This window comes from Arctopsyche grandis, chromosome 2, assembly GCF_051622035.1.
Source record: "Arctopsyche grandis isolate Sample6627 chromosome 2, ASM5162203v2, whole genome shotgun sequence".
Classification (NCBI taxonomy): domain Eukaryota; kingdom Metazoa; phylum Arthropoda; class Insecta; order Trichoptera; family Hydropsychidae; genus Arctopsyche; species Arctopsyche grandis.
The window spans coordinates 14,366,446-14,497,870 of NC_135356.1; the positions used below are offsets into that span (position 1 = coordinate 14,366,446).

Genomic DNA, 131,425 nt, shown 5'->3' on the forward strand with positions numbered 1-131,425 from the left:
ACAATAGTAATTGGGAAAATTTAACACAACAACACAACCGTTATAATTACCGACGATGATACACATCGAAATGGGTAAATCGTGCGGTTGTAACACTGGTTTTTGCACTTGGCTCAAAGCAATTATGCCACAATTTGAGTTTCCCCATGAATCGATCAGGTTTTCGTCTGGTGTTAATTTTTTTTGAAAAAACCACAACTTTTACGTTTACGCATATTTGTATGTCTATTATACGTTTATGTCTACGTATACATATATTGCAGATTGACCGTTTGTGAAATTCTCTTTCAAAACGAATCATCGATGACATTTGTTCACATATTAGTCAATTCATAGTTGCGTTATGCAATTTGTCAAACTAGAAATGTGAATACTAAAACAACAACTTACTATTGTAGACGAACATTAAATAAATATAAATTGTATATCAGGAATGCAGCTTTTAAATGTATATGAAACAGTACAAGTACATTAAAACTACTGACCAACGATTGTAATAAACTTATGTACATATACATGCATACATTGGGATCATGAGAAAGAATACCATAACCTAACTTTTACATCTCCCTATTACATAAATAATACTTTGATTGAAGTAGCAACTAATTCCCTATGGGATAAAAGTCCATTTTGGCACTTTCAACATCATTCTTTCATTTTTCAATCATACATAAAACATGCCACATACCCACACCGTGGCTAATTGAAAGAGCTACGGTGTGGCTATGTGAGGAAGGCGCATTGAAGTTTATTTGCTAGGCCTTTCTGGTATATACATATTTCTATATGTAATAAAAAAATAATAAAATAATGTTTGAAATTATTAGTACTTATGTAAAAAGTGTGCCGCTTTGGGGTTACTCTTTTGGGGAAAATAAAATAGCATAAATGCTTACACTATATTGAAGAAATTGTTTAATACCGAGAGGTGTTTGAATCCGGGTTCAATCCTCGGTCTGAATGAAGTCTGAAAAACTGCTTTATTATACAGCTTGGAGCGAATATAATTAGACAATTAGTAACTTTTATTGAAAAGTAAAATATTGTCAAACAAACTTCATCGCAAAGTCAGATATTTTCCATCACTTTCCATATTTCTAGAATAGTAATAATAATTATTATAATAATATGTATGTATGTATATAATAATAATATTGAATAACTATAAAAATAAATAATAATAACAACAACAATAATTATAATTATTATTATTAATAAATTAATCAATTTGGTCTATTTATGGCGGTCGGTGAAGTAACTCTATTCCCCGAACATACATGAATGAATGTTCAGTGTAAACAAAGAATGGGATTTATGGATTTTATTTTTGATTTTTACACTTTTTTTTTTTTTTTTCTCTTTGAATGATGTATTATTTTCCTTTTGTTACTTTTTATTTTATTTTTTTATTTTACCATGTTTTCTGCTTTTGCTTTTTTCCTTTATTTACAGTTTACTTGTTTTTATATCATGTTTTTATATATATATATTTCAAATGTAGGCCATTGTGGCGCATTAGGTTCTTCCTGTAATGCCACAATGGTCCAAAACTATTAAATAAATAAATGAGAATACGCGGCAGCAAGCAAACAATTTGACGATAAAAATACACGACGACGTAGGGAGGCCACTCTCATCCTTAGAATCGCCTCAAAGTGAGACACGTGCTTTTCTACAAAACATCTGCGATGAGCTGCAACCCCTTGGTAGCTCGAAGAGAGCCCGGTAGCAGTTGTTTTATTGTACCTTTAATAGGATGGATTGGTTACAAATTAATAGGTGTAAACAACCTAATGTTACATAGACAACGTGTCACGTCTCGCATGCGATTTTCTTCAATCTTCCTGTGGGGTTTTTCGAATGAAAAACATGATTATCCTAGAGTTTAACTACTCAAAAGTTAAAGGATACCATCTGAGCGGAAATTCAATGAATTTCAAAGTGATGGTTAATATACGACAACATACTAAGCCCACTTGAATGACATTATCTTCAAAAAATGACTTTATGGCATAATATCTCATGCTTTTTTTTCTAAATATTGGATATTTATTTTAAAAATAAATTGTTCATTTCCAAGATACAAATCGTCTAATTATTTCCGCCTCACCTTGTATTAAAAAATATATGCCTACATACATACATATATATGTACAATAAAATAACATTTTCTTATTAAAAAATTCCGTTATAAAGTATCTACATATTATCTATACATAATATACTATAAATCTTCAGTTGTACATTTCCTCTTCTACATAACAATTATTAGATATATATTGAGTATAAAAAGACTTTCTTGATGTACATACATACTGTTTATAAAAAATACTTAATAATACATATCTGAAGTTCATCAATCAATTACACCGACATATGATAAAAAATACACGGTTTAAACATCGACACAAATAACGCAAGATCGCCTTTGTTGAGCTTAACTGCAAGGTCGTAGAAAGCTTATTTATTTTACACATGTGAACATACATACGTACATATGTACATCGAAGATTTACACAAAATCGAGATTCACGTCACATGCATTGCATATTAAGAATGCAGAATTGCACACGTACGAGCATTTAGTATACTTATGTCCGCATCATATTGATATAATCAATGTTGCGTTAAATCTTTATTGAGTTATTTTTGTTATTTTAAATGTCTGGGTAAGACGTTCCAATTTTCGGCGACCGCAAAGTCCGCTTTGCAAATTGGCAAGTTCATTTTAGAGATAGAGAGATTTGGTACGTGCGAGGATTCGCAAACGGTTCGCGAACGGTGAAATGACCTCGACAGGTGTGCTAAACCCACGGTCAACGTACTCGGTGCATTAAATAAAGCGCAAAAAAGTCAATAGATAAACGAGACGACGAATAGAGAAGGTTAAAATGATTAAAAAAGACATTATTGAGTTGTAGATGCATGTATTCGCTATACATAATTGAATGTCAATCATTTAGTGGTCGTTTGAGTCGATTCTTACTTACTTAGATATGTAGAATTATTTTATGTATGATCATACATATATACATAGATATGTATCTGTTTTCAAGATGAGAAATGAAAGGTTAAGCTACGTATTCACGAAGAGATTTGTATGCAGATAAATTTCTCAGTGGTCAGATCATTTTTCACAACGAAATATGTATGTGCATATGTATATATATATATATTTCGTTGTGAAAAATTATCTGATAATATTTGTACATACATACATATAATTGGTTGGGTGATCCTACATACATACATATGTAGTTACATATTCATCGTTGTTTTTCATATAATACTTAAAATATTGTTAAATAATGAAGTGGATGTTGCTTTTTTTACAATTAGATAAATGATTTTTATATTAATGTGGATATAAATATGTATCAACTGAGATTAGTTTCTTTATCAATATGATAAAAAATCTCAGAAAGATTTGTCTATGAGAAAAATACAACAGAGTGGTACATACATATGTACAGTAGTCTTGCAAAAGAGCTTGTAAAAATGGTTTTCATTCGAAATTAACATAAGTGCTCCGATCTCTATACTAAGGGAGCACACACACATATTGATGTGCGGCACGTTTTTTAGATAGCATTTTTACATCGCTAGCACGCCTGATCTATGCTATGGCAATCCAGGCCAATACTCACACCCTTGAGTATTTTCGGTGATATTTTATCCTTGTTTTGACATAGGTTTGACAGTTACCGATAGCGATAATTTCCATTTTTGAAGAAATGTCGGAGAAACTTGTCGAAATAGTATGATCGTACGTATTGAGAATGACATGAACAGTCATCACAGCTGGAGTCTATCTAGGCAAGCCATGCCGTACGATTCAGCTTATCAATTTCAATCTACCTTCAGGTGAAATATTTAGGTTAAATAATTGATAATATATTTGATGGTTGTACTTCTGCCCGCACAGTTTTTTATAGGATGGCTAAAATTGTTGCTGAAGTGTTTGAATGTGATATTTTCCACCTCAGTGAGCGTAGGTAACAGATTATTATATTATTTTAAAACGTTAGTAGGTTAGTAGTTAGTAGTTATTAGTAGGTTATAGATTATTTTAACCTACTTCTCTGTTAGCCTGCGCTTATCATTATTTTCATGATTGGATGTGACGTATGAGTGGAATTTTGATCTTATCTCTTCTATTTTGGGGTATTTTATATTCCCTACTATATACATATGTAATTTCTATTTATTTGATTTTTTTTTTGTATACTTTATTTTCTTGTGTAGTTTTATTTTTTTTCTGGCTTCTTCCTGTAATCCACAGTGGTCCAAAACAATAAATATTTAATGCATTTTTAAAAAAATATTATGAAATTATTAAAAAATATGTTTGTATGTTGTGGCAGAAATGAGACAATTTTTTATTCACCACTTTGACTTGACCTATGCACATATTTACTTCATTCTAAATACAGAATGAAACATCAATAGTATGGTTAACAATCTATGCTAACTTTTATGATAAAAATATTCCAAACAAGTGACCAACTATGGAAGAAAACAAACAAAGGACTTAAGCAAGAAATAAGTATAAGACATATGTAAGTATAAGGCTTAAGTGGTCTGGAATGTTAACATAAATATTTGTAATATACAACAAATGATAGAAAAAGTATTTATATAATATACTTTATATATAATTTTTAGCTAGATTGCGAAATTTTAAATTATAGACCTCATAATGCTGAAAAGGAAAAAAATATGCTGATAAAACAAATCTCCGAAACTATTTTTAATAGGCGAATTTTAGCATACATATGTACATATGTATTATCACACTCGTACTCGATGATTTCGGTTTCTGCTGTTGTGCAGTGTTATAACATGAATAACAATAAAATCATATTGATTATAATACATACATATGCATGTACGTATAATATATTTCAATATGATGACAGTCAATTCGGAGCGGTTCGACTTTCTTTCTTGTTTTCACGCGTAATTCGGTGCGAGTATTCATTTTACATATTGTTTTGTGTGGATACCGTAAAAACAATGTTAAAAAAAGATTCTCAACACGAAACGAGTAGTCGTTGCCACATTTTTATCAATTTTTGCAACAACCGGTTCGGTGCCGGGGTGTTAATTTCATCGATCGATTCGCGCGAATCGGTGCAAACCCCGAAGGGATACAAAATTGAATTACGTATATCACAACGAACTATTTGATAATCGAATTATTATTATAAACTTATTAGCAACAGGTTTTCCAAATTTCAATGATACATATTTAACTCGCTCGGTTTCATCCATAGACTCTTAAAATGTTGTGAAGTACTACTATCATCCAATAGGTTTCCGATTGTTTCCAGAAACTGCTTGCTTAAAATTGAAAATGTCCAAGAATCTGTTGTTATATCTTCAGAGATGGAATTTCACTAATAACAGTGTATTTTTTTAATTATTGGTAATGTAATACTTAAAGATACATAAGTGCAAGTTTAATAATAGCATGTTTCTCAATAGGTTATCTGGTTTTTAAATGTTTTGTTGTATATTTATTAATTCCAAAACAAGTTGTGCAAGTAGGTATGTATGTATATTGCTTTAAATTTTATTCATTAACACACTTGATACCATAATTAAATTTAACAAAATAATTTTTGCATGAAAAAATATTCTTAAAAACGAAGTTGAAACATTTATTTTTTGACTTGTCAAATTTCTTGTTCAGAAATTTAGTAGATGCACATTTGTACACACATACCTAATTAGGAGGCTGCGTAGGAGAGCGTAGGGGCTGTTTAGGATCCAAATGAAAAGCCAAAGTCACTTCACAGCATTTATTCAACGATTCAGAAGCTCCACACGTAACCAACGCTCACTCCAGAATAATCTGATCTACCGTGTGTACCTCTTTATAAAGGACAAGTTGCACACCATAGCTTCCCCGATCCATTTATGTATGTATATATTGTCTAGGTACAGGTCAGAGTCGCATGCACTCGCCCGGGTCTGAGAACTCCTGCGTATCCTTTGTTCGGGCACTGAGTACCGTTAGCCTAATCCGGGGACTCTATTGGTCATCCACGAATGCACTTAGGCAGTGGATACTCTCTATCTCTCGTATTCTCTCGTATTTTCGTATATCGTAAGTTACAATAAATTAGAAATGAGAGTTCCACTGAGTATCATCCGTAAAAAAATCAAGTTGATCGCTTATATGGCATACATAGTATGCAATATAAGCAATTAATGTAAAACTTTTAATTTAATTTCACATATTTATATGCTTGATCAAAATATCAAGATTATTGTAATGTATGTACCTAATGTAATATACTTGGAAAATAATTAAAATATAGTAATTTTTCCTACATAAAATGACTTGACAAAATTACAAAAATGTATTAAAAAAACTATTTTAGATTTAAAAAATACATATTTATTTATTTGAAGATTTTTCTGTCGATCGCCTGTTGTTACGGAAATCGGATGAAACATTCATTCTTAATTTCCAATGGCAAAAGTGCCAATACGCAATTATTGTAGAACTATATGAATGATTCCGCATTTGTTTACTGCAATTTATTTAATGGAATATTATTAAAAGTCAACCAAGTATGGTAAAAGTTAGACCTTGTCTATATACATAAATATGTCAATCGTCAATTTTTTACGTTGACAACATTTGACAATGGAAAGAAAGGCCAAATTTGTAACTACCTGTTTATTAGACATTGCGATTCCATGCGAATTACTATTACATACATACATACATATACCCATGAACCGAGACCCGTTTTTATTTTGTTTTCTACACGATTTATTTCTGTGTGTGTAATTTTCATCAAGTAAGTAAGCCATTAACGAATTTACATATCATGTACATACATAGTTGAATGCCTTACTCAATGTATCTGCTGAAATTTCCTTTACACAAGAATAGCTTTTATAATAGAATGTGCATTACATCTGTCATCGCGATTTAAACGACTCTCGATTTACGCAATTTTACGTCAATCATATCATCGTATCAATTTAAATCATATTGTCATTTTATTTTCTATTAAAATTGAACAGTTTTTAAATTAAAATAGATTCATCTAAAACAAAAACTAAGGTTTGAAGGTTTGTTAAAAAGGTTTGAAGCCCCAGCTTGTGATTTCTATTGTTATTGTTTTACAAGTATACATTTATATGTGTTATCATTGCCTCGAATTGAACATTTGTTTTGTGAACATCGTTTTGTTTATTATAGTCATTTACAGAATTTGATGCAATACTGGGTGTTGAGTGTAATTCAACCAGTTATTATTGTTACAAAACGTAATTCTTGCTTTAATCGATGATATATGAGAGAATTATTATTGTGTGAGGGATAATTTTGGATATTTAAAGGCAACGTACATACTCGTATTTTACGAAAAATTTAATTACTATAAAAAATTTATCTATGATTTTTTATGCGTTTTTGTATGTATTTTGGTATAGATTTACTTTCCAACTTAAATGAAAAGCTTTCTATAAAGATTATAAAATCATCAGCAGGTCAAAATTTTATATTGTTTAAGTTTTTTATACTGTAATATCCTAAAAATATATTTTACTTTTAATTGTTAAGATTTGTCCGATTGCGATTTTCTAATGGAAATCTGTAGGAGACACCCATCACATATAGACATATTATACACAGCTATTTTAATGTAATAAAAAACACTTAATGTAAAAAAGTTAAATTTTTAATATAAAACAGAAATTGAAATTTACAAAAAAAGGATTTTAGTCAAAATTTTTCTTAGAACTTTTTTACTTTACATTTTAAAGTTTGACTTCATATTTATGCGACGTTTTTCGGTGACTTCGCTTTAAAACGTTTATCAAATCCGATTCTTCGCAGAATTTTTTAATCATATATAATAATTCTGTCATGTTTATATGTATGCCGGTATAATTATCCAATACCGAACGTTTCAATATCACTAGTTTCGTTTTACGCCTTTTCTATGAATTATTATCTTGATTTGCGCGATTTATTATATCCTCTGTGTAAAAGTTGAGAACGTCTCTAATTGTTAGATAAAAATCCGTCTGTTATTATTATTTTTTATTGTTTAAAATGAAATATGAAACGTTCAGATGTTTATCTAAAAATTCGTCAGCAATCGTCTAGCGCGGAAAAAAAGTTTGCCATCGCTGCTTCTAAACAATAGGAGAAATCTGTCGGATTTGAAAAGGGAAACTGATCGAGACGTATGCAAATCAACGTTTTATATTATTCCTTGAAAACCGTAAACACCATTACAACGCAAATGCGATTCTCATCCAAAAATAGACACATCACTAATATTTTGAGTTTTTTTTTTATGAATTCTTCGTTATGTTTAAGCAACATTTTTTTACATTTTTACATATTATCTCACATCAAATAGTATAACTGACACTAAAAAATAATGTGCATATTTTTCTCCCTTGAAATACGCTTCGTTGCTTATACAGTAGCTTATCTGCTAAAAAATCATATTAAATCAATTTTATTTAAAGATTATTTTATCTAAAAATAATGAAGGAATTTGAAAATGGGGATATTTATGTATGTATTTTATAAAAAAAAAAGATATGTAAGCCTATATCGATTTGCACTGTTTTCAATTTGAAAAAAAAAACAAATAACGACATACATACATATCACATTTCTAGATTTTTTACAATGGACCGACCGCTACTTTTCTAAGGTCAAATTCCAGTCTCTTGACCTTTCGCCGAGACGAGATGTAGACCATTTTCTTTAATTTCTCGACCTCCGTTTGGATTAGACCTTCGAATCAAAAATGCACACTCCGGACCGGATATGTTTCCGTTCGTTCACCCTTTTTTAAATTAATTTAATTTAATTCGAAATTGCACTGATTCAGAACAAACTCGCCGTTTTGTAGTGCTTTGACCCTTTCGGTGCTCATTTTTGTGTAGGAACATTGTCCGTTAGGTACGTGGGCTCTCTGGGGTCACTTTGGGTCATGGCAATGTACGAGATGGCTCCATGCTTTTACGTGCAATTTTATTTATTTGACATTATATGCACTAGCAACTATGCTGGTGGATGAATTACACAATAATTTTGACGTTTTCTTTAATTATATTAAAATTTATTACATTGAAATCTGTTCTAATTAATACAAGTATTGGAATTGTTAATTAGAAATATAACCGAATTGTTAACATATCACTTTGACCTCGTTTTGGCAGTTGCGTTTGTATAAGTTGTGTTCTATGTACAGTGTCGGCCACCTCAATCGCAACACAATCAAATTTTTCGTTTTCGTGTAATTGCTCAATAGAACAGAATTTCCTGCCTTAATATAGAATTTTTAATAATGTTTATGAATTACAAAATATGCTTAAGGGTCTGTTTGATAATAAAATAAGAACGCCAAGTTTCATCGAGCCACATTTGCCTTGCTGTGCTAAAAAAATCCGCTAAATACTGTGGTGGACTCCAAGCGTCCATTTGAAAATGTGCGTTTTAAGTTAAAATAAAATTTGCGAATTTAATTATTGCAATCTAATATATAATTTCGAAAGAGTAGAACTATTGTTGGTTCGTAGAAAAATAAATTAATTTGAAACGAATATTCAAATAAATTTAATAAACTATTAGATTGGCCATGTTAAGCGGTTTATGTATATTACAAATACCGAGCGAAGCCGGATAAAACATTAGTTAGCTATAAAAATCATTTTATCATGTAATAAAGGTCGAATAACATATACATAAAATAAATATAAGAAATTAAAAAAATGACGGCCGAAGCAGAGCCGTTATTCTAAGGCGGATATCATTCTCAAACTGATCGTTGAACGTCGCGCGTACTGAATTCCCCCTCTCTCTCACATCTGTGAGGCACGTGTACAAGCGCTTCCCGTGAAAATAGTTATTTATGTTGATATTGATCAATGTTTTTTTTATTTTGTAATGGAATAATTCGAATCATAGAGGTTTTTATGACGAATACATACAATATGAAGACCCAGCATTCAGCATATTTGGAGCGATTAAATAAAACATAAGTCCTGGTCACTCGCTATCCATCACAGTGCGGCATGTGTTAAAATCGGTGTCCTGATAAAACCGCGCGGAACAAAATCGTTTGGAAGAAACCACGCAGCGACAAAATCGCGCAATGCTTATCTAATATATAATTTCAAAAGAGACTTTGTATATAAATATATATGTATGTTTATAAGTATCTTTGGTTGGGAATTTCGCAAACAATACTAAGTTTCTCGGTCTCCCTCATGTGCCCGAAAGCGAAACGCCCGAAAACGCAAATATCGGAAGGCAATGATCGAAAATCGAAAGATCTTAAGTCGAAAGATAAAAAAGGGTGCATGGTAAACGATACATACTCACTTAATTTGCGCGAGCAGGATACAACAGGAACAAGAGGAACAGACTTTTCCTCCCGTATTAATGTGCGTGCGCAGAATATATGAGGAAAAGCCTGTTCCTCTTGTTCCTGTTGTATTCTGCTCACGCAAATTAAGTGAGTATGTACGTGAGTATGCACCCTTTTTTTTGATCTTTCAACTTAAGATTTTTTGAATTTCGATCTTTGCCTTCCGATATTTGCGTTTTCGGGCGATTCACTTTCGGGCCCATGAGGTAGACCCATAATTTCAAAAGAGACTTTGTATATAAATATATATGTATGTTTATAAGTATTTTTGGTTGGGAATTTCGCAAACAATACTAAGTTTCTATGGCAACAATTCAATTGGTTGAATATTACATTTTTTCGATTTAAATAAATTTAATAAAAAAACAATTGGATGAATATTTACTATTAGATTCGCCATGTTTACTCTGTTTATATTACAAATACTGGTTGAAGCCGGGTAAAACAACTAGTAGTACCACGTAGTATAGAATAAAACAACTAGATTTACCACGTAGACAAGCTAAAACTTGCTATTCATACAAACTCATATTGAATCCTTGAACCAACCTATGTGCATATTCCATGAACATATTATAAACATGTTTAAAAACACACTGTATTTTTTTCCATACGAATGAAGTGAGTGCATACATATAATTTAATACGTACAAAATAGTGTTATATTGTGTGTATGTATGTATGTATTTAGTTTCCTGTCTTGTAGTTTTATGATGCGAGCGTCGTTTGAGTTTTATATTCCAATCGCGTCTAGAACGCACTATACTATTTTGATTTTTTCACAAAGACCATTTCAATGCCGTATGGAAACGTACATTTGGAAAATTTTTTCCGGTCGAATTCGCGTTTTGACATTCGTCGAGATTCGCTTGAAACTCAGCCAACGTGTGGCGATTGTGAGTCACGAGGAAAAACTGCATTTCGCGATTGTGTACCGAATTTGCATCCAAGTACAATCGCGGAATAATTCATTTGTCGAGGATCAGACCATCGCACCGTTTCGCTAAACGAAACTCTAAACGTGAAGCCTCCGATTTAAATTGAAACGTATAATCCTCGTTGAATACCTACATACATACATATGTATCATCATTTACAATCATTCGCCATCCACTGCTGGATGAAGGCCTCTCCAACACGCTTCCATTCGTACATATCTATTTTGGACAACTGTCAGCTATCCCATCTCACTCATCTACCTACCTAGCCTTCCTTGCAACCTTTTACATTCTCTCGGGTACCATTCGAGCCCTTATTTCGTCCATCTATCGCCATTATAATCTCAAGCCAGCATAGATCTAAAACACAATCTAATGTTTTAAATTGTGTGGTCACGGGTTCAATCCCTGGATGTGCTGCTGGTTAGAAATTGGATACCAAGGTCAATCGTTCCGTATCAAAGTTTGCCAACTTATTTGATTTCATTGAAACGGTTTCAACAAATTGGCAGCCCTGTCCTATTTCTCGCAAAATTTAAGTTGTACGGCATCTCGAAATAATGAATTTATAAAATGCTGCAAATTTGTCTATAGATGTCTCGCAAATTTCAATTTTTTCAGCATCTCAAAATTTAGTGATTTATAAAAAAAATGCGAATTTATAAAAATGTATCTATAGTTGACCGAAAATACATAGTACCTACCCTTATAGGAGTCCTTTTTTTAATTTTTGAATTCAATTATCTCCCAAAGATTTTTTACATTTAATATAAATTATAAATTTTATAAACTAATATTTTTAAATATTTTTACCTCAAACGAAAGTAGTACTTTTAATCTAGAGAATCTAGGTATTTTTTTTATATTTTGCTCATAAACTTTTTAGTATAATATATTGAACTGAAATTTCATATATTAATAACAAGTTTCATATCTACATATGTATATGCATATATAAAAATCAATGTTTGTCTTTCTGTCACGTATACGTTCCTATACCATTCAACCGATTGCGATGAAACTTACATCAGTTATTGTAAAAAAAATCACCCAAAAACGGGAACGGAAACGGGAAAAATGGGAATGAGTGGCATTTAAATGTTTTCGCATCGCCACCTGCGTTGTTAGGGTAAGATAAACAAACAGTTGAATAATTTCAAATGTGTTCGCCGCCTGCGTTTTTCCAACAAATTGTCATTACTGTAATTTAATTTGAAACTGAAACATTCACTTATCGAAACACATCGAGAAACGGGAACGGGAACGGAAACGGAAACAGGAACGGGAATTGCATGCGTTTTTGTGGCATTGTAACGCACGCGGGGTTCAGCTAGTACAAACATATATAAAATTTGTTGAACACCTGTCAACCAGAAGTGGCAGTTTACTCTTGTTCGATTTTTCTTCCACTATTTATTTCGACCCCTTAAACGCGTGTGCTCTTCCCGAAAAAATTCAACTATAATTCTTGTATCAATGTGACGAAATTTATAAAAAAATCAATAAATTTAATAAACCGGAAGTGGGATTTTTTCCTCTTAGAAAAGTCTAAGATTTTGTGACCACGATTCTTTACACACCCCTAAACATATCAAGTTGAAAATTTATATTTGTATTCTTTATGTAGGTACTAACTTAGAGTTGATAAGATTTTGGCTAGAATTCGTAAACCGGAAGTAGTTTTTTTTATAAACAATGTTTAATTATTTTTTTTACCTTTTATTTTTATTGACCTTTTGAGTTATTTTTTTTAGATATTATGTAGATGGGCACCTTTAGAAGTTTCCATATAAAAATCTAGAACATTAAATTTGATCATTCATTACATGGGGAAGGTCACTCAATGGTGTGTTCAAAAACACACGTAAAATTTGGCGAAGATTCCTCAAGCGGATTTTTCGTTCTCACACCACAAGAGAAGACAAAAGTACATATGTACATACATGTATAAATAATTAAACTTTCCTCATTTTACTAATATATAGATAAATTGTCGAAATGTTCAGATAGTTACCGCTGCGGACGCGACTCAATGGCGCCAATGCGTTTCAATATACAAAACAATCCATCACGATCACAAACAGACGATTCTCCAACTTAAAATACCATACAATAAAAAAAAATAACAAGAAGGTGAGACAGCGTTGATGTCGTCGTCGCCGTCGATTCATTTCAGCAATTACTTTATCATTTATCATTATGCGGCGAACACTTCAAAACGAACGTAGAAAACACATTCAAAACGAACGTAGAAAGTTCGCTTCGTTCGTTTATTTATTTTATTCATTTTTATTGACGATCCGTGTGTGTTTATGTGAGTGTGTGTGTGTGTGTATGTTTTATTTTCATTTTTTTTATAATCGTCATTGTTTATGCAATGTCAGCAGGCAACGGGTTATTAGCGTTTCGTTATACGCCAAAATTACATAAACCAAATCGACAAGACATCGGAAAATGCCTCCATTGAAATAAAACCAATGGTATAACAATACCAACCAAAATAAATAATACGCACGGGTATAGATCAGTGGTTCTCAGGCGAAATTTTACCGTGGCCGCACATGTGATAATAGTGGTCCCATGGAAATGTCTGGTGGCCGCACCAAATTTAATCAAATAAATTAAAGTTACAAAAAAATGGATCAATTTATTCATAAAATAAAAGAAATTTTAACATTTTGGTATCTATTTATTTAATATGGAAATGGAAATTTGCTCAATACTCCTTTCTTCCAATGCAAGCCGCATTGCTGCTTCTAAGTTTGCGTCTGTCAGCTGGTTTCTAAATTTGTTTTTAATAAAGTGCATTACACTGAATGATCTTTCGCAATATACGGTAGTGGGAAAAATAGACAATATTAATAAAGCAATTGTTGCCAAATCTTTATATTAGTTTGTTTCATTGTCAACGTATATTTCCAACCAAAATTTTTGAACCGAAATATTATTAAAATGGTTATTAAGTACTTGATCATGACTAATTTCTCATAATGCATATTTTACGTTAGTTACAGTTAATTAATCTCAATACTGAAAATGATTTTAATCTATTTTGTAGTACTATGAAATTTTCATTTGTCATCATAATAAAGGGGAAGATACAAAAATAAAGTTTTAAAAAAATTCAATTCTTCGAACCTTTTATCATGTTCCAGATTCAGAGATTTAAGACACTCTATTATTATAAGTTTTAATTTTAATTTTTAAGTTGTGTCTGTCATCTTATCTATCAAATCACTAACAGAAGATAAAATTGAAAAATTGTCATTTTCAACTTCCGTCACAAGGCTTTTCGTTATATTTTTTAGTTTGTCAATGATGAGCATGGTCTCTAATATTGTTAAGTTACTTTTTTTGTAGTTTTTAAAATATATTTAATTTTTTTTAAATATTAGTATTATTTACTATTAAGTCGCTGGTGGCCGCATGCGGCTACCGTGGCCGCACTTGAGAACCACTGGTATAGATCCTCCGTTATATGTATCTACATATGTAGATTTAGAAAGATGATGATCATCGGCAGAACTTCATGTCGGTTGCAATCAAGCAATTTGACGCTAATCTCTGCTATAGTAGAGATCGTTGCCTACAATATTGCTCAAATTTGGTTGAGTCAAGGTTTATTTATATTATCCGGTACTATTTCTTTAAAGAAAAGACGGATTCATTAAACCTGAGTGTGCGCGGACAAATGATTGAACAGGTCGAACAATACAAATACCTAGGAGCAATGATCAATACGGACGTCAGTTCCGAAATAGAGATAAGAAGAAGGATCGAAATAGCAAGAAATGCCTTTGGCAGCATGAAAAATGTTTTATGTTGCCGAAGGTTGTCTATGAAATTGCGTTTAAGAGTCCTGCACTCCTATGTTTGGTCGGTGTTGCTGTACGGATGCGAAACGTGGACACTGTTAGTGGCATCCATGAACAGGATAGAGTCCTTTGAAATGTGGTGTTACCGGAGGATGCTAAAGATCTCGTAGAAGGAGCATGTAAGAAATGAAACAGTCCTCCAGCTTCTTCATAAAGAGAGATAGCTTCTTGACACGGTGAAGCGCCATAAGATGGAATACTTTGGCCACATTATTCGCGGCCTCAAATATCGCCTTCTACAAACAATCATAGAAGGGAAAATAGAAGGCAAACGGTGGCTTGGGAGAAAGAAGCTCTCTTGGCTCCGGAACATCAGGTCATGGATGGGACTCGGTCTCGAAAAGCTATTTCGGCTTGCCCATGATAGGGAAGAATTCGCACGGGCCATAAACGATATCGCCTACGTCTGAATACGGATTCGGCATTAGAAGAAGAAGAACTATTTCTTTAGTTCTCTGATTTGGTTTGACCACCTCTTGGGAGACCGTTCTTTTGCTCTGCCTTCGCTCCAGCGTTCCGGTGACTACCAGCCTCTCCAGCAGTGGTGGCTCGTGAGAATTCATATTGGAGGGGCTGCAAAGATGAATCTGGCTGTAGTAGCTCATTGACCATACCGGTGATAAAATGTTAACAAAAATAGCATGCATATGTACTATATTGGGAGGTCTGCAACCCCGCAGCCCATATGGACCCGCTACTGCTATCCGGGCTCTCCATATTCTTCTTGGTCATTTGGGAAAAGTAGGAAAGAACCCTTCTCCCACATGTTGTGGATAGTCCCTCAGAAACGTTCGTGATATGGGATGCCCACACCACATTTCGAATGAATGCCACTTTCTCCCTTTTTCAAGGTCCATGTCTCGACTTCATACAATGCATTGGAGAACACCAGAGATCGCACCAGAAGGGTTTTCGTTCTTCTCATGATGGAGTGGTTCTTCAATATTTTTATCAAACTGACCATCGTCATTTTCACCATTCCTACTCTTCTGCAGATTTCCGATTGCCATCCTCCTTCCTTTGAGATCAAGGCACCTTGGCAGATAAAGTCGTCGACTTCCTCATAGTCCTTTAAAGTGTTGGACTTTATGACAGTCTCAAATCTATCAACGAATAGAATTTTTGTTTTATTTTTGTTTATCTTTAGACCCAGGTGTCTACTCTCTATTTCTATTATATGAAGTAGTTCAGCTATTTCATCCGCATTTCTGGACATTAACACGTGTCTTACTGTGCTAAAAAAATCCGCTAGCCACTGTGCTAACTCCAAGCGTCCAGTTAAAAATGTATAGTATACTTTTAAAAAATGCAAATTCAATTCAAAGCTGCTATCGTAATTAAGAATAAAAATCGTTTTATCGCTTACTAGTTGTTTTACCCAGCTTTGCTCAGTATTTGTAATATAAACAGCTTAAACATGGCGAATTTAAAAGTAAATATTCATGTTTTTTTATTAAATTTATTTGAATCGAAAAAAATAAATATTGAATCGTCGTAGAAACTGTTTTGTTTACGAAGTTCCCCTCCAGCGAATACCCCTGGTGCCCTCCGTCCCCATGTCGTCATGGAAATTTTGACTTGTTTAAGTTATCCAACCAACAATATTTACAAACTCTCTTTCGAAATTATATATTAGATTTATTTAAACGTCAAATAATGTACAATAAGTACAAGAAATTAATTAAACATGGCTGAAACAGAGCCGTAATTCGGTTAGGTGGATATCATTCACACACTGACCGTTGAGTGCAGCGTACTAAATGCCCCCTCCCCCCCCCTCTCTCTTTAACGTATATAAGGGACTTCCCCCGAAAATAGTTATTTCTGTTGATATTGATCAATACTTTTGACAAAATTCGAATTATAGAGGTTTTGGTGAATATATAAAATATGAAGACCTTGTCCTACACTTAATATATACATTATATTTAATTTTCTGCGAGATATTTCTCAAAATGAAGAAAAGTGAACTTATGCCACTTTCAATTAATTATAACGGCTCGTATACTTAAAAAATCAGGAGAGAGTATGCATCCCTGTCGGACGCCATTTTGGACTTGAAATTGTTTAATATAATTTTATTTCTTACGTTTTGATATATGACAATACATATCTATTCCGAATTCTTGTAATAAATAAAATAAATCATTAGTGCATACATATACATATAATACACATATAAACAATTTAAACATGACTGTCATATTTTAAAAGTATTCCAAATTCAAATCAAAGTAAAAAAATAGAATCAAACAAAAACTACATAAATAAAAACGGTATGCTTTTGTTTTTTATTTGCCTTTTTTTCATCGAGCGCGGCTTTCATTGTGGAACATTATAAAGGTAATTTTTAAAATAAACACCATTACATATTAAATTTAAAACTAAATTAAATAATGTATTACAGTTTAAACTTTCAAGGATTTGCATATTATATAATATGGAGCACGGTGGAAGGATATGTACGGTATGCAAAGTATATGTAAAAGGTTTTATATAAAAATCGTACTAAACTAATTACGCATTTAATTCAAACAGGTACCAGGACTTCAAGTAACACCACACGGAACATTATTTTTACTTTTAAAGGGACACATGTGAGTCTTCTAAATCTCTTTTCGTACTCTTTCTCCACGTTCACTGCATTCGAAATTAATATTATTATCATTTCAGAATCGAATTAACCGTAGATGGAGGGGTTTACATTGCGAATTTGGAATACGGCATAAAAGTGACAATTTCAGCTTGTGGAAACATGTCAGCAATGGAACATCCCAAAGGAAAAGTGTTCGCGTACATGTCCAAAGTGGAAATACAAGCGATTCACGAAAGTGGAATTAGGTAAAATCAAATGTCCAATCTTCAAAAAAAAATAAGTCCATACTATAGGTATTAGTATAACTAGTGCTGTACTAATACCTATAGTATGGCATATTAAGTTATTAAATAAAAAAAAATCAAAAGAAATGTGTCGGTTCTGTGTTCGACCCGCATGTGGTCGTGTTTTTTTCAAATACCTTTTAAATATATTTAATTTAATATTTATATTTAAATGTTTAATATGAAAAAAGGTAAAAATTACCTACCTACCTACATATAAACGATATAAAACACCAATAGAAAAATTTATTAAATAAATTTTCAATATATGGCGCTAAATGCTCAGAGATTAATTTGTCTAGAGAAAACATTGGCAGTAAACAGTATATATAGAACTTGTTTTTTTTATCTATTATTATGTTCGTATTATATTCGTACATTTTGTTGGCAGTGTTTTTACATACATACATATGTATGTCAAATCTAGTATAGTACAGCGAGCGTTATCTCACACAGACACGGACAAAGAATATCGATATTATATATTGATATTATCGTTTTAGATATGCGAAAATGTGGAAGAAGGGGGTGTCTTTCACAACTATCGATCGTGCTGTAACATTTCTGTTGGATGCTGGAGGGCTTAAAACGACCGTGGATTGGTTTTTGGTGATGGATGATGATTTTACTTCAAAAGCATTTTTCTTGTATGAACATTTGTATGAAATTTAGATGAAATCACGATAGATAATGGGAAACAATTGATTTAGTGTACTTTTTTTCAGTAATTCTCATTATGGTAGGGCTATTGTTTGTGATGCTTTTTCGCTTATGTACGATTCTCAATACTGGTGTAATAATTTCGGTCAAGAGAATTGGAAAATTGGCAATGTTCGTATAAGCCAGTCGACGAATGGAAATGTCAGGTTTGTCAAGTAGATTAAATTCATTCGTATGATTTTTTATTTTTTTTTACTAATTAGATGATTGTTTTAGGATATGTCACGATGTTGGTACCCATAAGATTCATTTAAATCCAACTAATGGATCTGTTTCGGTTAAAAGTCTACAATTTCAATGCTCAACTTCGATGGTCTTGAGCGGGCATTTGTTCGTGAGGTACATACATACAATATGTCTCCTTTTGAATGTTTATATTTGAAATGTTTGTTTTGCATTAAAAATTTACTGTTGTACAACTTTAGAAAGGGAGATCAGAGAATGCATTATGATGGAAATGTATTCGTTGTGCGAAATGGCGGTCAATCAGCTGCCATCGATGGAAATAATGAATTAAAACTAAACTAGCTTCTATTAATAATAATTGTACTCATATTAAATGCTATATAATATAATAAAGATGTTAAAACTTAAACTTTTTATTTATATTATTTTCGACAAAGTCGACTAATTAAATTTGCAAATGTTGGTACCTGAATATGTGAAGCAAATTCCAAAAACCGATTTTATATCACTTAATTTACGAATGATGTGATTTAAGTTATGAAAATCAGTTCGGCAAATCAGATGGTGTAATTTCTGCATAAGCGAATCTTCTTTTGGACACTATTTGTATTCCATAAATGTATATTTTAAATGTATGTACATATCATAGATTGGAATCTTTGGAATATTTTAATTTATTATTATATATAATTTGTTCTGAAATGGGATATACCTGATTTTAATCCATACCAATATTATTTGACTATAAATCAACATTATTTTTACATATGTGTTTATTTATTTTATTGAAATATATATACCAGAGAGGTTTAGCAGATAAACTTCAATGCGCCTTCCTGGTCAATTATAAACATCAACAAACAATTTATAGAGCATCATAGACACTAATGGACTAATGTGACAAAATATTTTGCGAGAGACAGGACAAAGTTGCCAATTTGTTTTAACCGTTTCAATGTAATCAGATAAATTGGCAAGCTATGATAGGAAACGATCGACCTAGAGTTACATATCCAGGGCTTGAACCCGTGACCACTCAATTGAAAGCATTGCACACTAACGTCTGTAGTGCACTGGTAGAGTTATTGCAAACCAGTCGAGAGGTCGTGGGTTCAAGTCCCGCCCTTATACGCTGCTGACGAGATATTGTGCTTATTGAAAAACACAGATCGACTGTCTCCCGTTAGATTTTTCCAATTTTTCTAGCTAAATTGTTGTGATGGATTCAATAAATCGGTATCCTCCTCCTCAGTTTCTTGCAAGTTCGAGTTATTAGCATCTCGAATTTGTTGAATCTTATTAAATGCTACCTACATAATGTATTTCTCGCAAATTTTATGTGTATCGAAAAATTTATTGAGTCTCCATAGATGTCTCTATTGTATTCTACATATATATGTACAAATATAGTCTCACCATATGTGTCATCTTGGGTTAATCCCTGTCATGGCACATACACACATATACATACATATAATGATTTGTATGTTTGTAATAAAAATAAAATAAATATATTTTTAAATGAATTGTTGCCAATTTGCATCTGCTTTGACACACAAAGTTCCTTGCGTTTTACATACATAAAATGAACAAAAAGTGGTCCTTCTCACATTTTTAATGATTATAACGTGCGATTTTTTCACGCAGCATCAATAACAATTATAAAACACCGTACGAAACGATGTTTTGTGGCTTTTTAATGTATATACATACATATATATGTATACATGTTCGTTAAAAAAATTTGTTTTCGCATTTCGATGTATGAATTAATGCGAGAAATCCAAACGGACAGGATTCCATCGTGTGAATCACACGCCAGTCTTTTACATCAAATAAAGACGTACATACATATTAATCGAATAGCTCGAAGGTCTCTACGAATACACTTTTTCCCTACCGAGAAGTAGACAATCGCACGGCAATAAAGGCCGCGCTACTAAAATATATACACATCTTGCGAAAAAATTACGAACAGTCATTATTGTTAAAAGTAAAGCGGCGCGGCCGTTGACCAATTTAAATGGAATCGGTTTGTCGAAATTAGTTTTCAAATTACTTATCAATTTGCTAATAATCGCGTGACGAAAGGCGTGGTTGGTTGAAACGAAACTGTATCTACTTACTTAACGAATTGCTTCACAATGAGTGTGTATAATAAAAATAAAAATAAAAAAGATTGATATCCGACGAAATACTATCACTATGTACATACATATATAAGTATTAGGACTCTTTAGGTATAGATGATTTGTACTAGCAAATCAATCATTGAAATTATTCAGCATTTCAATCTGGACTATATATGTTCATATGTATATGCATATATTGATATTAAAATGTAATAACTGTATAATTATTGGCATATTTATTTATATAATAATAAAATAATCGTGTGAAAATTCTCTCCTTTGCAATTTTATCAACTACATAGTTACTATAATAGTGAGATATGTATAATTTAGTATAAAATAATACATAATGTAATATTTGTGTCCTGAAAAATGTCAAATACTTAACAAAATAGTCAATTTTTAGTAAGAATTCATGTATATTTACTAAAAATTGATTTTAATACATGTAAGCTTAGCTTTCAGACTTGTTTAACAAAAATTAATTCGATAGTATTTTACACTTGTTTTAAGTTCTATCTTTTGAATGTTTTTTTTTTATATATTTATATATTTCCACGATGCTACGGTATTAAACTTGTACATATATAAGTTTATAGGCTATTAATTTGAAATCATATTCAAATAGTGGTGACAGAGTGGGTAGGGTGCAGTGGCGGCTCGTCTATATGGGCTGTGGGGCTATAGCCCTCCCAGTATAGTACAAATGCATGCTATTTTTGCCGTCCATGTGGGCTGCTGGGCTGCAGACCTCCCAGTATAGTACAAATTTATGCTATTTTTGTCTGCATTCGATCACCGGTATGGTCAACGAGCTACTACAATCCGATAAATCTCTGCAGCCCCCCCCCCCCTTTTTTGAATACTTACGAGCCGCCACTGGTAGGGTGGTTTTGCCAATTTGATGAGAAAGTGTTTGAACAATGAAATTAGTTAAATTGGCAAACTCTGATAGAAAATGATCGACTTGGAGCACAAATATCCAAGTCTGACCAGCAGCACTGCAAAATTCTAAGGATAAATTCTTTTTGATCGAGGTCAAGTCAGGGCTTGAACCTGGAAACCTCTCAATTGCATTAACACCACTTGCATTAGCGACCATTTTATATGTTTTAAGTAATGTGACAAAACAAAAACACTTTTTTCAAAGGAATATTTCTGAATATTTGAGCTATTTTTTATGAAAATAAAAAAATCGATTTCAATATTTATTCACAGGCCCATCCCAGGACAGATGCGCAAAATACCAGTACTTTACTGGAAAAACCAGTACGAATCTTACCTTATTAGGTCTATAGAGTCGAAAGTGAAATCTCATTTTGAATGTACAATGTAACATATCATCGGCATACAATGAAAATCCATTATTTTTTTTTTAAATTAAGTTATAAGCAATATTTTATGATTCAAATGATATCAAAAGATAATAAGTTATATAAGATACTAGTGGTTTTACCCGGCTTCGCTCGGTATTTGTAATATAAACAGCTTAAACATGGCAAAGCAATCTAATAGTAAAGATCAATTTGTTTTTTTATTAAATTTATTTGAATAGATACTACATATGTACATATGTATATCGACATCGATATCATCGTTATAGGAACTTTGATTTGTTTTCAATATTTCCAACAAACCTTACATACATACATAGTTACAAAGTCTCTTTCGATATTACATATATATTAGATTGTATGTCCATTTTTGAATTTGTATCGAATTTTAAGTTTGTATATGTATGTATGTATATAGATCAAGGTAATTTATGGATACCACATAAATTACATTGAAAGAAAAAACCTGAATTATTCCAGCATCTACAAACTTAAAATTCGACACAAATTCAAAAATGGACATACAATTTCTGTACACCAAGCCATCGATATAATGTAAAAAAGCTTTTAAATACAATAATATGCAGAATAGTGGTTAGCAAAGTATTTACAATTTACCATCCTGACTTATAATATGTAAAGTGAAAATATAATTGTAGATATACTTGATTTAGACTTTATTAATTTTCATTATCATTTCAGTAGTCTCTTTTTTATTCACCTCAAGATCTAACTTTAACTCTTAAGCACGTTAAATATAGGAAAATAGTCTGAGAAAAAGAATTCAAGAGTATTACATATTCTTACCAATACAACTTCATGTCTATATTTTGAACAAATGAATAATATATAAACAAACTTATGTAGGTAAATCTTTATACCACATATAATATTTAAGTGGATATATGTATGCATTGATGTTTTTTTGTAAATCAATCCAGATGGAATTCTTTTTTTGGTGTGCCACGTGGTTAAAAAGGCATTCGCACTTGATCTTGGCTCGGTCCGTTCAGAGCCTTTCACTCGAACCACTTGAGTGTCTCGGTGGTGGATGGAGCAGACAATTAATTCTATTTCGTGCTGTTTGAACAGCTGCCTGTTCCACTACACAAGTGCATCGCCATTATTCAATAACGACCAAGCAATGCACACATTACAAATTTGTACCCAAAAAGGATTTATTCACGTTTGTCTAAGAATATTTGAGTTGTGTTGTTTATCATTTATAAACCGCCTAAGCATGGCTAGTCTAATAGTAAACATTTTATTTAATTTATTTGAATATTCATTTGTTTTTGTTTTATTAAATTTAACGTCACGGATTCTACGAACCAACAATAGTTACATACATACAAAGTCTCTTTCGAAATTATATATTAGATTTAATATTTATATTTAATTGTTTAATATGAAAAAAAATGGTAAAAACTACTTACGTATAAACAATATAAAACAACAATAGAAAAATTAATTAATTAATTACGTAAATAAATTTTCAATAGATGGCGCTAAATGCTCGGAGACTAATTTGCCTATAGGAAACATTGGTAGCAAGCAGTATATATAGAATTTTTTTTCCTTCGTAATTATATACTTCCAAGTCTCTCGGCAATATTGACAATCCCCTCATAAAAACCCCCAGCAAGACCAAACTTACGTTTAATCAAATGCCCATCGACATCCTGAAGATGGGTATGGGCTTGTAGGAATCTAGCACAACTTGTGCTATTACGAATCAAAACCTGTGATCTCATACATTTCACACTAATCATCGTCGCTCCTGTACAAACATGCATAGCTCAAGGGCAACGTCCCCTTCGACCATTCCAGAAGAAAGAGTTCATCGCTCGATCGTAAGACGAACGAAACCCAACAGTGATGTCATCGGGAATATGTAACACTTGTCCTAAAAAGTCGTTTACGCGTGGCACACGACCCCATTCTCAAACGAACGACGTCCTGGCGCTGACCCCATAGCTATAAAACACGCGCCTTGAAAACAGGTCAACACGTGTCTCTAACACACGTGTCCTGGAAACGAAGACAAAACATCTGCACACGGCACGCTTCAAGCCAGAACGTATATAAAGCGACGCACCAGCTCCCAACACCAGAGTGAACTTCTGGAGTTCAACCAGCTCACTTCTCCGAAGCCATACAATAACCATTGTAACAATTGAACAAAAATAAACGATCCTCTTCCAAACTCAACTGAGTTTCCATAGGCCGGGAAACGGTCGAAACCTTTAACCCACCCTATAGGTTAAACTAGGACAGATATAATTAATTTGTAAATATATATCTAAAACCATAACTAAAAGTTAAGTTAACCAAACCACTAACATAAAAGTATAACAAACAAAATTAACCATACTAATCCGTAACAGTATCCCATAGTTAGAGCAGAAGCCAGCCCGCACTACAATATCAACGTGAATTTGATCATTTTTAACACGTTAGATCGATGGGCATAGGAGTTAACTCCTCTGAACTATCAATATAGTAGGCTAGCGTTATCTCAGATATACAGACACACAGACATAATAGCGATATTATATATATAAGATGATATGATTATGACCAAAATGTAAACATCAACCGTCGCTATGGAAATATCGATGCCGAGTAAACTACATACTTAATTGGATTTCATTGATTAGCTGAAAGATGTCCATTGTCAAAATTGTCAATCACGATGAACGCATCTGTGATATCTTGTATAAACCACCTCCGCCAGATCCAAAGCCACCAAGGTAACACACATGTTGCACTTTAAATGTCAGTAAAACATTATAAGCACCATATGCATTCGTTCACAGACACGTATCCAGATATAGAAAGCTGATCGAGCCACCCAAGGATAAAAAGGACTATGCGGCGATGGGTGTGGCTAAGTTGACGATAGAAGGACCCGGCGAGTTCCTCAAGAAGGGAGACGGCGTTAAGAAACCTTCGATAGAGGGACACAAGCAATGTCTTGCCGATGGACCCCTACCTAAATTACCAGATCGCGTCACGACGGGTGCGAAACGCACAAAAATCGCATTGAACTTCGTCGAGAGAAATGTCAAGTCGGCGCAAAGCTTGCAGCCGAGGCCTCCAGAAAAGTTTCTGGTGGACTCTCCCGACGGACACAAGTATCTATTGCAGAACAAAGATATGAAGCTGCTGTACAGTGATAAATTTGGAGCGGTGCCTCAGTATTTGATCAAACGCAATGATTATATACGGAAAGCTGAAGATAAATACAGGAAGAAGTTGGAGAACAGAGAACACGCTTGTAAAATGATCGGCGAAGGGGAACGGGTGAAAATTTTAAAAGTATGCACATCACACATTGAACTCTTTGAATGTTTAATACAGATTGTGTATTAAATATGTATACTGTGGGGGAAACAATTAATAAGCAAACGCTTTAATTGAAAAGTAGATATTCATTTACTATAGATATGTATGTTAGAACAAACAGAACTAAGTTTTTTGAAGATAATGCTATTCATTTGTCCTAAACCTTCGCGATACTTTGAAGTTGGTGATCTTTTCATCATTTTGTAATATATTTCTCATCGTAATTTACAACCATTCACCATCCACTCCTGGATGAAGACCTCTCTAAAACGCTTCCATTTGTTTTGTGTTTTGCGCAACTCTCATCCACACTCACCCCACACGTTTTCCTAATTTCGTTTACACATCTTCTTTGAGACCTTCCTTTCATTCTTTTAAATTCTCTGGGATACCATTCTAGCACTTCTTTTGTCCATTTTTCGAGATACATGAACCGCCTATTATATCCACCATCCGTGTCATACTTCTCACCCACGTATTCCACTTCTTATCTCTCCTTTTATACAGCGTTTCATACTTCTTAAGTCCTTTTTATATTCATGTTAGCTTTAAATTCTATATACATAATTATTTTGAAAATGATGTCTAAAATATAATCCTTAAAAAAAAATAGATCTGGATCAGTGGCGGCTCATCCATATGATATGCGGGCTACAGCCCTTCAAGTATAGTATATGTGCAGGCTATTTTTGTTTGCATTCGGTCTCCGATATGGTCAAAGAGCTACTACAGCCTGATTCATCTCTGCAACCTGGATACTGTGAATTCTCACGAGTCGCCACATATCTGGATATTATTTTAGTTCTAAAATTGGTTTCTAGCGATCATACACTTAATGTTAATTAAATAGCTCCATTTGAGCCTGAAAGTCCACGTTTACAATACAAGAGATGATCAGTTACAAGAACATTTCTCGGACTTTTGTGCATGTAGTTGTGTCTAAGGATACCAAATTAATCGATTTTTTAGTACCCGGATAGCATGAGTACGTATGTATTTAGGTAAAGATGGATACAAGAAATATGCAAGACTAACTTTCAACTCAAACAATAAATCTTCAGGTACTCGTACTACCTGAATAGTTGAAAAGTCGAGTAATGTGAACCAAATCATTCCAAAATATGACTTTTCATTCAGAAATTCAAGGTATTTCATAGATTTTGCTGATGAAAGTGGTGAGAAATGTCCGATAATGTGCTTAAAGTTTGCTATAGTGAATGTTTACTTTTTCATTACAATGTTCTTCTTCAAGAGACTAATCGTCTAATTGTTTCTGGCCCACTCTACGTATATAATGATTGTTGATTTTGTCATTTCGTATTTTGTAGGGATTAAAGGATAATTGGTCAGCGATCCAGAAGTCTTTTCTTCGCTTGCCGCTGTTCATTGATACTGTATATTTGGTAAACAAGAAGAAGAAATGTGAGGATGAACTGCGCGAGCTGGAGAAATACATCAAATTCTTAGAAGAAAATCCATACATTTACATCTACGACGATGATGATTAAAGTGTTTTTTAATAAAAAAAATATTAAATCAATTTCATTTTATAAATATGTTTATTCAAGAAAGCGAAACTTTTTATAATTTCATATAAAATTATTAATATTTCAAATTACATATTTCTTTTTTATCACTGTAGTTATGCTTTTCAATATGGCACATGGAATATTCTCAAAACAATAAAAAAAAATTGTACGAAACATCAATAGGAATATAATTTGTAAGAGCAAAGAAAAATCGTTTACATTACATACATATTATGTTATAAGCATGATAAAACCTCGATTGTAATTATAATTCGTCAAATTTCTGCAAACGATTCGAGGTTTTATCACATAGAGAAAAAAATGACAAAATTATTTCAAGTGTGTGTATACGTATATATGTATGTATGTATATATATATGTATATATACACATATTATTGATAACATTGAAAATATCGAATAGGCTACATTGAAATATCGATTATTATGCGTGAAGGTGAAACGATTGGATCAAAGTAACGGTAAAGTTACATATGTATAAATGTATGAATGTATATATTGTATATCTAGACATTTAGGTATGCGAGTAATATATATATAATATTGTATATATGTACGTATAGATTAAATATGCAATCTATTAATTATTTTAATAGATGAGGATGATTCGAATAGTTTTAACAGTATGGAAGTACGAGCTCTTCGTGGTATATATGTATTATATACGGATGTAATAAGTATCAAAATGTTGTAAAAATTGTATTTTCCTGACGATCGACGTGAGATGTAAATTTGCATAAGTTTAAAAGAAATGCACGTTTATTGTCATCATAAATGTAAAAATTATATCAAAAGTTTTTCTTAAAATTTTACTCTCGTGCGTCGTTTTACATTTTAATAAGTAAAATAATTGCCAAAAATAATAATAATAATAATAATAAAAACAATTAAATCTTAGAGTGCTACTAAAAAAATTAGTAATTATTATAATTTCTTGATAGTTCATAAAATGTATATATTTACAAAATTTTAAACAAAAAAAGACTCGTCTGTTTCAAGACATTTAAATTTATGTTTTGATAAAGTCGAATCAAATTGCAATGGCCTGTATTGAATTGGTCAGTAAATTTCATCAGTAAATAAATGGTCAGTAAGTCACATATATAATGCAATAAATTTTTGACTATGTACTTATATTTGTCGAAAATAAATCTGTTTAATGATTATTTGTATACGTACGTCTGTATTTCAAATTCAAATGTTACCGACCATTTATTTAATAATTGCATCCGCAATTGCCTATAGAATTTACGCATATAAATACGTCAAAATGATCGAAGACACATTGATTATCCTTAAACTTACGAAAGAGAGCGGACAAAAATTGGACTAGAGCGCAAAATGACGCCCGCATTTTAAAAATTTCATCTACATATATATTGAAACCTCACATCTTTAAAAGTATTGTATAAAAAACTCGTATGTAAATGAAAATAAATTGAATCATATTCATTTGAAGTGATATATAAAATTCGTTTATTGTCAACGACGATTAAACTCGGCTGGGCAAACAGTCAGAGTAAAAATATATAATACATATGTAAAAAAACGTCGAAACTAAAAGCATCGTTAAATATTGTATTACATCTGAAGACTTCGAGATCACATACATACTAACATATATAGTATATAATGATTTAAACGTAAACATACAAAATACCTTCAATCCTTAAAAAAACAGTCTTTCCATTGCGTACATTATCAAAATTGATTTTCTTTGGTAATAGAATTTCTCTTATTTGTGAATTCACAATTTTATAACACTATACGATCGACCGATCTGTTCATTGATTTGCATATTTGATTTTAATCATAGAAATATAGATATTAATGAACAAATCCGTCTCAAAGGCACACCTTTTTCAAACCGACCCCCGCTCACTACCCCACCCCGTCCAAATACAATAAATATGTAATATTTTAAACCCAAATGACAATATAACTATTAAATATTGATTAGAATTGTAAAAAATGTACAAAAGCTAATGTTCAATTTGATCACCGGTTTCATAATCAAAGAATGTATTATATAATATAATAGTATAGAAAAAAATCACATTTTCAAAAGCAAAAAAAGGAAAAACATCAACACGTATGTAAAATTATACACCAGTCGATAAAAATAAAATATTAAAATATTCAATAAAAATTAAAAAATATATTTTGACAAATAATATTGTTAGAAAAGAGATAAACATAGACAAGTACATATATATATATATATATATATATATATATATATATATATATATATATATATATATATATATATATATATATATATATATATATATATATATGAATATATATTTAAAAAATACAGAATAACATTATGTTGAGATCCATTATCAAGTACACTTTATTTAGGTTTGTGTACGTTTTGTCGCCCTGTGAAACATCAACAATCATGTACATATATCTAAAGATGCGGTATTGATGATTTAAAACGAAGACGATGATTTAAAACGAAGACGATGATTTCAACAGACGAAAATTGAAATGAATGTATAGTAGAGTCCCGACTTTTCTAAACTGACATTCTGCTTTATCTGAATCGTACATATGTATAACTGATCTTCCCTCCAATACAATGTAAACATTGGTTAAATCAGACTAAAACCACAAACTGATCTATCTACATACATATGTGAGATTTAGTTTTATAACCTGGAAAAATGCATGTATGAATGATGAGGTTGGCATGCATTAGTTGAAGAATGGATAAGTTGTCATCTTGTACCATATAACGCGGCGAAAGAATTAGCTCGTTGTGGCGCTTCAAAGAATAAACAAATGTTATAAACCACCCAACTGAAAACTGACAACCAAATCCTACATTTATGTATGCAAATGAATAATATGTAACGACTTTTAGTATAGATCAGCAAACATCTGGTTTGATTTACCGTATGCATTTTATAGATATAATGGTGAGATTTGTAATTTGCGTATCTCATCCAAATGAGAATGTATGACATATATTATATAATGTTTTATATTTCTATACCTTTGCATACAAATATTAGATTTGTTGCTTTTATTATGAAACTTATACTTAACGAAGTATTAAAAAGAAATCAGCAAAGTATGTATGTATGTATGTATATTTGTTGAAAGATCAGGACTCTACTGTAATATGCCGTTGATCGATAGGAATGTCGAGTCTGAGGCCGCAGAATAAACGGACAAATTCACGTCAAACAGTGATCGATAAATCCTAAACTACAAAACTATGTACATAAAAACATAAAGATGCAAAGAAGTCATCTAAGCAGATGCATCTCGTCGGGTTATAATTTGAAATGCAACGCGACTACAAACTGATAGGATCATTTAAAACATTGATAGCACCGGGTAGCATAAGTTAAAATGCAAAATATAAAAGCTTCAAATCCATATAGAGTAGTATAAATATAATAGTTTGCGAATGAGATTATTGAGAGTATGACGCCGATAAATGGGTATTTTCGCTCCGTTTCGGTATCGGAGGTGGTGGTCTCTTTTTGGGTCCAGTGCTAGCTCCGTCGGACTCCTTCGTCGTCGAAGTCATCGTTTGATTGCCGCTGCTGTTCAAGGAACACCGACTCGTGCCGTATTCGGAGACTTTGTCGCCGGGCTTTGCAGTGACGTTCTCGTATAGGTTCGGTTGGTCAACGAGTCCAGAGTGGCCATAGTGCTCCTGTACCCAATTCGACACGTTCGTCTCTTTGTAATCTTCGATGAGTATGGGATATTCTCTGAATCCGAGCACTTCGTGCGGTGTCGTCGTCGGCTCCAGTTTGCACTTTTGGGCGACCTGCCATTTCTTGCGCATTACTCTTTGCAGATCTTTCAAAAAATCCATGGGAGGATTGGAGGACGAGTCGGCCAATTTGTTCGGAGATGAAAGTTTGGTGCTTTCGTTTCTTTTCGGCGGTGGAGGTTTGCTCGTGCTTTGGATCTCGTCCCGCGGAGATGAGTACACCGTGTTGTATTTCTTTTGAGAGTTCATTGTCGGGGACGGTGAGTCATTGAAGCTGACTTGCTTCCGTCTAATGATTGGAGATTTCACCTCTGAAGTGTCTTTTCGGACGCCGTCGTCGGATTTGATCTGCGGCGTATGTTTCCTTAGTAATATAGGACTAGAGATTTGGTTTTGGATCTTGTTATGTTCAATATTAGCAGGATAGCTCGTTTCGTTCACCTTAATGCTAGAGTTATTTGTACAACTTTCTTGTGATAGACTATTTACATTTTGACTATATACAATTTGATGGATCTCCGGCTTCACTGCATGAGGAGCGAAATGGCAGTTACCAACTGAGTAGATGTCGACCACAGGATTAGAATTTCCTCCAAACGTGTTGGTGGAATTGGAATAAATGGGTATGTTCTGCAACACCGACTGCATTGCAACAATACCTGATGAATTTGTAGGATTATAATTTATCTTTGGCTTATTCATCGGCTCTGGTACGTTGACTTGTGTCGGGGTGTAGTTTTTCAATGAGTTTCCATCGTTTTCTTTTGTGTCTTGTGAAGAGATGGAGCTTCGATTCGTCTGAAAATAGTATAATAGTTTCAATTGAAATTTAGTTCAGTCAAGAAATTAACAAACTATGCAAGTACATAGATTAGGAAAGCTTTTAATAAAATCCCAAATTGTAAAATTTCTGGCCTATTTCTATTACTATGTATGTATTTGGCCCTCATCCTTAAAAGTTTAGATACTTCTGGAGTAAGCTTAGCTTAGCATATTCTACCTAACATAGCATAGCTTCACCTGTATGGAATAACGCCTCGAATACTAACCTTTCCAAGCTCCAAGTAATACAAAATAAATCCCTAAAAATAATTTATAATACACCCATATATACTAACTTGAAAAAACTGCTTGCCATATATAATATTCCGTTTGTTACAGACATTACTAACAAACTAACCAGTAGATTCTATGACAGAATCATTAATAACCATACTAATACACTTGTGAAGAGTCTCGGTGATTACAACAAAATGTCTATACCCTTCAGGTATAAACACAGATTACCTTAAAACACAATCTGCTTTAGGTCATCGACTTTAGTGAGTCTTTAATTAATATTATGTATTATATGTATTATGAGCATTTATAAGGATTGTAAATAGGTTTTTGAGCTCTCTTTCCTATTATGCTGTAGATTAACATTAGAATAATATAATACTATGATTACTAACAAAATTAAATTAAATTGTAAAATAGAAAATGATCAGTAGATCAGTAGCTATTAAAATAGATATAAGATGTATTGTGAACATAATTTCGTAATAATAAAAAGCATTTAAAAATCAAAAAAAATCAATATTCTACCTGTATACTTGCATCGTGTGTAAGCCTATTTATAATATGTTTAATGGTTGAAGTTAAAAAAGTTAAACTAAATCCCCAGCAGTTAGTTATATGTACTTAATTCATTGACTTGAATGTCTGTACCTGTATATTTTTCAAATTATTATTTATATATTTCGGTTGTTGGTGCAACTTTTAATGCAAAGCAAAGTTTAAATGAGAAATATGTATGTACTTCAAAACTTCAAAAGGAACAGATAAAAAGGGTGGTAAAAGCATATCCAATCTCAGATATGTCAATGATACCACTCTCATAGGAATAGGAAATGGCGGATTTACTCTGTCGTATGCAATAGCAGAATACTTGGACTTGAGATGAACAGAGTGAAAACATAAATAGTGGATCGACATGATCAAATTGTGAGGACCATAGATATAGAATAACATAGATGAGGCATTTGCCCAACAAATTTGCCCGGAGAAAGCGGACCAAACAACGGGGAGGTGTGAAGAAATGGATGAAAAAAGGAAGGAAGGCAAAAAAGACGGTGTATCTTCTGAATTAAAAGTCAGCTAGCTACTGAGAGATTGCACTCTTTTTTTTTGGTTGTACTCTTCAAAAGGGAGAAAAGTTTCGACATGTTATTCTACATATATCTATGGTAAGGACGGATGCTCTTATCTGATCTTGAAGTTTTACACGAGTTCATTTATCTCGGATCAACACTATCGGATGACGGAGGGTGTGAGACAAATAATTTCATCAAGGTTTATCTAGGGGAAATTTCCAAAGACGTGCTCCGTAAGGACAGATCAAGAATATTTGTATGTATGTAAGTACATATGAGCCTTTATAATTGAAAGTGGCAGAAGTCCACTTTTCTTCATTTCGAGAAATATCTCGCAAAACAATAAATATAATATTTTGCGTTTAACGTTTATTCTGCTTTTGAGATTTTGGACATATCGAATTAACCCTTTGCCCGCGGCAATAAATATAGCAAACAAGCCCTGTACGCGGCACCTTTTTCGCGAATTTGGCAATCGAGTTTTCGACCTTAAATATATATTTTAATATTTACTCAAGTAGCCAGATATGTTAATTAACACATAAAGTATTATTTTAAGCAATAAAATACATAATATACATGTCGTAGTTTTGGATTAATTGTCAAATAATCATTCTTCATAATTGTATGAAGACGTGACGAGGTTTCAGTATGGTTCCACAAAAAACTAATTTTCATGTTAAGCAAATTGAATATATAGCATTCAACTCAGTAATATATTCAACCAATTTCGAACCTTAAAACAGTTGAAATAGGCGCATATAAGCCTCAAAATCTCGTGCAAAGTTCAAAAATTCTATGGAAGACAGCCGCGCTACAGACTTGTCGCCCAAAGCTTCCATAGAAAACAGCCGCGGGCAAACAGTTAAAAGAAGTAATAACAATTTGTGAATTAAGGCAAACAGAAATAGTGCTTTTGGAACTGAAAATTGGACTTCCGACTCCAAATATAATGGATCATATATTAAAAAATAGTACATTGAAAATTTTTCGGAAAATAAACAAACGAATAACTAGTTTTATGATTTAAATAAAAAGGCTCATTTCGATCATTAATTATTATATCAATACATATAAACATACCGAATTGTAAAATTCAATTCTTTCGCTGATAGATTGTGGGCTTGCATATTCTGCGGTGCTTTCATGTGTGGCGTTCTTTCCAGGATCAAAATTTTCATTAGAACTGATCGAAAATTCACTCAACGACGGAGGAGGCGGTAAACTAAGCAAACTCAATTGCGACTCACTAAAATTATAACCTACAAACAAAAATCATTCAATCATTATAATCAACTACACACATATATCTCAAAAATATGTAGATACTATATATATATATATATATCATAGCGTACAACTTAAAGACATATCCGGAGGTGGTGGCGGTAATGATTCCAAGCTCAAAGTGGAACTGAACATCGGATCAAAGCTGAAGTTCAAATCTTCGTTGGTAAAGTTTGGAGGCGGTGGTAACGGCATGTTCTGAATGTTGTCAATCTCATCATCGTAGTTAGTATCGGGTAGCACAATAGGATCTTGCTGATCGATTGAGTTCAACTCGTCCTGGATTGAATTCTGCCTGTGATGTATTTGATTAACAGGCGGATAGTATATTATAGTTTGTGGTTGATCAGATCTGATGAGCTTCTCGCTTTCAACGATGGGTAAGTTTTTGCCAATCGGCTCCATTTCGCGATTGGGAACTATCGTCTGTTGAGTGATGTAACCTAGAATGATCCCACTGGTGGGAAGTGCGTCTCTATTTTCTTGGTCGTAGAAATGGCCATCGTTAACATTCCTAGATTGAGATTTCTTTTGACACGTCGGAGATTGATTTCCGTTACAGTTGTTGTGAACGGCGAAGGTGTCGCGGATAGATATGGATTTAGACGGTGTATTGCAACTACTGTTAGAGCTGTTGCATGACGTCATCGATTCTGAAAGAACATGGTATTATTAATAAATTGTTAAATACATATTATACACCGTATAAGATGATTATGAACCTGAAGAGCCACGATTATTTTTGATTTTGTGCCGTTTCAACGTTCCCGAGCCGGAACTCTCGTCAGTGTTATTGGACTGAATAGACTTTCTACGACTGCTGCGTCTCGTCAATGTACCTAAAATATGAATGAATTTTAAAACTCCACTTCAAATAATATGGTATAAGAATATTTACTTAATAATTTAAGTTGTCTAATTTAGGGCTGCAATAACTGTCGAGACATCGAACGGGACATTTGGGAATTACCATTGAAAATATTACTTTTGATTATAAGATTACTGAAAGATGTTTCAACTGATGCGGCGGTCACTGAAAAATTCTAATATATCAATTATTAAAAGAGCTTCAGAATGGTAAATTTTTTCATTCAAAAGGGGTAAAGAGATCTTTGTATTTATTATTTGTCTTAAAAACTCGGGATGTTGTCGCATTCATTTCAAATTTGCATTAAAAACTGCAATTTGTAATTACGATTTTGGCGCCCCTAGATTTTTAAGCCTGCGACCGTTACTCTTTTCACACCACTCTTTGTATACGATTAAGTAATTGCAGGTCACGCGGTAAATGACCGTAAAAACGTACGGCAAGGACTCCAAATTCGCACATTTACTCGTTTTTCTTTAGTAGTTTTTAATTAAATATAATACCGGGACTGGGACACGAGGACACAGATCTATAAACCGGGACGTATGGTAGCCCGAGTCTAATTGTTCCCCCCCTCTCTCGTATATAATATATGTTACAGAGCCACAGAGTAATGCATACCAGTAGAGTTGTCGTGGGTTCAAGTCCTGGCCAAATACGCTGCTGGCGAGATCTTCTGGTTATTAAGAAACACAGATCAACCGTATCCTATTACAATTTTCCCATATTTTTCTAGCCTAATTGTTGTGACGAATTCAATAAATCGGCATCCTTCGCCTCAGTTTCTTTTAAATTCGAATAATTAGCATCTCGAATTTTTTGAATCTTATTAAATGCTACCTACATAATGTATTTCTCGCAAATTTGCTGTGTATTGAAAGATGTCTCTATTGTATTCTATATACTGCTGTGTTTGGAAAATTGTTAGTATTATACTTAGGTACAAAAATAATCTAACCATGTGTATCGCTTTGGGGTTAATTCCTGTCAAGTAATAAAAATAAAATAAAACGTCAAAGAAAATCATACCCGTATTTGTGTAACCTGAAGAAGTATTCGCAGATCCGTTCATCGAATGATCACTGCAAGTGTTGATGCTGGAGTATGAAGAACAAGACGCTGAATCTACCATTTCTTTCAACTGTCGAGTCATCGATGTCAAGGGAATGTTTGGTTTCATACACGGCTTTCGTTTGATTGTACCTAAAATATAATTCATTACTCGACCATGTCTCATTACTGAAAATAATGAACTATGTATGTATATTTTGTTTAGTATGTACCAGTCGAAAATTCGGAATCGAACGCATTCACTTCGCTTCCAGAAGGACCTCCATCTGACATGCATCCACTCGAGCTGCTCGACGATATACATGAATGTCTGCAAAGCAAGTATCGAATTATTTGACTGTAATCAATGATGAATTATATCACTATGAATATATTTGAGCTGACCTTCCAGAGCTGATGTCTGATGAACCTGTAATGCTGCCATCACTGTATATCGTTTTGTTTTGTAAACCAATTCCAGGACTGTCGAGAGATAAGTGACGAGAAGCACCAATGTTATTGTGAGATATTGACATGACCTAAAATAACGTTTTATGATTAAAATTTCAGATAAAATCAATAAAAATTCTAACTGGATATGGCTGATCTATATATAATTCATTTCATGGCTATTTGTAATAGAGGGAAAAATAGGAATCGTGTATTTTGAGGTTGCAAAGTTCATTACAAAACTTTTCAGCCAATATGAATCGATATTTAGAGTTTCCCCACTATAATGATTATTGAAATATAGTAATTGGTATTATCACATTTATATATTTAGGTTATATACATATAAAGGTCTATTCATACTGGCACAGGCAAGACCGGCAAACAGCAGTACGAAATGAATTATTTGGTACATTCTATATGGACACATTCATATGTTTCGTTATGAGTATGTGGTGTAGACGAGACAATCTATTCATATTATACAGCAGTACATGTCACCGAAACGTGTCAAGCAAAACGGGTTTTCTTTGGCCACTGTGGAAATATTCACGCAAGACGTGACGTCATAGTGGCGAGTGCACGAAAGTACGCATGCCTAAATGAATATTTTCGGAAACGTCATATTGTGACAATTATGACTCAGCACAAGCAATATTGCACCGTATTGTTGCGTTCTGTTATGTATGTATATGTAAGCCGATTTTGACTTTTACTCGGCCAAAGCTTGTCTGAACGCACGCTGCTGTATAGAATGAATAAAAGTAGTATTTTCTGTGCAATGCTGTGCCAGGCTGTTACCTTGCATAATATGAATAGACTAGGCTTAAGCTGTATAGTAATAAAAAAAGCTATTAAGATGACCTAGAACGACTTGGTGGTATTAATTCGATAAATTGAATGATAATAGGTTGGTATTTCTTTCGGGCTTGTAAAGTCGAAAGTATTCTACTTACAGAGCAAGACCTGGCATTGGCGAGTAGGTCTAGATCTTCTTGCGCTAAGTCATCAGCAAGTGTACGATAGTTATCCAGAAGTTGACGCCCATGCTACAAAAGCCGATAGAATAAAATTTTAAATGAATTTTATATATTTCTATATTGACAAACGTTGATGAAATTTTCAATGATCTATTCACCTTTGCAATCCGTAAAGCAACCAACCATTTGTCGAATGACTTCTTGTCTTCAGCGCACAAGAATTTCACATACTTAACACATTTAGGCTGTTGTAATCTGGGATGTTTGAGAGCGAAGCAATAATCAGTCGGAGCTTTGTGTTTCTTCTTCCAATTGATTCCGATGTAAATTTCGTTGACTTCGAACGAAGTCAGCGGCACCATTTCTTTAGTCTTTGTTTTTTCTTTGGGATAATAGTAGAGTCCTGTTGAAAAGTCAAGTTGTAACATGATATAAATGGATTAATCTTCCATTTCAACTGAAAATTCGCAGCAATACAAGCAATCGACAAGTTTAATACAAATTATTGAAAATAAATAAATAATGAACAGTTAACAGAACATCACGCATACAGAGCAATATTTATAAATGTATTAATATTCGCTGCAAGACTACCAACAACAAAGAATAGACACGCATGTGAAACATTGATCGGCACTTTTGTTTTAAAGTAAATATACTGACCGCATGATCTCAGAACGAAATGATATTTCTTCCAGCCTTTTTTCGAGTCGCTTTTCAGATACAGCGGTCCTTCCATCGGAGGAACGGGGTGGTTGGTGAAACTCAACATGTCCGGCTTTGTGGGGATGGTCGTAATCTGACCGGCGATAGAGTTGGAGTTAAAAAATTCCTCGATGAGCACCGAACGCGAATGTTCGTCCAATTCGTTTTGGCAATCTGTCGGGGCAAATTTCAAGCCTTTAAATTTGAAAAATATCAACTTTTATATAACGAAAGACTCCTTTTGATGGTTTACCTTTTTCATTTTCGCTGATTAAATATCTTTCCGGGGTTTGAAACACGGCTACTTTCTCAGGCCTCTCGGCAAAAAATATTTTATTCTTTGATTCCCGAGCCCAAATCATCAGATTGTCGACGAGAATTTCATGATCTTCGAATATTCTTTCTATATATGAGATAATAAGTATAAAAAAATAAATACCAAAAACAATGAAATAATTGGAAATATATATGCAGATAATACATAGTACATATGTAGTATTATGTCATTTATTATTACAAGTCTTATTTTTGTTTTGAAGATAACGTCACTCAGATGAGTTCAATACGTTATCGAACATTATCTATCATTTTTTTTAGTATAATATGATTGATTTTAGTCCTTCAAATCCAGGTAGTCTCCTAAGCGAAATATAACATGTTGCAGAAGCATTTTGTTCCCAATTTTGCAGGAACTAATAAGAACTATTCTCACTAAATGGATGGACAATGATAGATAGTGTTCTGATATTATCTTAAAAAAATTCAATTATAGCATAATATGCACAAAGTCTCGTTTTATATATAGGTACAGTATTCATTTTTAAGATATCAATCGTCTAATTGTTTCCACTTGGTATTGTATGACGAGTGAATAAAAAAAACTGATACAAGTGGACGTAGTAGAAAGCAGTAAGATGTTGGGTATATTAATTAATGAAAATATTTATGGAAAAGCATAAGCACTTGGTATGACAACAATAAAAAAAAAATCGATAATGTAATAAGTTTCCAACCAATTTTAAAACAATGGATCTTAAAAAAAAATTGCGAAATTACAGAGGTTGGGTTAGGTCAGGTTAGGTTAAATTGAACAATAAAGATGAAACTGCTGAGAAGTGATATCCAGCCTAATTAACTTAAATGAACTCAAATCTTATTAAAAAAGAAACAAAAGGTTTACTAATACCATACGTGGCATACAGTAGATAATGATACATATTTTATATAGACAACAAATACATTACCCATTTGTAAATCCGGTAAATATTCTACAATGGCCCACTTCGGTTCCATAGCGACGTGATTCTTATCGGCCAATAATCGAGCTACGTATCCACAAGTCATCTTTTCATCGACGAGAAGACTTTTAGACGAGCCGTCTATCGAGAAAGCTTTGATGAAGAGTTTCTTTATGGAAGCTTTCTTCATCTTCTCCAGAGCCAGACGTATCTTTTCAGCTTTAGCTTGGAATGCCGCATCCTAAAATCCAAATATATGTATTTTTTTGCATCGAAGATTAAAACAGACATCTAATAAAGGCAAACTGTACTCACTTTAGTGTTGTGCATGTTGAGTTGGAGTGAATGCGTTTTGTTCGGTGCGCTCGCACCGCTAGAAGTAGAGGATTCGCTCGACAGCATCGAAACCTGAAATAAAAATAATACGATTGGCATAATCGCGAATGATACGCTGCAATGGGTCATTTAAAAATAATGTGTCCAAGCTCACCGTATCGCTAAATGCTGAATCATTATCGGGAGAGTCTGTACGTTGAGGAGTGGCTGGTATCAACGGCTGTGGGTGTGCAGCATTTTGATGACAATTAGGACCTGAAATATGACAACAATGAGATATGAAATCTGTATGCAGATAATTCATTACCAATTTTTATTTGTTTTGTTCAACTTTCATTCATTATCTCAGTGGTTCTAGTTTACCACATTTTTAGTGTGACCAAATCACCGGGCGACTTACAATTACTTATTCGTAAACACCGAGTCGAGCGAAGGGAGCGACGGTCCCGGACTTCAAAATCTAGGGGCGCCAAAATCATCATCACACATCACACATCTCATCCATCTCATTTCACACATTTTATAATTTTGTCCACCCATCTTTCTTTCACCATTTTACATTTTCTCATGTACCATTCTAGTACCCTTTTTCTACGTTCTTTTCCTATGATACCAAAATGAAAGTACAAAAAGTGCTCCTGTAGTTTGGTCTAAATAGCTCACGGCTAAGAATATTGAAATAAAACTGCAAGTTTATTGATTGTATGTAGTTTAAATCATGAGTTTTTCGATTCTACCTTCTATCATACAATTCAACGTCCCGATCGGCATCTCGACATTGTGGCAGTCCTAAAATATACCCAAGTTGTACACAAATATATAAAATTCCTGTCATTGAAGATTGACATCGACCAGTCATACGACATTTTTCGAGATAAATCAGAAAAGTGTGCCACTCGGTATATTTATCACTTGCTTATCCACATACTATTGATAAATCCTCATTATTTTAAGTAAATCTTTCAATATTTATCATCAATTTACACCAGACTCAGTACGAATTAACACCGATACGCTATGTTTCCACTTGTTCATTTTTGTGCAACTTGGGACGCATGCGCTTATTGGACGCATGAGTGCGCGAAGGCATGCGGTTTAGGGCGAAAACACACTGAGTGGTACGTATTTTTTTTAGATACTTAGTCGATATACGTACATGGTACACAGTCCCAAAAATCACCCCCTGGAGTGGTTTCAGTGATATTTTAATCTTGTATTTATCCTTGCTTGCATATATTCATGGAGCGCCCAGTACGCCCTGTCCCAAAATGACCTCCTGGAGTGTTTTCAGTAAAATTGTATCCTTGTATTTATCCTTGCTTGACAGTGATCGATAGCAGTGAATCCCATATTTGAAGAAATGTACAAGAAACTTGTCGGTTACATATGGATATACATACATACATACACGTGCGACCTCCCAAACATAGGCATTCTGCACGTGACCCCGACACCCGAATTCAGTTTGGGGAACTCAGTACACCGAATTCAGTACACCCGAATTCAGTTTGGGGAACATCCACTGTTTACGGTCACAGCGGAAAACCAAGGATACGTGACGTCCCATACCACTCAGTGTGTTTTCACCCTTAAATTTGAACAGACGCGTTTTGACAAATTGCACGGGAAGCGCACGCACTCCCTACACGTTCTTCAAAGCAAAACAGGAACAAAAAAAGGTTGAAAATAGCGAACCATTTTTTGCGGGCAAAAGCAACTTGTCCACCGATCTCTGCTATAAACCTCAATATTAACACATTTTACATTGTTATTGATTTATTTTATTACAATACATACTTGTTTATTTATTTTATTAGAATGCATATTATATTATATATATCCTGTATCAACTGCGTCTACATAGTATGTATGTATGTATGTATGTATAGAATTAAGACAGGCCAATAAAATAATACTCGAAAAATGAACTACGCCCAAAAGTAGCCCGCGTGGCTACCTCTGCAGTATAAAGCATGTATCATGTTGAATGTGAAAATGAAAATTGAAAACGAACGTTGAAGAAGGAAACGACTGAGTGGAGTCATAGCTATACGTCAACACCGATGACCAGCACGGATCAATACACCCCCCCCCTCCCCCCCTCTAGAAAGTCATTCCTTACTGGTCAAAAAATTTTGCCCCCCCCTTTTAAAAGCAGAAATTACGCCCCTGCCGTTGATAAAAAATAGATTTAAATAGATAAAAAGTTTCCATCTTCAAACACAATGACAATTCTTGCAAAAATACTCCATTCTAATTTCATCATACGTCCATACAATTCACACTGAAGAAACACAAAATCAACAAATCAAAGCATCATACCTATGATGGAAGGTTTTTCAGTGTTGACCAAGTTCATAGAGTACGAATTCCTCCTGATCTCCTCATCACACTTGCTCTCCAAAGCACACAGTTGGGTAAGAATAGCATCCAAGTCCCCCTCTTGCGTATCTTCAAGATTTGCCATCGAAAACCTATACGAGTCGATACGGGGTGTGGATATTTCACTGTACAGCGGTTTGGAGCCATCTCCTTCCAGATCTTTCCCGCTTCCCATGTTGTCCAAGCCCTGAAAATAAAATATAATACACATTAATACAAATATTAGACAGTTGAAAGCGGTATTTGGCCGGCCGTGAACGAACCAGGCTTATTATGAGCGTACAATGATGAGTGTTTGTCGGCATCTATTCCAATTCAGTCATTAGTGTACATACATATATAGCTATATTTTTATGTGGAATCCTTGCCCGCATGGCCATTAATTAAAATCATTATTCATTTAACGCGTTGTTTAAACCGCTCTAAGGAAAATATACGATAGAAGGGGAGAACTTTGGACGTTAGCGGAGAAAGCTACTACATTACGTGTTGTCCTGTGCATAGTCGGATTGGACTAGTTGCGATTTGTGAATACTTTTTCAGTGCGATGATAATGAATGAACTCATAAACGTGGACATGGAAATGATATAAATAATAAAAAGTGCTGTTGTATGGAGTAATCAACCTTTTCGAGGAAATAATTGTATGTGATAGCTGAGTTGTTGGCATATTTAGTTTAGGGGTGTTCGTTGGCTGCGGGTAGCAATTAGTTTTCGGTTTATGTGGCGATGGAAATATTTCATCTGGGTAATTATCGTGGAATGCATTAAATTTTGACTGCATGATTTGCTACTACTGCTGTGAATAAACTTTGTTTTGTATCTTTGTATAACTGTGTGTAGACAAAAGGTAATCAGACCTTTGCGCGCTTGACGATAGCTATAAACAGCAACACAACAAATTAACTATACATGATTCATGTTTGTAGTTTTTGCATTGCCAAGCGCCCAACGATCGAGCGCGATTTAATGTAAATATAAAATTTCGATTCCTATTGGTCGAATCTAAGCAAATTTCTATTGATTAAGGCAATAAAATAGAAAAACATTCATGAAAGAAAATATATTTCGAATTTTTTTATTAAAGAGCATGCAGCGTGGCTCAGTGGTTGGGTTTTTGGCTAGCACTGAGAGGCGCCGGGTTCGATCCCGTGGGTTGACCTCGATTGAAAAGAATTTATTCTGGGTTTATCTGTAATGCTGCTGTTCAGACTTTGATATTTGTGACTCTAGGTCGATCGTTTCCTATCAGAGTTTGCCAATTTTTCTGATTTCGTCATTGAAACGGTTCCAACAACTACCCATTTTCTGGCAAATCTCGAGTTTTCAGCATTCTCGAATTTTGCTGAATTGTATAAAATGCCGCAAATTTACAAATTTGAACATATACGTATTTACTTTGTATAATATTAATAATATTTGTATCAAATGTAAAAAAGTTTCTGGTTAGGTATGTGCATTGGGGTTACCTGTTTGGCCTTCCTGGTATAAATTAAAAATAAAAAAACCTCTCAATTTCTTCCATCAATATCGTCTCAAAACTTGAATTTTATTAACACGTTTAATTCAACTACCGCAGCTACATATTTGATTCGTGAGAATCGTTTCAAACCAATTTCTACATTAAAAAAATGTATCAAAACACTTGAATGAGATATATACGAATATAGCCTGGAGCCAATGTATACGCAATGACCATAATAATAGGGAAGAAAAGCACAATGGTGAACACGCAGTATGCTATTAGGGTAATCGGCGTAAAAGCGTCAATTTCCTGAACACAAAACTAGTTCAGTCAGGAAACTGGGCTGCCGAGTCATTGGCGATTTGTCAAAACACGTTGACAAGCCCTATCGATGTTTTATTATAAATTATACGATATCTTTCGCTTCGAAACAACAGGAAGTTCAATATCGCCATTTTCGGCCGGGATTCAAACGGACTTCTCCAACGGATGCAACATTTTTCTTGTATATTTATATATTTATTTGAATCATCATATAAATAAATAATTAAGCTGAAAAAGATTTGGTGGCACACTTTTGCTTACTTTCGATGAAAAATTTTGAGAATAAATAATTATCGATAATTTTTAATGTAACTTGACGTATGTATAGTTATATAAATGCTATTTTGTGAGGCTACACATTAGTGGTGCTCCCAGAGGTCAGAGATGGTCTTTTCAATGGCAAATATGTATACTATATCATTGAATGAAGCAAGTTGGAGTGGTGTCTAGAGATTGCAATTTGCCGTCGAATTTCATTTACCGGTAAACGGCAAATAGCTTTTCCCATTACTGCTATACCGGCTTATGCACGTTAATTTATTGGAAAAAAATAATTAACGTTGATTAGATAGTTTCACAACAAATATCCCCGGATAAAATGGCGAACGACACAACGTCCCCAAAAATAATAACGAGACATAATATGACATTCATATGCTCAAGAAAGATTTTTTTTCGGAAAAAAAACAAGAATTCAATAAAACGTATGATGACCAATCTTTACATAAACAGGTCCTTTGAAATTTTGTTGTTGTTAAAATATAATTTGTTTAGGTTGGATCATTTTTGCATAAATACATCCACATATACATATATTAATGTCTTTGCACTTGATTATTTTTTTTAGGAAGGAGTTTGCTCTTGAGATATATAACTAGGGATTGCAATTTACCATTAGATTTCATTTAACGGTAAACGGTAAGCAGTTCTCCCATTACCGGTATACCGGCTTTTGTCGGTAAATGGAAAAAAATAAATCAATATGGATTAGATATGTAACTGCATGTGGTTACTTTTCATAAAAACGTTAGCCTAGATTGAACTGTAAACAATTAAAAATAAGTCTCAAGTGAAGAGTTTCAAATAAATACATTAAGTGCACTCATATTAATTAAAAATCATTATTGAAACAACCGTTTGTTATGACTAGTCACCGGAGCCTGAGGGGGCCGTGTATTGTTCAAAGGTTGTAAATGCATTGTTAAAGGTTTGCCGAACAATGGATAGCACTGTGACTATCCTACCTCTAGTTATGACTTGGTTGATCATATAATTATGACTTGGTTGATCTGTGTTGCCACTCTTAAGCATGCATCAGTGTGGCCACTCTTACGAATGTATCAGTGTTGCTACAAGATAACTGTCAGACTGACAGAAGACTCACTACTCGCTATAGCTTATTACAATTTAGATATATTATTCTGAAAATAAACAAATTCCAGACTACTTAATCCACAACACATCGATTTTAATGCAATAATATACCTATATACAAATTCGCAATAAAATAATTTCCGGTAATTACCGATGGCAAAATTTTGGCGATTTGTCGTTAATGCAATCCCTATTTGTGACTTATGTATGTACATACAGGCAATCCTCAGTATTGCAAAAAATAATAACACAATTGTGTGGATGGATTTCAAACACGTAAAATGTATAGTAAAAAGGTGGATAAGATTGTAAAGACGGGAGGAAGAATGGTTTTATGGTTGGATAATTTGGTATAAAACTGTCTGAACAACTAAGAGATAAAATCGATGAACATTTCATGTATTTGTATAGGTAAATTATCTCGCCATATTGTTTTATGCGACCGAAACGCAATTAAGCATACCATACATACAGTCACTTAATTGAAATTGAGTGGTGCTTGAGACGTGAGAGGAGAGAATATCTCGATAATGAGATTACTATGTATAGGTGACGATCACTTTATTATAATGGTCTCATTACATTTAACTTTCGAGTGCACTGAGCTGTATTACATACATATATTATTCTCAAAACCCTACTGAAGTGTAAGTTATATAAAACTAGACAGAGATATCGATGTATTTATTATTATATATGTACATATATAGTTACTAGTTGTTTTACCCGGCTTCGCTCAGTATTTGTAATATAAACAGTTTAAACATGGATAATCTATATAAAATATTAATTTGCTTTTTTATTAAATTTATTTGAATCGACAAAAAATAATATTCAACCAATCGAATCGCCATTGAAACTAACTTGTTTTCGATTCTCAACCAACAATACTTACAAAGTCTCTTTCGAAATTATATATTAGATAACAAAAAAAGGTGGGACAATAAGAAGCTACCTGAGAGATCGAACGGGCCATTCTAAAGGTATTCGATCGTTTAATTTCACGTCGAAAGGCCTCGTTGGAGACGCCGTAAAGGTCAGATGCAGCGAAGAGCAGCATTTTCCGCTTTTGGATCTGTCTGCAGGTAACTACGTGATCCAGACAAGTCGAGGAGCATCGAGAAAGAGCGTGAATGGAATGTGGGAATAGAGTCGTCGATAACAGCTACTTTGGGAATATGATGATGGAGAGGGTGGATCTTTGACATGTAATTGGAGGGTGACGGGGGTTCAAGCCGTTGCTAAGAGAATATCGTACCTGATATTTGATGTGCGATTAGTTTACATACTATATACTAGAAGGATTCAAGTACATATTTAGCAAGTGGTCTGAAATCGGCTTGGCCTTTGAGATGTTCCAAATTAGATTTTACTGAGTAATTTAAAAGTGTTAGATCTATGTAGGTCCAATTTTTGAAAAAACGACCCAAATAATTCAACATTTATACGCATCTGTGTTTTGCGATAAGGAATTTTCAATGTTGTGGGTCAATATGTTGTGCCAGAGTTCAATTTGTATCGTAATTATGGTACACGGTGTGAAACGTATCTCATCGGACAAGGATTGAGCAATATTTGAGCAATAGCTCATATTCGACCCTTTACTTTAAATCTCAGATATATTAATACTATGTAGATATGATTATGAAATGTTAAGTAGTAGTTTGATTTTATTAGTATGTAGTTAAGGTGAGATCTATAGCTGGAAAACTAAAGACTTTACGACGTATATGTATGTAAATATATCAAAAGATGAATGTCTCAAGTTTGTTTTTGAGAACCTATACATATTATGTCTACATTATATGTATGATATAGCCAGCATTGGTGCTAGGTTCGATCCCGTGGGTTTACCTCGATTGAAAATAGTTTTTTGATTTATCTGATTTCTTTGTTGATAAAATTATCCTACCCACTATGTCACCAATATTTGAAAATTATTTCAAAATGTATGATCTATAAATTTTATATGTACAAGTTTAATACCATAGATGTCACTCAGGGCAACCCAATAACGGCATCACGGGAAAATATAAAATTGGGTCCATCGGCTATGCCCCGTTTCCCAAGTATAAATAAAAATAAATAAACATTTTTTTTATTATATAATACATGTCATTGTTCTTAAAAGAATACAACAAATACAACTAGGATCACCCAACTTTTTGTATTGTGTTGTGAACAAAAAAAGCCTTGTCGTTTAGCAGACAAGTTGATAATCTCCAAAAAATCGTTTTAGAGAAGAAATCAAAAAAAATAACAGGAACCTGTCTACAGAAAAATCTCTATATTGAGATTATATACCTTCCATTATGATCTCATGTTCATTTGGGGATGAAGAATGAGCATAAAAAATCATTATATCTACTGATGAATTCAGAGATCGGCGTCCAAGTTGCTTTTACCCAAAAAAAATGGTTCACTATTATCAACCTTTTTTGCTCTCTTGCTTTGTAGGACAATAGTAATTGACAATAGTAAACCATTTTTGTGGCTAATATCTGCTGATAATGCATACATGTGTATGTAAGGTTATTATGTAAGCACATGTACGTATGTACATATATGAAGTCGAAACATTATACTTGTAGTGTACACGTGCATAGGAGATGCGATGCAAAGTCTGGTTTTGAAGGGGCACGTGCCAACATAAGGGTTCTACGAAATTATATAAGGGTTAGTGAGTATACCTTGTGGGCTATATAGCTGGCAAACCCAATCAGAATGTGGAGGAGGAGGAGAGGATGTTGGAGAGGGGAAGCAGGGCAGATCGAGGGCGCACATTTATTTATCGAGCCAAACCAGTTTCTGTTTTGATCCTCCTACGCGACGGTTCTCAGAGTCCAGGCGAGAGAGTAAGAATTATATTATACATACTATAGCATATGTAAATATGTATGTATATAGCAGGCGTGTTAAACTCATTTCGGTTACTGGACCGTTCGTGTATGAAGTTTCACAGTGAGGATGCGCCAGCTAGTCACTCCTCCCCGAAGACCAGTTCCAAGCAAAGATTTTCGCGAATTATTTGGTTCCATACTTGATAGTGGTAGCATTTTTTAAAAGATTAGGCAGTACCAGGCGGAGACTGGTACTTGCACATTTATCATCTTATTTCAACTAATTTCATTTTGTTTGTTTTTGAGTACACTACGGGCAATTCTCCAACATATTGCCCGGCATATCACCATCTACTACAGATTGTCCGACACATTTGCTGAAACTTGTACACTCCCGACCATTGAAGCCTACACACACATGTACAGATGTACAGGGTGGAATAGAAAGAGTGCCTCGATTTCAGATTGGCGTAGCAGGGAGTGTGGTTGGGGTAGAGGAGTGGTGAGGGTGTCATTTGAAAGGTGGGGTTATGCAGTTTTTAGTTGATGCCATGGCTTTATCGGGTCAGTGCCGTGCTTTTATTGTGGAAGAGTTAATTAAAAATGGTTCAAATGATCATTTCGTATTAAATAGTTTATTAAAAAGGAAATCTACGGGCCTCAGTTTGCCCGACCTGCCATATACGTATAGTTAAAATGCATTATATGCACATTCATATGTATATGCATATGTACTCGAAGAGCGATGTTTATAAAACGGTCTTCTCGGTAGCGATTTCGAGGCTCGAAAATGGGTCGTTAGGCATTCATCACAACGGTTAAAATGCCGATCATCGTAAAAGCAAACAAACCCATTACGCGCTAATTGAAAGACAGAAGAAAAAATAAGGTAGGAAGAAGAAGACACGATGAAGTGGAGCATGTTCTTAATTCTGTCGCCACTTAAGAATCTACAATATAACGTAAGCAATGGGATTTTCAACATACATACATACACTTTGACATGTTTGATATACGGGCAATTCACCGTCTACATTGTAGAGATGTGTACATTGTAGGAAGAATGTTTTATCATATGGCATCTTCAATTGAAGTGGAGAGTGTATGGAATTGCCAGATATGTATGCTTTAAATAAAATGAGATGACTCATGTAATATGTAGGTGCCAGCATACTTTTGCTGCTGAAGTACAGGTTGCGGCATGGAAACTTCAAGAGTGACGTTTATGTTGACACATTTTCATCAAATCATAATCAAACGACACATGCTGATGGAGTAGAATGAAGATGTACATAAGAGTTGAAATCCGTTACCTGTCAAGCGTAGCGGATAAGGTGTTAAGAAATTGTGTTGCAGTTTTCATTACTTCTGTAGAAGACATAAAGGACAATGTGTTGGACATGATGAACTTTTATTTCTAGCAATTCAGTATAGAGTAGAACAAGCTAAATACATTTGTCTAATTCAAAGGAATATCGAATCAAATCTTGCCAACAATAAAAGGAATAGAAATAGTCAAATATATCTTGTCACTTTTACTAAAATTCAAAGCCAGGACTTCTTAAATATAAGTTCAGATTTTAAAATGTGTAGAAAAAGATTGGTGTGAGAGTAGAATGAAGAAAGGAGTTAAAACGCAGAGTTACGATCAGCGTGTTTTACTATTAGGCTCTTTTGAAATATTTAAATCTATACCTGTTGTATCGGTCATTATGTTTTTATAATTGTATATTATTTTGTTTACTAATAATACAAAAATAAAACATTTTCACCTAGTGGCGTGGGCGGTATAGATACAATTAAAAGTATATATATTTAGCATTGAGCGATTTCAACAATTGATTCGGATAAAATTGAAACATTCAAAATATATAATATTAAATATGTATGTACATATTATAAACACAATGAACAAATCAAGTTCTATTTATACTGATCATCAGCAGAACTTTCACTGAGATTAATTCTTCTGGCTTCGGTTCAAGGCGATTATCATTGCTTGTACTAATCCTTAATGATTAATGTATTTGGTGTAGTACTCGATTGTACTGACATGACCTGTCGACTCTTTGATAGTTCTGCACGCACTTTTTTACCGTTCGTAAATTTTCAAATCTATTAATGTGCACGCACCGACCCAATGATTGACGACCACGGTGATGATGATGATGATGATGATGACCGAAAGGAGAAGAAACGTGCGGATGTTGACCGAAACTCTTCGATCAGAACGTGCTTTTGTCGAATAGAATTTTGAATGACTCAATCGGTTCAATGATCAATCATGCTTTGATAAACGGGTTCGGCCAAAGCGATGATCTTCATATGCCACGACGGTATTTAAATAATTTCCGTGTTGAAATTGAGAACGTTTCCCCAATCAATTTCAGTAACTATTTTTTATTAATTAAGTAAAAATAAAACATAACTCTCCTGCAAATGTGATACCGTAATCTACATATGTATATTTGTTTAAAAAATCACACTCGTAACATTACATAAAAAAATGTCACAAGCCGCGAAGGTTATCATTTTTACTGCAATAAAATTGTTTTGTCTTCCAAAACTCAACACGCCAATACAACACCAATACTAATCACAATCGGCACGCGAATTTGACACTAATGACACCGAACACAAGGAGGATGTTAGATCAGCGAGTAATCGCCACTACGGTCACCTTGACCGTAGTGGCGATTTTATTATATTTTATGTATATTAAAGCGAAAAATACGCAGTTTCGCGCCAGGGTCATGCGAATGTATGTATGTATGTAGTACACATTACAAAGAGAGTAAAAAATAAATAAATCAGTGAAATATAAACAAAAAGAGGTACAAATGTTTAGTCAATCAAGTTCACCAGAACAATTGCACACACCCTGCGGCTTCCGCTCGACCTCATTGTTCTCATCACTCTGTTTTTGAATTTGTTAAAGCCTACATCATCACGGTCAGCGATCGCCGATAAATATACAAAAAAAGTACACACGTATGGTTGTATATGTGTGGTGTGATCAAAAAATTCCGTGAACGTAAAGATGTGTTTCCACAGTCCGCGACGTGTGGCACAGGTTGCCGAGTTGATTTATTTGAAATTTTGCAAACATAAACACGACTTTACGACAATACTTAAGTTGAACTCCCTTCCCACAGTCATTGAATCGTCAGTGAAGTTCATAGAAGCTATGCTGTACATATTGTATCTGTTTACATGCTTATCATATGTATCAAATAATCAACATTCAGTTCTCGCTTATGACTAGAGATAGGCTTCTCGTCAGGGCTATTGTAAAATAACAATAGACCGTTCCATCAGTGTTAAAAATCAAGAGGGCAAAAAAACATTATTTTTCTAAGAAATGAGAAATAGTGCCCCCTGGTGACTCTAGTCATTGCTATCATTTTTATTACGAATAAAAATTTTATTTAAAATTAGCCATGACAGGCATAAGAACATTATATGATATTAACCATCAACATTAGTGGTATACGTATATTAACAACTGATAGATCACGGGTTCGATGCCTTGTTTGCCAATTTATCTGATAAATTTATATATATAGTACATATAAACGAATTTGTCCATAAGGGCAATCTTGTAATGATACCATGTCAAAAAAAATTTTCAAATAAAAAAAAAATTACATTTTGCATCCTTGGCGGTACACCAGTTCACTATTAACCAGTGGCGACCATAGATATATAATACACATAGATGGGCCCTGACGTGTGATTTTAGTCGGAGATCTTGTCTTCACTAACTGAGGGGTGCGGGGGGTTTGACTAGCGGGGAAGTTGGGGAAAAAAAGGTTTTTTTCCCTACGACGCAGCGGTACCTACCTACCTACTGAGAGAAACTGTGCATGTGCCATGTATTTTGCATACGCCAAAAGGGAGACCAGTATAAAGCGTGAGGGCGGATCTAGTGTATTATACATCAATGATGGCGACTCATCCATATGGGCTGCGGAGCTGCAGCCCTCCCAGTATAGTACACATTCGTGCTCTTTCTGTCGTCCATATGGATGCTATTTTTATTTGAATTTGGTCATTGGTATTGTCAATGAGCTACTACAGCCTGATCTTTGCACCCCACCCCCCCTTTGAATAACTCCGTGCCATCACTAATATTAACCGATATAGTTGAACCAATCTAGCATGAGACTTACGAAAAATTTACATGCTATCGCATTCTACCCCCACTCGACCCGCAATGGCCAATTACATTTCGTTTCATTTTCGCATTGAATTTTGGTCAAGAAATACAACATTGTTCCTGCGTATAGCGGTCGGTAGAATTTGACTTTTATTTTTTGTAAATTTTGAGTTCGTGTTTTGTATTTATGTACATAAATAAAATTTTAATATAAAATACATAAGTTGATATTATTAATTTATTTATGGAATACGTATATATTTTATATTAATAGAAATTTATATTTTTTAGACGATAAAAGTAATTGTCAACCTCATGTTATGGACGGCAAAACTTGCAGTAATATTATTTAAGACCTTGCATTGAATTATATTGTAATATTATATAGTTAAATAAGAAATAATTTAATAAAAATAAATAAAATATTCTACGTCCTTTCAATGTTAAAACACATTGCACGAATGCGACAGCATGCCTGGTTCTCGGAAATCTCACGCTATATCGGCTCGATTATAGCTACGCATATGAGTATTATGCGTGAGTTAAGTTATAATGTATCAGTTAAATCTCTATATATTATATGTGGATGTGATCACTGCATTTTTTTATTAAGCTTTTGTTGGTATTATAGATGATTTCACCGATACGAGATTCAACGAGTCATCATTGGGAACCAGAATGTGTATGCAAATGGTAAAGCCGCAAAGGAAATATGTTAAACTGTGGCTATCACACGCTATGTATCTATCTATCAATATATTATGCCACTTTATAAACTACATAAATATAATATTTAAGTACATATAGTATCATGACGATAAGATTTGCGGTTAAATAGTAGCATCATTTCCCACACGTCGATTACGCTAAGTGTGCTTAAACCGCAAAAGAAATGAGATTAAAATTATAAATATTCGCAAAAAGTCATGAATATAAACGATGTCATCACATTTTGATGACGATTGTGAATTTTTAATAAACATCCGCCGGCTTAAAGTGTACAATAGTGTCGACGAAAAACCGTATGTATACAATCTCTTGTCGTTTGAGCGCGAAAATTCGTTTCAAAATTCGAATGCATTTTCGAGAAAAATTCGGAAAATTCGATAGCCCATTTTCGATATGTTACATTTTGTTTAATATCTGGCATTTAAATATTGTTGAGAAATGTTAACTATTGATAATACAATTAAGCTACATAAAACATCTGAAGAGATCGAACATTGTTTCGTCAAGATATACTAAAGGTATAAAGAATTGTATGTATTTGTTACAGTAAATCGGAATTCCACAGTGAAATTATACTTTCACTGGTAGAATTGATATGACTCAGTCCGTGAAAGCACATAAATCAGGACATTGAAAGCGTGCCGTCAACTTGGATACTAGATCATAACAGCACCAATTAGAAGAAGGGACCGAGGACTGTTCAATTTATTTAAAATAGGGCATTCCATTCAGGAATCAGGTTCCCATATGAAGCTGTATTTGAACAAACTGCAAAAGTTGGCCTAACATAAATTTACAATTTGATGTAATTAAACATGTATACACTGAAGATATCGAAATGGCGAATGTAGAAAGAAGGAGACATTATTAATAGAATTAAATGTAAAGTATTCGGAATATGATATCCCTAAAAAGCCAATGAAAGTACTTTCATTGCTAGTATGAAATCACTGAAACATATTAATCAGCAACAAGGTTAATGGTTAGTGTGAAATACTTTTTACTGAGGGGTCATGGGTTCAATCGCTGACCTGGTGTTACTGACCAGACCTTGGATATACGTATGTATGTACATATTTGACGACAGGTCGATCGTTTCGTATCAGAATTTGCCAATTTATCCAGTTTCATTGTTGAAACGGTTCCGACAAATTGGCAACCTAGTCCCATTGCTTTCAAATTTGAGTTTCTAGCATCTCGGATTTGTTGATTATTAGTAATACAATGTGAATTTCCAACTCAATTTACTAGTCAAATGACGTTTTCACGAAAACCTAACCTTTCCATCTAATCTGGTACTAATTACGGAATATATTCCAACTAGTTATAATATATTACAACTGAAAACACAGTTCACCTAATATATAACGGTAGTTTGTACCAGTTTAAGTGGAATATATTTCGACTATTCAAAATATATTACAACTGGAAGATACACTTCAACTGTAACATATGTATACATATAAGTAAATGAAATCCTAAATCAAAAAACAAATAGAACTAAATCCAAACAAAAATAAGTATAGCACTACCCAAAACTGCAATAATAGACCGATATGAATGGGTCATATCTACACACATTGAAAAAGTCTATTGTCGTTGGATTTTGTAGAACTCAGGTATATTGGCATTGACATTTTTGAGATAAATAAATAAAAAGATATGTACTTTTGAGAACGGAATTTTACGTTAATGAATGTATGAACATATGTACAAGAATTTTAAGTATTGTAATATAAATATTCAAAATATAACGTTTTTAAAATTATAAAATGCCGTTGTTTCGTCAAAAGGGTTATTTCAATTCAAGTAGGAAATCAAAGTCCAACAAATTAAAACTGATTGGCCGCTAGGCGTAGGACGAACTTGGGACAAGGAACAGTTTACATTAAAGTTATAGAATCGATGGGAATATAACAGTATATACATAATCTATTATGTAAACGATTCAAACTATAAAACAGTTGAATTATAATTACCATGAAGTTTCAGTGAATTCATATCATTAGGTATAGTCACACTTTCGCTACGGAAAATACGGTTAATGCGGAATAATACGGAAAATGCACTAAATTACATTGAATAGTAGCGCAGTTTCAACAAGTCCTAATTTTCAAAGGGTCTCAAAAATAACTTACGCAATAGAATTCCACAAAAAAAGGTTAGCACCATCGGAAAACATACAAATGTCCCTTGACGCTTTTTTGTGAAATTCTATTGCGTTAGTCCTCCTTGAGTATCTTTGAAAGTTTGGATGTCTCGAGAGTGCAACTATCACGAGTGCATTTTTCCGGTCACCGGAAAATACATACTCACGGACCCTTATTAGTGAAATTATAATTCAAACTTGAGATTATTTTATAGAATGATTTAATTATTTAATAGAATTTGTATTTGGACTATCAAATCACTCGAATTGAACTAAATTAATATGAGCCATACAAATCATCGGTGTTTTGTTCAATATCTGGGTCACTATTAAAAAACCACGCAAGAATTCATTAAAAAAATAAAATAACCGAAATTACTATTAATGATATGTGCCTGAAAAATTTTCAACAAATGATGTTGTGAGTCGATTTTAACTCTTTGCGCTCGGAATTTATTTCTCAAGTTTGAGTTTTGTTAGCTCGGAATAAAATTTGTGATTTTACGTTTTTTAATTTTGTGATTTTACAACATTTTTTCACAAAAAATTATTATGGGACGTCAAAACATATATCTTTTACAACACGATACAATTTAAAATTGTTACATTAAGAAGACAGTTTGAGAATAATTCTAGGAAAATCAAATATTTCGACCACTTTCTTTCAGTTTCTGTTTTTGAAAACCAAAATATCGCTTTACAATGCAATGAGAAACACTGAATCTTAAAAAACAGACCTAAAACACAGATGAAACTGTTCTCAAGGATTCACCTGTTGATTTGGGATGGTAAAAAATATACTTTTAACTTAAAAAAATGGGTTTGAAGTTCGTGTCGAGCTGAACTCGACATACGAGTACAGAGTTTGCTTAATCATATCGAGCCCAGTTCGACATACGATTGGAAAGGGTTAACTATGTACATACACACATAGGCGTAGTTTAGTTTCGTTTGATAGATGTCAACTTTAATTTTGTATTTTAATATAACAAAAAGACTTTTTATTTAACATTTTAGAGCATTTATTTACGAATCATTCGCATCTCTAACATTGAGAAGCGAGTTTGTAATAATATTGTTAAATCCATACTCAATACCCGAGTTATAGAAAACCCGAGAAATTATAATTACCTTTTATGAATTATACATATGTAGTTTAAAATATAAGTTGTTGATACACATCCAACTTGTACAAAAAAGTGATTTATAAAGCAATGAATAAGTCTGGAGCATCTACCTGACATTGAAGAGTACTAAATACATATTTTGATTCGGTAACTTTATAGTCGTTAGTGCGTTTGCACGTTTCGCAGCATTTCTAGAGCGTCAATTCGCCAGTAGGCGGTCCTGGTCTGTCTCCAGATCCTCAACCCGAAGACCACCTCTTCGAGAACCGACAACGCCCACTTTGCGCGTTAATGAAACAATCGAGCCGGAGGAAAATTGGACCATCCTCAATTCGGTAAGGATTCGTATTTGTTTGTACGAGACACTCGTAAACGACACGTATGTGGTGCAACGACCGTAACGCAATATCGAGATTTTTAATGAATATCGTTTCGCTTGAGCTATTATAGTACTTGTTTTATATTCCATGTATATGTATGTATTGATGCTTGAATGAATCGTGCATTTGAAAGATGATACCTTTTTATTTTATTGCATATCAACACAACGAAATTTCATTAGATGACATGTGAATGCGGTTGAGTGTATCTTAACTTGAAAAAGTCTGAAATATACATATTTGCATATTATCATTGTGAAATATCGACAAATGTCGATATGTCACAATGACAATTAACGGTTTATTTAAAAAAAATACAATAGAGACCAATTCGTTATTTTGATAGTTCTGCGTTGCTTCAGCGTTATTCTGACAGTTCTGAAATGAGCAATTTCACGAATTATGTACATATATTACATAACGCATATGTATGTATGTATGTGCATGGTGATCCGACAAAGCCGCGCACTCCATTGCCGCGCCAAAACTACAAAATTTAATAAAACAGAAGTTCTTTTTACGAGATAAAAGGATAGAAGAAAAAAGATCTATTTGAAAAAAATTGAGTAGCACTGGTACGGAAGATTCGTTATCTTTAACTTTATGCAAAAATACAGCTATTTTAAAGGTTCAAAATAATGAACAGAGCATCGGACGTATTAGGCTAAAACTACATCCGTCATACGGGTTCATGACGATCTCACGAAAATTTAATTTTGCCGTTTATCGCCATTTACTGTATATTCCATTATAAAGATTGTATTTTTAGAGGTATAGAATTTTAAAATGAAAATCCTTGATAAAGGCCATGGCTTTATTGAAAGATAATGCTATGCCGTTATTGTTTAAATATGATATCGGACATATTTATAATATATTATATATCTGGCAGGAAGTCCAATTTTCAGCAGCTGGGGCCATATATCGGCAATAACGCGGCGAAGGCTTCCAAGCAGTCCACCGTCTCGGGTTTATCGGCTTATCGACTTCACATATTACCACATAAAATAATAATAAATTTGCACTATTTGCAAGCGTTGTTTTGGCGTAAGTCTATTCATGGTGAAATAACAAACCAAATGAACATAAATCAGCTGTCAGTTGTCAAATTGGATTTCGCTGGAAAAAGTGTTGTCAACTCGAAAAATAAACGTCTAAAAAACAAAACACTTTTCAGTTCGGCACAGCATCGTCATGCGCGGCTTTGTCGGGGTGTCATTTATGTACATATGTATATGTATAATGACTAGTCTTGAGCTTAAATTGTTTGTATAAAATTATATGAGATAGAATGCACTATGAGTGGCTCGACACTGCGCTTCAAAGTTACCTTTTGTAACAACTCTGATATGCTGCGCTCCGTCGCTGCAGTGCACTTTCGCCTAATGCGGTTAGACTTTCAGGCGGTCAATGGATGCTTTTCAAATAAAAAAATAGACCACTCCATTAGTCCTCAAAGCAAGAGAGCAAAAAGCATACATCGAACGCCGATTTCTGATAATAAAATACATATGTAGATAAAAAATCTTTTTTTTTATTTCGCAATAAAAATAAGCAGAAAAAATTTTTATTATATAATTTTGTTTTGGATTAACATTTTAATTACATACATGAAATTGCCCTTTCAAGCGACACGTAATTTGGTATTTAATTTTTCTACATATTGTGGTAATCACACAGCGTAACCTATTATGCTGTAGATTAATATTAGAATAATATAATACTATGATTACTAACCAAATTAAATTAAATTGTAAAATAGAAAATGATCAGTAGATCAGTAGATATTAAAATAGATATAATATGTATTGTGAACATAATTTCGTAATAATAAAAAGCATTTAAAAATCAAAAAAAAACACAGCGTAATCGATAGCTGATCCAACAGCTTACTCACCAAATGAAGGGAAAAAACGAAAAGTAATAGTATTTGTTCAGATAAAATCAACAAATTCTGACTAATTTCGGATCATACATATCATATCGTCAAAATGTGAAGTCACTATTGAAGTCCAAGACCTTTCAGTCTTGAATCAACGAATAACTACAGTTAATATAATATTTTGGTTTAATCACTTTATTTCCGGTTTGATTCTTCAACTGATGATACATATATGTACATATGAGTGTATATGTCGATGGTGAAATTTTATTCAAGAGAGAGTTAAAAGTGCATGCAATGCAAAATCAGTACTGCTTCACATTGGATTGAACAGTCGGCGTCACCTGGATCTGTTTCAGAATGTTGAATTGAAATATTATTGTATCTAGATTGCAATCCTTCATACGCACTTACATAAATACATATTTACATACATACATACATATTGCGGGAGAGGAAATGAGTCGTTCGCAGACACTTTCAATTCATCTATTTTTGATAGCGTGTGTCCCCAGTTTCACCGTAAGTACAAATTTAGAATCCCCATCATTTTGTCGCTTGTACATTACATACATGTATATACATATGTACCTACATATGTATGTTTTACGACGTGGTACATGGAAGTGGGTATTTGTGGGCATAGGACACACATGCAACGCCATCCCATAACCATATGTCGCGCGATAGACCAAGATACTATCTCGGAACAAGCCGTACGTTACCGCAAAAGCCGGAACAATTCATAGATTTTGCCATGAAGATTGCTAGATCAACTAAAATACTTTGGGGACTTATTTAAATGCGCATTTATCGTAAGCATTTCATAAAATTTGTGAATTTCATTTAAAAATATAAATGTACAATTAAAATAATCTGATATATAATTTCGAAACAGACTTTGTATTTATGTATGTTTATTTGGCTCTTAAAATCCGTGACGTACAATTTAATAAAAAAAACAAATGAATATTCTAATAAATTTAAATAAAATAAACTTAATAAAATGTTTACTATTAGATTGACCATGTTAAAGCGGTACATATTAAAAATACCGAGCGAAGCCGGGTAAAAAAATTAGTTTATAATATTTATATTAAAAAAACAGCAATAAAAAAAATTATAATAAGATTATCAAAATAAACAAGTCTAATGTTCCTTTAATATAATATTTGTACACTTGAAAAATAATATAAGAAATAAAATTAAAACCTCTAATAAATAACTATAACAGAAAAATAATATACTTGATCATCTGAAAAATTACAAAATCATTGTTTTAATTAGATCAGCATTTTAATATCTAATGCGCTCATTTGATAAGTTACTTTCATAATAGTAAAATACAAAGCTATCTAGAATGAATGAAATGCGCATTAGCGCTGAGCATTAAACATATCGCATATAAGATCGGCAACGTCTCAACCGTCCAATTTCACCCAGTCTGTATAATATACATATGTTGAATCTCCAAATTTACTGAATTTGATATCATAGAAGTTTTTCAAGTCTACCTTTAACTGTGCATTTTTAAAGTGTTAAATGATCAAAACATTTTTTTATTTCATATTACAAATATGAAACATTTTTTATTCTACAGAAATATATGTATTTAATGTGGAATTTTGTAATGCGCAAATGATTCTTTCAAAGGAGCAAATTTGTTTTTTTAAATGCACCGTTAAATCGTACCCAAACATTTTTTCCAACGTAAATAAGTATTAAGTTCAAAATAAATACGATGAGTTTTCAATCGTATCTAGTCCTGTTATCGAAACTTTTAGCATCGCTGGAGCTTTTACGGTGACGTGTACTTTATTTTTTATAAAATACAGTTATCGAGTACATATGTACATCCGCACAAGTAAGCCTGATTATATATACACAATAAATTTAGAAAAGGTTTCAAGAGACTAGTTTTCGGAGATCAGAAGTGGCCAGTAGTGTGTTTATAACGGCATGCGTGTAAATATTCCGAGTTCAAGTGCATAATGCAATATAATGCATTCCAAAATAAGAGACCAGTTTTTCAATGTGTATTTTTAATGAGACATTTACGAGCTGTGTACATATATAAACACTTCAAATATAGTAACTATGTATATACATATGTTTCTTTGTATAATATAATAAATAAGGGCAGAGCGAATAAGTAAAAATCTAAATTTTGAAACAGAAGATTTGCAGTGATAGCATCAAAATTTCATACTTCTATGCATGCGATTTTGTCAATGAGTTTGTTGAGAAGTTATCGTCAAGTAACTATCTATAGTATTTATATACATGTTATTGCTGGCAATGGTGTTTCAAAATTTCTGTTGATATATTATTATATATTCAGTCAGCAGCATAGCTGGTGGTAGCGTTAATGCTAACCACCGAAAGGTTGCCGGGTTCAATCCTGTGGGTTGATCTCGATTGAAAAGAATTTATTATTTGCAGTACTGCTGTTTCTTATCAGAGTTTGTCAATTTATCTGATAGGAAACAACAGTACTGCATCAAAGTTCCTCATCAAATTGGCAAAAACCACCCGGCCCGATATGTCTCTATATACTATTTGGATATGATTTCAAAAATGTATATATACATACATATTTGCAAGTTTAATACCATATATGTCGCATGGGGGCAATCCGAAAACGTCATCATGGGAGAATATAAAATTGGGTCCATTTGCCAATTACATATAAATAAATAAAATACTAACATACTACACTCACTTGAATACTAATGAAATCAATATTTATATTTAAAATTGTAATCAAAGTTCAGTGGGTATTTAATTTGTAGTCATTCAAAATTTTGATTCAAATAAAAACTTTCAGAATTCATTTTAATTTTAGACAATCCACTTATTCCACTTTCATATAAAACGGTTCATTATACCTACGTATATGTATGTTACAGTCGAAGTGTGTTTTCAGTTGTAATATATTACAACTGCCGTTTTAGATCATTCATATACGAATACATTATATGTATCTCTAAAAACGCAAATACACAATTAACAATGTGCGCCAGTTGTAATATAACAGTCGAGTTTTAACAGCTCTGATGTTCTTACAAATGTTTTAGAATTCAATAATGCGTAAATATTTGCTATATATTATGAATAAAGATAATGAGTACTGTACATATTACGAGAATTCAAAGCAAAAAATGTGACTTTCCAACTCAAATTGTTAGTCGAGTGACGTTTTCACGAAAACCTAACCTCTCTATGCTACCTGGTACCAACTTAAAGTTGAACTGTATTTTCAGTTGTAATATATTTTGACCAGTTGGAATATAATTCGCCACATGAATCAACTTACACGGATTAGACGGCATACATTCCAACTAGTTAAAATATATTACAACTGGAAGATACACTTCGACTATAACATAATACATATATTGTACGCGTTGCATATATTTTAATGTTATCGTACGCGTTGAGCCTAAAGCACGTACGATTCCGTTCTAGAAAGTAATTCTAGTAACTAAGAAATTATAACATTGTCAATATGCGAGTACATACAAATGTATATTCCGAGTAAAGATACGCAGAATACAAAGAATGTTTATTAAAGCCAATGCAGAAACATGATAGTGTGCATATAATAAATACATAAGTGTACCGCACTGTACTTGAAAGCAAATATAACTTTGACCTCAAACAATAAATTGTACCGGTTTCTTATCAGGCATGTTAACATAAGATACTATCGAATGATCCTATGTAGATATAATCTTCTGTTTTTTTAAGGCTCAGCCTCCTTCGTCGCATCACAAAGAGATGAGTCCTAAAAAGTACATATGTATTGCGATCGTTAAGGGGGTATTCTAGTCTAGAGAAACAAATTTTGGGCGTTTTTTAAAATTCAATAAAACAAAAACTAAAAACAATTTTGGTATGCATTTTTTTATTATATGTTTATTAATATTTCAATAATGCATAACAAAAATGAAAAAAAAAACATTAAAAATTGAAAAAATTACAGGCTGGTAAAGTGGGGGAGGTAAAAAAAAGGGTGCCTCCATCTTGACACGATTCCAACCCTTCTAGTCATCCGAAGAAAAAAAAAAAAGATTCTTAATTAATAAGAGTGTCGCTATGGTCCGTACCTCGGAAAAAAATAAAAAAAAATTTTTCGCGAAATGGCAACTGACGAATTTTTCAAATTTCTAGACTAGAATACCCCCTTAAGCAAAATTTAGTTCCAAAAAAATCTACTCGGACGCCACTATCTACTTGGCTAATTTCACCAAAACAGCAAATATTACTACACTTGCATGAAATTAACGATTTCACGAATTGGGTGAAACATATGTACATACGTACATTCATATAACTCAAGTGCGCCAGTTATTTAATTATGCAAGTGTGAAAGCAACACGAGGATTATGACAAGAGTCGGTTTTTTACCCTTTCAGGATTTCGTACGAATCGTAAACGTCGATCGTTACATAAATCGATCGCACCGACGGAACACGTTTGGCAAATTTCTTGCCTTATATTGAATGTTGCGAATTGTGACCGTGAAATCGTTTATGGCGATGTGAATCGAAGACCGCTTTTTTCAATCGAGCACCCGAATAGGAGAAATGTAGCAGTATATCTAAATAAATCGCGTCCCTAGAGCGCAAATGTGATAACTCCACAAAAGCTCATAGTTCAGGGCAGTGTTTTAAAGATTGCATCAAGTCAGGGGGACTTACTATGAAAAATATTTTAATCCGTACCAGTTCACTGTCTTTCTTTAGATTTTATTGCAATTTTTTATTGAAAGTAAAAGGGTGCAAGCAGGGGGGCGGCTCTTACTAAGGGCGAAAACACACAGCACGGAACTTAGCACATGGAACGTCGACAAGTTCTTCTACATGTCTTCAAATATGGAATACACCGTTATCGATTACTAGCAAGGATAAATACAAGGACACAATTTTACTGAAAACACTCCAGGGGTTCATTTTGGGGCAGGGCGTACTGGTCGTTCCATGAATATGTGCAAGGCACGGCCCATTTTTTTTCGCATTTTTAAAAGTATCTAAAAAAAAACCACGTGCCACGTGCATCGCTGCGGGTTTTCGCCCTAAGAAGCACTGGTGCAGTAAACCCCTCCATTAAAAAATAACCAAATCATATCAATATCATCATCATCATCATCTACAGCCATTCACCATCTACTGCTTTTACTCGTCTATGTTTTGTGCAACTCTCATCCATCTCACCTCACCCATTTTCCTAATTTCGTCTAACCATCTTCACCTTTTTGCATTTTCTCGGGTAGATTCCAATTCTTTTGTCCACCTTTCATCCATTATTCTATCCCGTGACCCGCCCTTTCCCATTTATATCTCTAGTATATCCACTACCTTTGTCATACTTCTCACTCACATATTCCGCTTCCTGCCTTTCCTCGTTATGCCAAGCATACAGAGTTCCGTAGTTCTTTTGAATGCATTGGACTTTATATGGCATCTTGGCGTTAAATGTCCGAGTTTCACATCCATACGTTATAACTGCGAAAAAAAATGATCGAAGATCTTTTTCTTCAACGTTCAACAAACAACGTTCTCTTTTTCTTGGCCCTGGCGGTTCATATAAAATTTAACGCCAATATTATGTCTATTGGTTTGTTCCCTTCTTGATAACCCATTATTTTAATTTTATAAATTATAATACTTCTGTGAAAAATATAAAGTAGTTGTCCAGTTCTGCTCGCGAAATTTCATTGGTTTCGACTCTTAGTTATTAATTTTAAGCTCTAAGAACGAGATAAACATACACCTATGTATTTATGTACATACATATACTAATCGGCCTGAAAAATGTGGATCTGCTATTGATTTTGTAAAAGTTTTATTTTTCATAAAGTACATATGTAAGTTCAAAATAGCTACTGATCTGGTGGTCATTATTTATATACATTTTTTGTTAAGTGTAGAAAGAAGAAATTATAACATTTTGAACTATGTATATGCATTGGAAGTACATACTACATGCACTTATATATGTAGCCATCATTTCAATTTTAATAGTTATAGAAGGGATTTGATGAACATCACCATTAGCTTATCTGACCGTACATTTCCTTAAAATTTGAATTACCTCATTCCTTTCTAAAATGTGTGGAAACCATTCTCTCGCACCTCCCTAGCTTAGTAGCTTTGTATCTCATTATGCCTCTGTTCATTAGATCAAACGTTTGTTCTAAATAATGAGAAGCATTCAGCATCTAAATTTCGCTCAATCGGTATATAATTTCGAGTATTATTAACTAGATTAAAATCGTTTAAATTATTGTTCAAGTGGAATAGGTTTATGCACGATTCTACACAAAACTGGTTTGGCCGTTGTGACATTGTTGTTTGGTGTTGCTGCTGCTTGCTACTTGCTGCTGCAGCAACTCAACTTAATGACAGTAGCAGCACGACAATGTCGTGTCATATCCGACTTAATGCGAATATGTTGCGAAACGAAGTCGAGTATGAAGTTTTCTGCGTGACAGAAGGTAAAAACTAAGAATTGAAATGAAATAAAAACGCTACCTGCTTATAATCTGTGTAAATAAACATAAATTCGTTCATAAAGTTTTTGTCAAACAAATCGATTGCATTATTAAAAGAAAAAACTTCAAAACTGCTATCTGGCAGGTCTAATTCGAACAACTGATGAAAAGATTAAATTTTATAAAAGTGCTGATGTAGCTGAAGAGGTGATTTAAAAATGGGTTAAGGAAGATCAAAAATTTGAAAACTTGCCGCACTGTGATGGGTAGCGAGTAACCAAAACAAAAATTTTATCATATACATATCTCAAAATATAATGAATCCAGGCTCTTAATATTTTACGTATTCCTCATAAAATATCTATAATTCGAATTCAGAAATAAAAGCATTCATCAAAGTCAACAGAAATCATTATATTCGCGGGTCCCTTGAACACGTGGCCTCACATATGCGAGAAAATATAAAATCAGGTAAATTTGCATTTATATGTAGATATTACAATGTATATAAAAAGTAAATAAAAAAATAATAAATACTACATACCTAGGAAGAAATTCAAAATATAAACAACACTAAATTATACAATACACGTGATATGTGACTACAACTAACTTGGCAGCTGCGAGATCCACACTTCGAGCAGGCTTTCAATGATCCGAAACCATGCTCACCGCACATTTGGCAAGTTTCAATTTTTAAACCGCAAAAATCACTACCACAATCGCTACGATCTTCCAGGGATCGTACGTGGACCCTGCCGTCTCGAAAATCGTAAAATGGAAACTCGTCGGTCTGCGAGTCGGTCGGCCATTTTAGCAATTGGCTAAATTCGCGACTTCCGGCTGCGAACGCCAAAGAAATTCCCCTGGATTAAGTCGAAGGTAATACCTAATATCATGTACCGACTATTTCAAAACAAATTTTCGATTTCCGTTTCGAAATTCGAGTAACGGAAAGCGAAACCAACGCCAGGTAGTCACTCTTTACCTAAGCGATCCCAAAGTTGAAGATTGGAACCCAAAAGGTTTTGTAGTTGAATTTTTTTTCAGATTTATTTCGTGCTACACGTATAGGCATACATAATAAAATCTGGTATACATAATAATAACCATAATTCAACAATTAATTAATTTATATTTTAATATAGAATGTACTAGTGGTTTTACCCGGCTTCACTCGGTATTTGTAATATAAACCGCTTAAACATGACTAATCTAATAGTAAACATTTTATTAAATTTATTTGAATACTCATTTGTTTTTTTTTTATTAAATTTACTCTCACGAACAAACAAACATATATACTCTTTCGAAATTACATATATGTATACCAGAATCCGAAGAGAAATCGGGTAGGGCTTCGCCCCCGAAGACTTCAGAGGACTTCGAATCCATTGAATCGAAAAAAAATAAATCGAATGTGTTGTTCCCAACCAACCAATGTTACATACATATATGCAAAGTCTCTTTCGAAATTATACATTAGATAATAAAAAAATATCATTTAAGAAATAAAAAATGTCTTTTTTACAAATGTACCATGAAATAAAACTGAACAATATATACTGCTGGCTAAACAATGTTTCTGTCGGTATACAATGTACACGCATTTGTTTCCAAGTTATTAATAGATAAAACTTCGTGAAATATGTATGTACATATACACGTTGTTACTTACTGCATTACTAAATTTTTTGTTATTTTTTTATTGAAACTGGTTAGTTTTTACATACCTCCTTTTTATAATCTGACTACGGCATATCTCGCGTCTAGCTCTATCTGTTTGTGTTTTAAATCTTAAATTGTAGTGTTCGATGCTAGACAAGTAAATGGCAAACAGGTAAACCCTAATGCGTCTTCCTAGCTAATTATAAATATCGATAGACAATTTATAGAATAATTTTAGAGAGCATCATAAAGACATCTATCTATGGATAAATCTGCAACATTTTATAAATCGAGAATTCGATATTCTATCAACTCGAATTTTGCGAGAAATAAGAAAGTTAGAACCGTGTCCAATTAAATCAGATTAATTGGCAAACTCTGATAGTAAACGATCCAAGGTCTGTCCAGCAGCATAGCTAGAGATTGAACCCATGACCACAACATTGAAAGCATTACACGCTAACCATTGATCTATACTGTTGGTTACTACGCATATATGTAAATGCGTGAATGTGCATAAGTCATTGGAATATATGAATCTGTACATATAGAGTGTACCAAAGAATACTTTCCGAACTTACTGGTTATGTGCAGTTGCCGGTGCGTGCTATGCTAACATGAAAGACCTTAAATGGCACCGTGAAAGGCCAGATTTAAACATCCGTCACTAAATGAAATTATTTAAATTTCTTTCATTACGAAACGAATCGTTATTAAAAACTTGAGCATTTCTGAATATATGTCGTTAATACGTTACCCAGCCAAATATAAAAACCATATTACATATGTATATTATATTGCAAACATACTGTGAAGCAGAACCATTTTGAAACAGGTGTCGCGCGCTATTGTTGCACCGAGTGCATTCAAAATGCATTTCAATACCGAAGATGTATAAGATTTGTATCCATTTAAAGTACATACATACGAAAACACGTTGCAAGAACGGTGTAATTAGTAATTAGTAATTACGCATGTTAAAAATTGAATCGTTAGCGTGCTAGAGAATTGATTGTAGTAACAACGGCAAAGCTAATTACTGAGTTGTGCAAGGCTAAAATTACATAGCAGACCGTAATTCTACTATTGACCAACGAACTCATAGAAAAAAGATCATATTTTATCAACATTTGGGCGAAAAAATCGATTTTTTCCTATATATGTAAGTACATTTAATATTTCAATTGCGCGTAATCAAAAATTTTCATATATTATATAATATTATAAAACCCTAGTCAAATTTTCATTTTGTCTTGTATGAAGTAGAATGTTTGTATATTTGTTTGCAAATTCTGCTATTTGGTAAATTTGGTTTTGATTGAATTGTACGGCGTTGCTCGGGCGGTTGAAGATTGTAATAAAAAGCAAAAATATAAATTCTTATAATGTACTATAAGACAGTACATACATATATTCTTAACTGGAATCTGTAGATTATAATTATTCATTAGTAATAAGGCGCAAACACACAGAATCGTACGGTACGGCATGCCTAGGTAGACTTCAGATGTGAATGGACGTGTCTTGATGTCATTATTAATTCGTACGATATTATTACTTCGAAAAGTTTCTCCTACATTTCTTCAAATATGGGAATCACGGTTATCGATTACTGTCAAACCTGTCAATACAAGGATAAGATATCACCGAAAACACTTCAGGGGATGAGTTTTGGCTTGGATTGCCATAGCATAGATCAGGCGTGCTATCAATTTTACATGTAAAAATGCTAAAATCTAAAAAAATTGCCGCATACTACTCTATGTGTCTGCGCCCTTAGTCTAGAGATCGGGGCACTTATGTAAATTTCTTATGAAATCCATTTTTACAAGTTTGTTTACTCTCTTGTTTTGAACATTGATGGAACGGTCTATTGTTATTTGCAATTTCCCCCAACGAATATTCGATGTTTAATCATTAGACATTGGATAGGAATTGAGTGTTTGCTACCATTAATTTCGTAGAAAACCCGTTTTTGACTCTTTTGCTTTGAACACAATTGGAACGGTGTATTATTATTTACAATTGCCCCAACGACCATCCGATGATAGTGGATAAACAGATAAACATTTATCTTTATATTTGTAAATAATGTTTATATTATTAATAATGTACAAAGTTGCAAATAGTTTATTTCATTAGAAGATATGCAATGTAAGTCATGATAAGTTAACTTACCAGGTCAATATTTAGATTAAAACATTAATACATAAAGGTTTCAATCTGACAGGGAGATTTAATCGTAATGTTAATTATTCATACATATCATTATTAAGAATGCCAACACGATAAAATTTCGAAAGTACGAAAATTAGCTGTTAACTTCAAATAATAATACGTATACGAATTTTAAACCAGGCAGTTTCGCTGGCATTTTATTATGTTAGACTTGGGATAGGGCTCCGAGCACTATTGCTCATTTCTAATAAAAAAAAATGTTTTGCTCTCTTGCTTTAAACAATTATGGAACGGTCTATTGTTATTTTACAATTACCCTAATGAGAATATCTCATCCTGATAGATTTGAGAAAATAATTCTAAATTCCAAAGTATCAATTAAAGGATCGAATCGAATTGACAAGAACTAAATAAATTTTATAAAAAAATAATGACACCTTTAAAATTTAAAAAATATATTAAAATAAAGATCATCAGCCAGATCAGAGATCTCTTTTTTTATGCACGTATATACATATGTACATTAGTGAACAAACATAAAACTAAACGAGTTTTATTAAGACTTTAATTGAATGTTTTCTTCACAATCTCCCGCAAAGTACAGTTGCCCGCGCGCAATTAACCAGATGAGTGCCAAAAATAAACATTTTTTTATATACATACGTCCATAGACCTATGCACGACTGTTAGTAATTTAAAATAAATATTTTTTTTATGTCATATATGTACATGTATATATATATATATATATATATATATATATATATATATATATATATATATATATATATATATATACACATGTACATATATGACACTTGAACACAATTAATACACATTTCCTAGAAACGGAACTCAAAGGTTTATATGTGGAATATCGCGAATTTGTGAACACATTCATACATACTGAACCATTTCCGTGGAAGTTTGATTGCATAAGATAAAAACAAGTATTGGACGCAATCCAACAACACGTTCTCAAATGTTCAAAATACGGTCAATACCGGCATGAATATACATATACGGGGACATCTAAACCACAATGAAAATTTTAAATATAAACTTCACTTCTACCTACTCTTCATTCTACTAAGCTAGGCAGTAGGTAGAAATATTAGCAACTGATTTCTCGATCGAACCAAATTTCCGAAACAAAATTGTTTAAACTCTGTCATCATTGATTGCTACTAATATCATATCCATCTTCGACATTTCATTATTAAATTGATTATTTTAAAGAAAAACTTCCAAAAGAGTGAATTGGATTTATACGGATGAACGAGTTACGAAACATAACACCCGCACTCCTAGAGAATTTTTACCTCACTAATTTTTGCGTAAATTAATTTCACTTCTAAACAAGAACTTATAAAGTTTACTTGTTGAAACGCACGCATTGCGTAAAGCAATTCATTGGGTTATTTGGGTTCAGTGGCGTGCCGTCATTTGACTAAACTGACCAGGTTAGTCCCCTAAAATATCATTAAAACAAATTTAAATCGTTGTCCACATTATTGTTCACTCTTAGTGAAGTTCAGAAACCGGAATCAGCCCTACTTGAGGTAGTGGTTGTGAATTGTTATGGAATGGTCCGCCGCGTCGTTCGCTTGCACGGACACGGCGACTCAAGTTTGTTCGCGGTACTGACGAATTGTAAGACATATAGGTTCCATCGAAGACAAAACATTTTTTGATTTACTCATTTTTTCTAGCATTTGTGGCATTTTCAGTAAGAATATTTTGATTTGTGTCAATCAAACATCATTCTAAACTCTTTTTGTTAAAAGAGCACATATCTACACTTCTTGAATATAAATATGGTAATTGACTCGGCTCGCGAAACGATTCCCTCAGAACAAATCATTGCGGAGCTCGCAGAAACAAGTAACCGGGCCTTAGAATGTTGAATTCTCGACTATTATTCGATAAATCATTCAGAAGATTAAGTTTTGAAGACAAACGAGATGTATTTAAGGAAGTTAAATTACTTAGGATATTTCTTTTAGCACAAAAATGAAAAATTATACATTTCACTTCAAGAAATATTATTATAATTCCAAAAAAATATATTTTTGTCCATACCTAGTCCCCTGTTATAAAAGTCACGACAAACCACTGTTTATGTTCATAACAAAATTCGGAAACAATTTCACCAATTGCCAGGTGCTGTATTAAAATATCATCGTATATAAAAAAGTACATATTTAAAGTTTTTTGTAGTTTCTTTTTACTCACATCGTTCCAGACTCTCTTGAGCAGGTCTCCTTTGAGTGGCATCTCAGGTATCTTCACGAGGCCCTGCTTCCGGTTCACGTTGATGCTGTGGCATCTTCTGAAATTGCCGATTCCTACGTCTTCATCCCTTTGACCTCTGATCGAATTTGCGATTGGAAAAGAGGTGTTGAAGGGGTCATTGTTAGTGGCCGTCTGATCGCCGAACTGGTACGGCGAAACCCCGACATCTGACGGCCTCTTGATTTCAGGATGCGAAGATTTGATCCTGAAGCTGCGGTTCAGACTCGACAAGAAGCCGGGTTTGAATTGTTTGGGTTCCGATCTTGAATGCATTTTGTTTTGAATATCCTTAGCCGCTTCTATGTAAAGGTTCGTGCAGTTCGTTCCACCGGATGTTCATGTTTGCACACTACCACTATGTATAAGGTACCAAGAGTTTGGCGGATGAATAATTGTAAAGTTCATTTTAGATTCCTTTTGTTACACTACAATATATGAAATGGTAAGAATGAGTGTGTGTAATTGGATTGTGATTGTCGCATGTTGTTTTGAGGTAGAACTACGTCTATTTGAGAGACTACATACATATGTATGTATGTATGTATTTACCATCAGAGATCATCTCGGACATATAAATAATGCGTTTATCGTTAAAATAGAGTCAATAGGAGACTTACAGTCAGTATGCAGCATTGTGCTTAATTCTATTATTTTTATTTTCGAAAAAAATCCTGAGCTAAGGCACGTTCTTCTACGCTTTGAAAAAAAAAAGTTGCAGTACCGGTTAGCTGATTTACCGGTAAATCGCCTAAATTACTAAAAAAATGAAGTGCACCAAATATATTATTGCATTAAATATCGATGCAATTGGCGTATTGTTTATGATTAGGTAATATGACATTTGTTTATTTGCAGTATCAAATATCCAAAATGACTAAAATTTTGAGTGGGAACAATAAGAGTATGCAAGGCAGTAAGCTAATCATATTTATATTTTGTTATAGAAGTTTTGTACATTGGTACATGGTAATAGTAAATCATTGTATTAAGTTGTAGCGCGTAGTGAGCCTTCTGTCAGTTTGATAGTTCTCTTGTAGCACCACTGAAGCATTCGTAAGACTGGCTACACTGACGTATGCTTTAGAGTGGCAACACAGACCAACCAAGCCGTAATAAATGCGAGAAGATAGTTGTTTCAATTATGATTATGAATGGACTTTACTTTTATGTATTTACATGAAATTATTCACCTGAGATTTATTTTTAGTTATTTACGGTTCAATCTAGGTTAACGTTTTTAGGAAAAGTAGCCACACACAGGTGTTTACCGGTAAAAGAGAAATTATTTTTACAGTTAACTGGTAAATGAAAGTTGATGGTAAATTGCAATCCCTAGTTATATATCACAAAATCGAACTCCTTACTAAAAATAGAATCTGAATGTTAAAACATTCATATTGACGTATTTTTGCAAAAATGATCCAAACCCACATAAGTAATATTTTAACAACAACTTATCGAGTTGTTTTTTTAACAATGTAAAACCCACACAATTTGCATTTGATATGTAAGAGTGCTTTCTATAATAATACGATTATCCCACACGGTTTTATCTCACAAAGGCACGATATTTTAAGAATTCTAGTGATCAAGCTTTAAAAGCATACATTGAAGCTGTATTGGTGATCAAATATTATAAAAATCTTGTATATTGGATTCGTTGATTTAATTAGAAGATGTAGCCTTTTTACCAGTACAAATCGTAGCTAGTGATTGCAAAAAATAACAAAGGAATTATTAAATCCGCGATTTTAATTACGATTTCGCTGTAATATTTTTTTTTTTGATATTGACAGACACGCTAGTTTATCGTTAAATACATAAATGGTAATACTATAGATAGTATGTTTCGCTTAAAAAAACGTTATCGCCTGATAAGTATTCTAAGTACTTATAATAGAAATACAAAAAAAAACCCATTTGGTAAAGCTTCAGATAAAAAAAACCTTGACAAGATCATGTTGAGATTAAACGACGCATGGCAAAGAAGCAGATGTTAATACAGACAGACAGGTGGAAGTTAAACTTCATTAGAACCATTCAATCAATTCTAAACGGGCCTTTATTAAGTATTTTGGTTTCTGTTTTTGTTTTGAAACTATTATGCCTTCTCTTTACGAGCAACACCACATTGTTGTTACCAATTTCATGTTTTGTCGCAAAGTTCCCCCTGTGAACCCTTTCATTAGTAAATGTGTATTAGATTTAGAATAAGGAAGATTTACTTAGTAGTGTACAGTTCTACAAAACAGATCAAACCCAAAACTACTATGTAAAATATCGACGCAACTTCATTATACGAATATTTTGAGTAAAAGTCCGAGCTATCGCCAAGTGGTACAAATTTCGAGTGAATCAATCGGATCTACACACGGTTTCGGTCTGTTTGTATTTAAATTATTCGTTTGGGCCAATTTTTAAATCTAGAAAATCGCTCATCTCGGATTCCGAGCACACGTCGAAACTTCCACAAGACATACCATTACGGGTATATTCATTCGAAACGCATCGCGACAACAACACGCTCGCTATGGGAAATTTTAAAATCCCGACAAAGAATCGTCTCCAGATTTATGTCGGACACGTGTTCGTTGACAAATTTTCATATTCGAGATACGCGGTAGTAATAAATTATTACAAAAACACACTCGCTCATTATACACGTGCATAATAATAACAAGCGACTTGGAGGAAACGCGATATCCGAAATGTAATCTCACATCCTCCCGAAGACTTTCGAACCAGACATTTGAATTAGACAAGAATATTCCATTCTTTCATATCCTGGATTCCATTCATATAAACATCCTTCTGGGTACCATTCGAGTACATACATATCTCTTTCATATATGTACGTATGTAAATGCGTTCCATCAAATTATCTATACTTTTGACTGGTGTTGTCAACCAATAGGTCACAGAAACCATTTTTATTCAAAATTAAAAAATTTCATAAAGAAACTTCGCTTTTCAGCAATGTTTTTTTTAAATTATATGAAAAGGAAAAAATAATTTACACTCATAAAGTCATAACTAGTACATATGTATATCGCTCGAAAAACAAATAATTTAACTTTGATTAAATGTATTCAACATTAAATATAAATTATACTAACGTTCAAATCACTAGAATTTAGTTATTTGCAGTTAAAATTTACTAAATTACACGCGTTTTAAGTGGCAACGCTACATGTCCAATAAAGTAAGTTATTTATTTGCACTTTAAAATTACTAAATCGCTTGTTATTTTTGTTACTGGCAACGTTATATTTCCAACAAAGAACGTTTGTATCCATTACCTCCTTTTTTGTCTGTCAAACTGAACGTTACTTTTTTATTAGTAACTTGGTAAACAAATTTATATACATATATTATAAATTAATGTATTAAGTCATATTGTATCATAGAATGAAGATAGAAGATGAATAATCTTCTTGAATTAACCAATACTTACGATTCAGAAAATGAAAAAGAAGTAAGTGAAATATTTCATAATAAACTTAAGACAAAGATGAAACGACAACCATTTCCAACTCATTTTTAAACAAAATTATATCATCTTTCTTCAAAAATATCTCAAACATCCAATTGTCAACTGAAAACTGTGTAATTAAAAGTTCGTAATAACCATGTCAAAATTTCAGAAAGATTGCATGATATTTGACGTATCAGTATTGGAAATAGTTTTCAAAATTAAAAGTATTTGAAATAAAATTCAGTGTACTTAGTGAATACTATTAAAAATAAAATTCATTTATATATTCCTTTTTTTCGATAGCACGAAACAATTCTAACTATAAGCCGTTTCTATATACATACAAAGGTAAATTATTCCGTAAATAAGAGGCAAACTTTTTCCTGAATTGTAATCGTAAGTAAAACGTAAAAGAGGTAAGTAAAAATTAGGGTGACAAAGATATTTAGACATTATTATAATAGTGTGTAATTTGACTGAAGAAAAAATATAATTCAAGGTTGAAATTTTTTTTTATAACTACGGATACATACATATATAACGGATTCGAAGATATTTTATGTTGGGAACCCGTCGTTTCGGAAAATAGATGCCGTCTTTTGACCTAATTGTTTCATCTTCTATTATTTACTACAAGTATACTTTCGATTATCCATGCACGTTGAAATACATATATTGATGTTGAATTTTACCTCTTTTACTTCAAACTATTTCATCAACGAAAGGGGGTGGTTTTCTTAAAGCCCTTGATAAAGAAAATAAGAAAGTAAAGTCGGTAACTCTTTCTATAGAAGAAAAATATGCCAAAAAAAGTATGCCAATCTTTAATATCCAGTATTCAATTTCACAAGCTTATTTTTAAATTAACACTACCCAACATTGGTTATTAACAGATTGAATATAGTCGACCATTGTTAAAGGATCGAGACTCTTCATTCGAAAGCTCCATCGTGTTGGGTAGAAAGTCGAAAGTCGTGTTGTGTCTTATCGGAAAAGGATCGTTTTACACCCAGACTTCATTCACTTCCACTTGAATTTATAATTCGGATGTAGTTGTCTACCACGATCTTCCATAAATATTCATCCTACTAAATTATCATCTCTTCTCAAGACAATTCGCTATACGTACTTATGAAAGGAAGGGAATAGAAATGTTCGTCATGGTGAAACAGCTGCGAGTATGTCTTTTTAAATGAAAAAAGTTTTTAGTTATACATAACTGTATATGTACGCATATACGGCGTAACTTACGCACAAGTTAATCGTGATCTGTTTCTCAATCGATCGATGAGTAATGTTGTTTTTTTTTTTTGTTTAGTGGCAACGTTGCTAAGCAACACTTGTTATGGAAACAAAACGAAATATGTGTGTTAAAATTCGCATAAATTAACATCATTTAAATGTAAATAGTGCGGTTTTATTAATCGAATCGAGATAATAAACGTACCGCACGAAAGAAAGAAAAAAATCTTAATTAGTCAGCTATTTTTGATACAAAAAAAAAAGATTTTTAAAGATAAAAAATAAATTTCGGCTTAACAAAATAATATAAAATAAAAAGCGACCTACAAAGGGTTCCGGTCAATTTAAATTTTGAAAAATATTTACAACTTAACGCTTTACATTTTGCTAACCAATACAAAACGATTGGATTAACGGTGTTCGAATTACACGTCTCTAAAATACAGATATACATTTAAAAAAAAAAAAGACTTGGAAATGTGATCAATGATTGATTCAAATCAGTTGAAATCTTGAATTTGAATATCACATCTTCATTTATTAAAGTAAAATGTTCAAACAAGAATATACATACATATATACAACATACAAGAATTAAAAGATACTACAGTTTATATGTATGTACTTGATTTGAACTTTTGAATTCAACGCGGTTTTAAGAATGATTTTATCAAATATCTGACATACATATGTATGTATGTATATTATGTGTATACAAGTTTAGAACTGATACTAAATGATTCACGGTTTAAAGTGATACGAACAAGAAAAGAATTCGAAAAATGATGATACATATACAATTTTTTTTTTGTAATTTCAATGTTGTTAATCATCGCATTACTGCAAAGAAACTCGGTGGATTGATATATTTTTATTTTTATATATGAATTTACACCCAAAGAGTGTCAAGGGACGTTCCGTGGGTAAAGCGACGCCTAAGGGCGACACATTTTTAAGGGTCGGCAAATTAAAATAGAAAACACGCGTAAATAATTTCTTATTCAAGAACGGACCATCAATTATCACTTCAACCCTTAAAACTGTTTCTAATTTTATAGTAAAAAAATTATGTCTGTTTCAAATAAAAAATGCACGTAGTCAAAACTATTTTTTTATTTGATTTATAAGTACTACTCTTAGTGCGATCCTCATGAAACTGGAATTCAAATAATAATCTGAATACTAACGAAGCGTTTTATAACTACTCATTTTACGATGGGGGTTAGAAACTGTAATTAAAAAAATAGTCAAAGAAAAAGCGAACGAGAGTTAACTGCCACTTTTAGTTGACGGATTTTCACTAAATTTACTACGTCACTTGATATTAAAGCTGAAACTTATAGAGATGGAATTTTAGTTCAATTCACTGAAAGGAAAAAAACAAAAACATTTAAAAATAATAAAAATGCATGAAATTTATCATATCTATTACATCTAATATATAATTTCGAAAGAGTCTTTGTAAGTATGTAATGATGGTTGGTAACATCGAAAACAAATCAAACTTTCTATGACGACGATTCAATATGGTTTCGTTTCGATATATGTATATTTTTTTCGATTCAAATAAATTTAAAAAGAAAACAAATGAATATTTACTATTAGATTCGTCATGTTTTAGCTGTTTATATTACAAATACTGAGCGAAGCCGGGTAAAACAACTAGTATTATATAAAAAAAAAAGTATCAGCCAATTGGTTGGGCAGTTTTAGAGACAATTAATTTTAAAAACTTAAAAAAAGAGGAGACCTATAAGGGGAAGTACCACTTCCGGCCAAGCTAAAATTTTGAAAAAAAATCACAACATAACGATTAACATTTTAATAACTGATACAAAGTTTCAATTGGATAGGATAAACAGTGTTCCAATTATTTCCAGACATACATTTCTCAACAACACATCTTGATCACCACAGATTCCGAGTTAAAATCACTTATCACAAATCACAAAACAAAGCACTTCATCAATTGTACTACGTATGTACATAGAAAAAATAATACGTTTTAAAACTTAGTACAGAAGAAAGGTCCAACGAAAAATACCATGAATTTATTACTGCAAATAATCCTACAAATACAACTAGATTATAAATATGAAAAAAATCATATTCCTAGCAGGGGCGAAATTTCGAACTTGTATCCTATGCAGTGCCGGGCACTCTGATTTTCCGCCGAAGATGAATGTATATAAACAAAGGAATTTTTAGCAACGCTTCCTAACGGGGCCTAAGCCCAAAATAAAACCTTGTTAGCAGTTGATGTGTGTATGTATGTGTGTGTGTGTGTTTATGTGGAAGTGTCGAAGGGTCTATTTTTTGCTACACTTTTAGAAGCGCAGGGATGCATCTCGGGTGCAGCAGCAGCAGCAGAATGTATGCGCTGGCGCACACGAGATCGGGCACGTGTCGTGTTCGAGAAGTCGCACAACTCATACACTCACTCGTGACTGACGCGGGATCGATGATCGAAGATGACCAATCGGAAATGATTGAGATGTTGAATTTTTGTATGATACGTTCCGCGTAGTGAAGCAAGCGACGCGACACGAAGACGACCAACAAACGCGAGGTTTGCGACGCGACTGAAGGGCTGGTTTGGTTTTGGTGTGCACGCGCTCTAGAGGTTAACGCAGCGGCTCCAAACCAGTCGGCTTCGAGAGCCGAAACTGCTACTCAAGTACCGTTTTTACTATGCAAAATTTTGTCGGGGGGATTGTAAGAGAAATAAAATTTAGATATATTCAAAAATATACATAAAATAAATTTTAAAATTAAATATTCATTTATTACAGCCTATTATAATTTATCATCTTAATAAAAAATTAAGTTGAAACAAAATGTCACAGCACATTGACGAGCACAGGAGCAAACTTAACAGTCGAAGTGAATTTTCAGTTGTAATATATTCCAACTGGCACTTTAGGTCATTCATATTCGAATACAATTAAGCTAGTAAGTTATATCTCTACAAACGCAAATACAACAGTAAATTAAAATTGTAATCAAAGTTCAGCGGGTGTGTAATTTGTAAAGTGATTCAAATAAAAGCTTTCAAGAATAGAATGAATTCATTTTAATTTTAGACAATCCACTTATTCCACTTTCAAATAAAACGGTCCATTATATGTATAGTTAACAGTCGAAGTATGTTTTCAGTTGTAATATATTCCAACTGTTTTTTTTTATCATTGTATGCCAATTGAATTTTGATAGCTCTGATGTTTTTACGAATGCTTTCGAATTCAATAATGCACTAATATTTGTATTACGAATTATGGTAATGAGTACCGTATTACGGTAGCTCTGAGAATGTGTTCAAAACAAAAATATGATTTTACTAGTCGAAAGACGTTTTCACGAAAACCTAACCTCTCCAGCTAAGCTGGTACCAACTGATAGTTGAACTATATTTTCAGTTGTAATATATTTTGACTGGTTGAAATATAATTCGCCAAGAGAATCGACTTACGTGGGTTGGACGGAATATATTTCAACTAGTCAAAATATATTACGACTTAAAATACACTTCAGGTTACAGGTTAGGTAAGTTTAGGTTTGGTTCCTATTGATTTAATTTTCTAATATCTGTGGAGTCATTGATACAAGGTGAAGTATATATAGTGGATGAGTGAGTGTGAACCATAAACCTTTGATTTAAACTTTTTTGTATTAAAATGCTTTTATTTTTAAACAGACAATTTCAGATAGTCCGTGTTCGAGATTTCCTTGGCGTGTGCGAGATCACCATGTGCGAAGTTGTCACCAGGCCATATGTTAAATTGACCTAAACATGAAAAAAAAGCATCGACAGAAACAATGTTTCTATTATTATTAGATTATTTAAAATAATAATAAACTGATACCGCCAAAATTTAATGTAAATTTATTTTAGATACATATATGAATAATTTAATTTGTTGAAATTGTCAGATATTTGTTGTAATATATATATATATATAAGTTGACCCGGCTACTAAAATGTAATCTAATCAAAACTGACATGAAAACTACAAAATAGATAATCATAGCTAAAATTTGGATAAATTATTACTACGTCGACATATTGATGGCCAACTGGAAAACTTTAGTAAATATTTAACAGACACTTGGTATGTACATACTTCATCGTTTTTATGACCCACTTGTATCATTTCACACTCGAGAAAATATTTCAAGCACAAACAATAAGCCATCGAGATATTGAAAAGGTACCAAATAATTCAAAAATAATGTTCTCGATGACAAAATTAAAGCATAACGTAATCAAGTATCTGCATTTCGAAGAGAGATAAAGAGTGGGCAGTTTACCGTTTAAGTTGTGAAGTATAGCGGTATACTACGAAAAAAGAAACCATTGTTTAGAAATATTGTATAACTGAGATAATGAGATTTAACACAGTGAAGAAGGTAAAAACATGAAATTTTCTGCGAAAGTTATTAAAAAACCTTATAATGATGTATACTCGCACTGAATATTGTCAAAATTGTATGGATAGTACTACAAATTGTGCGAAATGATAAAATTATATATTACACAATTCAAACAAATTTATATAGATAAATATAACGTGAGATAAAAATAACGGAAAATAGATAGCTCAGTGTTATCAGTAGTCACCGGAGCCTGACGGGGCCGTGTATTGTTCAAAGATTGTAAATGCATTGTTAAAGGTTTGCCGAACAATGGATAGCACTGTGACTATCCTACCTCTAGTTATCAGTCTGATAACATTTTAAATATCATTGTTACTTAAAATTGGATCCAAACTCTAGAAATCAGTAAAAATTCCACGAATATAACAACAGATCTTACTTGGATGTTGTTATATATAGTTCAAAAGATACGAATTGAGAAAGTATGACTTTGATGATGTATTTAAAAACGATGATAGTTTATTTTATTTTATTTTCACATATGGGGTCATATGTAGTTAGAAAATATGAAACTTAAATCATAAAATTTTGCAATAAGTAAGACTACTAAATTTCATCAGTACTCCAAGACAAAATAAAGCATTGATTCAAAATACCGCGCGTTGTAAAAGTGCCGAAATATGGCAAAGTATGAAAACGATCGGATAAGAGATAAGATATATAAAAAATGACTTCTTAAACGAAGACCATCTAAAACGTAAAGGAGGATAGTAAAAATAAACGGTTGCGGACCCCACAATAGTGTTCCAAGAAACTTTCATAGAACACATGCATTCTGGCTACAAAGGCGAAACCCAAAGCTCACCAAACTGTTGTTACCAAATTAAATAAAACGTTCGAACGAAATCAATACATTATGAAACTGGGTAAAAACAAATAAAAAGGTGCGTGAATTTCTCAATATTAAAATTTACAAACAATAAATCATCTTTTTACACATCGTCACGAGGTTATTTGAAGGCGTATAAGTATAAAGGTGTCTTGGAAACAATAACGAAACGGTACATGCTCATAATGCACCAAAGCCGTGCGAGTCAATAAACTTTCTAAAATGATAATAACGGGCTTTAGGGCCATACAGCCAGCGTTTTATTTTTCGCAATACAATATACTTCCTTAGCAATCCGACCTCCTCAAATTATTAATCTATTTTAACACATTACTGTTGACCACACAGCATCCAATATAGGGGGGGGGGGGGGGGTAGAGGCCTCTACAATTACAACTAAAATTTGAGCATATCCAAACCTTTCAAACATCGAATCCAATACCTAACCTTTTATGGTAGAACATCTATAGGCAAAAAAGGCATTTTTTTTGTTTTACTTTTGGAATGTCAAGGGTTTTGCCCCATTTGGCATGTTTGCCATATCACACTTCTCTTCCACATGCTCCTCTTCTTATCTTTTCTCGCTATTTTCAAGAGTAGGCGCCGAATCTTTTTTGCAAATGTTGTCGTTTCATTTTCATAAAATTGTAACAAAAAATCTTAAAATACAAATTATCTTATTATAATATCTAAATATACCTGGCGACCTAACTTATTTACGGATGATGATAAATGGTTTCTCATTAATTGATTATAAATTTATATATGGCAATTGAGAAATAGCTGTAAATTTATTTGCGAGTAATAAATGAACAAATGAGCACTTAATATCCATATAACCACCATTACAACCCACAAACATGCTACTTATTACATACATACATATATAACCTGTAATATTATCTACACTCAACGGTCTTCCATTTCATTTAACAAAAAGAAATTTAAATTTTTGAACAAAGGGTTTCCGGAAACCTTCAGAAACCCACTGGATGTGTAAAAATTAAAAACTGAAGCTTATCGTTCAATTTTAAATTGTTGAACTTCTTCCACAGTGAGATATTTGATTTAAATGCGGAATTGATCAATTCCTAATTTGATATATTATTATGTAGTTACAAATAAGAAATTATCTTATATAAGTGCATACACATATTTAACTGCTTTTTTAATATAATAATATAACTACGACGAAATGCCAAAACCTTTCACGAGTGGGCAAACCCTGTGTATTTTCGTGCGCTACTTTCCGAACCGTGAAATCCTTTGATTAGAAAATTTTGCAACGCTCGAACGGACGCAAAAACATCGCTGGTGTCTTTTTAGGCACAAAAATTGATGCTCGGAACTGTTATATGCACGTAAATTGGCTTCGTGATGGACCAATTGATGGATCGATCGCACGCCCCGGCCCCCGAAACTTCAATTGGCCGTGTACGAACATCAATTGAATCTGTACTGTGAAAAATCGATGAAATTCCTAAAACAAAATATACACCCATAGAAGAAAGCAAAAAAACTAGATATATAACGGTCTGAATCCATTTTATCTTATTTACATTGAATGTTGTAAACACTTGAACGCTTCAGACTCGATGAACCGCGTATGTCATCAAATAAGGAAAATCAATCTGCAACAGGATAGAACGAGCCACACCTAAAAGGAGCACCGGAAATACGGATAAAATAACAAAATACCATTCAAATAAATATCACAAAAGATATGATTGTATCTATTAGTGCCGGGTTTATCTACATACATATGTATGTACTACATAAATAGTCTTCAGGCTAGGGCCTCAAGATCTAAGGGGGGGGCCTCCAACCGAAATGTATTAAATTAATAATCAAATGTATTTAATCAATACATCTAAATCTTACCACTAATCCTAGAAAAATATTTAGCATAAACGAATTATAAAATAGCAATAATATAATATAATTGACTGATTAAAGATAATTGGGAATTATTTAAAAATATATGTTCATTAAAAATAATAATTTGGGCAATAATTATTGTAATACTGTAACCCTCAATTCAAATTCAACTATGGAATTATGTATACATTCTTTAAATTTTAATTTATTACGATTTTATCTCAATGAAGTTTACAACGATTACGGATATTATATGGGACCTTTAGTATCAAAACCTAACAAATCCATTTTCATAATTTGGAACTAATCACGAAAAGCGTTTTATCATTAACTTTAAGACTACTATAAAAATATGCAGCCAAACTAAAAGTTATCAATTAGTTTGTTTTCCATTAAAAAAAATCCCCAAAACCCCCCCCACACAGACAAACACACACACATTTTTTCTAGCTCAAGAAAACGTGATCAGTAATCGATTGTGAGTTCGAATCAGTCAAAATCTCGAGTTCGAATTTTCGCATGATCACAAAATTCCATCTATTGTTACTAAGTAAAAAGTAAGATTGAACCGGTTTTAGTTGGGGGGGGGGGGGGGCTCATATGAAAAATATCCTAGAGCCTCACTTCATCTAAACCCAGCCCTGATATCTTTGATATAGAAATAGAGTACTTATATGTGATTTAAAACATGCTTTCAAATATTAGAAGGTTAGTTTATTAAATAGTTTGCAAATTCATTACACTTTGAATGACGAGATAGTAGAGAGAAACACTTGGGTGGGAAGTGTGACTAATTTAGCACATTTATAAAAGTTCAAGGTGGAAGAATAGTACTTAAAATAATTTAGTGCAAACCAATGTCACTAATAAAATTCGAAAAATCTATGGAATTCCACTTCAACTGTCCATATTTACACACATGTTCATCTAAATATTGAGAATCACTTCTGCCAGTGACACCACTCTTAAGATTCTTGATATAATGGTTGACACATGTTTCGTATATATGTATCTGACATATATCTGTTTCCTTGGTCGATAAGGTGTTATTTATTAGCTAAAATACATTTTCATCTTAATCACCAAAACACTATATTTTACTTACAAAGGAAGATAGCAAATGCAATGCATTTGCTATCTTCCTTTGCCATCATTTCACACTCTCTTGGGTACCATTTCAGAACTTTTCTTATCCATATTTCATCCAATATTTTATTAAAATATCCCTTTGCTTATTTCCATATCCGTTCATTCCAATATATCAGCTAATCCAATCACAATTTTTTTTTTTGTTTTTTTTTTAATGAAGCATATGCTCTCAAATCCGAGATAACATTACGTAAACAAAAACAAATGGAATAAGGCGTATAAAAATTCATGGTGATTTATTTCAATCGGAAATGTAGTACACACACAAGATATATTTGTTCATCGTTTAATTGGTTTGTTTTAACTCAATTGCGAGAAGAGATGGGTAAACATAGTTAATGGAGTGCATGCAGGAATCTTTGAACTATGTAATAATAAATATAATAAATGAATGAAAACGCAAACTCCTGATCCAATTTTGAGTAAACATTGCAATGTGTTCAATGGAAACAAATATTGCGATCGGTATGATTTATACACACGTGATAATAATAACGCAATAATGTAGGGGGAGAGTTGAACGGCACACGCGCATTATGTTTCCCCCAAATAAAAATAAAAATCCCCTAAAAAATACGTATGGGCAAGTAACATCCCCTCGACTTTGATATGTCTACGTAGAAGCCCCTCTCAAAGCGCGGATCACCGAAACTGATGAAAAAATCCGCCATGCAGGTTTTTATGGAACATAAGATATGTACATGTACATTTTACGAGATGAACATAAACTATTAAAAAATATAAGAATTGATTTTCAAACTTTTCTTTAATATTTTAAAGGTGTGTTAATTGCTTAAAAATCTATGAATTATCACAATATGTATCAAATATTAAATATATTACATACATGTATTAAAAAAACATTATTATATACAATAAACAGACTCCCGTTTAAGCAGACGAAAAGTTGAGAAAATGAGTCTCGAGATATTGCGAGTTGGTAGAACGGAGCATACCGATAATTTTGACGTCTAATGTTCAAAATTGATTTCTAGTAGGCATTTCTTTAAATTTTTGTGGTTTATTTTCTCATCATATTATAGGAATTGTTTTGAAAAAATAAAATCAAAAAATGTGTATTTGCAAATTAAATGAAATATACAGCTTTGATGTAACCAATGGTCGGCAGACAAGCTTGCCTTAAAAAACATTATACATATTTTCAGTGATGAACAACTCATCTGCCAACTGATTTTTTACTAACCTCTATACGTTTTTCACAATACAATTGGAATGAAATGTTCACAAAAGAGAAGCATACATATGTATATCCTAACCTCTTAACCTCCTAACGTTTAACAAAAACTCACCCGAGAGGTCGTACTCTCAAAAAAATTAAAGATTCATCTTTTTCAAATAGGTTTTTTAAAATTTGGAGTAGTATTCATATCTAATAATTTTTTATTTATTATTTTTTTTATCCATACATATATGGTAAAATAACAGGTAAACCCCAATGCGCTTTCTTGGCCACAAACATCATTAAACAATTATGTTTATACAGTATCATATAGACAGAATGGTTAGCATTTTTTAATATCAGTTAATTCGATATGCTACATATATGTTTAAAATCGAATTCGCGAGAGATAAAAAAGATATCTTGAATGTATAAGCAAAATAATACATAAAAAAGAATCTATGTACATGTATTCATACTCTATTTAGTTATTTATTTTTCATTAATTATATATTAATCACGACCATAGGTGCTACTAGAATTGTCCAAAGCGACACCTATGGTCAAACATTTTTACATAAGTACCTAATACCATTATTAGTGTATTAAACATAATGATTATACATAAAAAATGATTTAAAAAAAGCACTGTGTGACAACCCCTGCCACTCAACTCTTCCATTGCGGAAGCCGCTATAGCAATTCCGTCATATGTACATACATAGATGTTCCTTCAAGGAAAAGGCGTTATAGCCGAGGGACCCAATTTTATATTTTCCCACGATCCCATTACGGGTTTCTCCTGAGCGACACTTGTGGTATTAAGCTTTTATATATGCAAATTGATAGATTAAAAATTTTGAAATCGTATTGAAATAGTGGTGACACTGTGGGTAGGATAGTTTTTTTACCATTTGATAAGGAAACATTTTAACAATGAAATCAGATAAATTGGCAAACTCTCGTAGGAAATGATCGACTTGGAGTCACAAGTATCAAAGTGTGACCAGCAGAATTACAGAAAATACTTGGAATAAATTCATTTCAATCGAAGTCAACCCCCGAGATCGAATTAGGTAACATATCGGTGGTGTTTACGTCTCGACAAGTCTCAATATCTGTCGTAGCATCTCTTGTTACGACAAATTTCGTAAACAGATATTTATCAGCCGACTTGTTTTTTGAAAGTCAACGTTTACAACGCCATGAACTTGACAAAATCTACGAAAGGACATTAAAAACTAATAAGAACTGAAAAAAGATCATAACAACAGAATTTTACATAGTAATAGATCACAAATTGTAAAATATCTCAATGAAGTTCATCGCTTATTTAAAGTCTTCAACAAAAAATAAAATAATGATAGGTTGGAAGATTGAAAACAGCTGGTTCAGGTAACCCATATGGTTAAAATGCTGCCACGTGCGTGCGAGGCCTAACCCATATATTAAAAATGTGTTTAAAGTGCTCGTACGTACGCTCATATGTTGTGTATTGTTGCATAAAAATGCTCACGCATTCGAATGCACTTTTTAATTTGCAGCTCACGCTCGATCGTAACTCAAAAGGGAACACAAAGGCCCCATGGAACGGTTCAGAAGGAACTTCAGGATATGGGGAGGGGGAGGGGAGGAAGGTGATGAGACTCCTGCAGAGGCCAAGGAAGGGGGGAAGGAGACAATGATTATTATATTAAGATGCGGAGGAGCAAGCACAGGAAGTGAGCGAGGAGCACGACCAGAAAGTGAGATTGTCCCATAGCACGCGCCGCAAACTAACGACCCAATTTATTATCTCACGCACTCACAAGGTGTGAGAAAAAAATACTACGAATACTAAAAAAATACTACTTGTGATAATATATAATGTTGTCGTATCTGCCCGTAGACATTCAACGACTCGTTTCGGATGAATAATTGATGTGTGATTTGAAATATTTAAGGTGGTAATTAAAGTTCTAGAAATCTGTACTTTCAACCAACTGCCAGATTTTTTAAAATATGTTTATTTTTCTTCTCAAGAAGGAAGATAACTTTAATCACGCGTAGTTTCAAAACGTTGAATGCCTTAAAGAGTATATTTATTATGTACTTAAAGAGTATAATTGTCCGGCGTTGCTCAGGAACTTTTTTAACCTTTCCCTTATGTACATATATACCTATACATAGGTATACGTGGTTTAAGTTACTATGAGATAATGTAACAAATTTGATATTTCCAAATTATAATGTATTTCTAAATTATTTGTATTGCAAAAAACATTCACTTTTTCTACTAGAAGGATTTCGTTGATAGTTTTTTAGAAAATTGGTAAACTTTGACGGGGGAATAAATTCTTACATAGAACTATGTCGATGCATAAGATTGAAAGCTACGATATGAAACTAAATATATCGCTGCTAAAGTCGTTGCAAATCTGGGATTATCTAAATAGATGGTTATATCGTTGAATAGAATAAGAATAAGTAATAAGTTGACCTAGTGACTTAAATATATATACATAGGTACATACATACATCCAGTCCGCAATATTGCATTAAAGTTATGCGAAAAACGTATGAAATTTTACATATAAAGTCTCGTACATGACTAATAAATGAAAATATTTGTAATTCCAATGATGCTCACATAACAAATGTTCAAGAAATTTTCATTTCTGAAAGAAGTCATAAACCACTACACAGTTTTGCATTGAAACCATAGATTGTTATTTTATAATATATCTATGATTGAAAAAATGAGCAAACCTACTTCGGCTACTTATACCAATTAAGTACATAAACCAACTACATACATAAAGTATGAAGAATATAAATAAGAAGTATAGAAGAAAGAAACTGCTATTTATCTCATGTTTAAATTTAAAACAATAAGACATGCCACATTGGTCAAATTTTTAGATGCATTATTTTTTCTTATAAAGCAAACATTTCTACTTACATAAGTGCACTATCTGGTTACATATGTGGGTATAACTAGCTGATGCACATTTAAATCGACATTGTGAATCTTGTTTAGATAATCGTTGGATTTCGCCTCGTATTCGTATACTTATTAACCAGCATCACGTTTTGAAGTACGTTTGTCGATTCGATTGTGGCGATAGGTAATCCTCCTAATCCCAAATTGAATGTTGCGACAGAGATGCGTGGGTCGAAGTCTAGTGACGTTACGTGTCTTTCGACTTCGAAAATGCATCGTTTCCAAATATGGTAGTGGTTGACAGCTGGTCTTTTGATGCACCGCTGCAGCATCACGACCTGGGGTTGACAGGTCGCTCTGATTGTATTTTTATACTCACTATATGTACGTATCTGTAAATAGGTATGACTATGTTGCGGGTGCACGTGAACAGGGCACGTGGGCACTTCTCGTTTGAAATACGAGATCGAAAGATGACAATGTAACATTGGAAAGGATAGGGATGGGGGCAGGAAGTACATAATTCATAAGGAGTCTTGATGGAACAATAGAAACAATACTTTCTGATATGTACATATACATATATGCACATAGAGTTGTTCAAATTGTAGTGCTTATAGCAGAATTGCCCAGCATGGCTCGAAAGTTTAAAAAATTGCTTTTTAATTTAGAAAATCTTGTAGCTATGATCAAAGCTACATACAGTATATAATGTATGTACATATATACATACTAGTGGCGTGCCGTGACTTTTAAAACGGGAGACTAGGTATGGACAAAAAAAAAGTTATTATTGAATTATATAAATGTCTTGAAGTGCTAATTATAATTTTTAATCATCGTGCTAGCAAAAATATCCTTAGTAGTCTACCTTTCTAATTAACATCTTGTTTGTCTTCAAAACGTAATCTTGTGAGTGATTTGTCGAAATAATAGATCGAGAATATAACATTCCAAGTAGGGTTACCAAATATTCGAATATTGAATATCGAATAGTAGGTTTAAATTATTTATTTATTTATTTGCATAATTTACTAATTTATATAATTTATATATAATTTGGAAAGAGACTTTGTATGTATGTATGTAAAGTTTAGGTTTGGGTGGGAGCATCGAAAACAAATCAAAGTTTCCATGACGACGATATCGATATCGTTGATTATTATTTTTTTTCGATTCAAATTTAATAAAAAAAGAAATGAATGTTTACTATTAAATTGTTTTGCCATGTTTAAGCTGTTTATATTACAAATACCGAGCGAAGCCGGGTAAAACTACTAGTAATTTATAATTTATTTAATGTTTTGGTGAGGTAAAGATTTTAATATTTTAAATGAACCCTAATCTGGAACATCGGATAGAATCAAATGTGCTGTAGATTGAAAATAATAAAAAAAAAACCAGTTCGTATAGAAAGTATTCGAATACACAGATTTGCGATGCTTAATTCCAAGTCCTCTTTATATGTCTCTGCACTGATTTGAGGGAATCGTTTCGAGAGCCAAGTCCCTTGCCATATTTTAACTCAAACATGTATGTGTAAGTATGTGTTATTTTAACAACAAAAATAGTTACAATGATGTTTGATAGACCCAAATTAGACTATTCTTAGTGATGCTTCAATACGTGCTTGAAAAGACGAGTGAATTAAAATGTTTCCTCTTCGACGGAACTCCTATACATAACAATTTGACAGTAGCACGAAGGGAAGAAAATTGAGTTGCCGAGTCCGTGCAAGCGAACGACGTGGTGGACCATACCATAAAAATCCACTACCACCATCTCAAGTAGGGGCGATTGCGGTTTCTGAACTTCGCTAATCCGAATTAACAATATCAATATGGACAACGATTTGAATTTATTGTAATGGAGTTGTTGATATTTTTAAATAGCCTGATTAGGTCTAGCCTTGTCCTTCTAGTCGAATGACGGCACGCCACTGATACAAATATCAGATTTGGCGGCTCTGAATTGAAAACTATATATTTTTATGACAGATAAATAAACGAACATCGATCTTTATACCTACATAATGGATAGACCAGCTGAATTGGCCAGCGTTGCTCGGGTGAATGAAAGTTACAAGTTTAAGCGAAGGTCATATATTACGATAAGATAGTATAAGTGGTTTTAAATTGAAAATTGTATAGCTGATATAAAAATGAACATTAATCTTACTATTAGTACGGTACTTTTTTATGCTTCTGATTAAAATTTCTTTCTTAAGTAATTTTTGCTCTTCAGTGATGTTTGGTCCTCAGATTTAAAGGGCTAGTCAATTTTTTATTTGGACGCTTGTAGAAATGAAGAAATTCGGTAATTGAATTGTTGTATTGATTTGATAGATCCACTTGGAAATAATTAAAGCATCACATCTGATTCCACTCAAGTGTACCTTTCCATCGTCCAATTATTCGAATAAACCTCTCAATCTTATTGATGATCGGACCGGAATGTATCACTCAATAAATACCAAACTATAATTCATTCAAAGAGATAAGCAGTATTACTTTCAATGGGAACTAAAAAGTTGAGTGTAATTCTTCTTTGACCAAGTAATGTACATATGTACTACAATGTAATATGTAATATCTTGGACTACGTCTCCTTTAAAAATTAAGCATATTTTAAGCGTCAATTTAATCATCGTTTGATAAGTGATAACTGTCAAATTAGTAAAAATGCATGCAATTTTACCCGTCTTCGTCTTAAATATTCAAAAAGATTGTAAGAAGATTATCGACGATCCTTTATTTTCATAATTTTAGAACTGAAAGTAAGAACATCTGCCACACGGTTTGAATTCGAAGCAGAATCCACTTAAATATGTACCAATTTCGTCTTAAAACATGCTCAGAACCGATCTTTTGGGTATAGCGAAAATTACACCCACGCAAATGTTATACGATCGCTGATACCAAGCCGTAACTACAGTTAGTTGTCAAAATACTTAACAGTGTTGGGTTGTGAGCTGCGTACCCAAATTCCCAAAGCGTTTTTGGTGATTGACGACGGGTACGTCGAACCCATTTTTGGTACAGACCAGAGAATACAGTATCTGTTGCTATTTGACTCGCTTAGAACAGAACCATAGTCAGTGCTTTTCAAACTGTATATAAAAGTTTGCGCCTTCCAAAATCATCAAATCTGGTCATTACGTACTCTATTGAACTGATTGCTGCATTTTATAGATGAAGTGCTCTTCCTTTTAGTACATACATACATACATACATACTATCGCCATCATCATCTTCAGCTCTTCTAGTATATTTATTGCTGAATGAAATTCTATCGAATCGTCTCACATTCCTTTCTTCATTCACAAATTCGGTTAAGTTCGTATATCCATCATCCACTTAGACTTCCCTGTTGTTCTTTTGCATTCTCGTGAACACTTTTCTAGCACTTCTTTTGTCCATCTATTATACCATTAATACGTTTGATTTTATGAAGCATTCTCACGTACATTTCATAAGTGCTACGTGACATATATGTAAGTACACATGTGAATATGATATAGTATACACCTATAGTTCTTCAAAACAATGTTGCAGATGAAAACAAAAAGTCGTACCAAATAATATGTACGATGTACGTACATACATATTTGTAAATACCTGTAAGAACTGAATAATACATGTCGAGAAAGTCACGTCTGATTGCCACGATTTCCTCACCATCTACTGCAATATATTTGGACCCATTACTTTATAAATCTACCAGTATATCTAGAAAAACCGTTGAACGCAAACATGACAATTCAGCTTTGAAATTTGTTAACAACATTAGCAATTTGACTGTAGTAAACTAGTAACTGTCACTCAACGAAACAAGGCTTTTTTCAATCAATCGGGTAAACTGAGCTGTATTCGTCGTAGAATTTCAATTTATTATAATATTATAATCCCAATACCTTTTTTATAAATCAAACTTTTAGATTTTTTTTATATACCTATACATACACACATAAGTACATAAATATGAATAACGAGGAAATTTAGATTTTTAATGTTTCAATACTACAAAAGCAATAAAATAATACTTTCGACAAAGATTCTCAAAATCGAAATCGACAGATTTATCTCTTCTTTACAGACTTGAATATAGACAAATTTCTAGATCTATGACGACCATTTCAAAACGACTATTATACCGTTTATGGTTCATATTTGGATGACATCACTATTTATAAAAATTGCATGTAATCAATCGTTAGATCGACTGTCTACTTCAACGACATACAACGCTCCACTTAAAACTTTGTGTCAACATGACGTCAATACTTCAAAAGCAATAAAGAATACTTTATTCGATAAAGATTCTCAAAATCGAAATCGACAGCTTTATCTCTTGTTTATAGACAAAAAACCATTTTAGCGTTACATTGAAGCTTCCTGTCAATGGTTCATTTTTGGATGACTTCACTATTTATAAAAATTGTATCTCAATTAATCAATCAATCGTTAGATTGATTGCCCACTTCAACGATATTCAATGATTCACTTAAAACTTTGTGTCAATATGATGTCAATACTACAAAAGTAATAAAGAATACTTTGTACGACAGTAGATTCTCAAAATCGAAATCGACAGATTTATCTTTTGTCTATAGACAAATCTTAAGATTTATCACCACCATTTCAAAACGACTATTTTACTATACATTGTAGCTCTCGTATAAATTGCATTGGTTCATTTTTCGATGTCGATACTATTTATAAAAATTGCATCAAAACAATTGTTGGGATTGATTTTCCATTTCGACAACATTCAATGCTTCACTTAAAACTCACAAATTTTCAACGTAAATTAAGGTCACGGCCTGCATATCCTACGACGCGTACCACAGTTGAGAAGCCACTTCCGCAGAATACACGCGGGTAGACAGTTACTATTTGGCTCGTTTAAAACTGAACCATAACCATTGATTGTGTAACAACAACCAGAGGACCTCACCGAGTGACCGCACGCGGACATTAGCTAAATTACTGTAATTTGCAGTGCTGTTCGACAAAAAACCAAAAATACACACACACACACACACACACTTCCGCGTCGTGATTGGATCGAACTGGCAATCTGTGTCCGTGCAAAAAAGTGGTCCAAAAAAACGGACACAGAAGCAGTTGGTCGAGGTTGGCGGCACCTGCTTGTCGGGCAGCTGCGTTGCAATTTGCATGCGAAATCTCTACCTGACAAATTGCACACTCAGACAAAATGACACAGTTTAAAGGGCAGGGCGCCTGTTTTGAAAGTGCATCCACTTATCGTATGCATTTGTTGCGTTTAGATATGGAACTAGTGTTATGCATGACAAGTTGTATGATCAGTCGAACTTGCTTATTACGAACACGACTGCAGCGAGATTTCAGCTATGTTCATATATACATATGTATATGTACACATGTAATATAACATCTCGTTATCTATTTTCGTTCGAATTTTCGGATAGAGAAAGGATCGATTCAATATAAAATGTATCAAATCTAAATTATACCAACTATTAATTATTTAGTACGACGACTTTAAAAAATGACCACATTAGATTATGAAATTTCTAAAAATTCCCTCGCCTTAAGAAGGCTGGACCCCAGCGCCTTGTCCATACAAACGTATTAGACTTCTCCCTTCCTCAATTATAGCACTAGAGAAATTATTTTTTAATATGCTATTTATATCCACCATAGGCATTTTTCTATTTTTTTTGATTAATCAAAGAATCAAAAATCAATTAATCAAAAAAATAAAGAAATAGAAACATGCCTATGGTGAATATCCATAGCATTTTTTTACCCATAATCGTTCAGCTAAAATATTTTTTTATCAGAATAATTCGCTATTAAGATAAACCGATAATTATTTTAAAAAATCTACTTTAAATTAATTAATAATATCATTTCCAAATAAAAACAAATATTGTCATTATTAGGAATTGCAATACTGGTTTACCGGTAAATCGGCAAAATTTCGCCATCGGTAAATACCGATAATTTTTTAGATTTACTGATATTTATAACGTAAACTATTTTATTGCGAAGTATGTAAGTACATATACAGGCATATTATTGCATAATATTACATTAAAAATCGATGATAATGGCGAATTGTGGATTAGGCTGTCTGGAATTTGTTTATTTTCAGTATTAAATGTGGCAATTTCAAATTGATATATTCACTGGCAACACAGTCCAACCAAATCAAAAGTCTATTGATTCGTGAAAAACGAGGCAATTAAAGCGTTTGCTTATTAATTGTTTTCCCCATAATCTGGTACCCAAGAAACTGGAAAAGGGTGCAAGGAAGGCCTTATGAGAGATGGGTGGGTTATATCAGATGGGATGGCATGAATGAAATTTACTCAAAACAGAGACAAATGGAAGCGTGTTAAAAAGGTTTTCATCCAGGAGTGGATTTCGAATGACTGTCAATGGTGATGTTACGAGCATATTGGCATATAAAATCATTAATTATAGTGACAATTACATACGATCTAAACTCTAAATATTGAGATATGGATTTAATGTTGACACTGGCGCTAATTTATTATAGTATCTTATGGGATATGGTGCTAAGACCATTTTCCTTTTACATAAAATATATATGTACATATGTATGTACATACATTAAAATCTAGACTTCTCCTTACATTATATTTTGAAATCAAATCCTATTACGTTTACATACATATGTACGTATAATCACATTGAAAAGTTGCCACCAATTAAACTGTTTTCACACTAGTTCACTTTTACTAGTATACTTATAATAAATACATAATTTATATTCTCAACAAGCACGGAGAGTAGCAAATATCGAACGGCAAATAAACAGTTGGTCCTCAACTCATAATCAATTCGTAATAAATATGTACTTGTTGAAACTTCCAGGTGGTCTATCGTGTTATTTGGTATGTATGTATGTATGTATGTACATGTGAACATATATTCCACTTTCAAAAGAAAAATCAACCAAAAAGCAGGAGTGATCTCCAAAAGATTACTCTGTGAGATTGTAACCGACATCTATGGTGGCGACCGAAAAGTTCCCGGGAATTTGAATTAAGTGCTTCCTTATTTTTCAACATGTGTTTGTTCTATTTAAGTTAAAAAGATTTTTCCACATCATTCTAAACCCACCGGTAGAAATCAACACATTTTGATTTTATCCTCTCCGACATTATTAAGCTTAACTTATCTTTTAGAGTGCGCCTTGTTGATCTTACAAATATATGTATATCTGAAGTCTGGGCATTATCATTTGCACTGTTATTCAATTATAACTTTTCTCTACGATCTTTAGAGCAGATATTTTCTTTAGAAACTGCAACCGCTATCTTCAAGTTTTTCTTGACCTTCATTAAAAATATTAATCCATTCATAAAGAACTGTTCTCTTTTTGTGCATTGTCTTTCCAAACATATTTCATTTTAATTTACGTTTAATTTTTATTCATTTTTGCCATAATGCCATGACCAGGTTGACCAACTTATACATATGTATTATATATAAATTTGATAATGGTGAAAAATAAAGGGTAGGTAGCCAATTTGTAAGTAACCATTTCAACAATTAAATCAGTTAAACTAACAAACTCGAATGAGAAACGATCGAATTATATTCGCAAAAATTTAAATCTGAACAACAGAAATATTTCAAATCATATGATTCTTTTCAATCGACGTCTAACCAGGGCTTGAACCTGGAACCTCTCAGTCGCTAGTAACATACGCCAACCACTGAGCTATACTGCTGGCTAATATACAACAGATTGGCTTTCCCTAATCTAATATATGTATGTGAAAATTTAGAATAAGAGCGCATTCTATTCATACTATCCAGCACAGCAAGCAACGGAAAAGACTAATTCTATTCATACTATACAGCAGCACACATTTCAGCAAGTTCGGATTTATACAAATTCATACATATAAACAGACTTTCACGAATATCTAATATAGAAAAAGTCTCAAAAAGTTTACGAACAATTTCTAGGAATTTTTCGAATGCCTGTATGTGCGAACAAATGTACATAGGACAGTCACACGAGATGTCACAAGCGTGGCGCCCAGCACTCGGCTCACTGTGATGATAATTATTGCATGTTCGCCATCGAGATAAATGAGACAAAAGTGTTTGCGAACCGATGAGATGATGGCAATACTAATTGATGACGAAAGGGACGTCGGCAAACGTTCAGACATCTAGCGTTTCAATTAACCGTTTATTTATGAGAAGCGTGACCGAACCTCCATACATACGGCCACAATATAGAGATTTATCGTCCGTGTGCGACTATTGTCCGGTTCTGTATTACAATATATGATATAATGCTCTGTGCAAAGTGTATTCTCGTTTCGTTTTGCAAACACGATGATCGTTGACCCGATGTGTATGCAACGTGTGGAGCTTAAATGGTACCCAATCAAATGCAATAAAATCCATCTAGAATGTAGGCAAGTCAAAGTCGCAAAATGGACATGACACGATATATTAGAGCAGATATGTCTAAGCGATCTGAGTTTGTCTACTCTGTGACCCCTAGATCAGTGATATGGGTCGCGGACATGATGCAAGTACATAGATTTTGCGCGCATTCGTTGACTTGACTCAAAGCTATCATAATTAAAATATATGGTAGGGAGAGATTCATTCAAATAGGGGGGCCAGGGGCATATAAAAAATAAAATTATGTATAAATTATTTCATTTTCAACCTCAATAATATGTCATGAAAGTACAAAATTTTTGCTTGATGCTTTGTAAATTAAATATGTTTCATTCGCAATTTGGTACATCTATACGATTTTCTTCAAAATCGAGATCCGTACATTTCAAGTGATTTTAGGCCAGAAATGAGAAGTAATGAAAATTTTGTTCATCAATCATCCATTCCTGTAGTTATGTTCCATACATAAACATACATACATACATACAACGTTCCATACATACATGCATACAATCAACACAAGTGCATGAAATCAGAAAAATATATGGGATGAGAGTTGATGAGAGGATGAGAGGATGAGCCCAAAACAGAGATGAATGGAAGCGGTGGGAGAGGTCTTCATCCAGCAGTGCTAAAAATTACGAAGGGCTGAAAATGACAATTATCCAAGAATAGCTCATTCAATTGTATACAACGCGTTGTATTTAAACATGACTACATATGTATACATATATGATAGATAAAATTTCAATTTCAACTGTATCATATGTGATATGAAAATATCGTATATCTTAGTTTGTTATGAAAATTTGTATCTACAAGTCCTTTAAAAAGTGTTTCTCGTGATCTTCTTCAAAATGATAGATGTATAAAACTTCATTTATTGATTAATATTCTCAGAAACTACATATGTACACTCGTACATAGAATTAAATGCGAAAATGTAAATTACATACATACATATATGTATGTATATATATAAAAGTTTTGATATTCATTGCGACCTACAGCTTAAAAGCCGAGAACACGACAATACGCCTAAATATGGAAGTTTGTATTCAACAGTTGGTCCAGTTGGATCGGATGGTTGCAGATTAAAGTGCGGGTAACAAATAGACAACATCATCAACGGCGAGAATCAATCATCACAGACACGCCAGGACAATTCGAATCAAATAAAACCTTTTTTCTTTTAATACAAACTGTGTTCGCGCAAATCAGATTACAAAACAAAAGAGATGAAAAAATAAATAAACGGTTATTATATTTTAGCAATGACACAATAGCTATGTATGTGTCGCGTTGCACTGTCACGAAGTCAAGTATAAAGCAAGCCATGACACATTATAACGCCAGTTTTGTTGTGCAACGATTGTGCTTCCTGGATTTTATTATTCGTATTGGTACATGGGTATAGCATGATTCAAAACAATATACGAGATAATTATACGTAGACATAAACGATTTGCAAAAACATTAGAGGGGGTGAAAGTGAAAAAAAATCCAATTTATGGTACCAAATTTATATATGAATAACAACGACCAAATGTGTTGTTTTGCATAGCGACCAATTAACATACAAACTAACAAAAAATAATTTAATATATGTATTATATAAATCTATGTACATATATGTATCAGTTAGATAAAAACACTTGACGAAGCTTTTGATGAGTTATGTAATTATATACCTACATACATACATACATAAATATAAATTTAATTTATTATATTAGAATACTATTTTGGACCGGTCAATACAGTGCACAAAAGTAAGTGCATATAAAAAGTGATACATTCACAACGAAAAAAAAACATTCAAGGTTTGAAATATTACAATAGAGTTAAAAAAAATCGAATAAATTTGCAAATTTTTCATTAGATCGAGCAGTTAAACATTTGTATGTATGTTATGGGACATTTATTATATTACATATAATACAATACATACATTCAATTTAAATATTATATAATGTAAAATTTAGCATTTTTGCTCAAGTCTTAATTGGATGCATGAAAATTTTCATAATAAACATGCGAGAGTGACTTTAATCAACCAAATTTTCATTATTCCAATATGGAAGTATATGTATATATGTACATATGTATTAATGAAAAATTTGAAATGCTTTGTTCTAAGTTGTTAATGGAAATGTTCAATGTTGAACAAATGTTGGGTTTTAATGTACAAGACATGTATGCATGTCGTATCTACATTCTACACATAGTGACAAAATAGTATATACATACATTTAATTTATACATACATGTGTAAATACATATGTATGTATCTTCTTCAGCATCCGGAGGACATAATGGATAATATACCGAGTCCAGAACGGGAGCCTCTTCCGCTCGCAAGCTCAGGATCGGATTAGTCTTTTATATGTGATGAAACTAATACAGTTTTTAATAATTATGTAAGCACTTATTTGTACAGATTTGATTCACTTACATTAATACTTATTATTGCAAAAAGCAGTAGCGTAATTCCTACGGGCTATTGATCATTTAATTTTCGTAGAAGAACAACACTTTTATTGACCCATTTAGACAAACCTTGTATGGCATTTCTCTAGAATTTAATGTCTTATAAGAAAATGACTTTTTTTGTTAATGGTGCACTCACGTGTCTGGTTGGTTTTAATTGATTGTGTCTGTAAGTTGACGATGGTTTAGTGTTGCATTTTTCCAATTATTTCAAAGACCTTGATTTCTCAAAGTGTTTGTGGATACAGAATCCATTTAACTACAACGAAGAAGACAAATTCGGGCTGGCAACCATCGAAAAAGAAAAATTGATAGAATTATCATGCAATAGCTCAATAAACCAAAAGTTTCAAAATGAAACCATAATTAAATTTTGGATGAATCTTAGTGGAGAGTATGAATCTTTGTATTGCAAAGCAATGCAAGTGCTTCTACCGTTTGTAACGTCTTATTTATGCGAAACGGGCCTTTCGGCACTAGCTGCAATGAAAACCAAATATCGAGCCAGGTTAATAGTCGAAAAGGAGTTCCGAGTGGCATTCTCCATATTGTCCCCAAGATTTGATAAACTTTGTACCAAAAAACAACAACATCCATCGCACTTAATTTTGATTTGTTAGATGTAGTTTAATTAGTAATTTAAAATAAAAATAAAAATATACGTATTTATGTTATAGCAAAACCTTTTTATTATTCTGTCTATTGTAGTGTTCAGTATTTTGTTTTAAATAAAGGTTTATTATTTAAAACGTATCTATATTATTATATTTATTAAAAAATAAAAGGTAGGGAGGCGTAGTAGCATAAAATTTGGAAACCGCTGCCCTAAGGAATCGGACAGCCTTTACAAGAGACGAGTTACCGAAAGCAGACGTTTTCAACAATAATAGGTTGGATAAGTCGACGATGACGTAAGGTTCTACCGCATTCAGGAGCCCAAAATTTAAGCTCCGATAAAATCGAAGGGTTGTGAATACTTCTTCAATAAATGAAATGGCAATGATTCTTCTCGAATATAGTGAGTCAAAGCCTAGGACACCTTGTAAAAAGGCAGTGGGAAATAAATAGGGGTAATATTTCTATTTCCTCTTGTCGAACAATCGATAAAGAATGCAACATTCCAAAGCGCACCAGTTCAAACAATTCACCAGTACTGCGAATGGAACAGAATCGAGTCGGCGAGTCTGTACAAGCGAACGACGCGGCGGACCATACCATAACAATTCACTACCACTACCTCAAATAGGGCAGATTCCGGTTTTTGAACTTCGAGTGAACAATATCAATATGGACAACGATTTGAATTTATTTTAATATTTTAAGGTAAAAGATTTTAGGGAACTATCCTAGTCCTTTTAGTCAAATGACGGCACGCCACTGAAAACAATCCACTACCACTCTCTCAGATAGGGACGATTGCGGTTTCTGAACTTCGCTAATCCGAGTGAACAATATCAATATGGACAACGATTTGAACTTATTGTAATTGAATTGTTGATATTTTTAAAGTTTAAATAAAATATGTATGATAGATTATATATTATATTCCAAAACCACCCACTTTATGTAACATCATTGAAGATTAAACCCCTACAAAGGGAATATTACGTACATACATGTAGACTAACAAATATAGGAATATACTTAAGACCTCTTTCGTTTCGTTCCGAGCTTTTCTCTAGCGAGTCAAAGACAACGTGACTAGACAGTGGAGTACAATTGAAGCGAAGTGGAGTGCGCACTGAGGATGCTGAAGGATCTCGTGTTACACTTTTAGATTCGTGTGTATATTTAGATTCCATGTCCAATACTATTCTGTGACCCATCAAAGCCATATAATGAATACGAAAGGCATAAAACCACCCAAGACAAACACGAGCGCGTGTGGATAAATATAATATACATATGTACGTACATATGTATAATAATATATTCAGTGTCGCTCTCCATTAGTCTGGGGTGGTCTGGACATTTTGAAACGTATGCACTTTGTAGACTAGACATTATACAATCTAATAATATTGATCCATATTCAACCCATCTGTGTGCTAACATAACACTGTGTAACTTAGTCAAACAGTGTTATGATTGAGAGGTTCCATGCTCAGTCCCAACTGGGATTTGAAAAGTTCCATCCAATTTCTACGAATTTTAAAGCTATCTACATACATATGTATATAAATCTAGAGAGAGAGAGAGAATAAGAATTTTTTGATTTTTCCGTTCAATAAAAATTGGTCCTATGATATTATATATTCTTAACCATAAAATAATCAAGGGCGTAGACACACAGAGTGGTACGTAGCACCCGTTGTTATTTGTTAATTTGTTATCATTTTTATCATGTTGTCATTGTTAATTTGTACGATCTTATTATTTTAACAAGTCTCTATTACATTTCTTCAAATATGGGAATCACCACTATCGATTACTGTCAAATCTACATATATCAATACATAGATTTGACAGTAATCGATAGCATAGCATAGTAATGCAGGCTAGCGTTTCTACATGTGCAAAACTATTTAAAAAAAAGTACTGTGTGCCTCTGTGTGTCTGTGCCTTTAGACAAAACACCTTTGATCAGTAAAAATACTTCAAAAATAAAAAACATCAAAACCAAAAAAAAATCGTATGTGACCAGATCAACCCACGACTTTTTGTATTTGAGAAATATAAGAAGTATAAAAAACAAAATTCGATAATGAAACAAAGTAAAAACACGTTCACGTGCTATGAGAGCATTTTCGTACGCACATACACCGGCTATGAGAGCATTTTCGATACAAATTGAGCGCAAATGTAGGGAATAACACAAGACAAAACTTCTACTTCCGATTGTTGAATTTTGTTCAAATTTTTTTTTATTGCTTAAAATCACTATATATATTGAACACATTAAATATCAAGAAGATAAAAATAATTTAAAAGGTCAAAATAATATAATGAAATATTCTTCTTAAAAAAATTGCTATTTCCGGTTTACGAATTCTGACCAAAACCGTATCAACCCTAAGTTAGTACATAAAGAATATAAATATAAATTTTCAGCTCGATGCGTTCAATGGCGTGGAAAAAATCGTGTGGTCACAACATTTTTATCTTTTCTAAAAGGAAAAAATCCCACTTTTTTTTATTTTCATCACATTGATACAAGGATTGTACTCGTGAAGAGCACACATGTTTAAGGGGTCGGAAAAAATAGTGGAAGAAAAATCGAACAGGAGTAAACTGCCACTTCCGGTTGACGGGTGCTCACCATATTTAATATATGTACATATACGGTGTGATTTACACGAATATTTAAATTGTAATTAATAGTCGGGAAGGAAGTAAAGTGGTAGCCACCAACATGGTCGAATCGGTCTCAACTCACAGGATGGTAGCAGTCTTACCGCATTTGGGTCATACATACATACATACTTGTGTAGTATGGATTTCGTCAGTTTGCTTGGATGTAAATATCAAAATAACAACCGACCGACTGGACGGACGGACGGACGTGACGTGGAACAATTTTAAATAGGCACGTCTTGCGACACTTTTACCAACACATACGTATGTACATACATTCACGTCTAAATCGAAAAGGGCGTTTAGAGTTGCGGAGGTGGTGTCTCTCCTCAGGTGGTCGATCACCAGCTAGTTGCACAATGGAGCACGTAGGAGTACCCCCGGGGTAGGCGTGTCTTCCACCGCCGGTTAGTGTTATCGGCGTGGCCGCTTAATGAGATCGCAACGGGGAGTTGGGGGGATTGCGTGGGCGAAACTGACGCCACCGTTGCACCGCAGAGGAAACTGGATCACCGTGATTGAATGTGTATCTATTGTGTCTTTACAACAAAAAAAACCCTGAAGATCCAATAAACGTACACTAAACTACACATGTAGTGTAGCCTGCGACTGTCTCCATATACATATGTATTGTAGCCTGCGACTGTCTCCAATACGGACTGGATGGAGAATATTCTTCCTGCCACCGGATAATCACTATTGAGAAAATACTCGTTTATTAGTTTCATTGAGCTTGTTTATTCAAATGGAATAATTATTACGGCTGTTATAATATTACATACATATATATAAATATACCAGGAAGGCCTAACAGGTAAACTCCAATGCGCCTTTCTGGTCAATTACGAACAAAGCAGCATTTTTATTACTTAATTCACTGAATTACGAGACACTGTCAACTCGAAATTAACGAGACATCTATGAATTTGTACATAAAATTGTATTGTTCATTAATCACAGTGTCATATATAATCATATATTAGGTAGGAAGGTTTTTAGCCAATTTAATCGGGAACCGTTTCAACAATGTAATCTGACCAGCAGCATTACAGAAAATACTCAGAATCAATTATTTTCAATCGAGGTTGATCGGGATCGAGCCCAGCGTCCTCTCGGCGTTAAGAAAAAGCCCAACCACCGAGCCGTATTGCTGGCGAAACTAGAATCGTACCGCACGGCAAGCCTAGATAGACTCCAGCTGTGAAGGAGGCCCAGATCTAGAGGGTGGCAAATTGGGCATTTGCCCAGGAGCGGCAGATTTGAAGGGCGGCAAAAATTTCCGTTAAAGAAAAAATACAATTATGTAATGTAAACAAATAAAAAATTATAAAACACAAACGCGTCGTGTCACACATTTTCAACGTTACGCATATACTTAAGATGTTGCATGACACTTCAATATATATTTTTGCCGCCCCTTATTTATTATTATTTTAAAACATAATTATCTAACATCAAACTTTGTAGACATTTAAAAATAATTTAAGAGTAAGGGTAAATTAATGCAAAAGGGTAAAAGGAAGACCGCAGGGACGATGGGTAGATGAAACTAGGAACATGTATGGGGTGAGATGGATGAGAATTGGGCAAAACATAGATGAGTGGAAGCGTGTTGGAGAGGCCTTCATCCAGTCGTGGGTGGTAATTTTAAATAAGATTTTTATTTTTTTTAAATATCTACAAGATTTGATGTTAGAAAATTTTGTTTTAAAATAATAATAAATAAGGGGCGGCAAAAATATATATTGAGGGGTCGCCCAACATCTTAAGAGAGCTGGATCGGGGCCTGCTGTGATGGATGTATCCTCATTCCTCATGTCATTGTTAATTCGTACGATCCCATTATTTCAATAAGTTTCTATTACATATCTTCAAATATAGTAATCACCATAATCGATTAATGTTAAATCTATGTTAATATAATGATGTTTTGATCAGAATCACCATAACATTATCTGCTAGTAATTAGTAGGCCTAGTAATTACTAGCGTTTTTTTACATATGCAAAACTATCTAAAAAAAATCACTATGGTAACCCAGGCCAAAACTCACTCCGTGAAGCGTTTTCGGTATTATTGTATCCTTGTATTGACATTAATCAATAACGGTGATTCTCATATTTGAAGAAATGTAGGAGGGACTTGAGAAATAATAAGATCGTACGAATTAACACCCGACGAAACGCCCTTCAGTGTGCTTGCGCCTTCATATTCCCCAAAAGGTTTTCTAGAATTTTCGAGAATTTTTCTTTTCATAGAAATGAAGATATTTAGAGAATTTCAAGGAACCTTCACTTCAACATATTCACGAAGGACTTTAAATTGGTGGTTTTGTAAAGGATATAAAATTAAATTTGATGTTTTCGAGCAAATTTAGTAAAAATTGTTAAGAAAATTAATTATTTCATATGACCTTTGTATAGTAATGAACCTTAATTTTGTTCCTTTTGAAGAAGTACGTATCTGTATATACGTATGTACATATGTACATATGGATTAGCACTAAAATGTAAACCTTACATAATAATGGCATGCAAGAAGTTCGTATTATAGGGCCATTAAGCTCGTACAACAAATGCCCAATTTTATTTTATTTCGAATTCAATTTGTGCCCGTCTGGACACCAGATAATGCCAGAGAACAAGGTTGGAACACCTGTTCTACCTGAGATCTACGGAAACGCGAAACGGCAACCCTGTATTTACTGTGCGCGTTTAACAATCTCATCCCTCTATCTGGCTTCTCAAACTCTTACATTTTCTCGATAGATTTGAATATATCTATTCAGTCAGAGCAGTCAGTTTATAAAGCTAACTGTTAGCTTAGAATTAAAGACCATAAATAATACAAAATCTAAATTCCATAAATAATATCTAGGCGAAGCCGAGAGTTAAAAGTTAGTACATAAAAGCAATTTAATTATATACATATGTATGTACATATTTACATATGTATGTTACAGTGAAATTACAATTTCACTGACGTTTCAGTGAAATAATCATAATAATTCATATTCAATTACATTTTCATTGGGTATAGTTATATTTTCACTACGGAAATTACATATTCACTGGCTCCTATTAGTGAAATTTTTAATAAGTAATTTTTGACAGTTGATTAATAGCAAAATACCAACTTAAGATTATTTTATAGAATGCTTTACGATTTAATAATTACTTTATATTACGTACTATGAAAATAAAGTTTCTGATTACGACGTCCGAATGACGCTTTTACATTCACCTTAAACTAAATGAAAAACATATATACATACATATATGTAATCATCGAAATAATTATGTATTTCATATATCAATAATCAATAATCAATAATTAATCAAGGTATCTCGGTAGAGAGTAGCATCTGTTTCGATTTGGCTTTTTTTGATGCCGCATGTGTGGGACTAGATGCGAAAGCAAACATATAATAATATCTTAGCAACTAACACTTATTTATTTAAGGTTATGTTAGGTTAGGTTAAAATAGGATTGATTTTATTTATTTAAGGTTAGGTTAAGTTAGAGTCGGTAGTACGTTGTAGTTCGAACGTATGATGCATTAGCGTTCGAAATACAAATTCACTGACACGGAGAAGTGAATTTGTAATTCTATTGTTACATCCGTACTCACTGCTTGAGTCAGTGAAATTATAATTTCACTGACAATAACAGTTTCACCGTAACATATACAATACCCAATAAAAAGGTTTTAACTATTAATTTTGGATTTACATATGAATTTGAAGTATCTACATAATGTATTTAACAAACTCCTAATAACTGGAGCAATATAATAGATAAGTACCTATACAGAATGTACACGTAAACATAAAGTTGTCATGTATCAGATGCTGTAAACATACTCATTTTATAATATGTATGCATTTTTTGCTAACATGTGTACATCAGTGGCGTATATTGGGTGTGTGCTAGGTGTGCGGCGCACACCCGTGAAAACCAAAGACCACATAAAGTAGTATTTTAATACAAAATAATGTGTTGTTGTATAAACAGGCATTGATGTGTATGGTGTATTTACCGCGTGCGCTAAATGTATGGTGTATGGTGTGGTGTGCAGTCTGCAGCGTGTTGTGTGTATGTAGTTTGTGCGCCGCGACGAGAGAATACCTATGCCGTGCAGCAAATTGGTGGGTTTGGTTGGAGTGTGCAGGCGGATATTCGCTTGTATAGGTTTGTTCGCGATATTAAGACGCACGGTGTGCTACGACTTCAGAGCACCGCGCACCGCACCGCACCACTCGGCAATTGACCGAATGCGATGCGACACGTGGTCTCGTACTTTTTCGCACATTCGTATTTTTATGGTCATATTATTACCTCTAATAACTAATAATGGCTAACAGTGTTCAAGACATTTTAACTATTCCGTTTTCAAATAGAAGTTTTGAGATAAAATTAAAAATAATTAAATATGGGAAACCGTGTCCGTCTCTTCCAAATTTATCCAGTTTGCATAAAGAAAAAACAAAAGTTTACACTAGACATTTTTGCGTTTCAAATTATAAAAAATTCGAATGGATTACAGGCTGTGAAATTCGATCCAAACTTTTCTGCTGGCCATGTTTATTGTTCTCCAAAGATATTAATGTGTGGAACAAAGAAGGATTTGCTGATCTCAACCATTTGACAGCAGCACTGAAGAAACACGAAGGATCGCAGGCACACGTTCAATCATTTCTTTCCATACAAATGTTTGGCAAACAACGAATCGACGTATTAATTGACAGTCAACGTAAAGCCGAAATAAGTCGACATAATGAACAAGTAAATAAAAATAGAGATGTTTTAAAACGAATTATTAACGCAATAATCTATCTAGGAAAACAAGAACTGTCCCTGCGAGGTCACGACGAGTCATGTAATTCCGTAAACAAAGGCAATTACATTGAATATCTAAATGCTCTTCGAGAATATGATTCTGTTTTAGATACTCATTTAAATACTGCTACTACCTTTCGTGGTACTTCTCCAAGTATACAAAATGACATAATCGAAGCAATCGCTCATGTTATTAAAGTTCATATAAAAAATGAAGTAGAGTCAGCAAGTTTTGTTGCTATTATTCTCGATGAAACTTCAGATATAATGACAAAATCACAGCTCTCAACAGTTTTACGTTTTGTATGTAAAGGCAATGTACATGAACGGTTTATTAGTTTTACAGACGTTAGTGCTGATAAAACATCTAATGGTCTATTCCGTCACGTGGTGAACATAGTTGAAGAATTTAAAATTCAAGACAAATTGGTTGGACAGACTTATGATGGAGCAAGTGTAATGAGTGGACACGTAAATGGTTTGCAATCCAAAGTCCTCAATGCTTATCCTTTTGCTCTTTTTACACACTGTTATGCTCATGTATTGAATTTAGTATTGCAGCAAGGTCTTTCTGATATTAAAGAAAGTAAATCATTTTTTCAAACTTTAAATGGATTGTCTACATACTTTTCAAAATCTTCCAAAAGAGTATTCGCTTTACAGGAATTTGTGACAAAAAGACTTCCCTCTGTAGCACCCACAAGGTGGAATTTTACATCTCGTTTAAGTAGCACAGTACAACAATACAGAAGTCAATTTACAGATTTTTTTCGACATGTTATAGAAAATTGTGAATTATGGGACACAGATACTGTTATAAAAGCACGAGGGTTTTTAGGCTTTTTAGAGGATTTTCAAACAATTAAACTTCTTCAAATTTTTTCAAAACTGTTTGGAATAACTGATGTTTTGTATAACATTCTTCAATCTAAATCTTCGGACGTTTTATATTGTTGTAAAAAAATTAATGATGTTTTGCAGCAACTGAAATACGAAAGGGATAATAATTTTGAAATGTTATGGAATAATTATTTAAATGAAAAAAATGATGATCATGATCGTAGGCCACAAAGATTAAAAAATTATTCAGAAGTAGAAGATAAAACTTCATTTCGTCAATTATATTTCAAAATAGTTGATAGCATAATCGCACAAGTCGAATGTAGATATTCTTCACTTTCCAAATTAGAATATTTCCACCTTCTTTGTAATGATAAATATGACGAATATAAAGAAAATTTTCCAAATGTTTTAATTAATAAATTAAAAGATTTTTATGGATCACTGTTTGATTATATTCGATTGAAAAACGAACTCATTGTGCTATATTCCAGCTCTGAATTTTCAGAGAAACCTGTTCATGAATTAATACAATTCATGACAAAAAATAACCTCAAATCTGGTTTTAAAGAGGTGTTTAAGCTGGGAGAATTAATATTAACGATACCAAGCAGTACAGCTTCAGCAGAACGTTCTTTTTCGGCGCTGAAAAGAATAAAAACTTGCTATAGAGGTACGCAAGGTCAAGATAGATTATGTGGCCTTAGCTTAATTTCAATAGAAAAAAAGTTATTGGTGGAATTAAAACAGAAAGACACATTCTATGCAGACGTGATTGAAAAGTTTATGTCTCAGAAACGTCGCATTGAACTTATGTATAAATAACTAATAAATTAAACATTTTTGTAATGCAAAACGAGTATTTTTTTTTAATTGCTAATTTTATACCCTATGCCCTACGGCATACACAGCACACCCGGTATTAACACCCACCGTCCGCCACTGGTGTACATACATATATATGTACATATATTTGAAACAATTCTGTACAGGTTTGCTTTTTAATTGGTCGTCGATGAAATACACAAACATGCAGCTTGCGAGCTGAACTGACGATGTGGTGAGCAATATTCGAGCTTCTGGCTAATCGAATCTGTAATAGAATACGAGACAGTTGGCGACGAGATAACGATTGGTAAATGTTGAGAATCTGCGGTTTCAGGTGCACCTGGCGCAGGTGGAACAGCTAAGAATCGACACGCCACGTGCAATCGCCACAACTTATTATTATTATAAACATATGTATATATATATGTATATAATACGTATATTCTATACATCTCGGGTTTTTTTCTTGTGGATTTTGGCGTTGTCATTTCGAAAATCGTAGATGCTTATGCGAGATTTAAGAGTTTTTGGAACGCCCAACGTCGAGTCCGATCCAAGTCATAAAAATAACGAGAGACGAATAATAAAACTAACGGTACGTGAATTTTTTTTTAAACACCCGGAAGGAAACGTCAATTGATAGGTTTTTATTCAAAAGCGTTTGAATCGATGTTTACAAATTAGATACAAAGTTGTTATGTAAAAAGTTTGAAAATAGATATAATATATGGACATTTGAACCTGGGCATTGAACGCCAAAATGCTGCATAAGGTCCAGCGCACTCATAGAAGTAGGCTAAAGGAACGCTGTATACTTGGCATAACGAGGAGAGATACAAAACAGAATACGTGGGTCAGAAATATGACAAAGGTGGTTGATGTAATGGTGAGAGTAAATAAATTGAAATGGGAATGGGCGGGTCACGTAGCTAGAAGAACGGACGATAGATTGTCGAAAGAAGTGCTCGAGTGGTACCCGAGAGAATTTAAAGGGGTGAAAAGATGGCCACAGTGAAGATGGGTAGATAAAATCAGAAAAATGTGTGAAATGAGATGGATGAAGGTTACGAATGGAAGGGTGTCGAAGAGGACTTCATCCAGCAGTTAATGGCTGTGAATGATGATGACGATGATGATATGTATAGTATATGTACGTAGTAGGTAGGTGTATCCAAGAATAAAATTAGATAATCGCTGAGTTAAGAATATTTGAAAAAAAAACGTATCGATGACATGGTTTCACACGAATTGGCTCGCCTACCCATATTTATCTGTAAATACTTATATTATATCATATTTGATAAGTTTATCAAATTCTGAAATTGCATAAACAATAATGAATAAAAACCACGATTTATTATCTTATTATTTCTAACAATAGAATTAATATTATTATTATTTATTATGTATGTATGTACCTAATAATTGAGCTAAATTATGAAATAAAAACCAGAAACTTCATATGTACATATGTATGTATTTATGTACACTAGGTTTACCAACTGGGGAGTAAGCAAAAAATATATTTAATTTGTTAATATCACAATTAATCCTCAATACTAAGCACTACAAAGTTTAAAATGTAACATAAAATCGGTTAAAACAGCGTTTACCAACATTTCGGACCTTACGGAGCATAGTATCCTTAATTTTAAATCCCGCGGAGCACTTAATATTGTAATTTTTTGAAAAATATGTGTGTACATTTGTAAAATTAGCATATTTTGGTTCTCATTCCATATTTGCTGGTGCATTCACTTTCACTTTACCAAAATGTTATACATATATATATTGAGAACTGTTTTGTTTTGCAAAACAGTGTAAAATAAATTAAAAGCGATCAATAAAAAGAAATATTAGTTTGATCAGAATTTAATTTTTCAAATTTCTTTTCCAAAGATCCGTAACACATATTTAAAATAACGCGCTCGTTGATGTTCAATAATCCTACAGCTACGCAATTCGAACGTTCCAAATTAAACATTTATTATAAACGCTTATTTTAATATATATTCTTATTTAATCATTACAAAGTATTTAAAAGTCGGCTAAATCAAACAGGGAACATAAGAATTTTGTCAATAAAAAAAGAGGCCATGTCCTACGGGCGATTGCTTCCATGTATGTACATGTATAATTCATCAACATAAAATATATGAAAAAATAAAATATCAATTTTTATTGTATTATTGTTTAATTAAAAAAATTTCTTACGAGATTAAAATATTCTTTATAATATAAATATTTATATATAATATTTGAATTTATTTTAAATTTTTATTTTTATGGAAGACATCTATGATTTTCGAGCTACACTATGACGAATTTACGAAAGAATCCGTCAACAAAATTACTCGAGTGTGCAATTTTCTTAAAATTCATTTATGCAAAAATTTCAAATTGAATTCCAAAGCACCAATTTAATTAAGAAAATTTTGTAATTTCTGTGGACGGATGTATCAGACAGTTAATTAATAATGTCTAGTGTGAAATTAATAAAATTTTATTCGTATACGATCGTCGATGGAATGCAGCTAGATATTGGTAATTACATACATACATTAATTTGTACATAAAATTAAGCTCGATAGTCAAAATATACAATATTTTCTACATCTTATACACTCCCGTTTGACAAATACAAGATTTTTATATCGTGGGCTAATTTTTCCAAGATGATATGTGGATATTTTACGTGAGTCATCTACATATAATATATTTTATGTACGTATATACATACGTAGACAGGAGATTTTAAAAACAAAACCGTAAAATAATAAATGACAAATTAAACAATCAAATATTTCCTTTGAATATTTTAAATTATATCTACATACATACGTATAGTAAAATTTTTGTATTTAGGCTACATTGTGGAACGTAGATTAGTTTTAGGGTGTGTTTGAATACTTTCGTGCAATACAACTATAAGATGTGATTTATGAGTAACATTTTCATTATTATATGAAAATAAAATATTCATTACATTATATACATTTTTGTCGAAGCGCGGCGGTTCACAAAAACATTTTATTAGATTAATATCATATATGTATGTACATATGATATTTTATGAGATTTGGGGTGGAAAATTTTAGGGCGAAAACACACTGAATGGTATGGGACGTCATGTGTCCTTGGCTTCCCGCTGTGACCGTAGACAATGGGTGTTGCCCCAAACCGAAAACGGGTGTAATTGCACGTGCAGAATGCATATGTTTGGAGGTCGCACGTGTATGCATATCCATATGCAACCGACAAGTTTCTCTTACATTTCTTCAAATATGGGATTCAGCCATTGATGTATAATACACTAGATCCGCCCTCACGTCTTATACTGGTCTCCCTTTTGGCGCATGCACAGTTTCTACCTGCACAGTAGGTACCGCTGCGTCGTAGGAAAAAAAAACAGTTTTTTCCCAACTTCCCCGCTAGTTAAACCCCCCGCATCCCTCAGTTAGTGAAGACAAGATCTCCAACCAAAATCACACGTCAGGGCCCATCTATGTGTATTATACATCAATGGATTCACCGTTATCGATCACTGTCAAGCAAGGATAAAAACAAGGATAAAATATCACCAAAACTCACCAGAGGGTAATTTTTGGGACTGTCTACCATGTATGTGGGCTAGGGGTGTTTAAAAGTATTAAAAAAAAAAACACGACCCACAGTGTGTTTTCGCCCTTCTTCCACTCTATTGAATTTTAACTCTGCAATGTGATTTACACATATGCATGTATGTATCAGAGCAGTTATTCCGTAGGATTCCAAGGGTTTTCTGTTGCTTCATAATAATATATTCATGAATAAACTTTAATTTGAAAAAAATATGTTCTTGGATTATTGACAATGAAATATTTTAGAGAAAAAATAGATTATATTATATTATAGTTACACAACAGCGAGTTTTTGTGATCCGGATCTTGAATGTTCATGTTTTAGCCCTAAAACAACTATTAAATATGCCATAGCCATTTCTATACAACCCCAACAGTGCAGGCACACATAATCGTACGACACGGTATGCCAAGGTAGACTCCAGCTGTGATTGGGCATATATTTATTTCATTGTTAACTCGTACGATCTTATTATTTCAGTTTTTCCTACATTTCTTTAAATCTGGGAATCACTGTTATTGATCACTGTCTATGTCAACACGAGGATAAAATATCACGGAAAACAGTTTATTGAGTGAATTTTGGCCTGGATCGCCATAGTATAGATCCGATGTGCTAGCGTTTTTTTTTTAATTCTGCAAAACTATCTAGGAGAAACAAGTGCTGCATATGCCTCTGTGTGTCTGCGTCCTAATGAACATTGGTAAGCTAACATAAATAAAACTTGATGAGAAATCACCTGAAAAAATATCAGGTTGCCAATATTTAGATACCATTATAATATAGTATGCAATTGATAAGTTAGAATTTATATAACAATGTTGAAAATTCAACAATCGAACATGCAATCAAGATTGATTATAAACCACTTTGGGAAAGATCTCAAGACATATGGAAGTATTCCAACAGCTATTGACAATATATTGTTTATATTGGCAGAATTCAGAATTCAGAATGTAATTATTGGGCGAGATATGAGTTTGCTAAATCTTTATTATGACTGACTTATATAATGGTAGGAGGGCTAAATATATCCGAAAAAAAAGCTCGTGCTGTCAATCTGAACTAGAGATGATGATATCAGAAGTTGACAGCTCATACTGGTCGATTCTACGAATAGGTGACTAATTCGTGATATTTTAGCGGTGACGCTACAACAGCTGTGAGTTGCATGTTATGTTTGACATACACACCTACATACGATGTTGTCTCAAAATTTAGAAATAAAACAACAACAACAACAATGGGCATCTGATTGTTACGTCACATGGCCAGTAGTAGATGTGGGTAGCAGGAGATATTCGATCTGCAAGAACTTCGCTGCTTCTCGTTTGAGCAACTTCTTGCGCAACGTGACGGAACGGTAATGCGACTCTACAAGGATGTCGACGAATCGAATCGGATCGAATCGATATGGATTGTAGAATTTTTTTTAGAAGTTATAAAGGTAAAACTGCACACCAGAGATGATTCTTAAGGTGGTGTTATTTACCGCTTAAATTAGTGCGTTTCGATAAAACAAAATATATTGACATAAAAAAACCAATCCTTATAAAACCGTGGTAAAGTGAAAAATTTGTGAAATTAGCTCATAATGTGACAGAAAAATGTGTACAAAATAGTTTATTTTTTACTTTTAAAATTCGTTAGACAACCCTGAGGAACAAATTAAAAATTACCGGAGCGGAAACTCAATCTTTACTAAGTTTGGACCCACTGAATTCAAATATGACAATGATTTTTGCTGGCTTTCGTTTAATAGATATGAGCGTTGAAAAAATCTGCGATCATACCGATTTTTTGCTTTTGCAGGCTTTAATTAAAAATAAAAATCTAGTATTTTGTTGTACCAAAGTAAGTATTGAAATCAATAGTCAGATATTTTTTCTATTCATTTTGATTTTTATTGCTTTGAAATAATAATAACTAATTATCTAATAAATAATAATTTTACATTATGAATTTTAAATGTAAAAAATATTTTTTTACAAATTTTTTCCCATAATATTATTATCTAATTTTTCACTTTTCCGCGTTTATAATCGTTGGTATTTTATGTCAATATTTTTTGTTTTATCTAAACGGTAAATTATTTAAATTGAGTTAAAAATGTTGTTGTTTAAAGACCGCGTGGATAATGCAAGAACGAGATGAAGAATGAAGAGCGCATCACTTCATCTCACTCGTTCATGAACGATGAATACCCCCGCCTAGAACAATTCATATGGTAGTTCAAAATCATTTACCGCTTGAATAAGTAAGTTCAGATAAAGTAAAAAAAAAATATTGAGATTGAAAATCAACCCTTAAAAATGTGGTAAAGTAAAAAGTTTAAAATTCGCTAGATAATTTATTATACGTATTTTAAACTAATTAAAAATTAAAATCAACACAAAAACCATCAGACTATTGATTCCAATACTCACTTTTGGCGAAGCAATACTAGATTTTGACATAATGACTGCAAAAGCCAATAGTCTGTAAATATTGTCCATTTTTTAAACGCTCATTTCTCCTAAACGAGAGCAAGAAAACAAAAATCATTGTTATATTTTAATTCAGTGGGTCACACTTAGTAAATATTGATTAGGCTCCGCTCCGGTATTTTTTTTTTGTTGCTCAGTGTTATTTGCGAAATACGGGCAGGCATTTTGCATAAACCGCGAACGTGATCAAAAGGGGAATCTTAAAGCATGCCACTCGAAATATTGAGATCAAAATTGTTCATGAAAACAATATATACTATATCTAGCTATACTTAATATTTATATGTAATTAGATAAAGTAAAAATAAATATATTATATAATTAATTAATTGTGTAAAGTGAAGACCCACAATATAAAACAAAAACAAACTTAAATTGAAATCTAATTATACGACTCAAGCCTTACGACATTCATCAGAGTGAATTATATCCAAAAAAAAAACTAAAATACACCCACACATATATAATTAGGTGTGACGTTTTGATATCTAATATGTTATTTAATATCGTACAAATTATATCGTATTACTCGAAATAGTATGTGGATTTATTTTTTGCTGTGACCGCAATAGTGGTTGAATATTCACGCCGTGAACCGCAATACAGATACGCTATATATTTTTGTATTAAAGCTAAAATTAATCAATATCGAATATTGTCATCTTACCTCGGTTAGTATATGGAGTTCGCCCAGCCATTCGTTCAGCAAAGTTTCCGGATTATCCGGATTATCCGGATTTTCATCTTCGTCGTCCGATGACTGGGCCATGGTTTTTCCGGCTCTCGGCAATGGTGCGCTCATACAGCTCTGAAATAAATACAAAATCAATATCAATAAAAAGAAAATATATGTACATAATTTTTTGACACTTTCTTTGTATACTACAATGAAAAAAAACCGGATGTGATACATATATAAAGTCATGAGTTGGTCACATCAGATTTTAGTCTAGGTTTTTTTGCATTTCCGATTTCTAAAATTTTCATCTTTCCTGATGCATTTTCACAGCACATGAATATAATACGCTCTTTAGATTATAGTAGACTTTTTTTTGAAGCAAAAGCAAGCGCTTTCGTTGAAATTAAAAAAAAGTACATATTTGACGAATATAAGAAGTATAAAAAACAAAGTCGATACTGAAACATATGTACATACATACATACACGTTCACAAATAATGAGAGAATTTTCGATGCAAGTAGAGCGCAAATGTAGAGAAACTTGCACGAGACAAAAGCTCTACTTTCGGTTGTCCGATTTTGATCAGTCTGATACGTTTAGGAGATAATTTAATCCAAAAACTTAAAAGAAGAGGACACCAATGTATAAGGGGAGGTACCATTTCCGGTCAACTTAAAAATTTGCAAACAATTACGTTCTACCGGTAAGCATTTTAGTAATTAAGTTTCATTTCAATAGGATTAAGGACGAAAACACACTGAGTGGGTTCGTGGTATGTGTATTTTTTAGATACTTTTAAACATGCGAAAAAACACAGCACCACTAAGCCCATATATAATACATGGTACACAGTCCCAAAAATCACCCCCTGGAGTGTTTTCAGTGAAATTTTATCCTTGCTTGACAGTGATCGATAACGGTGAATCCCATATTTGAAAAAAAATGTAAGAGAAACTTATCGGTTACATATGGATATGCATACTCGTGCGACCACCTAAACATATGCATTCTGCACGTGCAAGTACGCCCGAATTGGAAACACACATTGTCTACGGTCACAGCGAAAAGCCAAGGACTCATGACGTCCCATACCAGTCAGTGTGTTTTCATCCTTACGATGTTCAAAAAATCCACAAAATACACAGACACGCACATTTTATCTAGATCATGAAAACGTGACCAAACAGTCAAAATCACGAGTTTGAATTTTGGAACGATCACAAAAATGATCTCAAATGTGCAACGCTCTGCAGTAGCGGCATATCGCAAAAAATATTTTGCCCATAGAAGACGATATTGGGACGTAAAATCATTCATATATGTACATATGTATGTACATATATGACGCATTATATATTCATCTGAACGAAGACGGTCATCTGATTCGGTTCGAAGAGAATTTTCCACACACATACGAGTATATTATGCACATAATATACGGATACGTGTATGCATTCGTTGGATCTTTTGAACTACGTATAAATGATTCGTATGCACATAAATAAGTGCATCACTAGTAGCGACATATATGTATATGTACATATATACAGAACGAACAAAATTACTCTAACCCATTTATCTGGTAGTCTGCGCTCATCATTGTTTTCATGATTGATTGTGATTTATGAGTGAAATTTTGATTAACTCTCTTCCATTTGGGCCTTACAGGGATGTTTTGTATTTGTAGTTGTTTCTTACATATTTATTGAAACTGGCTGTAGGTGTAAGGCATTCCTTATGCTATATTTTATTTGATATTTTTACTTTATCTGTTATTATTAAATGCTATTTTTTATGTTTATGTATAGATGTATTTATGTTTATGTTTAATTGTTATTTTGTTTTTTTTTGTGTTATATTTTTTTGACCATTGTGGCGCTTTAGGAATTCATGTTATGCCACAATGGTCTGTTTAGAATAAAATAAATAAATAAAATAAATATTTCAATTTATTTACTCTCACCATCACATCAACCACCTCTGTCATACTTCTTACCCACGTATTCCCTTTTCTAACTCTTCTCGTTATGTGCATACAGTGTTCCATACTTATTTGAGTGCACTGGACTTTATGCAGTATTTTGGCGTTCAATGTTCAAGTTTCGCATCCATACAGACACATTGATCGAATATCTTTTTCTTCAGGCACAGTGGCATTTTAGATTTGAATACGTCTCATTATTTCCTCTTCTTTATTACCGGAATTGTCAATGACATGACCTATTGCATCAAAATTATGCGAAAACTGTATGAGATTTTATATGAAGTCCTGTAAATGAGCATAATAAACAAAACTATTGTCAATTCTAATAATATTCGTGTACAAATCAATAGTGATAACGATAAAACAGCATTACATTTTCGTTTCCATAAAATTATTTTAGTTTGACTTTTTTTTTATTTGAAAAAAAAATTATAAAATGACGGAACAACCATGTTTTTTAATAAAGAATCAATGTTTATTTTGTATCGTTTCCTTCGTATTTGTTTTTCCGGAAATAAAAATGGCGATTATACATATGTATTAACGAACAGAATACTAGTGTGCGAATTTTTGAGACGTTGTGTATCACATACGTACATATTCATCTCCAGTATGCTCGGATCGGTAGTAGGGTCGGTCGAAAGAATGCGACCTCAGATAGCCCGAATTTAATTGCATTTCGATGTCATCCAACATCAAAGTCGTTACGAATTAAAAGGAATTGTGCTGTCGATTGTCGAATCGGCAAAACTTGACAGTTTCTGATTATTATTATTATATTGTATATGTATGTATTATTAAACCAGAGATGTCCAAACTTATTCGCTTAAGCAAACTACTTTTATCATCACAGCATCTTCCTAGTATATTATTTAAAAAAAAGTTCTACATCTCGAGATTTCCTTCAAAATTTAAATAAGGTATCGTACAAATGCTGAAAACTTCTCGCAAAACTAATGTCTGTTAAAAATTTTAACTTTAATTTGGAGTTGAAAGTTTAAATGATTCATTTGAGTATCAAAGTTAGCCAAGGATAAATTGATGAACTCTTTCCTTTTTATGGAGAACAGTCCTTTTATACAGCTTTAAATCTTCAGTAATTCTAAAAAGTTCACCAGATATGTATGACTCTAATTAATTCAGCTAATGAGTACTACAATGCAATTAGTATATGCATATTATTCACTTTTTTTTATCTAAGAGAAGCTTTCATGATTCGCTTCTACATTATAGAGAGTTCAGGATGTTGAGTTTATTACTCATGTGGATTGAATCCTTTTTGCAGAACTGCGTCCTTATTTTACATTACCAAAATGTATGGAAAAGTCTGTGATACCATTTTTAAGATTCTTTTTCATCGGAGAAATGGGAATTGTTGGACCCTCACGGGAAGAAAAGTCGACGAGACGTGCTTTCGATCTATTTACGGTTTGTGGTAAATTTCAGACGCTTTCTGGCGCCGAAACCGGCGATCTTTGTGTTTTGGCGATGTTCAGCGACACTCAAATATTGATTCGTGAATCGAAAGTGTGCTAAGAAAATAAACATTAAAATGGCGCATACATATGTACATACACAAAAACATAAAACAGTACGTTAGTTCTCATCACAACAACATTCGAAATTTTAAAGACGATATTAACCCTAAATATTAGACCTAAAATTTGATTTGGAGTATTTGTTTTATTTATTTAATTAAATACCAAGCTATGACAGATATATTTCAAGTCTTAAAAATATACAATAAACGAAGCTTATGATACTATATGCTCAAAATATAATTTGAAGTTTTCTTTTTATTTTGTTTGTTGATAGTTTATTGCACTTGTATGTATGTATATGATACACTTCTCATAAATTACAAATATTTTTTTATTATAAATTAATTTGTATTTATGATGGTGCCATTACGGGTTTTGCTCCAAGGCGAAACCTATGGTCAGACTATTTTGTACATATGATAGTACGAACAATGTGTAGGTAGCATACTTTTACAGGAATCAACAAATTGGAGATGCTAGAAATTCGAATTTGTGAGAAAATGGGTGGAGCGGGGGAGGATACCGATTAATAAATAGATCCGTCACAACAATTAAGATAGATAAATCGAAAAATTCTAGCAGGAGACAGTCGATATGTGTTTAAATAACCACGAATATCTCGCCAGCAGAGTATTTGGACAGGGTTTGAACCCACGATCTCTGTGAGCGACGCTGTATATTTATATTCCCTAAAAAAAATTCTAAATTATTCGGGAGATTAAATAGCAGTTCAAACAAATTTATATCAAAATACAACAATTAGAACTTTTTCCCTGAAAGCATGGGATTTAAAGGAATTATCGGAGGAAAGGGGTGTCCGTTAAATAAAATAATTAAAAATCAGTACTTTAGTCGAACCGATATAGCACGAGACTTACGTAAAATGTACATGCTATCGCATTCACTCCCCACTCGACTCGCGATGGCCAATTGCAATTCGTTTCAGTTTTGCATTGCATTTTGGTCAAGAAATACAACATCGTTCGTGCGTATAGTGGTCGGTGGAATTTGACTTTTATTTTTTACTAGTTGTTTTACCCGGCTTCGCTCGGTATTTGTTATATATTTACATACTTACATACAAAGTCTCTTTCGAAATTACATATACATATATTAGATTAGTTTGGAGTTTCGTGTTTCATATTTTGAAATATTTACGTTAGTAAAATTTTAATACAAAATACGCAAGTTGTTGATATTATTAATTTATTTATGGAATACGTATATATTTTATATTATTGGAAATTTATATTTTTTAGATGATGAAAGTAATTGTCAACGTCATATTATGGACAGCATTATATTGTAATAATATTATATAGTTAAATAAGAAATAATTTTTAAAAAATGAAGAAATTATTTTACGTCCTTACAATGTCACAACACATTGCACAAATGCGACAGCACGCTACATTGGATCAACTATATAAACTAAATTTGGTTAAATAGTAAATATATTCCTTTTACATCAATAGATTCACGTTATGAAGTAAATGATATCTCAAATTATATTTTGAACTATTGAAAAATGATACTTTAACGTCCGAAGAAGAAAATTTTTATCGAATGTAGTTTGCTCCTTAAGATCTGGATGATAATAAAATCCAAATTGACCTTGCTCTCTCATTATATCCGACAGTAATTATTGAGACGCATCTACATATGTACATATACAACATAGGCACCATCAAAAATCCAACCCACCAGCTAAAATCATAATATTATACAATCCTATTTTCCATTAATTCTGCTCCAGAAGGCAAACGAAAACCCACTTAATAAATCTTTCTCAAGACAACTTCATACATGGCAAATAGTACAAATCCTTGACTCGAAAAGGGACGTTACACTTGGAATCAAGTATTCATTATGTATTACGTATCCGACACGAGTGCCACTGGTTGTGTTCAGAACGAAACGTGCGTTGTTGATACAAAAAAAAAGCGACCAATTAAGTACTCAACGAGACGTTATGTCATCAGATTTGAAGTGTGCCAGCCCTGGCGAATTTGCTGTCAATTCGTAAGAGTCCTTCGACAATTAAAATGTGGCGCCGACAAGCCGACGTGGACCACTTTGCAGAGATGGCCAATCGTTATTCGCGTGTGAACTTTTAACAACTTATACAATTGTCCGTGACATACTGAAAAGGTAATTCAACGTAATTTTAAATATAATTTTGAACACGCTCATGATAATTATCACCTGTCGTCTGTTATTATATATTCGTAAACATAATATAGTATGTATGACATTTTTTCCTACAGTTGACCCTGTGTAATGATGTAATATCGGACACGAGCAACACTAATCGGAATACGTGTCGTTTACGACCAGAGAGTGATGATTTAATCACTACATACCATGACCATCATATCGTCGGCAAACAGCGAAAAACCATTAACCGAGATTTTGAGTTATGAATTCTATTCGGTGCAATTCTTCATGATCCATATTCAGATTTTCTTCTATTCAAAATCTTTCAAAAGTTACATGTAATATATTACATTCAATTTTTTTATGTATTTATTATTTATTCATATTAATATTTTAATAATCAAATAGTTAGGAATAGAGATATCCATAATTATAAAACGAGAAATAGGAATAAATTAATTATAGGTAGAGTTAAGAAAGCTAAAACTGCAGGAGGTGTATTTCACAGAGGTGTTCAATGTATATACATGTATAATGCCCTTCCTGAAGGCATTTAGAAGTTCTAATAACATTGCTGCTTTCTTGTGCTAATGGATAACTTTGTGGAAGATGATTTATAATTTTTTATTGTTATTTTGTTATTTTGTATTATATATATTAGCAGTTTTGCTATTTGAATAAATAAATAAATAAATATTGATTGATTCCATAAATGTATTCATGATAACACTGAGCAACAAAAAAATAAATACCAGAGTGGAGACTAATCAATCTTTACTAAGTTTGACCCACTGAATTCGAATACAATAATGATTTCTGTTGGTTTCTTCTCGTTTATGAGATATGAGCGCTTAAAAAAATGCGTAATTTTCACAGATTTTTGGTTTTGAAATCTTGAATTCAAAAATATAGAATTGCTGTGCCAAAAGTGAGTATTAAAATCAATAGTCAGACGTTTTTTCTATTGATTGTGATATTTATTGCTTAAAAAAAAAAAATAATAATTAATTATAACACTTTTTTTCCTCGAGCTATTATTTATTTTATTTATTTATTTATTTATTTTATTTTATTTCATACCAGGAAGGCATTACAGGTAAACCCCAATGCGCCTTCCTGGCCAAATTACAAACAATACAGCATTTTTTATTATATACATAAGTCGCTAAATTACGAGACACTGACAAACTCGACAATTAACGAGACATCTATGAATTGTACATACATTTTTATTGTAATATTTACATTAATCATACTCAAATAGTGGTGACATAGTAGGTAGGAAGGATTTTTAGCCAATTTTTAATCGGGAATCGTTTCAACAATGAAATCAGAGAAAATTGGCAAACTCTGATAGGAAACGATCAACCAGGAGTCACAAATCCTGGTCTGACCAGCAGCATTACAGATATACTCAGAAAAATTCTTTTTCAATCGAGGTCAGCTCAAGGGATCGAACTCGGCGCCTCTCAGTGTTAAGCAGAAGCTTAACGACCGAGCCACGCTGCTGGCTATTATGAATCCTTTGGGCCAGTTTTATATTTCACGTTATCAAATTTACAAACATTGGATTTCAATCTTAATATATATATATATATATTTTATCTGAATTTTACAATTTATCTGATTTCATTGTTGAAACGGTTCCACCAAAATCGGAAGCCTATCCCTGTTTCTCACAAATTTGAGTTTCTAGCTATGCTAACCACTTACTACATACTCTATAAAATGTTGTATTTTTCACAAAAAACTGCTGTATATTGAATTTTCCACAAATGTCTCTATGGTATTGTATAAATATATATTATATTTGAAATGCTTGGAATTGCTAGTACTTACATACAAAAAAATATAATAAAATAAAAAAATTTAGTTGTACATTAAATGATTCTTTAGATTTGTATTTATGCAAATCTATGTACTTCATACTTATCATTCAAGAAACAGGTTAAATTTTTGACGTAATTCCCGAGGAAGGGTGAGGAGAGGTTACATACAAGTATATCCATTATGTATGTATACAATATACATACTAACATAACCTAACCATTCATTGCTTATTCAGGCAGCTTTCAGTCCGACTAAAAATTTGAATAAAATACAAGCCAAATAAACATAAGCCGCATAGAAATAATACAAGACATTTTAAACAAATCAACGTACCCAAGTCAATATTGCATTTGCAATTAACCCACCATATCTTGGAAATCACCTGTAGGTGTGACTACGAGAAATATCTACTTGTGGTGTTTTTTCCAGATTTAATTGCCCATAAAGTCCATAATTGTAGCAGATAGATTCCCAGAAGTAAATCTATGGTTTCAAACCCACTCACCGCTTCCAACACCTTTCACCAAGCACAATAGCATATTTATCAAATACATTTAACGACAAAACACATTAATTCATACATACATACATACATATGAAGTAAAGTAATCGTGTAATATTATATATTACCATTTCCACTCTCAGGAATCGTATGTTCATATGTACTACATATGGTACGTACTTTTTCCTACGAGCTCAGATCCCCCGGTCGGAGTACGAGTATTATTTGTATTATATTATAGTACGCGGTCTCGGTCGGAATATCCGGTCTACGGGTGCATTAGAATTTAATACAGGTCTCCCCTTTCCCCCCCACCTCCCCCCCGTAGTCTTCCCGCCCACGTGGTGTTTGATATTTATTCCACGTCTGCATTATCCGTCTGACTCGTTCCTGTTCCTATTGGTTTGATGTTGAGTCAGGGTTGGCACAATATGCTTTTGTCGTGTCTCGGACACATCGAGTTTTGCACTATTGGAATACTAGCCCTAAAAGTGGGACGCTATTTTTTTTCAAGCACATGTGCGTTGTTTTAAGGTCTGGTCTAACATTTTATTTTAATTTTATACAATCATTCAGTTATTTAAGTATGGGAATAATTTTGGGTGTATCTGAGTTGAATTGGTAACTTTGATTTTAATGAAATTATTCTCCTTTCACTTTTCTGATCAAAAAATTCAATTGAACTGTATTGACTTTTGGTAAATTTCATTTAGGGAGTTTAATAGTTAAATCTAGCCACTTATAAACGTATAAATAAAATTTTGTAGCAATCTATCGTCCAAATAAATGATTCAAATACATAGTTCCGTACTAGCGGGTTTTGGTCAAAGATCAATCTTTAGTACTACCAGTAGTACAAAATAGACCGGTATAATATTTCAGTTTTATGTCTGTTGAATTGTTTTGAATTTTGAAGAAAACGTTTTAATGCTCAGTTAAGTCAACACTCAACATTTTTTTTGACCCGCTATTCAAATTTCGATTTTTTTTAAGCCTATTTTATTCACTTGAAAATTACTTTAATACATACTTATAAAATATTTAAAAGCTCAAACTATCCCTTCCACGCAAAAAATATTTAAAAAAAATTTTTGACATATTTTTTAATTTATTAAAATAATTAATGATTAACCCACAGTTAATTATTTAATATATTTTTAGTAATCAATTATATTTTTGGTAATCAATTATATTTTATTGTAATAATTGCTTAAATAAATAAATACCGATACTACCAGTAGCGAAATTTTTATTGTAATAAAAAATGCCTGTATTTTTGAAATCATTAGCCTTGATTTTGTTAAAATTCATTTTAGAGGTTAAATGACAAGATTAAATTCATAAAAACGACTATACATAGAATACTAATTTGTTAATATTTATTAATAACTAAAGCATTTATATCCTGAGAAAACAATAATTTAGGAATTTTTTAAATAAAGTTCATTTTTGTTATGAAAAAAAACCTTCATAAATTATAGAGATTTCAACATGAGGTTCATTATTTTCGGTCGGTTTTTTTCTCTTCAGATATTCCTGTTATGATTTTCTTCAGGATCGGGGCCTTTTGAATAGCACAAGCCCTATTTTAACTATCACAAAATCGATATAAAGATATTGATTTCTACATAATATATACATATGTATGTATATAAAAACGGACGCAACGTGTGTATGTGCCGGACCGTGGACACAGCCAATTAGGGTAAAATGGACAAGTAGACACAAGGAACCGTGGTAGCGGGGAAGTGGAGGGGGAGGGGGATGTGGAGCGTCATGTGACGTCAGGCCATGCGACGGGTGACACACACACACACGTTCACCATTTCGAATGGGTTGGATTGGCGAGAATGTAATGCGCGCACTTTTTATTACAATTAATATTACCTGCACACGCGCGCTTATAAATTATCTTACATTATATTTATATATAACATATAACTTTATTTTAATTCGTGCATCAATTCCATTCCGAAACCACCCATTGAAATCAACGGGCACAACACTAGTATATTATAATAAGATAAAACATATTAACGTAAGATAAGATTATTGACAATGTTACTTTCTTTTTCATATTATTTTTTCATGGAAGAAAAATATCTTTCGTGTTATTTTTTTTATAAGAATAGAGCCGTTTGGATCAAACGATCAAACAAAAATCAGTTGATTTTGTTAAACTTAACATTGCACTACTATTATATTAGCTTTATTACAAATCTCGTATATTTAATGACTTATCGAACCTCACACTATGCAGTATAATAATATTTTATACTGCGGACATTACACATTTGGACGATCTCTGTATTATAACCGCACACTTAACGACTGTTAACGGTTCACAACTATCTGTCGGAATTATTACGTACATATTATTTTATTGCCATCGTTCAATTACAGGCTAACAATCGATCATTATCGATTGAAAATTGAAAATCGCAGATCGAACCGAAAAGAATTGAGACGTGAGTTCAGTTCGATGATTTTTCGCCCGTGTCAACTGTAAATCAGCGGCGACTGACTCATTTGACAGATCTACAGATGACGCAGATATTTTTGCATGACAAGAAAGAGCAAAAAAAAAACAGTAAAACACAAAGAGCTCAAAGAATTTTCATAACAAGGAAAACCAGAATAATATTTGGGATTTACGAGGTATTATTTATTTGTAATATAATATGGATCGCTTTACACGACCAGAAGGACGAGATTCTTTTATTGTTTTTTTTTACCATGATGCATTTACGGGTTGCTCCTGAGTGACACCTATGGTATTAAACTTTGACATATGTACACATACATTTATAGATTATAAATTTGAAACCATATTCAAATAGTAGGTAGAATGGTTTTGACAATTTGGTGAGGAACCATTTCAAGAATGAAATCAGATAAATTGACAAACGATGGACTTGAAATCACAAATATCCAAGTCTGACCAGCAGCACTAAAGATAATACTCGGAACATATTATTTTTCAATCGAGGTCAATCCTGGGCTTGGACCCGGGAACCTCTCAGTGGTAATCATTAGCGCCACTTATCCGAAACCTAGCTATACTGCTGGATTTAAATTCATAATTTTGGAAAACTGATTTTAATCGTTTTTAAAGCAGAATTACGTATGTATATTCGTGAAGCTACAAATTTTTGATGTTTGATTTTACAAAAAAAACTTACAAATTTGAAATAATTGGCTAGTCTAGTGACTAAAGGCGCAAACACACTGAATCGTACAGCATGCATGTGCTCGTGGTTTTCAGCTGGGAAGGGCGTTTCTTCATTTCATTTTTAATTCATATGATATTATTATTTCGAAAGGTTTCTCCTACATTTCTTCAAATATGGGAATCGCCGTTATCGATCATTCTGTCAATACAAAGATAAAATATCACCAAAAACACTTCAGGAGTGATGGACAATCTTCATAGTGCTATGGCCACTCCCCACCTAAACTTGTAATATTCATGTATAGAGGGCTACCGGCAATTAGTTTTAGCTTAGCATAACAGCTTAGATTATCTTGATATCAAATTCTTGTGATAAATATACTACTGGACCTGAATCAGTTGAACCTGTGCCAATTCGACAACAAATAAAGGAAAGTATCCAAAAAGAAAGGAAAGGATTTTATTTAATATCCATTGACATTTTTCCAGGTCAGGTCAAACGGCACAGACTAAGCATGCCAGCGCTTTTTTTTGCATGTGCAAAACTATTTACACACTTTTGAAAACTCGTTAGATAATTAATTATAAGTATTTCAAAGCAATGAAAATTAAAATCAATAAAAAAAACATCCGACAATTGATTTAAATACTCACTTTTGGCACAGCAATACTAGATTTGGAATTAAAGACTGCAAAAGCCAAAAATCTTGTAAAAATTGCACATTTTTTAAAGGCTCGTATCTCTTAAAAAATATTGTCATATTCGAATTCAATGGGTCAAACATAGTAAAGATTGATTAATCTCCGTCAGTATAATCACAACGCAAATGTATGTACAAATAAATAAACGAATCTGTTTGAAACAGCAACTCTGATATTTTAATTTCCGCAACGAATCCTAGGTACACAAAGGCGTGCATAACTTTACGTTTAAGCGCAATAGGAGATTCTAATATACCTACATAATTAATATTGTAAATAAATATTAATGTAAGACATCAACGCAAAGGTTATCACCGTCAAGGCGAATCACATGTCTCGTTAACACAATAAATAACAACGAAGAATTCAATTGTGTCAAAGACTCGCCATGTATACATATGTATGTATATATATATACATAAGTTCATATGTAGATAGGTACACGTGTACTCTGTCCGTGTTTATCTGCCATTCCCGAGTTTCGCTGAAAGCACGAAACTTGTGTGCATGTGTCGAAACACAAAGATAGAAACCGAATAGAACCGAAACCGGAACCGGAGACCGCTTGCACCAGTGAGAAATGGCGCACATGGCGCTAAAACAAACACGGGACTATTTTCTGCGATGAAGTCATAACACAAAATTCACACGGTACAGATTATAATATACATTTTGCTCAAAGTAAAATGCGAGAGCTTGTTTATTTATGTACATCTCAGCTTGGGAAACCCTGCCCGAGGGTTATCATTGGTGGAGCTTTTCGGATACATTTGCGGACACACGAAAAACGAGCAGACATTAAAGTACATAGCTCAAAATATTTATACATTTTTCAGCCATTATTTGCATATAATTATAAAGCAGACAATGATTCGTGATAAATAAGTCATATTAACTCACTACGGGCCGTAAAAATATACACTGTGTTTTTAATAAAACTACATCCAAAGGCCGTCAACACAGTTGGTGTTTTTTCTTACATACATACATATGTACTTAATACAAAAATAGTATTATCAGAAGATTTATTTTCAAACTTCCATTCATAGATATCATACCAGCATAATTTTATCCAAACTATCGACAAATAAATAATAAATGACGAATTTATTAAAAATATTCAGAAAATATTTCAAATCCCCAGATATTAAATTTTACTGGTTTTTTCTCGCATATTTTACACATTTCTCAAATGAATCTTTTATTTGAATGAATAACACAATGATCTATTATGTAGATATGTAGATATCGTTTATATATTGAATGTATATAAATTTCATGCAAAATAGAATACAGCAATCACTACAGTTAGAGAAATACTGATATGATAATTCATACGGTCAAAGAAAAATGTAACGAAGCTGTATTTCAATTTTAAGAGTTGTGTTTAATTTACGAAACCTTTTATTTTTACCCAGGGCCGCGCCTAGGAGTTCGGCCGCCTGTGTGCAAACTTAAATCGGCCACTCTTTAATGTTAACAACATTTGTATAAATCATATTAATAAAAAAAAATTAAGTGTATGCGAGTAGTGCAACAATCTTACCTTTTGATAAATATTGTGTGAGAAATATAGCGTTGAAAATTTTAATCTCAATAAAAATTAAATAAAACTAGTAAAACAGACAAATCCAAAACGTTTAGTTCATTTATGAAAATATAGTGTTTTTACCCTCAATCCCATATCTAGGACATTGTTCTTTCGATGACCAACCAATATTCAACATCCTTTAAGAAATACACCTGGCAGTCGCAAAGATAATAGAACATAAAAGACCTAGCTCTATGTGGACCGAAACTATACCTGCTATCTCCCGTTATTTCCCCGAATTACAGTTCGGTTGTGATACAAATTGTAACTTGCAACAGCAATCCACAAGTATACAACAAGACAACCTAAATGAATTTTAAAAAGTACGATGTCTTGTTTCGTATTTTTTCAGGAATATAATTTTTTCGACTCCATTTCTTTCGGGTGACGTTATATTTCGGCCGCCTGTTTGCTTTGCACACATTTAAACATATAGTGGGCGCAGCCCTGCTTTTACCGATACTTACGCGGAAGTAACGGAAAAATACGCGGACTGAAAATAGTATACCGAAAAATACGCGGACTCTCATAGAGAGTTGTCGGAAAATTCGGGTAGTCCGTAATGAGTAAATCTAAGAAATACACATATTTTATTAAATATCACACGTAATGTTGATATGTATGAAAATTTTCACGACGCATTCTATCACACCAAAGCAATTCACTATTCCGTCCGTAAAGCAGTTTTAATTCAAAATACAAAAGTATATAAAAGCATAGTAGGATATGTTAAGTTTGATGCGAAACCGTTTTGACCATTAAATCAGATACAAAAAGTAAACTTTGAAAGGAGAACTCCAATCTGGATTCTAAATGTTATCTATGTATGTAAACGTTTCATTGATCATTTAATCCTGGCAGCAGCGATAAGTAGACAAAGATCATTGAGAAAATCAATGAAATTTCAAGATTTTAGTTGCAATTTGAAGTCACAACTTCTCAACTGATAAGGAAGTGCACATTCAGTAATCTATCTAATAAATAAATATAAAGAACAATGCTCGCTTGTTTGCCCGCAATGCAAATATATTTGATTTAAAACCATAAGAACATGAAATTTAAAATATATATTTTCGTCATGCTTGATTCTCACTTGCAATATTGTATATAAACAATTTTAAACTGCTATTTGATGATAATGATCCACCAGAAAAACAGTTTTTCAACAGGAAGCAGATATACATATAGTATTTATAGACACAGTCGCAAATACATATGTACATATGTATGTTCTGTGCATATTTTTTGCGGAGCAATATTTCCATCTAGAAGTCAATAATTTTGGCAAACAAGATTTTCATATAAATATTTAAAGCACACACACACACACACACACACACACACAGCGCTTGAAAATATATTGACTTTTGAATATTATGGCAAATATGTAATTTCAACTATTCGCAAAAAATATCTACAAATTTGAATCATTCTAAATCGAAGGTAATATCGTCGAGAAAACATACATAATAGGACAAGAATTGCAAATTTGCGAAAATTCTTGTTTGAATGCATTAATCACTGTTGATACAGTTGATAACGACTCTAGTATATGTATGTACATTCTAGACAATTCCAAGGAAAAATTTTGCACGTATATATGTACATATGTATGTATGTACTACATCGTATGCATGTAGAACCGAAAATCATTTTTAACAATTTAATTTAATTTCCAAATAATATCTATGC

The 131,425-nt window shown here is 32.9% G+C and overlaps 3 protein-coding genes across 3 annotated transcripts; 2 read left to right on the top strand and 1 right to left on the bottom strand.

The window, feature by feature from the left end:
- Positions 1-17,674: 17,674 nt before the first annotated feature.
- On the top strand, positions 17,675-19,362 carry LOC143922286 (uncharacterized). Its single transcript, XM_077445511.1, has 7 exons — positions 17,675-17,701; positions 17,773-17,831; positions 17,908-18,075; positions 18,618-18,761; positions 18,840-18,980; positions 19,051-19,173; positions 19,260-19,362. The coding sequence occupies exons 1-7, from the start codon at positions 17,675-17,677 to the stop codon at positions 19,360-19,362; spliced, it is 765 nt and encodes a 254-aa protein (XP_077301637.1).
- A 5,791-nt stretch (positions 19,363-25,153) lies between these two features.
- On the top strand, positions 25,154-27,342 carry LOC143922287 (enkurin). The gene is made up of 3 exons (XM_077445512.1): positions 25,154-25,239; positions 25,306-25,807; positions 27,163-27,342. Exons 1-3 carry the CDS (start codon positions 25,154-25,156, stop codon positions 27,340-27,342), a joined length of 768 nt encoding a protein of 255 aa, XP_077301638.1.
- A 3,398-nt stretch (positions 27,343-30,740) lies between these two features.
- On the bottom strand, positions 30,741-78,923 carry pico (ras-associated and pleckstrin homology domains-containing protein pico). Its single transcript, XM_077446290.1, has 18 exons — positions 78,781-78,923; positions 71,563-72,047; positions 42,497-42,743; positions 40,329-40,429; positions 40,154-40,246; positions 39,845-40,079; positions 38,854-39,003; positions 38,559-38,795; positions 38,054-38,298; positions 37,872-37,964; positions 36,871-37,004; positions 36,699-36,796; positions 36,445-36,618; positions 35,270-35,386; positions 34,619-35,200; positions 34,344-34,522; positions 30,945-31,923; positions 30,741-30,902 (listed from the first exon to the last, which is right to left on the bottom strand). Exons 2-18 carry the CDS (start codon positions 71,893-71,895, stop codon positions 30,817-30,819), a joined length of 4,083 nt encoding a protein of 1,360 aa, XP_077302416.1. The 5' UTR covers positions 71,896-72,047; positions 78,781-78,923; the 3' UTR covers positions 30,741-30,816.
- Positions 78,924-131,425: the final 52,502 nt, after the last annotated feature.

Bases quoted from the DNA above. Each gene is read 5' to 3' on its own strand.
- LOC143922286 (XM_077445511.1), top strand. From the start codon at position 17,675: ATGGAGCACGGTGGAAGGATATGTACG. The intron at 17,702-17,772 runs GTATGCAAAGTA...TAATTCAAACAG, and splicing joins ACGGTGGAAGGATATGTACG to GTACCAGGACTTCAAGTAAC. The intron at 17,832-17,907 runs GTGAGTCTTCTA...TTATCATTTCAG, and splicing joins TTACTTTTAAAGGGACACAT to AATCGAATTAACCGTAGATG.
- LOC143922287 (XM_077445512.1), top strand. From the start codon at position 25,154: ATGTCCATTGTCAAAATTGTCAATCACGATGAACGCATCTGTGATATC. The intron at 25,240-25,305 runs GTAACACACATG...ATTCGTTCACAG, and splicing joins CCAGATCCAAAGCCACCAAG to ACACGTATCCAGATATAGAA. The intron at 25,808-27,162 runs GTATGCACATCA...CGTATTTTGTAG, and splicing joins AACGGGTGAAAATTTTAAAA to GGATTAAAGGATAATTGGTC.
- pico (XM_077446290.1), bottom strand. From the start codon at position 71,895: ATGCATTCAAGATCGGAACCCAAACAATTCAAACCCGGCTTCTTGTCG. The intron at 37,005-37,871 runs GTAAGTAGAATA...ACGTTATTTTAG, and splicing joins CCAATGCCAGGTCTTGCTCT to GTCATGTCAATATCTCACAA. The intron at 31,924-34,343 runs GTATGTTTATAT...TACTATTTTCAG, and splicing joins GAATTGAATTTTACAATTCG to ACGAATCGAAGCTCCATCTC.